General features: G+C 57.1%; 1 protein-coding gene across 1 annotated transcript; it reads right to left on the bottom strand.

The window, feature by feature from the left end:
* Positions 1 to 43,676: 43,676 nt before the first annotated feature.
* Positions 43,677 to 116,067, bottom strand: BMP7 (bone morphogenetic protein 7). The gene is made up of 7 exons (XM_036244592.1): positions 115,121 to 116,067; positions 84,989 to 85,181; positions 64,139 to 64,287; positions 51,307 to 51,504; positions 47,494 to 47,570; positions 46,133 to 46,243; positions 43,677 to 44,282 (listed from the first exon to the last, which is right to left on the bottom strand). The coding sequence occupies exons 1-7, from the start codon at positions 115,536 to 115,538 to the stop codon at positions 44,133 to 44,135; spliced, it is 1,296 nt and encodes a 431-aa protein (XP_036100485.1). The 5' UTR covers positions 115,539 to 116,067; the 3' UTR covers positions 43,677 to 44,132.
* Positions 116,068 to 141,403: the final 25,336 nt, after the last annotated feature.

The following is a 141,403-nucleotide window of genomic DNA, read 5'->3' as shown; positions in this document are numbered from 1 at the left end:
CTGCCGCCCCCCTTCTCCTGCCGCCCCCTTCTCCTGCCGCCCCCTTCTCCTGCCGCCCCTGCTTTCTCCTTGCCGCCCGCTTCTCCTCCGCCCCGCCTCTCCTGCACGTCCGCCTTCCTCCTGCACGCCCCGTCCTCCTGCCTGCCCCGCTCCTCCTGCCGCCCCGCTCCTTCCTGCGCCCCCGCTCCTCCCTGCCGCCCCGCTTCCTCCTGCCGGCCCCGCGTCCTTCCTGCCGCCCGCTTCTCCTGCCTGCCCGCTCTCCTTGCCGCCCCGCTTTCTCTGCAGCCCCGCTTCTCCTTGTCCGCACCCGCTTCTCTGCACGCCGCTTCCTCCTGCCGCACCGCTCTCCTGCCGCCCCCGCTTCCTCCTGCCGCCCCTCTCTTCCTCGCCTCCCGCTTCTCCTGCCGCCCGCTCCTCCTGCCGCCCCGCTCCTCCTGCCGCCCCCGCCCCGCTCCTCCTGCCGCCCCGCTTCTCCTGCCGCCCGCTTCTCCTGCCGCCCCGCTCTCCTGCCGCCCCGCTCCTCCTGCCGCCCCCGCCCCGCTCCTCCTGCCGCCCCGCTCTCCTGCCGCCCCGCTCCTCCTGCCGCCCCCGCCCCGCTCCTCCTGCCGCCCCGCTCTCCTGCCGCCCCGCTCCTCCTGCCGCCCGCTTCTCCTGCCGCCCCCGCGGATCCCGCCCCGCTCCTGACTGATATGGGGGTTCTGGGCAAGTTTTTCAAGCTGCAAAAGGGGAGTAAGAACCTCTCATAAGATTATGCTCAAGAACAGAGTCACAAAGGGGCAGCCCTGTGGCTGAGCTCTGAGCCGCCCCAGCCTTCAGAAACGTCCTCAGGACGGACACGGGCACGGCCCTTGGCACACAGGTCCCCTGCACACTGGTGTCACACAAACGACCCAGCTTGGTCTCTCCCCGTCCTTCCCTGAACACAAAGCCTGGCAGCTGCGCCGCGGGCCGTCCCAGTCGTCCTTCCTGCCGTGTGCAGGTGGCGGCAGAGGGTCACCAGGTGACAGAACGCACAGTGGCATTGGACTTTCAGATGAGTAGGTCCCACATACTGCGTGGGACGTCCTTCTGCTAGCCCGGTATTCGTTGTTAATCTGAAATTCGAGTTTAATGGGGAGTCCTATATTTCTAGTCCCTAAATCGGGCAGCCCTAATTGGGCAGGGCTGTCTGCACTTTTCACTATGACAAATTTCATGGGGGTGACAGGAAGTTTTAAACCACGCGTGGAGACCTGAGCTTGGGGCCCCATGTGACTATCCGAGTCACACACCCAAGAAGAGGCTCCACTGGGCCGTGACCATCTCCTCCCTGCCACCCGAGGGCTCTGTCCCAGCCGAGCAGAACAGGGGACCTGGTGCTTTGACGGGTGATGGAATTCAGGTAACCACTCCAGAACCCAGGAGCAAAGAAGACGAGCTCAAAATTCAGTGTTTCAGGGACTTTGTGCTTTCTCTCATGAGATGCCTCCAATCCCCGAGAAAGCATCTTTAAATACCAGTGATTCCTACAGGCACTGTGGGCATGTGGGCACGTGGGCATGGGGTTAGGGAGGGGCACAGGCTTCCTTCTACTGTTTTCGTATTGACTTAGTTATTTTTTTTTTTATCCTCACCTGGGGACATTTTTTTTCTTTGCACTTATCTTCAGATAGAGAGGGAGGGAGAGAAGGATGAAGAGAGAGAGAGAGAGAAATATCGACATGAGAGAGACACATCTAGTGGTTGCCACCCACACGACCCCAACCGGGGCCAGGGACAAACTGCAACTGAGGTACGTGCCCTTAGCGGGAACGGAACCCGGGACTCTCTGGTCTGCGGGTCGATGCTCTAACTGCTGAGCCAAACTGGCCAGGGCGTGACTTAGTTATTTTTAAAGCAAATCTGAGACAGAGCAGCATGCCCTTTGGACCAACCTGGCTGTTGGGAACACAGATATTCACGATATTAGTATCTGAAGTTGTATTAAGAAGACAAAAGGCATGGGCCATACACTGGATCTCACCAGTGTCCTACCATGCAGCCTGGAGTGACAGCTGGCTCGTCGCAGGTATGTCTTTATGACTCGAACCTTGGTTTTCACATCCTACCTGGATGACCATCCAACCACCGGAGCAGGCATTCGAGTTTTCCCTAGTTACTTCTAAATGTTAACATTGCTTCACCAACCTGACAATCTAGTGTCCAGAAAATTGAGCTCCTACAACTCGATGACACGAAGACCAACCAAACCCAATTTAGAGAAACAAGTCAAGGATGTGACATTTCTCCAAAGAAGACTCACGCATGGCCAGTGTGCATGGGAAAAGATGCTCAACATCCTTAGGGAGATGCAAATCAATGCCACAAAGTCCCACCCACTAGGATGGGTATAATTTTTCTAAAAAGGAACTAACAAGTGTTGGCGAGGACGTGGAGAACTTGGAACCTTGTCCACTGCTGGTGGGAATGTGAAATGGTGCAGCTGGAAAACAGTCTGGTGGATCCTCAAAAAGCAAGACATAGAGTTACCAATGACCTAGCAATTCCACTTCGGGATATACACCCCAAGGAATTGAAAACAGGTACGCAAGCAAATACATGTACACGAAAGTTCATAGCAGCACAATTCACAATAGCCAGAAGGTGGAAGGAAGCAGCCAAATGTCCACCAGCTGGTGAATGGATAAACAAATTGTGGTATGTAAATACAGTGGAATATTACTCAGCCATGAAAAGGAATGAAGTGCTGATACCTGCTGCAACATGGATGGATCTCAAAAACAGGATGCTCAGTGAAAGGCACCAGACACAAAAGGCCACGTATTATATAATTCCATTTATACGAAATGTCCAGAATAGGTAAGCCCACAGAGACAGAAAGCAGATTGGTGGTTGCCAGGGGCTGGGGTGGGGGAGAATGGGAAGCACTGCTTCCTGAGTATGGGGTTTCCTTTCAGGAAGATGAAAATATTTCGGAACTAGATAGAAGAGGTGGTCGCACCACATGGTGAATACACTAAATGTCACGGAATCGTTCACTTTGAAATGGTTAATTTTATGTGATGTGAATTTTACCTCAGTGGAAAAATATTGTTATCTTGTGACCTTGAGGAAAGGCCAAGGGCATCACAGAGGCATCAGCACCGACATCGCTGCTTTAGCCTGGTCGGCCCCTCCGCACTGGGGCTTCTGAGCCTCGGAACCACAGGCCGGCCCGCCTGGTGTGTAACCTGTCCCTCAGCACCCCACCGGTGTGGTGACCAGCGTATTAGCCAGATCCTTCTGACCGCAAGAGACAGAAACCCACCTTCAGCAAGGAAGGAGGCTGGCCATGAGGAGCTCAGGGTGAGCCTCAACTCGAGTCCTACCGCCAGGGACCAAACTCTGCCACAGCCACGCGTGCTGGGAGGAGGACCTCAAACTCCGACCGAGGACACAGGCCGGCGACACCCTGACTTCAGCCTTGAGCAGAGGCCCCGGTCACCCTGAACTTCCGTCCCGTGTAAGGGAGCGAGAATGAGCAGCTGTTGTCCTAAGCCACTGAGTGGTGACATTTCCTTACGCAGCACTGCAAACTAATGCAAAAGCGGGCCCTTTGTGTGACCATGGAGCTGGGCGGAAGCTCACTGAAGACTCGGTGCCCCCACTTCGCTGGGAATCTTCTCCTCCACCCCTCCCCGCACATCAGAAACCTCTTCGCCCCCTGCCCTGCCTCGATGCCTGGCCGGTGGTCTGATTCCCTTATTTTCCCTTTCGATACCTGTTCAGCGAACATGCCACGTGACAGAGGCCTCTCCTTGCGGAGGTGAGGAAAGAAAGCGAACTGAAGCTCTTGCAGGAGGGCCCCCGTCCGAGCTGGGGTACCAGGCCGAGTTGGCACCGGGAGCGGCAGCCCCTTTGCCAGCGCAGCTGAATGCGGTTCTTTAGTCTCGAACAAAGCTCTCCCTTTGAGGATGAACTGCCAACAGGGAGCCCTTTGTTTCGAGCAGAATCTAAGACGACTGCTGGGATGGGAACGGGGACAAAGGTGAGCCGAGTCCGTCCTGGATCACACGGAACATCGCGTCTTCCCCTTGTTGGCAAATACGGACGCGGATGGCGCGGACGGTCCGCAGCGTCCATCTGAGGCGCGGCCCGGGCCCTGGGCTCCCGTTTCCCCGCAGGTGATCCCTGCACAGAGAAGCTCAGACATCCGTGGGTCCCGCCGAAGGGAAGGCCCCTTCTCACGTGTCCGCTTTCGATGTTCTTAGGAGAGAGGAAAGCGAATCCCGGCGCTGTTCCCCGAGGGGGAGATCGGAGGCGGAAGGCGCTGGGGTGACCCCGGCGCGAGCAGGGAGCCTCTCTGCAGACAGCTCAGGGCTGTTTCTGCCTCGCAGTCCCTGCCACCCTCTCTACATTCCCGCTCTTTAAGGCGCGGATCCCGTCTCACTCTGAATTAACCTCCACGTCCTCCTCTTGGGCCAATGTTGTCATGTTCCAACTTTCCTGCGTCTCTGACCCACCTCCCGGCCCCTTCGGCCCAGCCATGCTGTGCCTGGAACAAGGCAGGCAGGTTCCCGCCCCAGGGCCTTTGCACAGCTGTTCTCGCCACCCGGGAGTTTGTCCCTCGATATCCATCTGACCGACTCTGTCTGTTCTTCTAGCTCGTGCCCGGGAATGCCATCTCCTCAGAGAGGCCTCCCTGGCACCCGCGTCTCTTCTCTGTTCACAGGCTTGATGTTTAATTCTGTCTCTCTCCGTCTCGGGCGTCGGAGCTCCACGCTTCGGTTCCCGCCAGCCCCGCCCTCATCGGAAGATTCCGGCCAGCAGAGGGACACGTTCAGAACAGGGTGGACCCGGCCATGGTCCCTGCCCTCCCGGGGCTCCTGCCCAGGGCATGTCCCGGACGCTGGGCTGGGAGAGAGGGTGTGAGGGTCAGCAGGCGAGAACAGGGAGCTGGCCTGTTCCCACTCTCCAGCCTGTGTCTGCCAAGAGGCCCCAGGTCGTGTGGGGTGCTGGCAGGCAGCCCCATGGCTGACCTCCCTCCCGTTGATGATTTTAGGGCCTTTCCGTTCACAGCTCGGCGGCGTCTCAAAGCTGGCGGCTGGGCTGGGAGCTGCGGCCCCTCCTCGCTGACGTCAGCGCGGGCGAGGGAGTCCTGCACAGATGATCCAGACAGCTGGAGGCCTGCAGGGCCGCTGATAACAATGGCCAGTGCCGGCGACGGTACCGGTCCCGGGCCGTGCTGGGTCCTGGCTGCACCGGTCCCGGGCTGTGCTGGGTCCTGGCTGCACTGGGTCCGGGGACCGTGCTGGTTCCTGACTGCATCAGTCCCGGGCCGTGCTGGGTCCTGGCTGCACCGGGTCCGGGCCGTGCTGGGTCCTGGCTGCACCGGTCCCACGGCTGTACTTGGTCCTGGCTGCACCAGTCCTGGTCCGTGCTGGGTCCTGACTGCACCGGTCCCGGGCCGTGCTGGGTCCTGACTGTACCCGGTCCCATGGCTGTACTTGGTCCTGGCAGTACCGGTCCCGGGCCGTGCTGGGTCCTGACTGCACCGGGTCCGGGGGCCGTGCTGGGTCCTGACTGTACCGGTCCTGGGCTGTGCTTGGTCCTGGCTGCACCGGTCCCATGGCTGTACTTGGTCCTGGCTGCACCGGTCTCACGGCTGTACTTGGTCCTGGCTGCACCTGGTCCCATGGCTGTACTTGGTCCTGGCTGCACTGGTCCCATGGCTGTACTTGGTCCTGGCTGCACCGGTCCCATGGCTGTACTTGGTCCTGGCTGCACCTGGTCCCATGGCTGTACTTGGTCCTGGCTGCACCGGTCCCATGGCTGTACTTGGTCCTGGCTGCACCTGGTCCCATGGCTGTACTTGGTCCTGGCTGCACTGGTCCCATGGCTGTACTTGGTCCTGGCTGCACCGGTCCCATGGCTGTACTTGGTCCTGGCTGCACCTGGTCCCATGGCTGTACTTGGTCCTGGCTGCACCCGGTCCCATGGCTGTACTTGGTCTTGGCTGCACCGGTCCCGGGACCATGCTCGGTCCTGGCTGTACAGCCGCGGGTGGAGCACCTGACAGCTGCTCGCTCCTCTTTCCTGAGCTCAGTGTTTTCCTTTAGCAAGTGTACCTGCATGCACAGCATTTCTCCTCAGCTATGGACTAAGCGGATGACCGCACAGGAGTGCCCCCAAGCGAGCAGAGTCGTCCTGTGGGTTTTGCCACCTGCAGCCACCTCACTGCCCTCACAACTCAGACCCACCTTCCAATCTGCCCTCGGCTGCGCGAGGTCTGTTTCGTTCTCGCATCAACCCTGAGTGGCCAGTGCCCGGCGGGGGCTCTGTCCTCGTCATGCCCGGGTCCCACTGCCCAGCACACTGCCTGGTGTACAGCAGCTGCTCAGTACACATTATTCAAGGGGCTCAGTGGCTGACGTGGTATTGTTGCGGAGGCCAGTTTACAACCAAGGAAGGCGGGCTGAAGAGCACAAGTTCCGTGACTAGTGAGAAGCGGATCCAGGTACAGCTGTGGGTCTGTGGTTATTCGCACCCCAGCCCCTGCCCCCATCAGTGGCTCTCAGATCCAGAATTCCCTGGTGTGGGACCCCAAGGCCTGCCTGGGTAGAGGAAGGGGTGTTAGCCTCATGCAAATCCAGCCTAACTACTCTGAAACCCGGACCTTTGTCTTCTATTGCTTCTCGGATTCATGGACATTCATGTAAAGGATGCTTGGGGGTGGGCACAAGGCCAACTGACCTTCCTCATCACAGGGTAGAGGATGGAGCCCTAAACTGGGATTCCACCTCCCCAGGTCCAGTCCTGACTCGGCACAAAGCACTGTGTGACCTCATGCAGGTGCCACGGCCTCTCTGGGCTTTGTGGCTCCAATTGCAGAATAAAGGAGGGGCTTCTACCTAATGGAGTCAGAGTCCTCGTTACTCCGCCATTATGGCTCTGTATCATTGAGGACTTCTTGGCTGAGAGGGGCAGAAAACCCCACACACACTGGTGAGTGAAGGCTTTCCTGGCTAATGGAGGAGTTGGGAAGAAGACTGATTCAGGTATGGCTTGATCCAGGGGCTCTCACAATGTCATCCTCTCTGTCCAGTGTCTTTCCCTTCACCTCTCAGCTCTGCTTTCCTGTGTGTCAGCTCCATTCTCGTGCAGACTCTCCCCTGGGATGGCACGATGGCTGCCAGCAGCCCCAGGCTTCATTCTGTCCCCCGAGTGTCCCCAACAGGAAGAGCACTTCCCTTCATCCCAGAGCTAATGTGAGCGAGCATGTTGGCTCTGATTGGAGAAACCTGGGTCACATGCTACTCCCTGAACCAATCCCGGTAGGGGTGGGTGGAATGCACCGATTGGCGGAGCCTGTGTCATGGGAACACGCTGGATGTGGACTGAAGCTGGGGTAAGAGTGGTTTCCCAAAGGAAGTCCTAGAGTTGTTTCCAGACTGCGAGGGACAGCTGCTGGACGGGGGAACATTTTTAAACCCATCAGAGTCTGAATTACACCCTGTGCAATCACCATCACAGGGGTTTGCCTCCTGTAAATGTGGTTTCTCGGTGGGTCCAGAGACGCTCCAGTGGGCACCAGGGCCAGCCAGGAACTGCCTGCAGTGACAACCCACATGGCACGGAGTCCTTTCCTCTCCCGACTGCAATATTCTCATCTCAAACGTCACCCCCCTGTACCCCCAGCCCTCAGGGAAGCGCCCGTGTTGGCTTCCTGAGAGCAGGTGATGGACGAGGCCCTTCTAGGTGCCCCTCAAGGCTGCACTCGCCCTCAGGGGAACCTGGGAGACACCTGAGTGACGTTGACTGAGGAGATGGTTACAGGTTGGAGGCGCTTCCTCCGGCTGCTGTAACAAAGGACACAAGCCTAGTGGTTTAACACAACACGATTTATTTTCGTACACTTCTGGAGATCAGAAAAGGGGTGTCCTTGGGTTGGAATCGGTGTGAGCAGCAGCCCGTAGAGAAAGCAGCCTTTCTCTCCGAAGGCTCCAGGGAGCGTGGGATTCCTGCCTCTTCCAACCTCCAGGGGCCGCCCGCACTCCTTGGCGCCTGGCCTCTTCCTCAGTTTCAAAGCCAGCGGAGTAGCATCTGCACATTTCTATCCTGCTTCTGACCCTCTGCCAGCCTCCTGTAAGGCCCCTTCTGATTCCATGGAGTCCACCTGGATAATCCAGCACAAGCGCCCCATCTCAAGGTCCTTAAACACATCTGCAAAGTCCCCTTTGCCATGTGAGGTCATATATTCACGGGGATGAGGATGTGGACATCAGGGGGGCCCATTATCCCACCAACCACAGGGCTCATTCCACTCACTCGCCTGCCGCCTGGTCTTTCCCCAGACCACGCAGTAAACATTTGCTTTGTGTTACCGACAGGGGCCTGCAGGGTTGGAATGTGCACACACACACACACACACACACACACTCGCCCTGCCTTCTCCAGGGTGCCTGCAGTGTGCGGCACATGAACATTCGTCTGTTCATTCAGTGAGCTGCATGGGGCCTCTGCTCTGTGCCAGACACTGAGCTCAACACGGAGGTTGTGCTGGAGACGAAGACCGACAGGTGCCCCTGCACGGAGCTTCCTGTCCAGCAGGGGACCCGAACACCAAACCAAGTAAGCGCTCACCAATTCTTTAATTCACCATTCAACCGATACTTATTAAAGGCCTGAAATGCACCAGCCCTGTACTAAGCACTCGCAAATGGGACAGGCCCAGTCCCTGTCCCCACGAGAGTGCACTAGAAGGTGGAAGATGGACCGTTAAACGTGCGAGGACAAAGGAGAATTGGATGGGAAGAGGGACCAGCGCAGAGTGGGTGTGTTGACCATAGAAAAGGGGACAGGTGGTATCTATCAGTTAGCCACTGCTGCGTAACAAACCACCTCGAAACCCAGAGACTTCAAGCAACACCCACTCCTTATTTCTCAGAGGTGTGGAGGTCAGCTGGAAGGTTCTGCGGACCTGGGACGGTCTCCACTGCGCAAGGCCGTGCTTGGACCCTGCGTCTGCGGTCAGCGGGGGAGACCGTTTGAGAGCGAGCTGGTCTACAGTGACCTTGCTCACGTGAATGGTGGTGGCTGGGGTGAGGGGGTGACTGGGCCCTGTCTCTCATCCTCCAGCTTGTCAGCTTGGGCGTGTTTGCCCAGCAGAGATGGGGGCCCAAGAGGTAGGGTACAAGACCTCACACGGCCCAGGGTTGGAACAGGGACATCTCTTCCACCACATGCTCTTGTCCAAGGCCAGCCCAGATCCCAGGAGAGCAGGACAGACCCCACCTGGTGTTGGGAGGCATGACACAGTCACATTGCAAAGGGTGGGGCTAGAGGGAGGGGGGGAGATCGAGGCCGTTTACAAAGTGTACCACAGGGAGGCTGAACGCAGGGACCCGCCTCGGTCCTCTGGTCTGCGGGGAAGCTTCCACCATCACTCACCCAGGTCTGACCTTGCGGGGAGGCTCCTCCTCTGGGGAGGTCTTCCTGCCGCAGCCTACGGTCCACCCCCTTCCTTCCAGCCCAGGGCACCACCTCCGGGAGCCAGGAGGAGACTGGCACAGCCCTGCCAGGGTCAGCATCCCCCGTGCTGGTTTCTGCCCCTCGAGCCAGCCTGCTGCCCGCTCAAAGGGACCAGCTATTGATTTCCCACCCTCCGAGTCACAGACGCTTCCGTGGAAACGGCCAGGAAAGCCCCCAGAGTCCTGTCGCGGAGCTGGGTTCTGGGGCGGCCTGAGCAGCGAGGATCTTTCTAGATTTGCAGTAAAATTTGACCTTTGGTTCAACCCGGCTTAATGAGTACGTGAGCCGACAAAGGCCCTGTGGTCAGCCCCCAGAGCTGCTTTGGGGTGAGGCCGCCGGCCGGCCTGGGGCCAGCCCTTCCCCGTGATCTCAGTGTCCCCTCCCAGTCCCCAGAGCTGCGGGGGCAGCTGTGGAGCGGCAGTCTGGGAAACAGACCTCGGCTCTCTGGCAGCGGGAGGTGGAAATGCTGAGAGCCGGGAGCAAACCGGCCGGACCGGGAGGTCTGGGCAGGGCGGCGAAGTCTGGGAGGCCTGGGGGCTGTGTGGACGACACTGTGGCTCTTCATGGGGTGAGCTTCAGTGCCGGGCCTCCGGGGGTCCCCACCTGCCACTCCCCAGCTCGGGGATTGGAATGCACATTGGTCCTCTGCAAAGAGGGGTTAGGAGGAAAGAGGGGACATGCAGGAGACCTCGGGAAATATTCACTTTAATTGTCACAGCAGGGGTGGGGCCCACCTCGGTGACTCGGGAGAACCACGCCCAGCAGCAGCGACAAAGCCTGTGTTCTCAGTCCAGTTCCGGCATAAGAGACTCGGGGACACGCCCTGGAAAAGAGGACTCACTCTCCTCTATCAGTGGGAGCCCGGCCACAGCTGTGCCCGGGGCCACCCGCCTGGAGGGCGGTGCTTAACTTCATAGCACGCGCAGCACCCACTGAAGCCCACGAGGGCCAGGCGCGGGGCTGGACACCCCGCCTGCATGGTCTCAGAGGAGGATGGGGCCCCACAAGACACGCCCCCCCCCCCCCCGGGCTCTACAGCTGCACCTACCAGACTGGCGCGGAGACGGGGACACGGGGACAAGCGGGGCGTGGACGTGGAGGGTCAGGCAGCTCCGCTCCCACAAACAGCCCCTCTCCCCATCTAGAAAGCATCTTCAGAAAATGGCAGCTTCAATTCCAGGGACCCGTGGGACCCAAGCAAGTCCCAGAAAGAACCAGCCGGCTCCTGGAGACAGCTTCCAAGCGACGGTCGGTTTCGCTGGGCCCTCTGAGCAGGCTCCTTCCAGCCCACAGCAGTAACAACAACGGCAGCAACAACACGGCTTCGATTTGCCGAGAGCTTGACTGCGAAGAGCCAGGCGTGATGTATCCCAGCGCCGTGATCCCCCTTCCCTCTGCTCAGCATGCAGCGAGGAGGCATTTTCACTCCCTTTGCACAGAAGGGGAAACTGAGGCCGAGAGGCTCCGTCCTCCCGCCAGGAGGCAGCAGAGCCTGACTGCAACCCAGACGCACCGAGCCCGGGGCCCTCTGCATGGCGGTGCCGATGAGAACCCTTCCCAGGCGCAGCTCTGTGTGGGCGGCTCCCACCCCTAGCGGCAGGTGTAGGGAATCTCAGGTGGGCTCCGATGCAGGGTGGTGCAGTGGTCGGCCCCGAGTCTGAAGCCCGGCTAGCCGGGGTCCCTCCCATCAGCTCCTCCACTCGGGGGCCACTCGAATCCTCGGCTTCCTGAGACACCCAGGGAGACCATGGACCGTGTGAGGATTTAACGGGACCATAAGCACGCAGAATGGGGCTTGGCTCGGGTGAATGATGGACGGGAGACGAGTCCCTGGCCCGCTGGAGGTTCCGTGCAGGGAGACAGTGTCGGGAATCCTGGAGCCTCCTCTGGGGAGCGCAAACCGCAGGGTGCGGGGGACGGGGAGGGAGCTGGACAGGCCAGGCCAACCACACCCTGGGCCCTGCAGTGGACTTTACCTCAGGGGCAAGGATGAGCCCCTGGAGGGGTGGCACAGGGGCGAGGTGGGGGCACATTTGTATCTGCCCATCTGGCGAGGTTGGAGGCAGGGAGACCAGAGGACACTGCTGAGGTCGCCGGGAGAGAGCAGGCGGTGACCAGGACCAGGCTGTGCAGGGGACCTGGAGATGGGTGGCCAGACCAAGATGTCTCTTCGACGGAGCCAGGATCTCCCGCTGACCCGCGCGTGAGGAGGGAAGCAGAAGCGGCCGATTGGAAGTCTTCCACCGCAGGCACCGCGAGGTCCAGCAGCACCGCCCGCTCCTGCACCCCTGCCGCCCTGGAGAACGGCCCAGGGAGGAGCTGCATGTGCCAACGCCCGCCAGAGGGGGAGCTCCTGAGTCGAGGCTTCGGGAGAGGAGCTGGGGTTTGCGCCGGGCTGCACCAGGCCCGGGAGGAGCTGCGGCAGGTTACTTACCCCTGGGCGCTTTGGCGTCCTCGCTGTTGGACCGGGGAAGGCAGAATGAGTTTGGGTAAAAGGCAATTAGGATCTGGGACACGGTAAGGGCTCCGGGCACTTGAACTTGATCGTCCTTGCTGTTGGCAGTGGTGGCGGCGGTGGTGGTGTTGGTAGTGGCTGTCGTACTCTCTCCAAACTTGGGTTCAAAGCCACCACCTGACAACCTCCTCCCAGTCCCAAGTAAAATTCTCAGGGAAGTGACTCTGATTGGCCCAGGTTGGGTCGGTGCTCAGCCTTGGCCAATCAGCAGTCACAGAGGTGGGGGGAGGTCAGTGGTGTGAGCTGAGCTCCTGGGAGCACCCCCTGACCTCGAGATCAGTGGGGGAGGGGAATTCTCCCCAAAGCGGGGATGAGGGGTGGTGCGTGCACAGAAACCCCACAAGCCTCTGCTATATCTTTGTTGCTAAATATAAAATATTCCTTTCTGATTGTAAGAATTATACATTCACACTGTAAAAACAGATACTCAAATACTAAAAGGTATAAAAGCAATTTTAAACTGCTTATAATTGCCACCCATCTGGTCTCTCTCCCTCTCCCTATCTGAGATTGTTATATTCTGCGTGGACATACATACGTCGCAGTACCTTTGCTGTATAAAACTAAAACTGCACCTCCGCTCACGTTATTGTGGACCTCTGTATAGACCAGATCTAAGGCCGAAGGTGACATCGCAAGGCGGCAACGTCATACTGTTCGACCGAACGCATCACTGTGTCAGTGACTGGCTACTATGCCATTTTCCGACTGTGCTACTATTTACTTAATGGCCCCTTACTGGACGCCGGGGGTATTTCCAGGCTGGATGTATTCGGAGCCCTATTACACGAGTGTTTTGGGTCTCGCTTTTGAGTGCAGGAACTGTCGTTGCAGAATTGGCTTTAACCATGTGCCTCCACCAGGCCCCTGGAAGGCCAAGACCATCCGAGGGGTAGAAACCGATTCCCGCCTCGGACAAGGAGTCTGGGGTTTCTGACCCCTTCACTCCCAGCCAGGAATCCCACCATGCAGGTGACACCTGGGCCACCCCTGCCTGACCTGGGAGCTCTGGGAAGCTGAGTTTTCATCCCTTCCCCAGGAAGGAACTGTCGGAGGGAAGCACAGGCGTTAGATTCCGAGTCTCCACGGTTTATGGCTCCCTCTCAGACTCCCTCCCATGGCTCTGTGTAAACAGGGCTCTCCCCAGCAGAACCTTTCGGGGCCTCTGCCCCTACGCGCCCCTCCCTGCCTCGCTTCCCTGAACCCCCAGCACCTGCAACAACCATGTGAATGTGATCTGGCCCAGAGGAGGGGCCTGAGGTCCAAGGTGCAGAAGGCCAGCTGTCTAGACAGGAGGAAGCTGGTGGTGAGGTGCCTCCCGTCCAGCTGGCCTCCATCACACACACACCCCGGGGCAGGTGGGGGGGTAGGTTCCCATGATCAGGAGTGCACACCTTTCATCCTGAGCTGTGGGTAAGCCGTAAGGCAGGCAGATGGGAGGGGGCAGAACACAAGCCAGCCGGGGTGAAGCCAGGCTCGGCTGGGCACTGGTCTGGATCAACAGTCTCACCGGACAGGTGCAGCTATAATGGTAACAGAATGTCAGTGCATTGTACTTGTTTTCAAGCGTGGTTTGAAAAGCAAAAGTCCTTTTATTCTGTTCTGGGAAAACACGACTGTTACAATGACAGCTGCGTCTGTCCGGTGTGACTATTGATCTGATACTACTATCAATCATTGGTCATTCCATTGCTGCAGTTGCTCAGGCAAAAAAATACTTACAAGTTATTCCTGAGTCTGTCTCCCTACAGCCCATCGAGGCTCCCTTCAAAGGACACCCCACTGAATGAATTTGTGATCTGGAAATATAGTCTGTTGGGAGCCAAGAGGAAGCTGACTGCTCCTCCCAGGTGGCATCTCACCCCCCAGGATTTTCTGTTCCCCTCCCTTTTGTATCAGTTGGAATGTCCTTGGATGTGAGTGACAAGGACCTTGATCTAGCTTAAGAAAAGAGTATTGTCTCAAGTGATTGAAAAGTTGAGGGGTAACTTGGGCAGGTAAAACGATTGGGAGCTCACATGACATTAAGATTTTCTCTTTCTCATTGCCCCACTTTCTGTCACTGGTTCTCTTGGAAGGGACTTCCCTCATGGTGACAATATGGCTGCCAGCAACTCCAGAGCTCACATCCCCTCACGCTCTCACTTCCAGCAGAACAGAGCCTCTGTAGCACCGGCTCTGGATGGACAACATCCACATTCCCCAACCAATCCCTGTAGTCTAGGAGCATGTGAAGTCCCAGCCACATGCTCAGCCTTTACAGTGAGGTGGGGGCAGAGATGTCCTACACACGAGTCAGCTTGGGTTTCTCTTTGAGAAAGGTAACAACTCCAATGTGACCCTCATTTTGCCTAAAGGAATAATAAAAAAGTAATAACCATCATATACTGAGGGCGAACTCTGTCCTGGACCACGTGCTAAGCATTTTATAGCCGTTCACCGTCGCTTAACCCACTTAACCTTCACAACAATCTTTTGAGGTAAGTGTATCGGTTAGGATCAAGTCCAACATAAAAGACAGGAAACTGAAGCTGCCAAAAATGCAAAGATAAGCAATGCAAGGCTGGGATTGGTGAACCCCACCCCTTCCCTCTCCTAGCATGTGTGGACTCCATTCCCAAGGTCACCGCCATGGTGCAAGATGGCTGCTGGAGATCCAGCCGTTACGTAAAATTCCAGCCAGCAAGAAAGAAGATACAAAGAAGGGCACACATCCTCCCGAAGGGCCTTTCTAGATGTTGCACGAGTATATCAGTTTGTGCCTCTTTTTAACAGAATTTAGTCATGTGATTTGGGTACTAAAACAAGCCGCAAAATACAGTTTTTATTCCAGCTGTTTCAGGTCCAGGTAAGAATCAAGGTTCTTGCTCGGGGAGAGAGAAGAAACATAGGGAGAGATAGTTGGCAGATTTTGCCACAAATAGGTTCTATTATTATCCTCTTTTTGTTTTCCTCACCCAAGGATATTTTTCCATTTATTATCAGATAGAGTGAGAGGGAAGGAGAGAGAGAGACAGAGAGAAACATCGATGTGATAGAGCCACACCAACTGGTTGCCTCCCGAATGACCCGACCAGGGCCAGGGACGATCTGCAACTGAGGTACGTGCCCCTGACCGGAACCGAACCCGAGACTCATCGGTCCACGGGCCGACACTCTAACCGCTGAGCCAAACTGGCCAAGGGCTATTATCGTCATTTTTGGATGAATTCGAGGCTCAAGAAGGTGAAATAACTTACCCAAGGCCACTCAGCTGATAGCCTGTCCCCAGAGCCTGTTCCTGTAGTAACACTATCATGTAATTGGACTTCGACTTCACAAAGATGTCAATTATGTCAGTAGGATCTGATGACCGGAAAACCCTGTTTTAAAAAATATGACTTTCAAACAAGCCATAGACACTCAAATGGCAGAACTGCATTAAACACTCTAAGGACTGCAGCAAGTGCAGGAAAAACATGGGCAAAAATGTTTAACGGGCCCACAAATATACGAGGGGAAAGGCCAGTTTCCGAAGACCAGCAGCCCTGCTGGGGAAGAGAAAGCCGGCCCGCGTCCCAGAATCAGTTTAACTGGGATCATCCCTGAGAGGAACCAGGGAGCCCTGGGAGGGCGCAGTGTGGTGGTGGTGGGGGGGGGACACCCTAACTCAGGAAGAATAAAAGGGGGAGCCCTTTTATGAATGAACAGTAAGTGGGCTGGTGGGTTTGAGAAAGGCAGCTCTTTGAACTTGGATCTCAGGGAAATGGCTTGGGAATGAGAAACTTCTCCAAGAGAAATACTATTTGTACTCCCGGGTTGTAAAAGCGGAGCGCCCTCCCCCAGCCCCAGCCAGAGGAAGGGAAATTGGAAACCTGTCATTTAGAAGCTGGTCTACAAGCGGGAGGGCCTGAGTCCCAAGGTCCCTGCCTGGGGCCTTCTTCAGGCTGGTCTGCAAAGCCGAGTAGCTCTCACTGTTGGGAGAACCGTCTGAAATGCCACCGCCTGGGGGCCGCCCTCCTGCGGGGGGGATCAGGTAGCTCACAACACCGCGCTTTCATTAGATGCAAAACATAAAGTATTAACGTAGATGATGGGCTACAAAATAGAACCATTTTTTCAGAATGTCTCAGCCTGAGGGCACCCTCGGAATGCACAGGAGGAAAACCAGAGGTGCCGGCACCTGCCCGCAGGACGCTCGTTCTGCAGCCGGGCTCCATGCCCAGGGGGAGTGTTGTGAACAGAATACCTGCTCTCCTTAAAGACCCGACACCGGTCAGGTAAGACTGCGGTACCGCTTCCACCACACCAGGGCAGGAAGCCCCACGCAGAGGCCGCGTGGCTGGGAGGAGGCGCGTCCACAGAGGCGGGGGGTGATCCGTGGCTGCCAGGGGCTGGGGCAGACCGAAGGGTTAGGGGTGGTGAAAATGTTTGGAACCGAACAGAGGTGACGTTTCCACAGCATTGTTAATCTATTCAATGCCACCGAGTCACCCACTTTTAAATGGTTCCATTATGTTACATGAACTGTGACTCCATTTTGAAGAAGTACGACGTCCCCCAGTGCGGAAGCCTCCGGCGTGTCTAGAGGCCAGGATGCTCCGAAGGACCCCCGGGAACGAGCCCCCAAGGGCTCCAGGGCGGCACCCGCAGACGCTCCCAGGTGGAACCCCGGAACAAGCCCCCGAGGGCTCCAGGGCGGCACCCGCAGACGCTCCCAGGTGGAACCCCGGAACGAGCCCCCGAGGGCTCCAGGGCGGCACCCGCAAGCTCTCCCAGGTGGAACCCCGGAACGAGCCCCCGAGGGCTCCAGGGCGGCACCCGCAGACGCTCCCAGGTGCACCAGGAAGCGGCTATTGACAAAGTACCGCGGAGTAACTCGCGGTTCCAAAGCTCGGTGCTCTGCAGTGACAGGAAGGACGGACTGCGGCTCGGCTGGGCTTGGTCTCCGGGGCCCAGGCTGCAGGGCTGCAGCTGATCCTAGCCGTAGTGGTCTCTGCTGCACCCCTGGCACCCGAGCCCAGTCAAGCATGCAGCTTCCGGGACACACCCCTGGGCAGCCATCAGCAGTGATTGAGGGGTAGGTGGGCAAGGAGTGGGCCCCGCCACAGGAACCCCAACGTGTGTCTGACACAACCTCCCAGAGGCCCCCAGCAGGACTGACCCCCAGGAGCCCACAGCAGGAATCTACTCACTTCTGTCTCCCCAGCTAATCCGTCCTGGGATCTACTCCCACCGCAAACACTTGCCAGGCAGGGTCTGGCGACCAGAGGAAGCAGGGCCTTGCAGCTGGGAGCTGAGCACCCACTGGCCTGGGGGCGGAGGGACTCTGGGACACCGCATGTTTGCTGCCAGGCAGGCGCTCGAAGGCTGTGCCCGGTGCCTGGGAATCTAAAGTTTAGACATGCATTCCTGCCCTCACGGAGTGCGGGGCTCAGCTGGGGTGGAACCCCTGCCCACCTGCCCGGCCAGAGTGCTGCGGAGTCGGGGAGCACGCTAGAGGCTGTCAGCTGTCCCCCGAGGGGAGGTCCCTGCAGGCGTGCGGTGGGCACAGGAATGAACACCCTGAGCGGTTCTGAGCTGGGGGTACAGGGGTCAGACCTTGAAAAACGCTGGGCTGCAGAGCACAGTTCCACTGGACAGAGGCCACTTTGCAAAGAGAACGTGTGCTTGTGGGCCCTTCTCACAATGCCAAGGTCACACCTGCTCTCTCCCCTTGACCACCCAGAACTCGGGCAGAACATGCTCCCCAGCCCACTGACCACAGCTTGGGGCTGGCATCTTGCTTTGCCTGGTGAAGATCAGTGGGTGTGGCCCGGAAGAAAGCTTCTATGGGCCCTCGGACGCTCTGTCAGGTACCGCCAAGGGGCCCATCCCACTGCAGGGGCTTTGCCTCCAAGATACAGAGGGCACAGGTGTGGCTGGTCGGAACTGAGGACCAGGGCGGGGGGAAGGAGGCCAGCTCAGCACATGCCCAGGGCACCTGGGGACAGCCCGGACCAGATACCACTTGCCCGCCTGGGCTATATGGGCCCCCTAAGCAACACTCCAGGGAAGGGTGAGCCCAGACCCCTCACATTAGGTTTCTGCCCCCTGGCTCAGAGGGCTTGAAAGAGAAATTGACTTCAGTTGGGGTTACAGTCTGCACACAGTTCATGCCCAGACAGACAGGGGATTGCTTTAGGCGGTGGGGAGAGCGGTCAGCTTGCTTCAATTGTGTGTGTGTCCCGGTCCCCAGTGGGCCGAACCAGCGTTGGCAGACGCGGCCCGGGCCCAATCTGACCCACTGTCTGTTTGTGTAAATAAAGTTTTATCGGAACACAGCCACGCCCGTTTGTGGCCTTGCAGTCCTGGGCTACAGAGGCAGCGTGGAGCGGAGTCAAGAGGGGTGGTGTGGCTGCAGGGGTGAAAATGTGTGTAGCCTGGGCCTTTGCAGAAAAGGCTTGTCAACGCCTGCTCCCGACCGCCGACTTCCCCGGCTCCCGCCTGCTGGCCGTGACGGCGCACACGCGTTGGCGGGAGTAGAGTGGGTTTTATGAAAGGAAACCGAACCCCGGCGTGGGCCAGGGAGCTGTTTCCCACATACCGCGAGATTCTTCAGACGCCCCCCAACCTGCCCGCGGGGGCGCCTGGATCGCACCGCACTGTGCCCATCCATCCGCGCCCCAGAAAAATGCCTTTCCCTCCTCCCGCCAGCCCGCCCCGGCTCTCCTTCCAACCCCCACACCCAGGGCGTCGCCCGAGAGGCTCCAGGTTTGGGTTCCACGTGGAAATCCGCTCGGGCCGGACCGCACCCAGCGCCCGGCGGCAGCGGGACCCGCCGTTTCTCTCTATTCATCACAGGCGGAGGCTGCAACTTGAGCCCCGCGGACCAGAAATGAATGGAAAAAGTGCAACCTGACCACAGAAGTATTATTTTATAAATAAGGCCCTTCAGTAGTGGTTAATTGGACGCACATTTTGCGAGGTTTGGGGAACGTTAAAGCTGTCATTCTCCAACCGACCGGCTGGCTTCCCCCGGCCCTTCTCTGCGCAATGTCAGGCCCCAGGTTGCAAATTCGAGCGCGGAGACTTTATTTTTCCCCAAAGGATGTCACTTCTCCACCCCCCACCCTTTAAAAAAAAGAGCGAGATTGATTTAGGGTATGTTTAACAGCTCCATAAATCACTCAACATCCTTGAATCTCATCAAAATTCTGCCAGAAATGATTTCACTCAAGCAGATGGCCTGCTCGGGGAGCTCATTCGGCTTTTATTTCCACCAAATTTCGATGAGCTCCTACTGTGTGTCAGCCTACACCTAGCCTTGGAAGGAACCAGGGGGAGCCGAGGCCAGGACATGTCTCTACATCCCAGAGGAAGCCAAAATTGCAACAGCTGGAAGCAGAAGATGTTCAAAGATACAGGAAACCAGCCACGAAGACTGCGAGCCATGGGACAAGGGCCCGTTTGTTCCGAGGCCATTTAAATCCACGAGTTTCTCACGGAGACAGACAAGCTTCAAGCAGCATCTCCTACTATGCTTGTGCCGGGTCGTGTGGGGCCAGGGACGGGACCCAGTGGCGCCTACAGAGAGAGGACCGGAAGGAAGGGTGGAGGTTGGAGGGACCAGAAACGGCATACCTGTTATCTCATTGAGTCTTCAAAGTCACCCACAAAGTAGGTGCACTTATTATACCCATTCACAGATGAGAAAATCAAATCTCCTGGGTGTCTCAACCTTTTCCATCAAAATGCTCCTGATTGCGGAATACAAGGAGCATATGAGCCAGGGACTTGGGATGGGGGCGGTTCCCAAATCCACCTGCTGCGAAAGCAGAGTTTCTCCGAAGTTCTGGGATTTTTTTTATGTTGATGTGTTTTTTACACTCTGATCTGTATCTCAGTTAGTTTCAATATGAAAATGACGTTTTTAATGGTCAGTGAAATTCCACAACCCCCCCCAAAACAAAACTCCTAATAAAACTAACATTCCCCAAGGATATACTTTGTTTCCACATACGTTCACCCACTGATCTGTTCTAGAAGCTAAACATGCTCCGGTTTAGGAGGCTCAGCCAGAGAGCAGGACTTGTAAACTGGTGACCTTTTGCCATGTATAGTATTTTGAAGTTTTCACACACACACACACACACACACACACACACATTTCCAGGTTCCAAAATAGCCACTGTGTGGCTCTGAGTAGTGGCGGCCCTGCAGGCCAGGCATGGGTTCTGCAGTTTGCCACAGTCCCCACCACTCCTTAGTGTCTTTCTTTTTTTTGAATCCTCACCCGAGTATATGTTTGTTGTTTTTTTTCCATTCTAGAGAGAAAAAGAAGGGAGAGTGAGAGAGAGAGACAGAGAGAGAGAGAGAGAGAGAGAGAGACATCAGTCGGATGCCTCACACACATGCCACAACTGGGGATAGAACCCGAGACCTGGGCATGTGCCCTGACCGGGAATGGAACCCGAGACTCTTCTGTGCAGGGAACCACGCTCCAACCACTGGGCACACCGGTCAGGGTGCCTTAGTGTCTAATATCTGACTATGTCACTCGTTTATGTTCTCATTTGGACCCTGGAGGCACGGAGAATGTGTTCTTGCCACGGAAGATTGCTATTTGGCGTAGGAAGCGCTGAAATGCCATGGGTTCCTCCCTGGAAAGACAGAGGGGCCTCAACCAAAAGAGAAAAAAGTCCATTCACAAAACAGCCCTCGCCGTCATGGCAACACAGAGGGGAGGGGAGAGCTCAGTGATGCTCAATGGAGCCTTTTTATTTTCCACTCTGCCTCTGATGCTGCTCGAAGTGATGGATTAGAGAGGCTCATTTCCTCTGGTAGAAAAAAACCCCACCAGAACGCAAAAGAAAAAGGCAGTGTTCAATGAAACGTGTGACGCAATGGTGCTCGGACCCCTCGGCGTGGGGCTGTTAATTGCTTCCTTCCCCGGGATGCTGGTTTGCCCCTCTCTCCTGGACGTGGATGTGTTTGTCAAAAAAAGTAGCAACCGCCCATAAGTCTCCAAAACGGTACAATACATCACTGAAAGCAAGCGAGGATCAACACGTTGTTAACTGTTTGATCTCGCAAGTCAGAATTAATGATAGGTATTTTGCACAAAGAGAAAAAAAATGAATGTTAAAAGCCTATTGACGTTAACGAAAGACATCCCCGCGGCATCGGGGTTGAGCTGGAGGAGATTTCCTGCGGCACAGCTGTTCCACGTTTGCTAGACTGCGGGTGGGTGGCAGTAATTACAGCCAGACTGAGGGTGCGGAGCCAACGGATGGGGGTACGGGAGCCTTCAGAGAGAACATCCCCATGACCAGCTGGAGCCAGGGGCTCGGGCATTGGAGATCGGAGTGAACTCATTCGGAGCCCTGGGGAAAGTTGAGGATCCGTTTCTCCATCTGAAAGATGGACTTCATTGGTTCATTCTGAAATGCTTAATGAGCCTGGGCTGGGCACAGGGGATCTAGTAGGGGAACAGATCGAGTCCCTACGCTCATCAGTCGTACATTCTGGACAAAAACAGTTTAACGGATAAAGAAACAAATAGATGAATAAGTAAGAAAACTCCAGGTCATGATGATACTATAAAGGGAACAGGGTGGGATGTGCCCAAAAGGGGCCAAGGTCAGCAGTCAGGGAAGGCCTCTCTGAGGAGGTGACGCTGGATTAAGCACCGAATGAAGTGAGGATGGACTGAGCCAGGCAAACACTCTGGAGTGGAATGTTCCAGCAGAGGCCACAGCCCGTGCAAAGGCCCTGAGGCAGGAATAGGCTTGGGGGTGTTCAAGCTGCAGCAAGGCCGTCCAGTGCTGGAACCCAGGGAGGGAGCAGAGTTGGGGTGGACGAGGCTGGAGAAATAGGAACAACCCCGTGTAAGACCCAGGAGGCACAGAGTCCCCCTATCCCCAGCCCACCCAGGTTGACAGAGGTGGACATGAGTGGAAGCTTTTAGAACCACTGTAGTTGTTTCTTTTCTAGGCTGTGAGCAGCAGAATCCACTCACACTGAGTCAGGTGGAGGCAAGATGTGGGAGGGAAGCTGAGTCATCTCACAGAACCTGAGAGGGAGCTGGACCCGTACACATGATTATCACCTGGGGAGCTTTTGAGTTATTCAGATGCTCGGGCCACGCCCCAGAGCAATCAGCGAAAACCTCCGGGACCCGGCCTGGGGCCCCACGGTAATTCTAACTTCCAACTAAGTGGAGAGCCCGTGTCTGAGCAGCCAGGCCTCCGTGAAGATGCCTACGGACCTCCACTCACCTGCTTCCATTCTGCAGACTTAGGGGTGCCTTTGAGGCACCAGGGCCTGCGCTAGGCTCCAGGGATCCAGCCAGGAGAAGACAGACACACAGAGGTGGTCAGTGGGGAGGGGATCACCCCTGCCCGTGCAAACTGCACCGAGAGAGCCTGGGATGGGCCCAGCCTGGTCACATTTGCCACTGAACCAATTAGCTGTGGCTGCCCAGGCGGCCAAATGCCAGTAGTGCCCAGGTTGAGAAACTCTGGCCTGTAACAGTCATGACCCACCTCACTTCACAAAATCAAAGCTCAGACGGAACAGTTAGAGATCTGTTGCCTTCCTCCACTTTGCCCAGAAATTCACATTTTGTTGGCTAAACATTAGAGAACGTTTTCTCCTGAAGAGCCAGCTGTGGTATAATAACACCCTTCATAAGAGCTAACATTTGCAGAGTTCTCACGCTGTGCCAGGCCGTGCATGGAATTCTCACGACCGCCTCATCAGGTTGGTACAGAAGAGGGAACTGAGGCGCCCAGAGGTTCCGCCGCTTGCTGGGGAGCACAGCTTCTGCCCGGAGGCAGGACCTGACCCCGGCGACCTGGTGCCCAAGCCTACGCTCTCTCCAGGATGTGGTCTACCTCGCAGGATTCTGTGTTTTCTCTGGGCCGCACTTTAACAATGTTCACCATTAAATGGGGGGGGGGGGTGCCCCACGTGACTTGTATTTTCCCCGAGTAGGTCTTCGTGAAGGAGGGCCCTCCGCTGCTCCAGACTCCCCCCTTTACTGCAGGTACATTCCCTGCAGTCTCCTTGTTTCGCCTTCATTCCTTTTCTGCTTCGTGCCATGTAAACCAGGTTGGGGGTTCACCGTCAGGGCTTCGTTCGGTCCAGCAGCCCAGACCGGGCGCAGTGGGCTGGCGTGGAAGGGCAGGCTGGGCGGGGCGAGGGCGGGGCTGGGGCGGGGCGGGCCTGGGGCGGAGCTCTTTCTAGACTCCTGCGAGCCTCGCACGCATTCCCATACATGCCAAGCCCACGTCCTGGGGACTAGATATTGTTTGTTTTTGTTTTTCATTAAGATAAAATCCGTAGAACAAAATTCATCACCGAAACCATTTTGAAGTGTGCGGCTGGGTGGTTTGGATGCATTCACAATGTCCCGCGTCCGTCACCACCGTCTAACTCCAGCCTATTTTTGTCTCTCCAAAAAGAAACCCCTCCTGCCATTACTAGCCACGCCCACATCCCCTCCCCGCCGCCCCTGGCAACCACGCGTTTCCATTCTGTCCCTCTGGACTGGCCAGTGCCGGACTGTCCTGTAGATGGAATCACCGTGATGGAGCCTTTTCCTTCGCTCAGCAGCGTGTTTCCAAGGTCCATCCACTCGCGGCAGGTGTCAGGACTCCATGCGTTTTCCTGGCTGAATAATACTCCGCCGAGTGGGTGGACCACGTTCTGTTTGTCCACCTGTTGGCGCTGTTCAGGCCACTTCCCCTTTGTGGCTCTGGGACCAAGGCTGCTGTGAGTGTCCGTGTACAAGTTCTCGTGCGAACACTTCTGGTTCTCCTGGGTGTGTTACCCGGGCGGGCATCTCGGGCTCCCAGGGTCACTGTGTTAGAGTTTCAAGCCTACTTTACAGATGAGAAAACTGGTCACAGTGTAAGCTTGTCCTCGGTCACATTCCTTTTATACATATTTGCCGGGCTTAATTTTATTTCATTATAAAAGTAATGTGTGCTCATGGCAGCATGCCAAATGATTTTTTTAAAGCGAGTATATTAAAAAAAAAGAAAGAAAGAAACACGATTAATGGTCCACGTGCTGGAAGCAGGTCTGACTTTGGGGTTACTTTCACCAGCAGCCCTGCAGCAGCACTCGGGTTCCGTGACCGTGGGAAAGGGAGACAGCCCTCAGCGGCCAGGGCTATGCAGTTCCCACGGACCTCAGTGACCGGGACTCGGGGCGGGGCTGAGCCATGCTGGGAAGGTTTCATGCCCTCCACAGGTGCTGAGCCTTGGCCAATGGTGATGGTGGCCCTGAGCTAAGGACATTGGCTGCCAGGCCAGGGCAACGCCATCAGGCCTATGTTTAATTCTCAGGAAAACAGTCTTTTCCCTCCCATTTTATTTATTTTTTTAAATCCTCACCTGAGTATATTTTTCTATTTGTCTTCAGATACAGTGTGTGTGTGTGAGGGGGGGGGAGAGAGAGAGAGAGAGAGAGAGAGATGAGAGAGACATATCAACTGGTTGCCTCCTGCACGTCCCAGACCAGGACCAGGCCAGGGATGAGCCGCAACCGAGGTACATGCCCTCGACCAGAATCAAACCCGAGACTCTATGGTCCGAAGGCCGTGCTCTCACCACTGAGCCAAACTGGCCAGGGCCCTCCCACTTCTTTAGATGAGGAAACCGAGGCTCAGACAGGGGAACTGACTTGCTGATTAGCAAGGAAGCGGCTGACCTGGGCGTCCACACCAGTTCTTTCTCCGGACCACAGGCCGACGCTCTAACCGCTGAGCCAAACTGGCCAGGGCAAAAGTTCTTTTTTTTTTTTTTATCCTCACCCAAGGACATTTTTCCATTTTTTGTACAGATAGAGTGGGAGGGAGAGAGAGGAAGGGAGGGGGAGAGAGAGAGAGAAACATCGACGTGAAGGGACACATCGAGTGGCTGCCACCCGCACGACCAACCAGGGCCGGGGACAAACTGCAACCGAAGTACGTGCCCTTAGCGGGAACCGAACCCGGGTCTCTCCGGACTGCAGGCCGATGCTCCAACCGCTGAGCCAAATTGGCCAGGGCCACACCAGCTCTTTCTGACCTCAGAGCCCGAGAGCTTTATTTACCGTAGACTCTTTGCTTTTATATCCACATCACATTTGACTCACAACAATCCTGTGAGTAGATACCTTCCTTATCCCCATTCTGTAGATAGGGAAACTGAGGCTCAGAGACTGCGAGTGATTTCACTGAGGTCATTTGGCTAGAGGTGGAGCCGGGCTCGAACCCAGGTGCCATGTCTGGGACTCTCTTTATAGCAGAAGGTGTTCTCTGGGAACCCAGGTGTCGGTGAAGGGCCTTTCTCTTTGGCTTTCCGTCCCAATCTTAAATGCTCCCAGGCTTCTACCTTGATTCGCTGGCTGGGCTTTGCTGTCATACAGACGGGCCTTGGTTTCGAATCCCAGCTCGTGGCCAGCTGCTCAGTGAGAAATTGAACTAAATACCTCGCAAGTCCGTTCCATGGAGAAATAATGAAGAAAATGGTCAACTCGTCCAAAGAGCTTATTTTGTGCCAGAAACTGGGCTCTTTCTATGTATTAACTAATTTAATCCTCTAACAACCTTTTGATCTAGGTACTGTTTCTATTCCCACTTCATCGATGTGGCGACAGGGGCACAGAGAGGCTAAGTGAGTTGCCCAAGGTCACACAGCTCCCAACTGCCAAGGCTGCAATTTGCAACCCGAGCAGTTTGGAAAACGCCATGAGTTCAGTTTTATTTTTTTTTTTTTTTATTTTTTTTTTTTATCCTCACCCGAGGATATTTTTCCATTTTTTGTACAGATAGAGGGGGAGGGAGAGAGAGGAAGGGAGAGAGAGAGAGAGAAACATCGATGTGAAGGGACACATCGAGTGGCTGCCACCCTCACGACCAACCAGGGCCGGGGACAAACTGCAACCAAAGTACGTGCCCTTAGCGGGAACCGAACCCGGGTCTCTCCGGACCGCAGGCCGACGCTCTAACCGCTGAGCCAAACCGGCCAGGGCATGAGTTCAGTTTTAAAAGTGGGTCACCAATCAACCCGGAGGCCCCGGTTCGTTTTAAGTGGGTGTGTCATACTACATTTCCTGAGTGCTATGTCTGGGTGCTAAAGCAGGCGCTTGGGACATAGGTTGAACTTAATCCTCAAGCAGCCCCCGAGGCCTCCCCTGCCCTGGACATATTCAGAGCGGAAGGCGCAGAGGGTTTGGTCGCGCAGCCCTGAGACAGGGCTGAACTCAAAGCAGAATGCACCACGAGGACCACTCACAGACCGCTGCTCACCCAGCCCTCTCATGGGAGCTCCGGGCGCCTCCCCCAGCAGCCCCATGAAATGGCAGGAGAGCTGGACTGGTGGCTGTGACCTGCGGGTGCCCCGGTGTGAGCCTGAGTTGTCCCCAGAGACTCACATCCCCCATCCCGCCCCCACATCTGCAGGGTGCTTTCCAAAATATGTAACCACACAGAGCTGGAGCCAGGCGCCCCCGTTAGAGGCCAGACTGGGGGCAGTGAGGGAGCGTGTGGGGTGCTGGGTGAGGTGTTCAGAGGGCTCAGAGCTCACCCTTTGCCTACCTGCAGCTTTTCCTTGGAGCCACAGTGAGTGTGGGTCCTGTTCTCCCTGGTGCCCTCAGGAGCTGCCTCCAAGCCTGACTCCCAACCCCTCCGAAGGCAGAGCCCTGAGCGGGATCGCAGAATCTGGAAGAGGTTGGGATCGCAGCAGCTGTGGAGAACAGCAGAGGGGACACAGGAAGGGGGGCAGGCCAGATGCAGGCCAGGAAGCAGGAACCACATCAAAGTGATGGGCACCCAGGCCAGGGCGGGAGGGGACCGAGGAAGTTTACAGAAACCTAGGCCCCACGGAGCCACCCCGGTCTGCAGGCACGATCCTGGACCAGGCAGGGGCCGCAGTGACGGTGGCCCGAGCAGGCCCAGGTCCAGGACGACACTGAGAACTTGTGTTCCCTGCATCTCGGAGCAGAGAACTTGGGTCATCAGCTGGTGGGGCCACCGCTGGGTTTCAGCTCCAGCACTGTGCTCTGCGGTTAGGAGCATGGGCTCTGGACCCAGAGGGCCTGGGTTCAAACCCGAGCTCAACCAGTCACGAGGGTGTAGCCTTATGCAAGTTCTTAACCCTCCCCAGGCCTGTTCCCTCATCTATAATTAGAGTAACGGCCGGCCTTCGGGGCTGGGAGGAGAGAATACGTCTAGTACAATGTGGGCGCACACCGAGCGTCGGGAGCTAACGCCCCAGAAGCACCCCCTCTGTGCCGGACAGAGCTAGTGGATACATATCCTCGCCTCTCTGAAGTCTCAGCTCCACAGCGTCCCCAGGGTCCCCCCAGGACTGCGGCTCCGAGCTCTCCCTCTGTTGGTCACCTCCCCTCCCGCCTCACACCGGCTGCCCACGCAGGTTCCCGAGTCTCCACTGCTCCCCTGTGAGGTACAGCGATGGTGGCCACCTCGAGGTCGTGGTCAACGTCGGTGCATTCTGTAGGTCGAGGGTCTAGCCCGTGCCCTGCCCAGGGCAGCCAGGAACCAAGTGTTAGTTATTGCTACTGCTGATTAGACTGGGGGGCGTTCCGCGAGAGTCTGCGGTCGCACAGGGGCCCTCCCCGGCTGTGTGCTCTGCTGTCGCTGTCCTGCCGTCCTCCACGCTTCCTGAACAAAGGGCCCACATTCCCGCTGCGCACGGGGCCCTGCACACCGTGCAGTCATCCAAGACTGTCTGGGCCTCGCTGCCCTGGTCTGTAAGCCGGGATGACACTGGATGCAGCTCCCAGCGAGCTGGCGGCAGGGACGGGCAGCAGGGTGTGTGGTTGTAAAAGTACTTTGCCAACAGGGAGACAAAGAACCCAATTAAAACACAGGCAGGGGATCAGAATAGATCTTTCTCCAAACAGATGTACCACTGGCTAGTAAGCACACGAGAAGATGCCTCTGTCAGCCATCAGGGAAATGCGACACGGCGCCAGCCCCTCACACCATTGCAATGGCCAGAATGAAAAAGGCAGGGCACGTACGGGCTGGTGAGGATGTGGAGAAATCAGAACTCAGAGGCTGCCTGGTGGAAGGTCAAACGGGGTGTCCGCTCCAGGAAAGGCCGGCCGGTCCTCAAGAGTTAAAACAGAGTTGCTACATGACCCGGGAGTTCTACTCAGCATGTACCCGAGAGGAATAAAAACGTGTGTCCGTGAGTATTTAGAGTGGCATTACTCCCAACAGCCCAAAGTGGAAGCAACCCAAATGCCCGTCAATTGATGAATGAATAAACAAACATTGGCTGTGCAGCGGAATATTATGCAGCCACAAAAAGGAATGGAGTGGTGACTTATGCTACGACCTGGGTGAACCTCGGAAACATCATGCTGAGTGAAAGAAGCCAGACAAAGACCACACGTTGTATGGTTCTACTTATATGAAATATCCAGAATGGGCAACTCCATGAACACAGAAAGTAGATGAGCGGTTGCCAGGTGCTGGGGGTGGGGTGGGGAATGACTGTTAATGAGTAAGAGGCTTCTTTTGGGGGTGATGAAATGTTCTAAAAGTGATTGTGCCTTGGGCAGTGTGGCTCAGTCGGTTGAGTGTTGTCTGTGCACCGAAATGTCCTTGGTTCAATTCCCAGTCAGGGCACATGCCCAAGTTGCAGGTTTGGTCCCCAGTTGGGGTGCATTTGGGAGGCAAATGATTGATGTTTCTCTCTCACATCAATGTTTCTCTGTCTTTCCCTCTCCCTTCTTCTCTCTCTCTAAAATCAATAAAAACATATTTTTAAAAATGACTCTGGTGATGTCATACAACTCTGGGAACATATAAAAAACATTGAATTGTATCCCGTAAGTGGGTGAATTGTATGGATGTTATATTTTTGAAAAGGGGCTTTGCTAATTCCAAAGTGCTAGACAGAGGCTGTGGTAATGGTCACAGCACAGTGCCCCTGCCCACACACGGGCATCCACACACACACATGCTCACACACAGGCATGCACACGTACACACATGCATGTACGTGCACACACATGGACATGCACACGCACACACGCACACACGCTCACACACACAGGCATGCACATGCTCACACACACTGGCACATACATGCTCACACATACAGGCATGCACACGCTCACACAGGCATGCACACACACATGCTCACACACATGGGCATGCACATGCTCTCACACACAGACACATTCAAGCACACACACACTCACATGCATGGGCACATTCATGCACACTACATACAGGCTCACACGCACAGCCATATTCATGCACTCGCATATGCTCACACTCCCATGCAGTCACACACACTCACACGCACACGCACACTCACATGTTCACTCAGGCACATTGAGCCATGCTCACAGACACATGCTCACGCTCACACACACATTCATGCACACTCATATGTTCACACATGCACTCAGGCACATTCAGGCGTGCTCACAGACACTCACACACATACATTCATGCACACTCACACATGCACCCACACTCACAGGCACGTTCATGCACACTCACACACACTCACACATGCACCACACTCACAGGCACATGCACCTTCACAGACACACACATACACACTCATGGTCCTGCCCTGCTGGATCCTCGTGTTTATTCTTGATCTTTGGGAAACACACCTGTACCGAGCTCTCTGGGGAGAGGCCCTGAATAAATACACAGCCACTGCCGCTACTCCGTCCTGCCTTCCACAGCAGAAACAGGTCAGAAAGAGTCCTGGTGGGACCACATATGATGTGGCCTCTCGGGACCCTCTCCAGGGCAGGGACAGCTTTCTGACCCGGCCAGGAGGCGACGAGCCTCCTTACCTTGGTTCAGGACAATGGCAGAGGACTCAGGGCAGTGGTGCCCAGATGAGGGCTTCCCAGAGCAGCCAACATTCAAATAAAGTTGTGGGAGTCCTGCGGGGTCATCTCTTCTCACCGCCCTGCCCTTCTCTCCCTTCCCCTCGCTCCCCTCAGCATTGTGTGTGTCCAGCTGACCCTCTGGTTCTCTCCATGTCTCTCCTCGTCTCTCCCTTCATCCTCATGTTTATCACTTCATGGCTGCAAGGTGGCGGCTGCACTCCAGACATCACACCCACATTCCAGACACGAAGGGAAGGCAGAAGAAACATTAGTCGATGCCGCAACGCATTTTCCCAGGCCCTTGTGACAGAGACACCAATCAATAAATGTCTGAATGCTCCTTATTTTACCAAACTACCCCAGGACCACCACCACTAAAGAGGATTTTATCATTCACTTGCTCAAGGTTCTCCCCTTTTCCGTGCTCTGAAAACGCCAGGTTGTTCCTGGGATGCTGTGAAACAAAAGTGAGAGAATTAGTGGAGCAGAGGGGAGAGAGAGGGACGGCCTCAGTCCTGTCGGCTTCCATGGGACCTGAGCTCACCCCAGCCACATCAGTGTTTTAGCTCATTCATTCATTCATTCATTCATTCTCTTGCTCTCCATTGATTCCCTTCCTCATTGCAACAAGAACTAACGGGTCATCAGACTGCAGTGTGGCTGACAAGTACTGCCCCCTGAGACTGTGGGGTCCAGGTGTCCCTCTAGGACCCGGGTCAGGAAGGGGCTGCACCTTGAGGCACCCCCAGGAAAGGCCCCGGCTGGAAGAGCTCAGTCGACCCGAATCTCTGGGCCAGAGAAGATGAAGATAATGCACATTCCTGGTCGCCTTTCTCCGTGACCCCTGGATGTTGGACTCATGCCGTGATACCCCGGGGGGGCTCCCCTCCACCGCCAGGACCCACGAAGCCTAACAGACGTCCCCTCAGAGGCTGTGTTCTTACAGTCCGAGAGCACCGCTGGGAAAGATGGGGACGGCTGGAGAAGCCTCCCGGAGGCTGGCCAGCCCCACCTCCCGGGCCCTGCTTGGTCCCCACTGGTGGTGGGGTGCAGAGGTGTCAGTCTGGGGGAGCAGGGTCAGGTCAGATGGGCAGGCTGGGTAGCTGAGTTCCGATAAATTGTGGTCTCCCGTAGGTGAGGCTGGCTAGCTTCTGCTCTTCCTGGTGCCGCCCCACCCAGGAGGTGGCCACCTCTGTCAGGGTGGGGGTCATTTCCACCGGAAGTCAGGTGGGTCCCCAGGAAAATGGCAAACAAGCCTGATGATGATAATCACAGCCATGATGACAGGCACCGTGTGCTTGCGCACCGTATCATCACGATGTGCTAGGCACGTGGTATTTCCTTTTCTTTCCATTCAGCCCTGTGAGGCCGGTGCTGTAATTAGATCCATTTGGCCGATAAGGAAATTGAGGCTCAGGGAGGCCACCTGGCCAGGCCGGCAGTGGGCGGAGCTGGGACTCGCCCGCAGGGGCAGCGCAGGGGTCGTGGCCGGTCCACTCCAGAGCTGACGCCCTCCCACCTGCCCTCCAGCGACGGCCTGGGCGCCCTCCCTCTTGCTGTAAATTAATTTAGTCTAACAGGTGAGTGACTGCCGAGCTCAGGTCACCCTAAAAATATTTGCGTTTTTAAGTGCTGGTTCACCCAAACGCGTGGCTAATTGGTGGACGGGAGGGGTGGGCTGTGGGCACGGAGGGGGGCCTGCTGACTCCCCGTCCGTCCACAAACCCTGGTACAGGGGAGATGGTGAGAACAGCACCTGCAGCCCCGCCCTTGGCCGTGAGTAAGTCCTTCCAGGCCCTTCCCCGCAGCCGCTGGTCTCCAGCCCCAACACCCGCCTGCCCTCTGCGAGCCCAGGTCCTGTTTGGACTGGAACCATTTAAAACGCTTTCGTGTAATTAGAGGCCGCGCGGCCAGAGGCCGGGACAGGCGCGTCTCCGCGGCCGCCAGCCATTCCCGTGATGACAGTCGTGCACCTGTTTATCTTCAGGGCTTCCAGAAACACGGGGACTTTTCCAGACACTCGGCAGTGACGGGGACAGGATGAGCGGCTCTGCGTCACTCTCCCGGGCTGCGGGGACTTGCTCCTCGGGGGACCCGGGCTCGGGTGTGGTTAGACAGTCCGTGGGCGAAGGAGGCCGGACGCGGCGGCTGGAGAGAGAGTTTGCAGGACTGAGGGACTTCCTGGGAGCAGGACTTTGGTGGCAAAGCCAAGAAAAGCCCTGGGCAGACCAGGGCGAGTGGGTCCCCCTGTTCCTGGTGACCAGAGGGAAGGAAAGGGGGGTGTTTTTCTTTGCTCCATCCGGAGACTCGTGTTAAAAAGGTAACAAATAAACTTCTCCGTGAAGGTGTGAACCCAGGGACAACAGGAAGAGAGGAGTGGACACCAGCAGGAAAAGGGCACCCACAGGATGTGAGAACGTGGGGACCAAGTGGATGGGGACAATCCCCTGAGCCCAGGTGGGGGTGGGCAACAGCAGGCGCCCCGCCCCCACCCTTCCGGGCAGGACGTGGGAGGTCTGCCCCCCAGAGGGGTGAAGCCTGAGCCACTGCAGAGCCAGGGTGCTGTGCCCAGAGGGGACAGGTCCCCGGCTGTGAAGACAGGACTCTGAGTGAGGAAGCCACGGAGAGTGAACCAGGAGGAACCTCGTAAACACCGACCCAAAACAAAACCCAAAGACCACCCACTGGGCTACCTAATGTGTTTGCTGAGGAAAATGTTAGGGCTCTTGGGGGAGTTAGATAAAGACAGTGATGAATACAGAGACAACTAAGCAGAGGATTTTCTGAAGGCGATTATAAACTCCGGGAAAAACAGAAGGTTTCAGGAGAAAGGAGATGTTGTAGTAGATGCTGTAAGCTGGAGCGGTAACCAGTGCTTACAGCCAAATGATGTAAACGCTGCACAACAATTTCGCCACAAGCCAGATCGACAGAGGACAGCTCTCTTCGTGCAGGCAGTGCAGGTCTTCAGCCCTCATTTCCATGTGAGGGGCCCGGGAACAGCGTCTAAAATAGGGAACCAGGACAGAACAATACACGCATGTTATTTCGAAAGAAAAGAAAGAGCTAGAAAGGTGGAAAGAATGCCGGCCAGTGTGGCGTCGTGGACTGAGCGTCGGCCCATGTTCGATTCCCGGTCAGGGCACATGCCCGGGTTGTGGGCTCGATCCCCAGTAGGGGGCGTGCAGGAGGCAGCCGATCGAGGTTTCTCTCTCACGTGGATGTTTCTGTCTCTCTCTACTTTCTCTCTCTCTCAAAAAAAACAAAAACAATAAAAACATATATATTTTTTAAAGTGGAGAAAAGAAAAGCGATTTCTTCCAGAAGACACTGATGTCCAGATGTCAGGCGCCCATCCAACGCCCAGCACAATCCATTTCAAACGGCGCTACCAGTCTGGGCCCCGGCGGAGAGCGGGCGCTGGAGCTGGACACAGGCTCACACACAGCTCTTTCTACTCTACCTCTTGTATGACAGTTTCACTTATTTACCTCCGCACAAATGGAAATCGAATTTAAAAGGTAACAAAGGACAGTTTTCTTTTCTTTTTTTTATCCTCACCCGAGGATATTTTTCCATTTTTTGTACAGATAGAGTGGGAGGGAGAGAGAGGAAGGGAGAGAGAGAGAGAAACATCGATGTGAAGGGACACATCGTGTGGCTGCCACCCGCACGACCAACCAGGGCCGGGGACAAACTGCAACCGAAGTACGCGCCCTTAGCGGGAACCGAACCCGGGTCTCTCCGGACCGCAGGCTGACGCTCTAACCACTGAGCCAAACCGGCCAGGACACAAAGGACAGGTTTCTATGGGCACAAAGTACTAAGAGGAATTCATCAGCAACGCCGGTCATGTCGCCAAGGGCGAGGTGGCCGACGCGACCCAGGTTGCCCAAGCCTTTCTCAGAGTGAGCCCAGAAGTGGACGCACGCCGAGGAGAGCCGTCAGTCCCAGGCAAACCGGGGCGGTTGGTCACCTTAATAAGGGGCTGGTTTTTCGGTCCCTCTGACCTGCCTTCAGAGGGGTCAGCATCACACTCAGATCCCCCCGGGCAGCCCCTGGGACGTGGGTGGTTGTCCCAGGGCCGGTGACCACCACCAGGAACTTCCCTGATCCTTCTGAAAAATCTCTCACTCCAATGTTATTTCGAATCTTCCTGGTTTTCGTGAGTTGACGTTTTTTGGTTAAGTCTCCCACTAAACCTGTTTTTGGGAAGCAGTCCATCTACAAATCCTAAATACATAGAGACATCACTGTTCTTTCCACCTCTGTCCTGGCGCCGGGGCATTCAAGGAGAGCTGCCAGGCCCCCGACGAGCCAGGCCCTCGGAGCAGGGGGACTTCTTCAGCCTCAATGGCTGGGGCGCGAGGGTCAGTGCGCAGGGCCACGGCTAAGTTCTCGTCAGGCTGTGCTCAGCAGGTGACCGAGAGCTCACTGTTTTGGTTTTGATTCGTCCACATACAGGTTTGGGCAAGAAGCTGTTTGCCTGGATTCTGGTTCAGGCTCTCAGACGGTGGGCGCCCACCTTGGCGATGAAACAAGAAACAATCCCTCGTCTGTGGCAGGAGAGGCGTCTCAGTCTCCCCTAACTTGGGTGGGGGAGCACCGTGGTGGATAGCACCAGGGACAGGAGCAGGGTTCAAATCCCTGCTCCTAGTGAGTCACTCTCTGGGCCATCTCTAAGCCGGCCCAGTGGGAAGAGGTGGCCTTCTGGGTGAATGCGCCATCACAGCGTCTCCCGTACGGGATGGACGGGGACACAGATGGAAATGCCCAGCCCAGCGGCCCACAGGGCTTTGCCGTGCATGGATCAGCAATGGGCAGAGCGCTTTCTCTTCTCCGTCTCTGGCCCTGACCGTGTCCCAAAGACTTCTGTGTGGTTGTGATCCCCCTCAAAAAAACTAAATTACATTACAAAATTCAAAAGTGAATAACTCACCAGAATATGTAGGAGGAAAGAGACAGACAGTATCCAGGTCTGGTGAGGATGTGGGGCAGATGAGACTTCCTCATACGGTGAGGATGTCGGGTTCGACCGTCTGGTGAAACAGCTTGGCGGGATCGTCCCGCGGGGACACCTGCAAACCCTGTGAGTGGGCCACACTGTTCCACCCACAGAGGCATTGCTGCCGTCACCAGGACCAGGCCAGGGGTGCTTGGCAGCGTTTCCTCCTGGACAGGACCTGGAAACCACCGGATGCCCATCGACAGGGAACAGATCCAAATGTTGGTCGCGTTTATATAGCGGAATAGCACACGCCAGCGAAAATGGGCACAGGACCATTAAACACCAGAGACGCCCTGGCCGGTGTGGCTCAGTGGTGATTGTCGGCCTGCGGACCAAAGAGTCTTGGGTTCAATTCCGGTCAAGGGCATGTACCTTGGTTGCTGTTGGTCCCCAGCCCTGGTTGGGGTCGTGAGGGAGGCAACCAGTCGATGTGTCTCTCTCACATCCATGTTTCTCTTTCTCTCTCTCTCTCTCTCCCCACTTCCCACTCTATCTGAAGATAAATGGAAAAATATCCTCAAGTGAGGATTTAAAAAAAAAAAATTCAACACAACAAGAGAGAAAATCTCCAAACATAACCTGGAGGAAGAGAAGCCACGTCCCCAAGAGCACGGGTCGCACCGTTTTGGCCACGTAACTTCCTAAAACAGAAAACAGTCTACAGAGTGCGAGGTCCGGGCCGTGGTTCCCCTGGGGCGGGCTGATGGCCGGAGGGGGGCGCAGGGGACCTGTGGGGACAGTGAGACTATTTCTTGCCTTATTCCAGGGGCAGAAGCCGTCATTCTGAACCGACTCCGGGACTATCCACTCTCCCAGGTGTGCGTACTTCCCGCCTGCGTGTCAGGACTCAGGAGACAGAAAACAAATAGTCACACAGTGTCGACTGTGTTTCCCTCCTTCAAGGGGCTGTGGGGGCTGGGCTGATGGTGATGCCCCTTGTCATCCTGTCTCAGCTGAAATGTCACCTTCTTAGAGGAGCTGTGTCTAGAAACCGGTCCGGAAGCCGCCGTCGGTACCACCACACCCTCGGGGACTCTCCACTTGTCCCCGTCTGCTGTCTGTCTTGTGTGCCATTTTCTCTGCTGGACCGGCGTCCCTCGCCTGGTTGGTTCCGTTGGTTGATTGTGTCCCGTCTGGCCAGGAGTGCGGGAGCGTGTCCCTCTCGTCCCTGCCACGTGCCCTGTTTCCGGAACAGCTGGCTCAGTCTGTGAGCGTTGAGGGGAGCGAGACCGGGCCGACGTTGATCTGTAGGACGCAGTGGTGTCCACGTGGGCGGTGTGTCACACCTGGTGAGGGGCACGGCTGGTTTCTGGGTGATGCTTTGCCTTTTCCGTGAGCTTGATGTTCCAAATCTAGGCTCGGGAATAATCTGTGTCAACCAGGGTGGCCTGCTGCTGATGAGTCACAGGAGCCAGACACAGGTATAGGACGTGACATGGGAGGCCAGTGTCCCCCTCTCCCCCTGCCCATGGCAGGCTCCAGGGGTCACAGCCGGGCAAAGGCTGGAAAGAAACATCAGGATGAGTCCACCCTCTGGCTGAGGACACGTGGGCAGAAGCAGTGGCACACCTGAGTTTCAGGGGGTGTCACGGACCAGGCCCCACAGGCTCCGCCACCGCCATCACACCTGCGTGCCAGGCTTCAGCCTGCAGGACTATTTATACCCCAGGGTGTCACCAGGCTGATGGGAAGCAAAGACCCTAGCCCAGCGCTTCGAGAGGACCGGCTCAGCGTTATCAGCAAGCCTGCTCCAAAGATAAGGAGCCTCCGCTCGGTCCACTAATGGTATTATTTTAGGGACCACTCGGAAGGGCCAGATGGGAGGGGGCCCAGGTCGTCTGTCATCCTTTCCTTCATCAACACGCTCAACAAGGATCGAACGAAGACCAGTGCTTGTTGAGGGCTGGAGAGGCCCCACTGAGCCGGAAAACTACCCTCCCAGAGGTGGTGGGGAGGAGTGTGCGCAGAGGCTACTGCCACCCCCACGGCACCTGGGCCAGGCGTGGGGCTAGGTAAAGGGGCGAAACCACTGCTCTGACTCGGCTCGGTGCAGTGGGTAAGACAACTCCCACGCAGACCCCTGAAACAGAGGTCCCGGGTCCGGATGCGCTTAGAGGGGGTCGAAGCTCAATGTGTCCTTTCTCTGCTGGCCATAGCAATTAAAACCGTTTTTACCGAGCATTTCTATAACTTCATTATGACATGCACCGCCGAGGGTCAAGTGCAAGGTTGCGGGCATCTGAGCAAAGGGCAGCCAAGGTCTCCAGCCCCCCACTGCCACCTTCACCCCACCCCAACACACACACACACAGACTTTCCTTAGGAACCGGTGTGTTACTCAGCGGCCGGCATGAACTAGTGACACGATCAGGGGACCGTGGACGTCAGGCCAGGCTCATGGTTCCTGGTCCCCCCGCCGCTCCTTCCCCGAGCGGGAAAGCGGAGGAGACAGCTACGGGGCCTGGGTTGGAAGCGGTCAGCTCGCTGCGGCGTTGGAGACCGTCCTGGGAGCACCTGGGGAAACGTGTCACTGGTCATCCCCACGTGCTGCCCAGCTGCCAAAGCACTGCTCAGGGGAGCCGACAGAGAGCCCCGGCTCTGTCCTTGACTGAAGAAGGGGAGGCTCGGGGGTGAAGGCCCTCCCCAAGGTCAGTCGCTCCTCAGGGCAGGGTCCAAGCCTCCCGAATCCGGGCCTGTTAATAACAGTCATGACACTTACTCATCAAACTTGTCGAGGAAGCTCTGCCGTGTGCCAAGCCCTGGAACACCACAGTGACCAAGACAGACAAACGCCCTCGCTCTCTGGAGGGTGAGACAGACAACCGGCACACGAGTCAGCGAAACATTCAGTTTTCTGAGTGCGATGCGCATCGTGGAGTGAAGAGAAGAGGGAACAGCCTGCAGCTGTCCGGAGGAACAGCTTTCCTGGTGTGGGGCCAGCAGTGCAAAGGCCCTGAGGCAGCAGGACACCTGCGGGAAACAGCAAGGAGCGGGTGCGCTGGAGCCCAGCGTGGGAGACGAGATGGGCTGGGTGCGGGAGGGTGAGTGACGACTCCTGCCTCGTTTGCTTGAGTTCAGTCTAATGTGGTGGCACTCAGCTGAGAGCGACTGTGCCCTCGGGGGACATGTGGCAAGTCTGGGACATGAATGGCCATCACAACAGAGGGGTGCTACTGGCATTGGGCGGGTAGAGGCCAGGGAGGCAGCACACCCTGCAATGCGTGGGGATGTATCCAGCCCTGAATGTCCCAGGGCGACGTCGGAGAAGCCCCTGACTGATCGCCCTTTGCCGGGCACAGTCTGCTGCTGGCTTTGACCCTTCCCTGCTCTGTGCCAGGCACGCTCCCTAGTGCTCCTCTAACCGCGTTGTGCTGGGCAGCTTAGCCGCTGTGCCAGCAGCACCCGGAGGCGACCCCACGATTTCTGCCTCTGGCCCTACCGGCCTGAGCAGGGGGCTCTGTGCCCGCCTTGCTCCTTCCCAACACCCTCCTCAACTGGGCCAATCGGGGTGCCGTCTGCTCCTCCTGGGCTCGGGGCTGATCGGCCCCCCTGCTCCGTAGGACTCCTGCTTGCTCCCCTGCTCTGCCTGGGGCCGGACATGCATCCAAGATAGTGGGGCCTCCCTCCCCGTGGGTCACAGTGTGTCTCCGCGCCCCAGACACTGTCCGCAACGCACAGGTGCCCAAATGCACGTGCTGGACAGTGAAGGTGGCGGAGGCCCTCGCAGACCCTGACACCAAAGATTTCCCTCTGCCCCCCGGGCACAGGGCCCACGACGAGGTGGAGGGGCCCACAGCAAAGTGAGCCGAGGGGACTTGGAAAGGGTGGAACCCCAGGCTGGCAGCAGTATGTGCTCAGCTAAACTCAGGGCCCCCGGAGCCCTGGAGCCCCCGGAGCCCCGGAGCCCCGCGCTCGATGCGTCTGCTCTGGCCGCCAGTGAAGCTGGCCCTGGCCGGGGGCTCGTTTTCTGTCCTGCCGCCCTGGTTGGAGCCGTGACGGGACCCACCCACTTGGAACAGGTCCGCTCCGGGCCTGGCGTCTGGGGAGTGGGGGGCTTGAGACCTGCCCGCGGGGGCCCCCTGCTCTGCCTGCACCAGACTGTCCGAGACGGAGGCGGCGGCAGGACCGGGAGTCGAGGAGGAAGCTGTGCTCCCAGCTCAGGTGCTCGCTGCCTTGGCCCAAACAGCTGTGGCAACTCCGAAAGCTCAGGACAGGTCTGTGTCCCCTCTTCTGTTTTTATTTCCTCAAATCTAAGACCAAGAGAGGCTGGCGCCAGAGTGCGGAAGGGGTCTGAGCCCGAGGAATCAACCCACGAGCGAGGGGAAAGGTGTCTGCAAGAGGTCACCGTGAGGGTCCTCGGGAGGGACGGGCACCCCTTCCTGAGTGCAGGGCGGGGCCGGGACACAGGGTCCCGCTCTCCACCAGATACCCCGATGTAGGGCCGGGGCAGGGCTGCCTCTGCATTGCCCAGCCCTGGAGGGCGCTGTTTCCCCCGATGTCTGGGTGAACAGCACCGGAGGAGAGCAGGGCCCGCTCCCACCTCCCTGCGCCTTCGGCCGTGGAAGCACGTTCGAGGATGGCTCTCCGGGGCTCCTTCGGAGGGTTAGTGAGCTCAGGCGCCAGGCCCTGCACGTGCTCTGGGCGGGTCCTGGCCCAGGAGCACCCAGGAGCATGTACTACATTTTGCAAAGATCAGACTGGTCACACCGTCATCCTTCCCAGGTGCGTATAAGCATGGCTGGGGTGATGAGTGACTTGACCAAGGATTTGGGGGACGATTGTTCACCCCATTTGCTGGGGTGGGGAGCTTCCTAGCAGGAGGGCCCTGTCTTCAGCCACAGTCACCACCATGTGTGTGCCTGTTCCAGGCCGGGCACTTTGCACGTGTGTATTGTCCCGAACGCCTTCCCTAACCTGGGCTGTGCCATGCAGCTTAGCGACTGTGCAGAATTCGAAGATGACCCCCAGGACTTCCGCCCGGTAGATAATGACCACTCCCAAAGGTGAAAGGATTTCGCAGATGTCACTAAGGCCCCTCGTCAGTGGACGCTGAGCTCGTCAAAGAGAGATGATGCTGGGTGGGTCTGACCTACTCTGGTGAACCTCAAAAGAAGTGGGAGATTCTCCGCCGGCTTTGAAGAAGGAAGCTGTCGTGGTGGGGGAGGACCACACGGAAAGGGGGTGAAGGGCCCTCTAGAAGCTGGCAGTGGCCGGGGGCTGACAGCCAGCGGGAAATTGGGGACCTCAGTCCTACATCGGCAAGGAACGGAATTTGGCCAACACCTGAATGGGCACGAGAGAGGACCCGAGCTCCAGTGCACCGTGCGGCTGCTGACACCTTGACCTTAGCCTCGTGAGATCATGAGCAGAGAACCCAGCTACCGCTGACCCGAACTCCTGACCCAAGGAAGGTGTAAGATAGTAAGTGGTTGATGATTTAAGTCACCCAGTTGGTGGGGATTGTTATGCAGCTATAGAAAACTAATACAGATAGCTAACTGCTGACCTCTGGCATTCACAAAATTCACATAGCAATAGGGCCATGACTGCTGAGTTCTGACTAGGTACATTGCCACCCAGACTAAAGAGTATCGGTCCCAGTCTCCCCTGCATCTAGGTGTGGCCATATGACTATAGCGTTGCCAATGAGAAGTGAGGGAATATTTTGTGTCTGGCCTTTGAGATGACGGCTGAAAGGGCACATTCAGGGTGGAATATAGATACGATGACGAGAGCTCCAGCAGCCATGTTGGACCATGAGGCCAACTGGGAGAATGGAAGCCATGAATTAGGCTAACAGAACAGAAAGAGGGGAAGGGCCTAGATTCCAAATGGCACAGTGAAGCTGCCTTCCTGATCTTGGATGACTGCCCTTCAGACTTCTTTCAAATGAAAAATGAACGTTTATTCTGTTTAAGCGCAGGCTTTGGGTTGAAATGTCAAAGTCCAGGATCTAGCAGTTCCTAGCTGGGACTTGGAGTCGATCCCTTCACCTCTTTGCACCTCTCGGCACCACTGGCAGTGGCTCAGGCCACGCGCTGGGAGCAGTGGTCCCTGATGCAGGTGCTTGAGGAGCAGGTCTGGGAGAAGCGGCAACAGAAGGTGGAAATGAGCAAGGCCACCAGGAGGAGAGGGAGGCTGCAAGGGGAGGCTGCAGCCACAGACACACCTGCCTGCGGAGACGGATTCGGTGTAAAATGGAGAAAGTGAGCCAGGGATGGACAAAAGGTGTGTCGTCCTCTCTTCTTCCTGAAGTGTGCGGCTCTCTGTCTGGCTTTTCCTTTCCTACTCTTAATAGAGACCAATAAATAGCTATCTGCCGTCTCTGACACAGCGACTGGCATTTGCCTCTTTGTGAGAGAGGCACTAGGGAGTAGTGGAGACTGTGGCAGCAACTGCTCATTGCCTCCAGCCGAGAGCTTGCACACAGGAACGAGGCCCAGCCTGGCCAGATCTGCCGATTTCTCAAGAGAAGCCAGAATTTGGGATATTTTTTTCCTCGCCCCAATCTTCTGATTTCCTAAAACATGTTGGCGATGAATTCACTTAAAAAAAAGTAATGTAGAAACACCACGCAGGGGGAGCAAGACACGTCTGCAGACCGCATCTGGCCCTCGGGTTTGCGGCTCTGGTCTCGAGCCTGGAAACAGAACAAAAGCTGAACGGAGCATCAGGACAATGACAGGAGGGTCTGGAAATCATAGGGGCTGGAACTTGTTAAAAGCGGCCGCTTGTTTGAGGCACCAAGGGAAGAGAGAACAGCCTGGCCAAGGGATGGCCGGGGTTCTGACATCCAGCGGGTGACCTTAGTGTGCACTTCAAAGTGAACAGGAACCCAAGAGGCGGTCCCACGCCACATGGCTGCTCTGGGCCGCTAGGCACCAGGCCCCTGACTGCTCCACCAGGCTGTGGTGGGGCGTCCACGGCTGGGGCCCGGAACCAGCAGCAGCCCCCCAGCCAGCGAAATCATCTGCCCTGGACCATGTCGGCTCTGGGGCTGTGCTGCTTAAAACTTTTGGGTGTACACTCCCCTCCCACCTTTTTTTTTTCTTTCTTTCTTGTGCCTCTATTTTATTGGGATGACTAAAGCTTTCAACTATGCTGGCAGTAAACACAGCTAATTTACCCCCTGCCTCTCCGGGACAGCTGCTCACAGCTGCACTGCATGTAACGGCTCTTTGCAGCCGAGCCTACCAAACTCACGCGTTGCTGGGCTCCCTCTCTCCGGCCCGGAGCCCCACACAGCTGCACCAAACACTGCCGAGTGCCCCTTTCTCCCCAGGGCCCGGATGACAAACGGCGTGAGTGAACAGAGGGGGCCAGGTGGAGACCTCTTTGCAGACCAAGAGCACGGCCGTGTCCGGAGCTGAGAGAGAGAGAAAACGGCACACACAGACATACGCAGGCCCAGGGACCAGAACCAAATGTCTCCTTTTATTGCAAAGTCAAAACCCTTTTCATTTTGTCTATTTGTACAGAATTGTCGCTGAGGGGCCGCTCTACGAAACAGCTGAACGTACAATGGTCCGACCGTTAATAAATAGTCTTAAATAAGAATCAAGCGGGGTGGAGGGAAGCGAGCTCGACATCCCAAAGGAGCGATGGGAAGAGGGTCTGAAAAGAGCTTCCGGTGGACATAAATAACGTCTTTGTTTTGTAACAACTATTTACACGTTGCAATGTACACATGATGCTAACCAGAGGCTGTTTGGGTGTAACTGGTGAGAAAATTTGCACCAAGAGGGAATAACACAAAAGTCCCCCAGATCTGCCAACAGATGAAACAAAATGTAACAAAAAAACAGCAACTCTTCCCTGTTGAACAGGCAGAGTGAAGGCTGCAGCCCAAGCTACTGAAGAAGAAAAAATAAAAGGAAAAAAACAAAATTTTCCCAAAGCAACCAGCAACCAACTTAATCACAACGGAGAAACAGCTCCCACCAGAGTGGACCCCAGGGGCCTTCTGGATAACCCTGGTCTTTGTTCATGGATAGCCTTGTGCTCCCCGAGTCCTGTGCTGCAGCTGGAGGTGGGGTACACACCATTTAGGGGACCCACCAGCCAAGGCAAGGAAGGCTCTCACCAAGAGCCATGTCAGAAATGGCACCTTCAAATCAGGACGCTTGATTAGGACATCACTCTCAAAAGGCTTCTAGGTCCTTCCATTTGAGATCTGTGCCCCGCACACCCTATACCCAGCGGAACTCCCACTAAGCTTCTAGGAGCTGGCTGTTTGCAGAGCCCTCAGTAGGGGTCTGCCAAGGAAAAAAGGGGCCCACAGAGGCCCAGTCTGAACCCAGACTTCAGAGCACGCTATCAATGAACAGTGGACAAGACTACTTGGGACACGGACAGCAGCCTGTCGAAAGCCAGGTTTCCGCGGTGCTTCTTTAAACAGGGCCACGTCAGTCAGAGTTCAGGGTCAACTTGCAGGTTCTGTCCTAACGCTGTTGTCCCCACTCTGCCTGGTGTCCTAGCACAGAGGGGAACCGGAGAAGCACTCGCAAACATTTGCTGGGGCTTTAGTGCCTCCTCGAATTTCTGCCATCACACGCCCAGCCGAGTGACGAAGCGCATTTCTCCTTCAAGGTCAACACGCCCCTTCCTCCCAGCAGAAATGTGTCTTTCTCCTCCCAGCCAAGTCTTGGATCTGGGCACAGTTCCGTCAACCCTGGGTCTCGGGAAACCTCAGAGGGAACCCAAGTGGAATGGAGAAGGGGCCTCCCCGCCCTCCGCCGGCCACAGCTTCTGTTTATGAAATCAGAGTAAACCAAGAAGTGGGGATAAATTGTTTAGGAAAATATATCTGTAACATCCTAACCATTTTCATTCATTCGTTTTATTGGGACGTTTATTACAGGAACCTTTGTGTCACTCCTTCTCAGCACAGACACTAACGTGCCCACCCCTCGCCACGCACCCTCCTCCCCCGACGGGTGGCCTGGCCGAGGGTGCACCCTGGGAACCGGGCTGTGCGTGGCTGAGACTCCACCGCCCATGATCATGGCCGTTTCTCTTATATGTTTTCCTTCCTGTTAGGTTTTGCCTGCAGCAGCTTGTAGGATCTTGTCCGTAGGATGACAACAGAAAACTGATCAAAAGCCATTTGCCTCTCAAATTCCTTAAAGCTCCTACACCGGTCAAGTTGGGGAGGGGGCGGGAGGGTCTCCCAAAAGGCAGTCGGTGTGCTGGCTCCTCGCCAGGCGGGCGGAGGAGCTGAGCGGTGAGCCGCAGGACCCAGAAGAAGGTGGCGCCAGAGGCTCCGACCTCCGGCAGGGGCTAGTGGCAGCCACAGGCCCGGACAACCATGTTCCTGTATTTCTTCAGGATGACGTTGGAGCTGTCGTCAAAGTAGAGGACGGAGATGGCATTGAGCTGAGTCGGGGCGCAGCAGGGCTTGGGTACCGTCTCCGGGTTGATAAAGTGGACCTGGAACACAGGCAGTAGTGAGATGCGGTCACTCCCTTCTCTCTGGCCTCCTTATGACCGTAAGGGACAGGTGCTGCTCGGGCTAACGGCCCTCAGACACTTCGCCGAGCATGCCCAGTTCTAAGCACACCGCCTGGAACTAACCTGGTGCTGCGATGATCCCTGTCTCATGATGAGGGAACCAGGCACCCACAGTGCTTGCCCGGCACACGGTGGGAGTCAGTGGCCAGACCAGACTGTGAGGCCTGGCCTTCCTCTGCGGCAGGGCTGTCCTGTGCACTGTAGGGTTTTGACCGCAGCCCTGAGCACTAAGGTCAGAAGCACCCACCCCCCAATCATGACAGCCCAAAGTGTCACTAGATCTCAAATATCCCTGCGGGGAAAAACTGCCCCAAGTTGAGAGCCCGAGCTGGACTGGGGTCAGCCTGCAGGCCAAATCCTGCCCTGCCGCCTGGTTGTGTGAATAAAGTTTTATTGGCACCAGCCCCGCTGTTCGTGTGTGTAGCCTCGAAGGCTGCTTCCTCACTCTGCGGGCAGAGCCGAGCAGCTGCACCTTAGGACTCTCAAAGTCGAAAATATTTACTCTCGGGCCCTTTTTAGAAGAAGGTTGCTGACCTCTAAGCTTAGACCTGTCCTGTGCAAGAAAAATGTAACGCAAGTCACACATGTCATTTCGAAAGTTCTCGCAGCCACGCTTAAAAAGGTGGGAAAGAAGCAGGTGAAATGAATTCAAATAATATATCTAAGTCAACCAGGTATTTCAAAAATATTATTATCTCGACCTGGAAAAGTGATGCTTTGCCCGCTGAGGACAGAGCCTGGTCTGAACGAAAGGAACAGAGGAGCTCCTCCAAGACGGGGCACGTGGGGCCGGGACGAGGGCAGGGGGCGAGTACCACAGAAAGGACAAAGCTCCACCACGAGCAGAACTGGGGGGCGGAGGCATGGCCCTGGTAGTGAGCTGTCTGTCCTCAGGAGCATTCAAGCCAGGGAGGATGACCAGCTGTCAGGAAAGGCCCAGACAATGTTCATGGCAGCAGCTGGACAACCCAGGTCCCCGAAGCCCAGATTCTAAGCTAAAGAACCAAGTCCCTGACTCATCGCTGTTGCTGTTGGTCAGGGAGCAACAGTAGCGTCTACCCTGTGGCGTCAGCGCTGGGCACCCCGTTAACCTCACACTCACACCGACTCCTCCAGTGACCCCGTGGGAGGCCAACCCGAAACAGCCCCTCGGCTCCCCAGTCGCTCGTCACCCTAGTGTCCCGCTGGATCATCTCCCTGGGCTTCCTCCCTCCCTGAAGTCTCCTCATTTGTTTCCTTCCCTGGAAACGAGGCCCTGCGGGCGGGACCTGTGCCGGACCTGGTCTGTGCAGGGTCCACAGAGAACAGACCTCAACCGACACAGGAAACGCCCTGCAAGGACTGAACCGCCAAGTCATGGCCAGGAGGTGGGGACAGGAGCTGTGGGAGGGACAGCCCTCCCCCCTCCCCCACCCCCGCCCCAGGGGAAGACCTGACCCTGTGGGGTGGGGACAGGCTGACAGCCCAGAACAGCAGCCCCGACAGAGGCAGGGCCACGGCCACGGCCAGGACCATGGCCACGTCTCCACCAGGCACAGTGGCTGCTGCCCACAATACCTTTAGGAGCCCACGAAACTGTTCTAATGTCTTTTACAATGAGGAGAACTAAATCAACTTTAGGGTCCAAGATCAACTACATCGTCATGTCAACGGAGTAGAAAAATATGATGTTTAAGCTTTTTTTTAAATAGGGAAAGGGGCGCTGGGCAGAGACCTACTCTGGCCCCAGCCGGGAGGAGCCCGAGGCAGGGCCGGCCGGCCACACTCACCAGTGTCTGCACAATGGCGTGGTTGGTGGCGTTCATGTAGGAGTTCAGAGGGAAGGCACACTCCCCCTCGCAGTAGTAGGCGGCGTAGCCCTCGGGCGCGATGATCCAGTCCTGGGGGGAGAGGGGAGCGCCCCGTGGAAAGTGTGAGCCACAGGGTCCCCCCCTCCAGGTCAAAACCCCCCTCCTGTGGGCCAGACTCCGTGCTCCCAAGGCCGAAGGCACCCTCCTGGGCAGCTGTGGGCCTTGCAGAGCAGGAGAAGTGGATGCCAGCCTCTCATGGTCGCCAGACGAACAGGCCGCCGTGGGGGCCGGGGTGAGACCAGAATGGACACGTGTGGCTTTATGGGACGGTGACATCCACTTTACTAGGTGGTAACACACTGGCTAATCGCAGAAACAAAACTTCACGAGCAGTTCACCTGCCTGGGAGGGGGATTAACAACCCATCATGGTGAGAAGAAAGCCTGGTACTCGTGAGCTGCTCAGAATGGGGTGCCCGCGGCCCCCCTCCCTTCAGGGTCAGGTCAGTGCAGAAAAATTGCCCTAGCAATAAATACACCCCTCACTGACTCAAGTCCATGCAACCTCCCAGCAGAGGACCCTGGGGCACAGAAGTCACGCGTGACCTGGCTCCCGAGAGCACGGGGGGGGGATCCAAGCTGCCTGTGCGCACAGGTGCCCTGGGGGTGCACTGGGGCCTGAGCCCCAGGGAAGAAGCTAGACGCTTCCATTTGACCTAGTGCTCTTCTGACACGCCCTGCCCAGGACAGCTGAGCTGTGAGGACCGGCATGTTGCAGAGCTCACTGCTGAACCTCCGGGGCCTGCAGGAGGGCCCGGATGTCAGGGGTTCCTCGTTGTCGGGCTGAGTGACCCTCGATCCTCTCCTAGGATTCATCCCCTGCCCTTCTCCCTACTCCATCCGAATGGCTCCTGTAACATGATCCCACCCCTAAGACAGCTCATTGGTTCAGGAACCAGGGCCTGACCGAGCTGGGCCAATCAGTCCCTTCCCTGGGAGTTGACTCACGGGAGGGGGAAGGAGGGGCAGACAGGGCAGAGGCCTGGAGCTCTCGGGGCAGCTGGATTCTAGCGCATGCGTGAGAGCCGCAGCCAGCACAGGATGGAAGCGGGGTTCCCGTGCAGGTGAGGTTCCGAGTCCAACGTGTTTGGGTTCCCGGTTCTAGCTTGAGCCTCGGCCACATCTTTGCTCTCGGGTTTCATGAGGCACCCTGTACCCTGACCCTCCTGTACCCCGGTCAGGACACTCAGTCCCGGGGTCCTAAGGACGCCGAGGAGAGACGTGGTTCGCTGGCACACGGGGCACAGCCGGCAGCCTGGGCGGAGCAGCGGGGGCCCTTACCTGCCAGCCCAGGTCGCGGAAGCTGACGTACAGCTCGTGCTTCTTGCAGGCCTGCCTCTGGTCCGTGCTGCTGTTCTCTGCGGGGCGCCGGGGGGGAGGGGCAGAGACGGCGGGGGAGGGGCAGAGAGAGACGCGCGTCAGTGTCCTCAGCCCACGCCGCGGGGCGCGGCTTCTCTGACGCGCGCTGTCCAGGACCCGCAGCCCTCGGACTTACCCCCACCCCCGCGGGCGGTCTCCCCGCTCTGCCAGCCCAGCTCGCGGGTTCCGACCCGTCTGCCCACACTGCTTTCCTCCACACCCACGCACGTTCGGGCTGACATCTGCCCGGATGCCGCTCGGGGATCAAAGCCCATCCACATCTCCCGCGGCCACAGGAGGCTGCCCCGAGGGCTCTGCTCGCCGACCTCGCCGTGGGAGGCCAGCCCGCCCCACGATGCCCACCCCGCGGGAGGGGCAGGAGAGGGTGCAGACAGGGCCTGGGACAAAGCCCCCATCACCACCGCCAAGAAGAAACAAGAGGGCAGCGAGGCAAACCCCACCGACCTTCCAGGGAAGCCCCACTGAGGGTTCTCTGGGGGTGAGGATGACGCACTGGGGTTTTCCAGACTGTCTAAGGTTTGCAGGCATTTGGGCTGGGGATTAAGCCTTTGTAAACACGGGATCTCTGTCTCCCTGACACACACACGCACACGCACACCCGCAGCGGCCTGTCCACAGCCAGCTCCATGAGCTGCTCGCGGCCTTGGGTTTCAACACGAAGCCAAATGTCATTGCTTTGCTTTAAGGGGTTGGAAGAGGGCGACCAGGCGGCTGCCTGCCCTTCCTCCGCCCCTGCAGACATTGCTAATCAATCACGGCACCTCCCTCTCACCAAGCCCTCGCTCGGCTTCAGTCCCTGCCTCCCCTGGTGCGGGCACCAAGCAGCTGGCGATGCTGGTGCAGAAAGGGAAGAAAAGGATGCTGGAGAAGGAGACCCCAGCCGCCCAGCCCCTCCTGCCCCAACAGCCAGCAGGCGAGCAGGAGGCAGGCCGCCTCCTCCACCCCAGGGAGCCCGGCCTGAGCAGCTAACGAGTTACAACCGGTGCTGGGGCTCAGCTCCCAGCCCCGGTCATCTGCTGCAAGTGGCTAATTACTAGGCAGTGGGGTCCAAACGTGGGTGGGGGAGAAGGGCACGGGAGGAAGGCAGCGACCCCAGCCTCTCATTCCCAAACCACAGCATGTGAGGAGCTGTGGAATCCTTGGGGGAAGGGTAGCCCGCAGGAAAGGGGGTTCCCGGGGGGCGGGCAGCACGCAGCTGGATCCTGCCACCGCACACAGGGCTGCCTCCGGGGAGTGACTCGTGTGGCCCTAAGTAGGCTCCCAGCCCGCACGTGAGGTGAAGCTCTTCCCAGGTGCACATGCTCTCACATACGCATGCGCACACGCACACGCACACGCACACACAGATTCTGGCTACTAAGCCTGCGGTGGGGCCCAGGCCTCGGTATTTCTTTTCTTATCAAACTTCCAGGCAGGGTTTAAGCTGAACTTCCAACAGGGCCAGGAAGTAGAAATCCACAGGAAGGAAGCGGATTCCAGGCAAGAAAGAATAGCTGCCATGTGCGGTAGTGAGAGCCCCGTCCTGGGGGTTATGTAAATGGAGACTTGGCGGCGAAGTGTGGGGGAAATGGAGCGTGGACTTCTAAGACTCTGAGGTGCTCCACAGGACGCCAAGATGGAGTCTGCTGGGGTGGGATGTGCCAGCGCCCGGCTTGGTTGCTCTGGAAAGGCCTCTCACAGGTCTCCCTCCGCTGACCCTCCCTGCCTGCTCCCCACACTCTCAGAGCAGCCGGAGGATCGTCTGATCATCCCCAGCCCACGCCATAGCTTAAACCACGAAGAGCTTCTGAATTTGCTTTGGAAGAGATTCAAGTCAAGAGGCGGCTCCCAAGCGGATACTTCCATTTGCTCACCTCGTCCCAGCCACCATATCCCCACCCCCCAGGTGTCTCCAAACCTGTAGGTCCCACTGCCTGGAGCCCTGGAGTGGAGTCGACCCAGCCCGGCCCCCACCCAGCCCGGCCTCCACCCAGCCCAGCCTTGTGGGCACCTGCCTGCCCAGGGCTCTCGGCTGGGAAGTCCTCTGAACCCCCCCACCCCATGGTGAGTCCCTAGTCACCGTCCCCCGACCCTCAGGCCTGTTATTAGTGTGGTTGTGAATGACAGCCACTTCCTGCTGTCCAGAGTCCCCAGGGAAGACCATGGCTGGTTTTCACCGCTGAACCCCAGCCCCTAGCAGCCCGGCCTGGAGAAGGTTTCCAACACAAATTCTGGGGTTCGGTTGGTTTCTAATGTGGGGGATCACAGACCCCTTTGAGAAAATGATGGATGTGCCTGGCAGACAATATCCCTACAAAACCCGGTGGGCACACTCTGGAGCCACCCACACCCACCGAGGTCCAGCCGGGGTCTCTGGGGCTCAGGAAGCCCTCACCCCAAAACTTCACCAACCACACTTCCCTTCTGCCTTGCAAAGGAAAATGAACAGAACGTTCCACATCTGCCAGGTGAGGCAAGAAGCCGTTGATAAGACAAGGTATATTTGGGGGTCTGGGCTGCTTTGCATATTCTTTTTTTTTTCCTCACCCGAGGACATTTTTCCATTTTTTGTACAGACAGAGTGGGAGGGAGAGGGAGGAAGAGAGAGAGAGGGAAACAACGATGTGAAAGGGACACATCAAGTGGCTGCCACCCGCACGACCAACCAGGGCCAGGGACAAACTGCAACCGAGGTACATGCCCTTAGTGGGAACTGAACCCGGGTCTCTCCGGACCGCAGGTGGACGCTCTAACCGCTGAGCCAAACCGGCCAGGGCTGCTTTGCATATTCTAAGTCCCCCCTTTCCCCTTCAGCTGTGAGATGGCATCGGAGCTGGTCCCTGCCTCACGACCAAGGCAGAGCACAGGAACACGAACCCCGGGTGGGAAAACCCATGCTTAACAAGTATTCAAATTTGCCCAGAGTTTCAGATATTTTCCACTTTAAAAAATAAAATTAGGCCCTGGCCGGTTTGGCTCAGCGGTTAGAGCGTTGGCCTGCGGTCCGGAGAGACCCGGGTTCGGTTCCCGCTAAGGGCATGTACCTCGGTTGCAGTTTGTCCCCGGCCCTGGTCGGTCATGCGGGTGGCAGCCACTCAATGTGTCCCTTCACGTCGATGTTTCTCTCTCTCTCTCTCTCTCTGTTCCTCTCTCTCCCTCCCACTCTACCTGAACAAAAAAATGGGAAAATGTCCTCGGATGAGGATAAAAAAAAAAATTAAAATTAAAAAAAAAATAAAATAAAATTAGCCTGGCCAGTGTGGCTCAGTGGTTGAGTGTCGACCCTGCACCAAGAGGTCACCGGTTTGATTCGGTCAGGGCACATGCCCAGGTTGTGGGCTTGATCCCCAGTGGGGGGCGTGCAGGAGGAAGCCAGTCGATGTTCTCTCTCATCGATGTTTCTATCTCTCTCTCTCTAAAATCAATAAAGAAAAAATTTTTTAAAAAAATTAAAGATGCAACAAAGTGCTCCCTGCTCCCCGGGCAGCAGCCTCCCTGGGAAGTCAGTGTGGCACCTTCCCACGCGCTCTCTGGTTCTCCTTCATTTGTCTGCAGCCACTGTTCCGTCCACTCATGTTCTGGTCCTGGGACCTCAGTGACCTGGTGACTTGGGCGTGGCTGAGGGGGTGAGTGCTGTGAGGAGGGGAGTTTGTGGGGTGCGATGGACTCCGAGGCACTCTGCCCCGGCCCCGTGGGTCCCTGGGGTCTTGCTTTGACTCCCCACCCCGGGCGTACCTGCGACATTGGCCATCCGCAGGGCTTCCTGGTTCTTGGGCGCCTTGGAGCGGTTCTGGCCACGCTGCCTGTTCCCTGTGGAGCGGGTACTTCGAAGGTGGACCTCGGTGGCCTTAAAGAAGGCCACCATGAAGGGCTGCTTGTTCTGGGGCCCGTGCCGCCCGATCAGGCCTGCCAACTTGGGGTTGATGCTCTGCCCTGGATTGGAAGCAGCCAAATGCAGAGAAGACGGTTACAGGAGAGGCGGTTAGCGGGGTTCCCACAGTTGACTCACGAATTACCCGTCCGCCCGGCCTGCCTTATTCAGCAGTGGCTCTAGGCCAGGCTGTATAGGGGCTTAGAACACAGTGGGGCAACCACGCAGAGGAAACTCCTGTGCCCTGGGCAGGCCCGCGGGCGGGAAGGTGGGCAGGAGACACAGACGGCAGGTGTCCCGGGCTGAGGTCGGCAGAAGGTCTCAGGCTGGAGGAAGTGCCACTCACATTTCCTTGGGCAAAGCAGGTCACAGGACCCACCTAATTTCAAGAGGGTGGGGCAGTCCTGCTGGGTGCCAGGGAAAGTGGGAACAGCTGCCGCAGCCCCCCTAACATCTATCACCCTCTGCACGGCCAACAGGGAGGAGGGGAGCCATGCGGATATTTGGAAGAGGGCATTCCGGGCAGAGAGCAAGGCAAAGGCAGACGCTGGGAGGTGGGAGCCAGGTGGGCGTGTTCGAGGAGACTGGCCGCCCGGTTGGAGCAGACTGGGTGAGAAGGGGAGCAGGTGGGTCAGAGGGATAGTGGTGGGGGATGGTAAGGCAGCAAGCACTCTGCCTTACTGTTTACTGGGTTGACCCCCCAAATTCACATCCCCCAGAACCTCAGGAGGTGACCGTATTTGGAAATAGCATCTGTGTGGATGAAATCAATTAAGATAAGGTCATCCTGGATTAGTAAGGGCCCCAATCCAATGCCCAGTGTCCTTAGAAGGAGCCATGTGGAGACAGACAGACACACACAGGAAAGATGGCCGAGCGACACTAGAGACAGCCAGGTGCTGCCAGGGGCTGGGAGAGGCCAGGCAGCCCCTTCCCTGGGGCCTCTGGAAGGAGCACAGCCCCTGGGACACCTTGGTTCTGGGTTCCAGACGAGAGAACAGAGCTGTGCTGTCCTCAGCCCCCGGCCGCGGTGTTGTCACTGGACACTCACACGGTCTGCAGAGGTGGGAGCCACAGGTGTTCAAGAGCCGAGGAGTGGGCAATTTGAGCTGCTTGCAAAAGACAACCTGAGGCCAGCCCTGCAGACGGCACTGTGGGGTCAAGGACAGGAGCCGGAGACCAGGGGAGGTGGTCCTAGGCAGTGGGAGCAGAGTTGGCCAGGAATGGCCAGATTTTCAAGTTCTTTCTTTTTTTCCTTTATCGATTTGAGAGAGAGAGGAAGGGAGAGGGAGAGGGAGAAAGAAACATTGATGAGAGAGAACATCGGTGGGCCGCCTCCTGCACGCCCCCCACTGGGCATCGGGCCCACAACCTGGGCATGTGCCCTGACCGGGAATCGAACCAGCGACCTCTTGGCGCGTGGGTCGATGCTCACCACTGAGCCACACCGGCCGGGCAGTAGTTCACTTCTAAATCCATCTTTAGACTTTACTGTATCGTTACCGTCTTGTTTAGAAGTCATGGCTCGCAGGAGCTGCGAAGGGAGGCAGCCTTCGGGAAGCCCCACCCCTTTCACCCGGCCCCCCCCACCCCGGGTCCCACACTCGAGCACCAGGTCCCCACCTGGAAAACAACCACTCTGGCTCCACCTGGAGAGGGAAACGGAGGGGACGGCTGAGGGGCTGGACCTATAGGCGAGGCCCTGGGAAGTCACAGGACTCCCACTCGGCCGAGTGCCAGGAGAAGGGAGGCCCTCTGCTGAGGTGGGAAACAGGGCAGGGCTGGGGCGGGGGGAGCAAGCCCGAGGGGAGGGCGGAGGTGGCAGTGACATCTTAGCTTCGGCTCTGGATCGGCGGGAGACACACACTTGGCACCAAGGCCCACCCAGCTCCGGGCCAGCCTCCCTGGGTTCAGGTCCTGCCTCCGCCGCTCAGCGTCGGCGCGGACGCCCCTCTGGGCAGAGCGCTCTGCACCTCACAAGTGCTCGACAGACCTGGATCAGGGCCGACGCCAGGGACCAAGTGGGGCCTGGACCAGCTCACCTGGGGAGAGCGTGTCGCTGGACACGCCATGTGCGGGCCGAGGCCAGGTGCCCATCTCCACCACTGAGAGATGAGGGCAGGGGCAGAGGCGGCCCGGGGTGCCCAGTGAGGATGGATCTGGGAGCAGTGAGGGGACCCAGGGGAGAGGGGATGGGGCCATCACTGTGTCCTGTGCTTTGCGACGGGCCAAGCGCGATGGGAGGACCCACAGTCTCCAGGTTCCCGAAGCTATGAGGCCATTGGCCAATATGTCCATCATCTCATGCCCGGCGATGACAGTGCTCCAAGGAAGAGAACAGACGGGACAAAGGAAGCCCACCTCCAGACCGAGTACGGGCCCAAGGACACCCAGTCTGAGAGCGAGAGAGCAAACCCTGACCCCAGGTAACCACAACAGACTCCACGCCCCCGCATGAGGTGACGGGGGTCAGCGGCCAGTGGAATTGTTTCTCCTGGGGCCCTGGCCCCATCACATCTGGAATTAACTTCACCTGGAGCCCCCCAGGCGGGCTGAAGTCAGGAAACCCGCCTCCCACGGACCAGGCCAGCACCAGGGGTTCACTTTGGTTTTTTAACAACTAGTGTTTCAAAGACCAAACTCCCCGTCCGCCACTATTTCCCCCTAAATTAACCCCTTTAACGTTCGCTCTCCTGCATTCTTTAGTGGGGTTTCCCCGAGTTCACCCATCTATAATTGGAGCGGTTCTGTAAAAGGAACCATTAAAGCTGAGCCCCTAGGATTTGCGTTCCCCCCTGAAAGGCTTTTAAGGGCAAAATAAAAATGCCTCGCCTGCGAACGCGATGCAGCCCCAGATACAGTAACCCTACACTTCCCGAGGTGGCTGAGGGCGGGCGGGCTCACTGCGCGCCCCAGGACAGCCCGGGCCAGGGACCCACAGTCTTAGCTGGGAAGTGGGCAGCGGGGCAGAAAGAACAGGGTCTCGGGGAGCTCTACAGCCCAGCCCGCGCTGACCAGCCTGCGTGGCCAGACAGGTGACATCATATGCTGGGCCCAGAGGCGGTCACCAGACAGACGATGGGAGACACAGTGGCTTCTCCACCCAGCACATGGGTTTCGGCTGGACATGCTCTTCGGGGGCTGCGTGGGAGCCATAGGGTGTGTAGCAGCATCCCTGGCTGCTTCCCAAAACGTATCCAAGTGTCCCCTGGGAGGCAAAACGTCCAGGTGGAGAGCTGGGGCTTTCTATACACCCTCCCCAGAGCAAGCCAGGCTCCAGTCACCAGAAAAGTCACTGCGGTCAAGCCTTCAATTGCAAAGCCTGAGACCACGCAGCAAGGAAGTTATCAAGATGAGATCATTAAATTCGGGGGCGTGCCGTGAAGATGCGACCAGCCACCTAAACAATGCATGCATCTCTTTGCAAGCATGCCTGGCGTGGGGTCCAGGTCAACACTGCTCTGTGCCCTGGGGGCCACACTAAGAACAAGACTGGCTCGGGCTCGGGGGGCCACAGAAGGAAAGTCCTCTCAGCTCAGCCCCTGAGTGAGGGGCCAAACACAATCCAGTGTGACTTCAAGTGGGAGGAAAGAAATGTAAAACCTAGACGAACATATGTGGGTGCGCGCATACGTAAAGTTTGTTTTTCTTTTAATATCCCCAAAAAGGGTGGGGAAAGATTGTACTGGGGAGAGGACATGTGGATTGGCTGAGAGAGGAATTCCTTTTCGTTTTATGACATTAAATATACAGGCTTCACTTAGCACGTGCCAGTGTTCATTTTGATTATTTGTATTTAAATATCCAGGGCAAGTCACGCTGGCCAAATGTATTAGGCAGGATTGAGGCGACTGAATGCATTGGAAAAAAAGAGATATACATACTGTTTTAACATAGGTGTGTAGCTTCAGGAAAGTTGAGAAAGATTGATATTGTAACCAAGGGTTTATATATATATAATACACACACACACACACACACACACACACATATATGAAGCCACTGGCTACAATATAACAAAAAAAGACCTAAAGATTTTCTAAGAACAGGGTTGTCAGATTTTGCAAATAAAAATACAGAATGCCCCATTAAATCTAATTTCAGATAAATGAATAATGTTTGCAATATTCGAGGCATACTTATATTAAGCACTTATTAGTTGTTTACCTGAAATTCAAGTTTAACTGGGCGCCCTGTATTTTATCTGCCGAGAGGTGATCCTTACGTTAGGCTGGAAGGGTCTACCAGATGTCAGACTGCAGCTGATCCTTGTGGGCAGTGGGGAGGTGAGGGGGAGGCATCTGGCCCACCCGGTGGGCAGGTAACAGGGCCAGGGCAATAAACTTGCTGGTTTCTTCTTTAGTAGGACTCATGGCTTGCCTCTCTGGTGTTTTGTGTTTTTTGCTTGTTTTGTTGCTTTTTAAAATTTTAGTTTTTAAATTATCATATAGTAAAACATATAGTATGGATCCATGTAATCACTTCTATCAGGGTACAGAGCAGCCCCAGCACCCCTAAAAGAACTCCATTTTGCTGCCTCTTAAAAAAAATGTTTTAATTTTTATTTTTTTTTTGGTATGTGCCTCTAGCAGGAACCGAACCCAGGACTCTCTGGTCCACAGGCCGATGCTCCAACCGCTGAACCAAACTGGCCAGGGCAAAAAAAAGTGTTTTATTGATCTTTAGAGAGAGGGAGAGAGAGAGAAATATTGATGTGAGGGTGAGACATTGATCGGCTGCCTCCTGCACGCCCCCTACTGGTGGGGATTAAGCCTGCAACCTAGGCATGTGCACTGATGGGGAATTGAACCAGAGACCTTTTGGTGCACAGGACAATGCCCAACCAACAGAGCCGCACCAGCCAGGGCTTTCTGCTGCCTTTTATCTCTGTGTGTGGAACCCAGAGGTCATTCTGCTCCCCTGGGACAGGTGGCAATTTCAGGCAAGGTGCTACTGGCATGGGGCCGGTAGAGGCTGGTGCGCAGGATGGTCACAACAGAGAAAGTCCAACAGAGAAAGTCCACAGCAGCGCCAAGGGGGACACACGCTGCCAGTCCCCTGACTCCTCGCCTCTGGCAACTCCAACCTGTTCTCATCCCTCTTGCTTTGCATTTCCCGGGCATTTCATAGACATGGACTCCCAGTCTGGCATTGGCTCATTCATTCCGCGTGTCCTTGAGATTCACCCACGGGGTTGCATGTTTCAGCCACTCATCCCGCTCTGTGTCTGCGCAGTGTCCTACAGCGCGGGTGTTTGCAGGCTGTCTACCCGTTCCCCGGTGCAGGACGTCACGGTGCTTCTCAGAGGATCACGAGAACCACCCAGCACAGGGCTGTGCGTGGCTGTTTTCATTTCTGAGACGTAAGCAGAGCAAAGTCCGCCACGGGGCCAACTTCCCCCAGTCTGCACGCTCAAGGTGCCCATCTGCTCCGGAACCGTCGCGCCTGCTCCCGAAGAGGCCAGGAAACTGTCCGAGCAGCTCTGCCTTCACTCCGGAACTGTGCGCACTGGGCCCAATCCCAGGAGTGTTCGGCGAGGCAGAGGCTGGGGGGTGCAAACCCCACTGCCCTGCCCAGCCCCCTTGTCCCTGGTCCTCCTCTGCCCACGTTGGCGGCCAATCAGCCCCTTCCCAGCCTCACTGGCAGCTCCTCACAGGACGGCTGCTGCAGGCTCCTCCCTACAATGGCAGACAGATGAGAGCGTCCTTCACCCAGCCCACCGCTTCCTTCCTCCACGGGCGGATGACGTGACGGACCTCAGGCCACAACCCCAAACTGCACGACATGCGGGACCGAGAGGAACCGTCTTCCCTGCTGTTGATCCTCTGAACCCAGAGGTCCCCAAACTCTAGCCCGGGGCCCAGTCCAGCCCAGCAGCTTCTTGCAAACATCGTCACGGGAACACAGCTGTGCACACCTATCGGCGTGCTGTCCGCCTGCACACGCAGAGCGCACAGCGGAGGGGCTACGGCAGAAAGGTCCAGCCACAGAGCCTGGCACACGTACTGGCTGGTACCTCACGGAGAAAATGTGCTGCCCTCGGCTCTAACCAACCCACGTTCTTCCAGACTTGTCACGAGAGCCGTAACTGTCCCCATGAGGTGAGCTATCCCATTACCTATTATTGGTCAGTATTCCCGACAGAGCTGGTTCTCAACACAGATGAGAAGTGACCACTGCTGAGCACTTGCTCTGAGCCTGGCACTATGCTGAGCCCATTCCGTGGGCAGGACTCCAGATCCCATGTGTACAGATGAGTAGTCAGGTCATAGGCACGAAGCCATCTCCCCGGGGCCTACCACCAAGGAGGGCTAAGATGGAGCCCCCTCCCCCCGGGTCCGCGGACCCAAGCCTGCGCTCGGACTCACTGGCCTACCACCGAGTCCGGGCGGGCATCTGGAAAAGCGCTAAAGGAGAGACTCCTGGGCATGGGTGGGGCCACCTCTGAGGCCTCCGCGGGTAGGAAGGTTTCGCTGAGGCACAGGGAGGAAGGCCTTCCAAGAGGCGAGCCAGGCGGGGGGTGGTGTGGACACGGGACTCCGGGAAGGACACAGGACTGAGCTGGGAACAGGGGCCGGTGGCAAGAGCTGAATCGGCAGGCCCAGCCCAGAGGAAGAGCCCTAGGGGCAGGCATGGAACACAGCTGGGGCCTCTCGGGAAAGAAGGGGGTGCAACCCGCCCACGGACAGGGCGGCATCTTGGTCTTCTTGTGGTGTCTTTGTTTTCCAGGCCCAAGGCCATCGGCTGCCCCGATGAGGCCCACAGCGTAAGAATGTTCCTCGTTAATGGTGCAAAACACATTAATTCCAGCCACTTCGCGTGATGGACCAAGGCCCAAGCGATGAGCAAGACCATCGTTAACACTTGTGACATCTGCTGGGCCCCAATCTCGTCCCCGCCACCGCTGCCCGCCCAGCCCTGCGAGGACCCATCCCAGCCTGGGAGTCACCAAGGCCTCTTCTCCCTCTCACCGCGGCTTCTGGACAAACAGGATGTGAAGCAATCGCGAGGGCGCAGGCACCTCGAGGCAGCTGCGCTGCGGGCGGGTCGCTCGCCAACCTTGGCTTTAAAGGGCTTAGCCTCCACGGCCGCCGTGGGCGCATGGCTCAGCAGCTGCGGCCTGAGCGTCAAGCATATGCCTCCAATCCTTCAAGTGCTTCGCAATCCCATCCAGTGCCATCTGGGATGATGGAGAGGAGGGACCCGTGCCGGCGCCCCAGGAGAGGAGCCCGGGGCTCTGCACACAGACATCTGGAAGGCCCACGTAGCTGACTCCAGGAGGCAGGGCTGGGCTGGGCGGGAGCTCACGGGGCCTCTAGTCCTGGAGTTAGGGCATGTCGGGCCGCAGCTGCAGGACCACCAGGAGGAGTGAGAGACGGGCCACAGGCCACCAATCACCTCCTGGGATCGGAGAGCAAGGCAGATCCACCCCGCCCTCCTGAGCCTCCAGGTTATTTCTTCCGTAGTCAAGGGAGAGGGGGGGATGCCTGTGAACCAGGACAAGACGCTGGCGTCCTCGTCCTGGGAGCAAATGGCAGACGCTTCTATAGCTGCCGGGAGGAGAGAGTCCCCAGCCCAAGCTGCCTTCATCTCCCGCAGCTTTGGAGTGGACGACGGCCTGGGGGCCGGTGTGCAGAGCAGCTGGAGCCCTCTGCTCAGAGCTCGTCCCTGACCTCCAGCATGGGGCCTCTTCCTAGGAGAACGTGAGCAACAGCAACGACAGGCTTGTCCCGCCCAGGCCGGAGCCCAGGCCTGTGACCGGGCCTGGCACGTCGTAGGTACCAGCAGGTGTTTGCTCAGTGGGCAGATGGCTTCCCACGCAGGCGAAGGGCTGGGGTCTGTAGGAAGCCGGTCAGAAGAGGCAGGGATGGGGACGGCTCAGTACCCTCCCTGGCCTGGGACGCAGGGCCCAGGGCCGACTTGTCCTGCAGGCACAGTGCCCGGGCCCACGACACTTTCAGGGGCCCGTGTAGACATTTTAATGTCTCTTAAAATCAGAAGGCAAAACATGAACTTTTTAGGGTTAGAGAAAATGTTGTAATTTTTAATCCAGCCAGGATTATATTTGTCTTTATACCAACACGGTCATAAAACATAATTTTTAATACTTTTTATGGAAGGAGCCCACGAAAGTCAGATGTAGCCCTGGCCACCTGTGTCACAGGCTCCCTCAGCCAGTCCGACGGGGAGCCCACTTTCCCAACTCTCCTTCCCAGGAAAGGGGATGTGACGAGAACGGCCAGGCAGGGGCCAGGCCGCTGGGGCCCAGCCGTGTCCCCTGCTGGGGCTCGTTAACCACACAGGGTCCCCGAATCTGGTCCCTGGTGACCACATCCTCAGAAGGCTTTCCAGCCAAGAGCGAGTCAGAGGCCACGGGGACACCCAGGGCACGGAGAGTGGAGGGCCTCGGTTCCTCTCCCGTAAGGTGCTGGCTGCAGTAACCTGGGCAGGGTCACTGTGAGAACGAAGCATTTCGACAACAGCAACAGAAACAGTATCTGACACTCGCGAGCACAGACAGGGTGCCCAGCCCAGGGCTCAGCATTTGCATGAATTCACTCCTGTCTTCCTCCCAGCCATTACTAAGCCCGTGGAACAGATGAAGGGCTGAGGCACCAGGGGGCTGGACCAGCTGCCCAAGATGCCGTGGGGCTGTCTGGAGGAGCCTCAGTCGGTGCGGGAGACACCAGGCTGTCCCGGTTCTGCTCCTGCACCGGAGCCTGGCCCGGGCCTGGCTCTGCCCAGCCCGCTGCCTTCTCAGGGGCTCCAGCGGGGCCACAAGGTGTGAGGATCCCTCCGATCAGGGGCCCCTCCTCCGCTCCTCCCCCCACACCCCTGTTGGGGAGCAGCCTGTGTGCTGGGGACAGGGAGGGGCTGCCTCTCCTCCTCTCTTCTCAAACAGGGAGAGGCCAGCAGACACCAGCCCTCCTCCCGGCATCCCGTGCAGATGAGAGGATGCTCCCAGTGGCTGCCGAGGAGCCCAGGTGCCCGGAGTGTGTGGGCTTCTCCCCGCCCAGGCAGCCCCATGAGCGGGCCGAGCTGTGCCGCCCCCAGGGGTGACTCGCGAGGGCTGCAGCTAGAGGAAGAGGGAACACAGGCTGCCTGGGTGGTCTCCGGCAGCATTTGGAGGCCAGGTGGGCAGGGCGCTCACCTCGTACCACACAAAGCTTCTGAGCGAAGGTCTGTGATGCCTGTGCCTCCTTAGGACGGAGGCAAGCTCACTGCGTCCCTGCTACCAACACGCCCCGTGTGTGGGTGAGGAGGCCGACACCCCGGCGGGTGACGGGGCTCCCTAGTCTGGCGGCTGCCTAGTGGCTGCCAGATGCTGTCTAGGCCTGGACAAGGGCCACATGCTACCCCCGGACTCGGTGCCCGTCTCCTCCCCTCCCTGACGTGCACCAGGGACCCGGCTTACCCAGGTGCTGCCCGAGGCAGCGGTGCCCCTGGGGGAGGCCCAGGGCAGGGACCAGGCTGTCCCTACGGGTAGCTTAGGCTGGCACACCGCACGGAGGCACCAGGCTGCCCAGCAAATGAACCCCAGAATCCACGGGCCCCCCAGCAGGCCCTGCTGGTCCTTCACCGGTGCAGACATATAACATGAAAAGGCTGAGGCCCAGACCTTGAAGGAGGCCAATCAGTTGGGTACTATCTTGTTAATGGGGTGCCCCAAAACACAGGGCGCAACTTAGCTAGAGTGTTACCACCGATCCAGCCCCAAGTTACCCAAGGAGCTGGTGAGAAAAGGCCGAGTTCCAGGCCCACCCTCAGGCACTGGCCGCCAGGGGTCTAGGGTGGAGCCCAGGAATCTGTTCCCCGTGCCTCCCGGGGACGAGCACGGTGCTGGGCGGACTCCACGGCCGGGAGCCTGTGGTGCGAGATGCTGGGCTCACCTGCTCTTATCCCACTCCCAAAGGTCCAAAAGGCACACGCGTAATGGGCCAAACTGGCCAGTGGTAAACTTCGCCCCTCCCCGGACCCGGGCAACCACACCAAACAGCAGGCACAGCGCCTGGACAGGCTGAGTCCCAGGGCAGTGGCACCCACGCCCACCCCCCACCCCCCGCCCATCTGGAGGGGAGGAGACGGGCACCAAGGCAGGGGTACAGCGTCTAATCTTTGCCCTGACTCCAGGCGGCGGCGTGTGACCACTAAGCTACACTCCCCGTGGATGGGGAGGGTCCCAGGCTGGGGAATGTGGAGCCCCCACCTCTCAGGGGCGTCTGCCTCCTTGCCAGTGCCCGGGACGTCACGCAGAGTCTGGCTCTGGGGAACGGGAGGGTTACAGGAGACAACGTCACGACGCACTTCCTTTGTGCTGAGCGGAGGCGCTAGGGGGCGCTACCACAGCTGAGCTGTGAGCTCTTCACCGCCTGAGCTCACCTGCTCCGTGGCAACCACCTGGGAGGGGAAGCTGTTAGGAACCCACTTTCCAGATGAGGGCTGTGGAGTGACTCACCCTGCTGGATTCGAACCTGGGGAGTCTGACCGGCTCTGACAGCCCGCACTCGGACCATCTCGTAAGTGCTGAGCTTTATCCACGGCCTCAGGGCCACAAAGACCCTGACTTTGGGGGCGAAAGACAATGGCAAACCTGACCCTAGGGGAACTGAACGGAGCGTCACGTAAGAGGAAAACCAAACCCGGAAGCACAGGACCCCCTGGGGCCAGCGGGAAGGTCTTGCCAGTGTCTACAAGTCCAGGGAAATGGTCGCCCTGGAGGGAAACCGCGTCTACCTTCGCCTCGCTTTTACCTCGTCCCCAGTAAGTCCCACACGGGCCTCCAAGGGAGAAGAAAAGCTGAATGATTCTATTGCCAAAAAAGTCTGGAATTCCTCTGTGCTCTGGTCCCCATCAGGAGATTCACAATGGACATCAGCAAAATAAAAGCTCTGATAAGGTTTGCAGGGAAATCTGTTTCATTTGTCCAACCTAGTGTTTCTCAACTGACTGTGATCCCCGGCAGGGGTCGGAAACTCTTTCCATAAGGAAGATTCCTGAAAATAACAAACATGTTCAGAGTCCCTGTTATAATAACTCTGCTGTCACAGCACGGAAGGGATCCGGGACGAACAGAAAGCAACGAGCGTGACTGTGTGCTCGTAAGACTTTATTTATGGACACGGAAGTGGAAGTTTCATATAATTTTACGCGTCACCAAATAGCCTTCTTTTGATTTTTCTCGACCATTTAAAAATGTGAAAACTATTCTGAGCTCCCAGGCCACACGAAGGCGGCTGCCAGGCGAACCCGGCCCACCGGACAGTTTGCTGAGCCAACGCAAAAGGGTGGATAAGCCAGCCCGCCTTCAGGTGTCAGGGGTGTGGACAGGGCAAGGAGGGCAGGAAAGATGGGGGGCTATCCGCAGAAGGGAGGCTGGCTAGAAACAAGACAAGCGTGCTCCTCGAGTCTGCGGCCCGTCCCAGGGGGCTCAGGGCCTGAGGCGGGCAGTTCTGGTCCCCTGGGGCTCAGGCCAAGGGGCAGATCCGGGCCCTCCGAGGGAACGAGAAAGAGGCCAAGCCCAGGAGCAACAGAGGAAGCGGCTATCAAGTTCAGCTACACTGTCTAAGTCCACCTGGCAGAACCCCGCTTTAACCACAGTGAAAAAGAACAACCACAGACTGGGAAACTATTTGCAGCTCAAACCACACAGGGCCAAATGTCTCTAAAATCTAAAGAAGATCAACACCTGACGAGGGCAGAGGGCAGAGGGCAGAGGGCAGAGGCAGGAACGGACGGCACACAGGCACGCGTGAGAAAGGGCTCGGCCTCACGCACAGCAGGAAGGACAAGCCAGGCTGCGGGACCCATGGGCACCTGGCGGGTGAGCGGATGCACGGGTTTGAGACCTGTGCTGACAAAGACGGGAGACAGGTGCCCTCATGAACTGCTGTGGAGGCCGATGCAGTGACCCCGCTGGAGGGCAGTGTCCCTGCCAGGCATGCGCCCGAGCGCTCCAGTCACCCGAGGGGACGCGGACGCGGACACTGAGGTTCTCCACCGCCGCCCTGTGCGTAGGAGCAGAAGACCAGAAGACACCCAGGCTTCCGAGGGGGCCGGGTAAGTCACTTTTGGGAGCGATGATAACAACAGCCACAACAATGATGACAGCTCTCATCCAGGGCATGTGCTCTGGTGGAGGGGCGGGAGGTGCTGAGGGAAGGGGAGGTGAACCTGATTCTCCAGGTGTTTGAGACTTGGAACCACATCTAGGGTTTCTTGGAAGAGGGTTAATGCCTTGCACCGACCAGGGCAGTGGTCCTTAACCAGGAGTAACCGTGCCCTACAGGGGACATTTGAAAATGTCTGGAGACATTCTTGGATGCTACACCTGGGAGAGGCTCCGGGCATGGGGTGGGTAGAGGCCGTGTGTTCAACATCCTCCCGTGCCCAGGACAGCCCAGGATGCGCGCAGCCGGCCCCGGGGCTCTTGCTAAAGGGTAGGCTGCGTGGAGCTGCCCTGGGATGGGCCAGAGTCGGCACTTCCGCCCCTGCGGCTGCGGGACCACTCAGAGCCGAGGCCTCACCCGGCACGGCAGCAGCCAGCGCGTCACGGTCTCGCGCAGGGGGCTAGCGTGAGGCTGCACACTGAGGACGGGGTGGGGCGGAGGCCGGGGAAGCCTGCCGGGGATGGACACCCCACAGAGGTCCAGGAGTGCAGGCTGCATCAACACCGCCTGGGAGGCGGGTGGGACTTACCATCCAGGGTCTCCACGGAGAGCTGCAGACCCAGGTTGTGCCGTGGGTTGACCACCCAGTGGTTGCTGGTGGCCGTGATGTCAAACACCAGCCAGCCCTCCTCCGACGCCCAGAGGGTGCGGCTGTCGAGCAGGAACAAGTCCGACTCCCTGCAGGAAAGAAGGAGGTGCAGGCTCAGTCACCCTGTGGTCCAACCAGACACGGATGGAGCGAGGCCCATGTAGGGGACAGCAGTGGGAGGGGGTCTGCTGGTCCCCAAAAGAGGGCGTATCGGACCAACATCCAGACGTCGAGACCCTTGAGTAGCTGGGTCGGGAAAGGGACTGTGGGCACACACAGGAGACGGGCACCGCGAGGAGGCAAGCTCGCCCTCGGTTTGTTAGCGGGATTGCCAGGGCACGGAGCCGGCAGGAATGGTACCGCCTCCGCGTTGCTGGACATCTCGGGGAGCAGCCCTTCACATCTGCTGGGCCACCCCCACTGCCGGGCACTGTCCCAAGCGTTCTGCACACATGCTCTCCCTCGGGTCTCACAACCATAGGTGGCAGGGGTAGCATCCTCTCCGCTGCTCGCACGTCAAACCGTGACTTGCCCCAGGCCATTCGGCTGGGACGGTGCCAAGGTGGGGCTCGAGCCCAAACACTTCGTTTCCAGGCTACTCTACTTCTTCACGAGCCCACCAGGTGTTAGGAGGTGAACGTCTATAGTTAAGCCCCTTCATTCTCTCTTCCTCCCATGTTCCAGTCGCAGAACAGGTAAGACCACAACTGACCTTGTACAGGATGCAGGATGGATAAGTGGATGGAGAGATGGATGGCAGATGGATTGATGGATGGATGAGTAGAGGGATTTTACATTCCTAGGTGGCAGAGTTCTAGTATATAAAGTATCATAATGTCTCTTGTTAACACTGAGGAGTCAACGTTTCGATATTTTGAGTCTTTTGAGACTCAGTTAAAATATCTGAGCCCCTACGCTATGCCAGGGGCTGGGGCACAATGAGAAACAATACCCGTAGCTCCTGCTATTGGCAACCTCTAGCTCACCTGGAGTGACCTCATTTTCCTGGAAATTACGGTGGATTTTCTCTGCTCACACATAAAGACATCAGAGGGAACAGCTCTCTACTGAGCACCCGCCATGTGCCAGGCCCAGGTGGGACACCTGACCAGCGTCATACAGTAACTACGGGAGCTGGACAACATTACCTGTGCCACTGCGCAGACAGAAGAACCAAGGCTCAGAGGCGCCAAGCTTTCCCCGGGGTGCACTGCCGGGACAGTCGAGGCAGGATGGGAACCCACACAGGCTGCCGGTAAGCCCACGTTTGGGACCACACATGAAGACGGTGCTTCCGGACACCACCTGGGCTCAGGTGTAGTTGTCATTTTAGGGCATCTGGGAAACCACTCCTTGTCACATAACCCCTAAGCCGCCGGCTGGCGCTGCGGAGCAGGTACCCCCTTTAAATGAGGCACGTGTCTCCTACAGGCCCCGCCCCCAACTCTGCCTTCTGAGTTGAGCTTCTCCTGTGTGGCCTGGAGATCTCCGAGTGTGTGAGGTTGGCCGGGTGGTGACGCTGTTGCAGGCAGAACACGGGGGACATCCACTAAGCACGCTGACACGTACAAGACTAGTGGGAAGGCACACGGGAACAGGACCAGTGGTGTCTGCCAGGGTCTCAGCTTTGCTTCAGCTCGGACCCACTGGAAATGTGACAGGTCACTCAGAGAAGGCTACGTGGGGATGGAGAACCGGCTCTGAAACAGACGGGAGCCAAGGCCGGTGTGGGAGGCGGGCTGTCTCAGCACAGTGGCCGAAGGAATGGACATGAGCTGTATTTCCCTCTGCATCTCTCCATCCAAAGGTCTGGGGCAGACGGCCTGGTTGGCCCCATCGAGCCCATGCCCAGCCCTTGGCCAGGGGAGGGCAGGGCACGCCAGTGATGGATGGCATCACCAAGACCATTCGATGGGAACAGGGGCTCTCCCCACAGACGCTCCCCATATTCCCCTCTTTAAGTGATACTCATCAACTTCCAGAACCCAATTCAGAAAACGCTGGCTCACGCGATGCACAGTATATGGACTGGGACCTACTGGACGGAACCCGACTTCTGCTCCCTCAGCGACAGGACGCAGCCACAGGGTAAGAGAGCACATTGCCCCCAGCCGGCCCGAGTGCTGTGGTCTGAGACCCCCATGTTTCCCGCAGAGCACAGGAGCAGGGGGTCTTTTAAGAGACCCAGGGTTCGGAAGACCCGAAGTCACTGAATAAAACAGTGACAGGCTCTCCCACGACCCGTCCACGCTCCTCCCACCGCCCCCGGAGGCCGCTGCAGAATGGCTCGGACAGTGTCCACGCGGACTTGAACCTGCGGCCGAGAACTCCCCGCCGCCTTCATCTCCAGCCGGCAGCTGCCCTCCGCAGCGCGAGGGGAGAGGAGCACCGCTCCGAACAGAAACAACTCCCTGCCTGAGTCAGGCCCCGGGGCCCCCGGAGGGTCATCCACGCCACGGCACAGAAGTCGCAGACCTGGGCGGGGACTGTGGTGGGAAATCGTTACTCGTAGGAAAATGTGACCAGCGATCCGGATGAGCCCTTACGGGCAGTAGAACAACACACAGTAACTTGAGGAATGGAATCAGGCCTTTGATGGGCGGCGGCCTTGCCAAACGATACTGAGCATTCTCTCGCTCAGGCCGGGCCCGGGCAGATGTCCGCGCCAGCTGACTCACCGTGAGTCACCGCGGACGCTCCTCCAAGCCACAGTTTGCACTTTGTTCCAGACACGCTGGGAAGAGCCAGCCCCGTGCGAGGCCCCGGGACGAGGAGCCTGAGGTGGGAGAGATGTGAACACGGGCCCTGCTTCCAGACCGAAGGCCCGGGCGTGAGGCCGGCCCGTGGGAACACACCCGGCAGGAACTGCTAGCAGCCAAGTCCCACAGGTGCAGAGCGGGGTTTCTGGCTGCCACCCGGAGCATCTCCCTGGAGCACAATGGTTCTCACAACCAGGCGGACTGAACGAGCCCTTTGTGACCTATTTATTTACCTTGAACACTCTGGCTTCCCCGGCCAGCCCAGGTGAGCGCAGAGGTGGGAAAGGCTGGGCCGAGGGCCCCGGGGAAACCAGACGCACCTGTCACTCTCCCCGCCGCTGAAATCTCAGGGGCTTTCCTCGCCCCAGTTCTCCGAATCTCCCAACAGTACGATCATTGTTCCCATTTCACAAATGAGCAGAGTGAGGTTCAGAGGTGAAGCCACTGCCCACACGGTGGCTGTGCAAGTGATCTCACACTCGAGCGCTGAAGCCCGACCCACCTTAACTCACCCTCTCGATGGGGACAAGAGACACAGGCAGCTGTTGGGTCCGCACGGTGCATGTTACTGTCTTGCTGCACGGGGCAGAGGACATCCTCGCGGGGAGGAGCCTGAGGTGGCAGGGCACGGAGAAGGCGAGGAGGTCAAGCCAGCGAGATCTCGAGCCTCGACTCCCTCCTCCGTGAAGTGAGGGTAACGCCACCTTCTTCAGTGACCGGCGAGAGCCACGTGAAGACCAGCCTGGGAAAACCCGTCGGGGCTCCCGGGGCACCTCTGCAGTGATGACAAGTCAGGTAGCGGTTGGTACCCGTTCCCTGAGAGACTGCAGGGAGCTCTGGGGACTTGACCGGCCTTGGTCCCAGTTGTCGTGTGACTTCCAAAGGTCCGCCAGTCGAGACCATACGTCCATTCAGAGGATGGTCGCTGGACTGCACAGTTCCCCAGACAAGTGTGTCCACATGTGCACAGCTGCGGAGCCTCCGCACACGGGACCCCTGACAATCCCTCCCATCACTGCACCGCATGCAACTCGACGACAAGTCGCTGTCCTGTCCTTTGTCCCGCCTCTGAGGTCTGGGCTGACCATAAGGGACCAGCGGAAGGGAGAACCCGCCATGTCCAGGGCTAGAATGAAAGGAGCTTAGCAGCTCTCTCTGGGAAGGCGGCACCTGGATCAAGAAATCTGATGACTCTGCTGAAGCCACAGACCCCTGGAAGGGGAGGAAGGCAGAGGCCGTGGAGGAGGGAGGTCAAGTCTGTGAAGAAACCAAGCCAGCCCCGGGGTGAGTGCCACCGTGGGCATTGCAGCCCAGCCAAGCTCCCAGCTTCATCGGTGACGCCGTAGACACTGCAGAGACCTGCCCGGCCAGCCCGGCCCCAATTTCCAAGCCCGATTCCTGAGCCAACAGAGATGAGACCCAAGCACCAGTTACACTGTTTACAACAGAAGAGCTGAAAACCGTCCACACAGAGGGACTGGTGCAAACATACACATATAGAGCCGCGGCAAAGGACCGCGGGCGGGGTGGGGAACGAGCCGCCCGCGGGCCGTGCAGGGCCTGTGACATCAGCTCACATCCCACGCCTGACCACACAGAGCGGGCGAATTTTTAAGCTGATAATTTTGTATGGCCCGCGAATGATGTTATCAATATCCAAATGGCCCTTGGCAGAATAAAGGTCCCCCACCCCTTGTACCATAAATCTATACTTCTTGGCCAGGGAAATACGGAATTAAGCAAACAGGTGTTATAAAACGGTGTGTGGAGTCCGTACACTTCTGGGAAGATACAAAATGCTAAAAATGGTGAAATAGGGTATTGAAAATTTGAGTCATCCAATATGTGTTAAATAACTGAAATAGGAGCCCTGGCCGGTTTGGCTCAGCGGTTAGAGCATCGGCCTGCGGTCCGGAGAGACCCGGGTTCAGTTCCCGCTAAGGGCACGTACCTCGGTTGCAGTTTGTCCCCGGCCCTGGTCGGTTGTGCGGGTGGCAGCCACTCGATGTGTCCCTTCACATCGATGTTTCTCTCTCTCTCTCTTCCTCTCTCTCCCTCCCGCTCTGTCTGAACAAAAAATGGAAAAATGTCCTCGGGTGAGGATGATAAAAAAATAAATAAATAAAATAAAAATAACTGAAATAGGAATAAAAGATCTTTCCTGCCCCTATACCCCAGATGGCTTCATGCTGTATTTTTAAAATCAAATTTGCTAAATCATCAACAGCTAATTTCTTCTTCTACAAACTGATCAAGAAAATGGAAGAGGACAAATTGCAAAGCTGGTATTGTAAAGATAGCCCGCTACTGATTCCAAAAACTGGATGAAACCAACTTGAACAGACATTTCCCTAAAGCTGTACAAATAGCCAGTGAACACATGAAAAGATGATCAACATCTTAGGGAAATGCAAGTTACAACCACAGTGAGAGAGCCCCTCACGCCCACTAGCACGGCTAAAACCACGACCACAGACGACAAGCGTCGGCAGGGATGGGGAGAAACTGGAACCCACGCCCTGCGGTGGGAACAGAAAATGGTGCAGCCACTTTGGAACACAGTACGGCACTTTTTCAAAAGGCGAAACATGGACTTACCCCGTGACCCAGTATTTCACTACCCAAGAGAAATAAAAATCCTACTCACGAATGTTCATAGCAGCATTATTCAAAATAACCCAACAACTCAAGTATCCACCCCCTGATGAGTGGATAAACAGGAGACGGTGAGTCCCTACTGTGGAACACTGTCTGGTTATAAACAGGAATGAATCACGGTCACATCCTGCAACCTCGCGAACTCTGAAATCTGTAAGTAACAGCCGTCAGACACCAAGGACCGTGTACTGGGACACCATTGACACGGAGGGTCCAGAAGCGGCTTCCAGAGGCAGGAAGGTCAGCAGACGCCCACAGGTGGGGAAGAGGGAACCGGGCAGGCCGCTGTTAATGAGGACAGTTTCCTTTCAGGATGATGAACTGTCCTAACCTTGAATAGTGGTCTTTATTGCACGACTCTGAATATACTAAAAACCACCAAATTATATACTTTGTAAGTATATATCTCAACAAAGCCATATTTTTAAAAAATGGACAAAAAGAATATACGTCCAAAACACAGAGCCTGACGTCATCACACGGATGATATTTCAAGGTTACACACCTACGTGTGAAAAGCTACATGCCCGTCACTCCAGTTTCAATTCTCTGCAGTAACTCGCTCTCCCCAGTAGACATGTAGCAATATTGTCTCAATGTAGCGAGCACAGTTCTAATCCTGCAAGAAGCAAGATCCATTTGAGGGCAAGTGTTTCCATGCTCTGCTGGATCTGTGCATCAAACCTGGGCAAGGTGGGTGGTCTGGCTCTTGCCCCTCCTCCAAGCTACAAACTCGGTGCCCCTGCCTCCCATGAGGGAAACAGCAGGAAGACCTAGAAGGTCAACTTCTTCCTGCCTGAAACCCAGGTTCCCCCAAAGCCCTGCTCTCTGTGAGGCATGAGCCACTGGTGACCCCAACTCCGTGGGGCTCGGGGTTGTTAATATTTAACCACCAGCCTGGAGATGGAGTGTTGCTGAGGCGCGCGGGCTCCTCCTCCCAGGGACACCCACAGGGACAAGGAGGATCCCCACACACCACCAGAGCTGGCTTCCACGCAGCGTCTCCCAGCCCACCTTCCCCTGGAAAGTTCTACCACAATGGAAAAGTGGGTATTTTAAAATCACCAACGTGGGAAGGTGGAAAGTCCTCTCCGTCCCCTGACTCTTTCAAGGCTATTTAGAGACGGTGATGTCAGTGGTCTTCACCCACGGTCTACTCCAGTGGCAGTAAGATCCCCAAGGGGGAGGCAGGAAGTCAGCCCTGACACACATACAGCTCAGGGCACCCAGCCCTGAAACTGGCAAAGCAGGGCTGAGACAGGGAGCCCGAGGAGTCCTCCGGCCCGGGCACTCCAGGTGGGGGCAGGAGGCACAGAACACACGCTTCCACCTGAGCCACCCAGTGCCCACGGCCTCACACCTGGGACAGTCCCTGTGCAGTCCCAGAACCCAGTTTCTCTCCTCTTCCCTCCTCTGCAAGACCACGGGGATGATACCTCTGACCTGCCCGCGGGTTCCGGGGGCCTAGGTCTGCGCAGCCGCACAGGACCTTGGAAATTGACTCTAGCTGCCTTTTTTCAGCCTGAAAGACCCGAGACTCCATCCTGTGCACAGGCCGCTGGTGGCTGATGAGAATTCGCACCCAGTTCCGGGCCTCCATCTGGGGTGGGGTGGAGACACTCTCGCCTTCAGCGTCCCGGCTTGGTTCGCCCTGCAACCCCCGGGTCCCTCAGACACAGCCCATCGCCTTCAGGAGCAGATGCAGGGCCACATTCGGAGTCCACCAAGGTCACTCCAGGAGGCGTGGCTGGGGGCTGGAGCCCTGGTACCCCGACACCACGTCCTGGCCACCTACTGTGCCGCCAGCCTTGCGTGACATTCTCTCACCTAACCCGTGTCTTCCAACGAGCTGCATGCAACCATGAGCCCATTGTATAGAGGAGACAGCGGAGGCCAGGGAGCTAAGAAAGCATCCTCAGCTAGTGAGCGTACGTCCCGGACGGAAATGGGGCCACCTGTCATTCGGGCGCCCCCAGCCAGGAACTCTCCCCAGGGTGAGAGGAGACAGAGAGAACCCAACAGAGAAAGCGACTGGCCCAGAGCCAAGTGGCCCCGTCCAAGAAAGAGAAGTAAACGTCCAGGTCCCAACCCAGGGCCTGTGAAGGTGTTGCTTTCCACAGCAAGGAGACTTGGAGATGCGAGTCAGCCAGGGAGTTTGGGGACAGATGAACCTGCGTTGCCCGGGTGGGCCCCCTGTGGCTGCAGGGAGACAGGAGGGTCGGAGATGTGAGCACGGCAGCCAGCGGAGTTCCACTGATGCGACAGCTGGCGGGCGCAGGAGCCAAGGAATGTGGGCGCCTCCAGGAGCCCGGCAGACGGGGAACAGCCCTCCCGCCCCCCCACAGCCTCCTGGGACAGCCTGATCCCAGTTGGGTGGGATCCATTTAGGACTTCAGGTCGAGCACTCGGGTTGTGTGAAGCCACCAAGCCCGTGGAAATCTGTTACAGCGCGGGAAGGAACCACGTGTCAGTCCGAAATCCCCCGAACGCCTCCTGTGTGTCGGGCGCTCTGCTGGAGCCGGAGGGGCCCAGGCAGCCAGGGCCGGAGCTCTGGGTCCCGGGGCTGTGAGCGCATCGCACACGAGTGTCCCTGAGGGAGCAGGAAGGAGAGGGAGGAGTCCGCCGGCGAGCACATGGGGGTGGGGGTGAGGGTGCTCAGGGAGGGCATTCCTGGGGCGAAGTCATCCTGAGCGAGGTCCCGGGCTGAGCGGGCCAGAGCAGGAAGGGCACCAAGTGCAAGGAGGGGGTGCTGGTGCCAAGAGTAAGGCAGGGGGCGGGGGAGCCTGAGGGCCTGGAGCCGGGAGGGTCTGGTCCTGAGGGAACTGGAGGCTGGGAGAGCAGTGAGCCGGCGGGAAGCATCGGGCTCTCCCACCGCGGGCTCTCCCTCACCTGCGCTCTCTGGAGAGCCACGGGTTCTAAGCCCTGCGTGCTGGGAACCGCTGCGGGGCCCGGGGACACTCCCCAGAAGACAGAGCGAGCTAGCGTGATGTCAGGGAGGGCGGCAGGCATGTCCCTGCTCAGGACCAGGCAGCTGGGGAAGCCGGCTCCGTGCACCTGGAGTCGGACCAGCAGGCAAACACAGCCCTGCAGGGGAGCCGGGAAGGAGATCAAAGGAGACCGAGGAAGCCGGGCGTGGGGTTCCAAGGCTCTCTACGGGGCGGGGCGGGCCCCTCCTGAGCCCCAAGCTGGGGAGGACCCTGCCCTGGTCCCAGCACCCCACCTTGGCTTCAGGGAGTGCCTGCCTGTCTACCAAGTCACCAAACAGTCCCTGGCGTCCCCGGGGGCAGGAGGGGGGATGAAGTCAGGGAGGTCCGAAGCTTTTTTTAAACACACTTTAAGACTGCATATCCAGGAAGACTAAAATTAAGTCATTTGGGAGAAAAGTGGAAAAATACACAAAGAAGCAAAGAAGCATGGTACCCTCCTCCCACGGCCAGAGCACGAGTCACCAGCCCACGGCCTCTCTGCCCCATGACCCTCTGTCTGTCTGTCTGTCTCCCTCGGCCTTTCTCCTGCCCCACACCTGGGCGTTCACAGGAGGGTCAAGCACATCCTGTCCGGAGCCCAGCAAGCTCACGTGGTCAAAGTGTGGTCAAAGTCGGGAAGTACAGCAGCCACAGGTCTGGGTGCCAGGTTCCCACCTGGAAGGCCCTGGGTGGTCTGTGCCCGACCCCCCCCCCTCCTCCCACCCAGCCCTCAGTTCTCCGGCTTCCATTCAGCCTGCCATCTGTCCCGGACTCCAGCCGACCACAGGCCTTTGCGCATGCTGTTCCTGCTACCTGGAACACTGTTCCTTATCCTTTTCCCTGCCACACTTGTTCATCCTTCAGCTCCTCAGGGAAGCTTCTGTGGACGTCCTGATGGACGGACCTTCATTAGATGCCCTCTAGGACCCTCCTCACCACACTCAGGCTGGTGTTTCAATGGGGTCTCCTCTCCCCACACCCAGCAAACAGCACAGCCCAAGCGGGTCTCAAGTGAGTGGATGTGCAGTGTCCTCAAGTGAGTGGATGTGCAGTGTCCTTAGCCCAGCCGAGGTGGACCCAGGGTCACTTTTTGTGCTTCGTGTTAGTAAAAGGGGAAGAATGAACGTTTTTCAAAAATACTAGGGTGTCTCCAGAAATGGATTTGCCTCCAATTCCCTGGGGCCTCGGCCCACTGCCCACCCTGTGCTCACTGGGCACAGACACTGGTCAGCCCCCAGGGCACCTCCATGCCCCACCTTCCACAGACCTGCCTGCACAATCAGGGGGAGGCCAAACTGCCCCCCGCACACCCCAGCTGGAAGCTGCCGGCTGCTTGGGGTCCGTGCCGTCCCTTCACCAGGGCCGCTCCTTCGTCCGTGCGTGTCCGGAGGGACCAAGAGGACGCAGACAGGGAGCTGCGGCGGGAACAAAGCCAACCTCGGGTTTACATTGGAGCCTGACCCTTGCCCCCCTTGCTTACAGTTCCAGGGTTTGCGTCCCAGAATTGCCGGAAACTGGAGGCCCTGTCTTTCTCTCCCCCCGAGTAACGAGAGGTGAGTCACGCTGGTGATGGCAGTACGCAGACAGATCTGCGATGACACACACAGACCTCGGGGGTCCCCCGGAAACACCAGGCCTTGTGGGGAGCACGACAGAGCCTCCGAGACGGCTGCGGGAAGCCCACACTGCCGGGCAGCTGCGGCTGGCACGGTGGAGGTGGGCGGGACAGACGCCAAGGATGGGACACTCATCTTCAGAGACTCTCCCTGGTCACCCTACTTCCTCCAGCCCCAGACCAAAATAGAACGAGGTACATTCAGCCTCCTCACGCACATTCAAGGAATAAACAAAGCGACACGAACCCAGTGATCGTGCAGGGTCATCTTGCCTACCTGTTTTTTTTTAAAGAACCACAGGCTGTTTTAAGGTTCCAAGCCAGGGGCAGAAGATGAGGTGCGGCGGGCACACAAGGGAGGGAGGGAACGAGCGAGCCTCCGGTGGATTCGCGGACAGCAGCGTGTGTCACGGGGACCCGATTCAAGGTTTCCGAGAGCAAAAGACCAGTGGGGCGTCTACGAGTCATTCTGACGGCGGGTCCTTAGCCCAGAGTGGTGGCAAGGAAGGGGCTGAGGACACGGCCCTCTCAGCAAACTATGCCAAGTACCACACGGGCCTCACGACCTGACCCGAGACAGGGTTCCCAGGTGGATACTCACCTTCCATCACATTCGGGGACTCCTCCCCCGAAACAGGTCCTGAGTAAAGGACCTGAATGCAATTAGTTTGCCTGAGAAGTGACCCCAGGAACCGCCTGGAAGGAGGCAGAGATGGAAAAAAGACCAAGCAGGCTGCTGTGGGCGCCTGGGCTCACACCCACCAGTGTCCTTCTGCACCGGCTGGAGGGGGGACAGCTCCCTACACACAGCACAGGGGCCTCCCTCAAGGTGGCCTGAGGAGATTCAGGGGTGACAGGGAAGTGGGGGTCCCTCCGCTGCCCAGGAATCACGACTCTGGGCCCCACAGACCTCTGCGCTAGGAATTCAGGGCCTGCGCACACGGAACCCCTGACCACAGGTTTCTCCAGGGGCTCCTCTCCTGCCCACCCCCACAGGCAAAGCTCACTCACATATCACCCAGCCACCTCCTGCTCCCGAGGGGGGGCCCCTGGAAACGAAGGGTGAGCCCACCTCCCCAACCCACAACATCCAGGGTGGAAAGGAGCCTCCAGTAGACCCGAGTACCTTCTTTAAAGAGACCCCAACCAGATGCCAGGGAAGAGCCAGGAATACGATCCTGTCCCTCAAGAGGCACTTACCACCCAGCATTCACTCAAGAAGCCCTCCCGCCCCCGACCACGCCCCCGACCACGGGGCCTGCAGGGGCCTGGGGGCAGGGGCGGGACTCGAGCAGAGCGGAGAGAAGACAGGACAGCAGCCTCCCCTGGGCCCGTCCGGAGGTTCTCCTGGATTCTCCCACCTGGCTCCCAGGTGCCAACCCCCACTTCACCTGTGAGGATCCGGGGACCGGCACCCCCCTCCACCCCAGTGCTTCTCACCCAGGGGTGATTCTGCCCCCAGGGGACATATCACAAAGTCTGGAGACATCTTGAGTTGTCAAAACCGGCCGTATCGTCCTGTGGGTAGAGGCCAGGGATGCTGCTAAACACCCTACAGGCACAGGACGGCCCCCACAGAACGATCTGCCGCAAAGGTCAGCAGGGCCGAAGCTAGGAACCCCTGCCTTACATGCTGATGGATGTGGAGGTATCAACATGTCAGCTCCTTGACCCCTGGTCGGGGTGAGAGGCGCAACTCTGTCTCCAGAAGCTGCTGCAGGAGGAGGGAGCCTACGTCACCCTCCGGGGGACTCTGCATGGCATGGCCCCTTGTCTGGCTGCCTACCTTTCCGGGCACACTTCCCCGGGCTCTGACCTTATCTGGAAACATTTTCTAATCATTCTGAGTCGCACACAACCCTCATCTCAGGGTCACCTTTAGGGAAACCCAACCCGAGACCAGTGGCCAGCAACTCACTCAACTAACAGTGGCTGCCTCGTGGGGTGCAGCTGCATCAGGGTTCAGGCCCCAGCCAGGTTTGCAGGAAGGAGTGCTGCAATCCATTAGCCATGCCTGCCTTGGGCCCCAGGTGGGCAGTGCTGCCATCCATTAGCCATGCCTGCCTCGGGCCCCAGGTGAGCCAGATGCCTGCAATCCATTAGCCATGCCTGCCTCCGGGCCCCAGGTGGGCAGTGCTGCCATCCATTAGCCATGCCTGCCTCGGGCCCCAGGTGAGCCAGATGCCTGCATGCTAGAATGCAGGCCAGGCCTCAGCTGTCCTCCCTGTCCTCCCGCCATCCCTGGATGGGCAGAATGGAAGGCCATGGGTGTTGTGGAGGGAAAAAGGCTCTGAAGAGGGCTGGTGGTAGGGAGACAAAGGAAGAGCAGTGTTTGGAAGAGCCCTGAGCAGTTACCCCAAGGCCTCCTTCTGCCCCGAACCTGAAATAAGCAAGGATCATCCTTAACTGCGGCTGCCTCTTGTAAAACAGCATCTTCTGGTGAGTCCGCATTCCCCAGGTTCCCTGCCAGTTCCTATCTGAGCAGGAGCTTTTCTTCCCTGCTACAGATGACCGCTCACGACCAAATCGAAAAATAGTAATTCTCTCTGTCTCCTGCCAAAAAGGCTAAAGCAATTACAGGCCCTGATATGAAACACAGATGTTAATACATTTGGAAAAATAGGCTCCTATAGGCGAGCAGAGGTCCAAGGATGAAGTGCTTGGAGTTAAAGCCCGAATCGAGTTACACGGCCGGCCCTCCATCCCGACGCCTGCTCTCCCAGCTCCGCTCCAGGGCAGGGGCCTGGGGCCTCGGCACCAGGACACGGGTCCTCTGCGTCCAGATGAGAACCGATCCGCCCTGGGGTACCCGCTGCCAGGCACACAAGCTCTAAATAATATAATTATAATCACCATAGGGAAAGTGCCCCGAGATCGAAAAGTATTCTAATTACGGGCAATTTTCACTTTTTGGAAATTGGGCTCAGATGCGGGACAAAGATTGCAAACAAGGCGTTCTCGGGTTTCAGTTCTGGAAGAGGGACTCGTGGGGAGCTTGCTGGGTGGACCGGCCCGGGGCGGGGGGCCGGGGCGCGGGGAGGGGTAGGTGGGGCGAGCGCACCCTGGCTGGGCTCACTCGGCAGCAGGTATGTGTTTCGCAGGCCCCCGCACTGGGCAGGCGCTGGGTGCTGGAAGTGCCTCCGTGCGGGACCCTGTCAAGTGGGGAAGCCCAGGCCCCACGAGGCCAGACCCTTCTCTCACCCCTTCACGCACACGCGCTCTGCTCCGTGCCAGGCTCCAGGGACAAAAGATGCATCGGCCCTGCTGGGGCGAGCGGGGAGTCTCTCTCTCCTCTCCTGTTTCCCCAGTTACCGATTCCTAGACTGCCGTGAGGGGGAGGAAGCTGTGTCCCCCGGGCGAGGGAGACAGTGGCCGGGACCTCCTGGTCGGTGAACCGGGGTGGGTGAAGGTGCCGCCTCACCTCCGGGGCTGCGGTGGGAGGGACCGCGGGGTCTGCTGCACAGCCTTGCTCACTACCATCCCCTTCGTCGTCATCAGGGCTCCCGAAGGCGGCCACCTCGTCTCCCAGGCCAGGGAGGCGTTGCCAAAACAGGGGGGAGCGAAAGTGACATGGTGGATTCACGAGGCAACCGCCAAATCGACTGAGATGTAAAAGGAGCGGCCCTTGCCCACAAGGCAGGTGCACGGGGGGACCACTTCTAGGGACATGTGCTCACCTTGACCTTCAGTCCGGCGTGAATCCCCGTGGAGGTGGGAACGGAGCAGACGGAGGCAGAGCCTTGCAAATGCTCCTTGGCGTCCCCGTGGGTATTACCCTCCCCGAGAAGGGCGCTGGATCCCATCCACTAGCTGTGGGGACTGTCCACGGCCTGCCCACTCCTGGGAGGGGAGGCAGGTGTGGGGCCTCCACCCTCATTAAACGGGTGCAGTGACTCGCCCGAGGCCCCTCAGACCCTCAAAGGAACAGAATGGAGCAGGGAGCAAGTCCATGCTGGGGAGCTAAAAAAATCCTCAGTGCCGCCCTGGCCAGTTTGGCTCAGCGGTTAGAGCATCAGCCTGCGGTCCGAAGAGACCCGGGTTCAGTTCCCGCTAAGGGCACGTACTTCGGTTGCAGTTTGTCCCTGGCCCTGGTTGGTCGTGCGGGTGGCAGCCACTCGATGTGTCCCTTCACGTCGATGTTTCTCACTCTCTCTCCCTTCCTCTCTCTCCCTCCCACTCTATCTGAACAAAAAATGGAAAAATATCCTCGGGTGAGGATTAAAAAAAAAAAAAAAATCCTCAGTGCCGAGGCGACACCAGGACCATCACATCAGGATTCTAACGGTGGGGCCCCAGAACCCCGGAGTTTTACCTGTGACCTGGTTTTTAATTCGACCTCTAGTGTGTGGCCTTGGGAGGGTCATCGGACTGCTCTGTGCCCCAGTGACCTCGTCCGCAAAACGGGAGAAAACAGACTTCTCGGGGCCTCCGTGCGGAAGAAGACAGGGTGCGTGCCTCTTGCCCAGCACCAGCCTGTCCCTCGCACGCACCCACCAAATGGGACCTGTCACCACTGACTCCGCCCACCACCCATCCTCTCCGAAAAGCCGGGCTCGGGATGGATTATGGAAGGAAATAAAAGGCACAAAGATGAAAGAAACCACCAGGGCCCACCAGATGGCCTCAGCCCGCAGGACAGGAAGCCAAGGGGCCATTTGGGGCCAGGATGCTGGGCAGGGCAGGCGGGCTGCACTGTGACCGGCACTAACTGGATTGGGCACAGCGTTTCCGTCTCGGCCAACGCGCTGTGACAGATCGAGGGCTTTGCCAGAGTGGTGCCCTTGGGCACACGAGGACCCCACGGGGAACCGAGAGACATTACTGGCCCTTGTCTCCTGCACAAGCCGCTCTGAGCCGGGCTCTGGGGTGGGGCCTGGGGAAAGGCAGCGAGGAGAGCTGAGGTCCCTTGACCGGGCCGCTCTCTGCCCTGCTCTCCTCTGACCTCCCGGGGCAGCCCAGCAGGGCCCTGGCAGCCGCTGCTCTCTCCTTACCCTGGCACAGGCCCCTGGGGCGCCGAACCGGAAACTGAGAAAGCAGCTCCCAACCAGAGCCCCAGGGCCGAGGTGTGGTGGCTAGAAACGGAACCAGGAGACCTGGAACCAGGCACGGAGGCCTTCGGGAGCAGCAAGAAAGCTCCAGAAGCTTCTGGAAGCCTCCAGAGCCCAAGGGATCTGTACCCTCGGCCAGCTGCTACCCTGTCATTCAGACAGTCAGTCAGGACTTGGACCTCACTCGCATGGGAGAAACACTGTCGTCTTTAAGAGACCAAGCAAAAAGGTACCCGGGGACCTGTATTAGGAGAAATCTCTCCCCTTCCATCTCGTGGGCTAAGACGGCTCACAGAGGAGAGAAGAGCGATCTTAGCCACTGTCCATAGCGCTGGCTACACAGGAGATCATCTGGGAGCTTTAAAAAATACTCCAGCCTTGCCTGGCCAGTGCAGCTCAGTGGTTGAGCATGGACCCCTGCACCAAGAGGTCGCCGGTTCGATTCCCGGTCTGGGCACATGCCCAGGTTGTGGGCCCGGTCCCCAGTGGGGGGGCATGCAGGAGGCGGTCAATGTTCTCTCTCATCAATGTTTCTATTTCTCTCTCCCTCTCCCTTCTCGCTCTCTCTAAAAAAAAAAAAAAAAATCAATAAAGAAAAAAAAATGTTTTTAAATACGCCAGCCTCTGCGGTGTTGGGCTGGAAAAGCCCGTGAGTCTCGGGCGTGGCCAAGGCCGAGAACCGCGGCTCAGCGCACCGGCTCCCTGTCTGGGTCCCAGGCGAGGGATCGGTGAAGTGGAAAGCACCAGGGCAATGCTGTGGCCAAGACCGTGAGCCCAGAGCCTCAGACCCGAGTTCGGTTCCACCTCTGCCACGTTCCAGCTGCATGATCTCAGGTGAGTCGCTTCTCCCTCTGAGCGGTCTCGACACCTGCTAATGGGAATGACGAGTCTTCGTACGGCCATTTGCAAGGCACGCAACCAAGGTGAAGTGTCCAGCACAACCACAGGTGACAGGCCTGGGGCAGCTGGCGGGATGTGCCTGCAGGGCGACCCTGTCCCTCTGCCCAGACGTGCTCACGGCGACTAAAGTCAGGAAAGGTCAGAAGCTTGCTACCTAGTACTTCGCCCTACTCAGCACGGGGAAGACAGGAGGGTCTGAGGACCCGCCGCCCTGCAGCCACCCTGGGGTGCAATGCTCTCCCAGCAAGGTGTCCCGGCACCCGGCACACATGCACCTTTCTCCTTGGACCCAATCACAAGGCTGTCCCCTTGGGTGGGTCAGAAATGCAGAAGCTCGGGCACTGCCCCCGCCAGCGGACCCCGAACCGCATTTTCACCAGATCCCCAGAGCCCCGTGGCTGAGCGGAGCTGCTAAGGGGCGAGGATGCCACTGGGCTGGGGTCGGGAGCTCTGAGGGATGCGTCCTTCTCAGAGGACAAGGTGAGACATGAGACAGGTGCGTGAGTGCCTGCAGAGTTGGAGGCACTGCCGAGGACACCAGCGACGCTTCCTCCTTGTGTGGAACCGGGGGGGGGGGGCGCTGGGGGCACAGCACTTGCCTCCTCCCTCCTCGTGGCCTGAAGGGAGCTGGCAAGCCGCCCCTGGCGTCCCTCTCCAGCCCATTGCGGTGACAGCTCCCTCTTCCTCAGAGTGACTCAGGCCGCCACTGATCCAATCTTGGCCCCGGAGACCACTCTGAGGTCACCCTCCTGGCAGCCAAAGTCCCTGAGACGGACCAAGGGACATTTTTCGTCCAGCTGCCAACCACATCTAGGCCTGGGCAGTGCCTGGCGCCCTCTGAGCGGGTCTGCTGCCCTGCAGGCCTGCGGTACCCCCGGGCATCTCACAGAGCACCCACATCGCCCTTCAAGGAGCACCCACATCGCCCTTCAAGGAGCAGGCTGGGCCCTGCAGGGGGAGATGCTGCCGGTTTCCATGAACGGAACCTGTCATTAACCAGTGCGACCCCCACCAGACACCCTCCCCTCCGGCTGGAACCAGACTTGCGACAAGAGACAACAGGGGCCCAGCTCCAGGGGCCCCACTGGTCAGGTCCTGGGCTTGGGGTCCAGAAAAGAAGGGCTCCCCTTACCTCTCGGCAGGGAGCCGTGCCAAGGCCACTGACCCCAGAACTACCTCTCAGCCCCCACGCGGCCGCAGCCTGCCAGGGGCGGTCCAGCACGCCGCTCCAGCTGTCTGGGGCCACGCTCCAGCTGGGCTTCGTAGAAATTCGATCTGGATTCCGAGATCAAGAGGCCTGGGTGGAAAGTGGCCGTCACGAGGGAAGAGCCGCTGAGGCCGACCGAGCCTTCTAACCCCCGGCACCCCCAGGGCTTTCCTGGGGCTCAGGCAGAGGCTCGCCAGAGAGCCAGCTGTCCCAGCTCCGCACAGCTGGGCGGCCAGCAGCAATGAGGCCACGGCCCGAGAGGGAGCAGGCCGGCCACACAGCAGGGGGGTGTGGCAGGATCCGGGCTCCTCTCAGGGACTCGGATCAGCCTCGGGCCTTCAGCTTAAAGAAAACGCCTGGCCCCGGGCTGAGGAAATGCAAACCCGGGCTCTGCCTCCACACAGGCTCTGGCTTCCATCCCCAGCGAAGACTGAACCGCTCAGAGGTTTAGCAGAGGAGGAAGGCAGCGCCACAGCTAAACCTGGGCTCCCCACTTTCCTAAGACGGTCCCTGCGTCCCCTGGGATGCTGCTGAAGATGATGGCGACGGGGAAGGTGGTGACGGCAATGAGGGTGGTGGTGACGGTGATGGTGATAACGATGGTGATGATGGTAATGGTGGTGACGGTGATGATACTGATACTAGTGAAACTTCACTGAGCACTTACTATGCTATGAGTATGTTAGTCTCCTTTGTCCTCACAACTCTGAGAGGTAGATGCACTCACGATCCCCATTGCACAGAGGAGGAAACTGAGGCTCCGAGGGGCGACTCCTTCCCAAGACCACACTGGTACATAGTGCGGGGACTCAAACCCACACTCTGGGGAATCACTTAATAGCATCATCGGGCTTCTGCATTTAAAAAACAAAACAACCGCCCTGGCCGGTTTGGCTCAGCAGTTAGAGCGTCAGCCTGCGGTCCTGAGAGACCCGGGTTCGGTTCCCGCTAAGGGCATGTACCTTGGTTGAAGTTTGTCCCCAGCCCTGGTTGTACGTGCGGGTGGCAGCCACTCGATGTGTTCCTTTCACATCGATGTTTCTCTCTCTCTCTCTCTCTGTTCCTCTCTCTCCCTCCCACTCTACCTGAACAAAAAAATGGGAAAATGTCCTCGGGTGAGGATAAAAAAAAAAAAAAAATGGTGATGATGGTAATGGTGGTGATGGTGATGATACTAATATTAGTGAAACTTCACTGAGCACTTACTATGCTATGAGTATGTTAGTCTCCTTTGTCCTCACAACTCTGAGAGGGAGATGCACTCACGATCCCCATTGCACAGAGGAGGAAACTGAGGCTCCGAGGGGCGACTCCTTCCCAAGACCACACTGGTACATAGTGCGGGGACTCAAACCCACACTCTGGGGAATCACTTAATAGCATCGTCTGGCTTCTGCGTTTAAAAAGCAAAACAGCCCACCCAGAAATAAAAAGCGGTAATTAAAAAATGTGTAACCTTTTAACTTCTGGAGAATGAGACCTACTTCCGTCTTTCAGGAGCAGACAGGACATTACGGGTCTAAAGCGAGCAGCCCCTGCGCCCTCCCACAGCCTCTCGCTCCGGCCCCTGCTCTGCACCTGTCACACTGCAGCCTCCGCTCAGCTGTGGCTCCTAGAGGGGCAGGGACTTGGGTCTGCTGACCTCCAGTGCGGGACACAGCAGGTGCTCAGACATTTGCTGACAGGGGACCCAGGCACCCAAAGCTAGGCTGAGCATTCCCGGAGATCACCTATGGCCAAACTGCTTGCCGGGGGCAACCTGCTACACCTACAGCTGTCCCACCTGTCCCTCTTCCAACCACGGTGACTCGGCCCTCTCTCCCCTGGGCCCTTCAGACCCAGCCCCTGGATCTAAGGCAGGGTGGGGGAGGCAGTCACCTCGAATCAGGACGGACCAGGTGCCCACGGCATCAGGTGGCCCAGGCAGAAAGACAAACTGCTGCTGGCGGCCTGATGGGAAGCCACAGGCTCCTGCTCCACCTGAGCGAGGACTCTGGCTCACCCTCCCCGCCTCCTCCGCTCCCTTCTGTGCTACCTGCAGCCCACACTCAATGGCCCGTCCCTGCCATAGACCTTGAAGTTCCCCAGAGATACTCCACCCCCAGTGCCAGATCCTCCCTGTCATTCAAATGTCCCCCCACTCAACAGGGCCATCAGTGACCACCCAATGACCATATCGGGCCAGCTGGTCCACCTGCTTACCTGTTCACTGCCTGTCTTCTTCACGTCTTATCAGGGGGTCAATGGTGTCCCCCATAAAGACATGCTCAAGTCCCACCCCCGGTACCTGTGACTGAGACCTTATTTGGAAATGAGGTCTCTACAGCGGTAACTAAGTAAAATGAGGCCACCCCAGTGTGGGGTGGGCCCCTCATCCACATGGAGCGGTGTCCTTCTAAGAGGAGCGAGGCACACAGAGAACGCAGGGTCAGAGGGCGCGGTCCCAGGGCACCTTGGTTCAGGCCTCTGGCCTCCAGAGCTGAGAGAGAACACATTTCTATTGTTCCAAGTCACCCAGCCTGTGGGCCTTCGTCAGGGCAGCCCCAGGAACTAGTACACCCCTCGGCCAAGGTTTTAGAGGAGGCTCCTGCCCTGGACCCCGCACCACATGGCACTGCATTCGAAGGGGGGCTCTAAAATGCAAATTGAATCCACAGCGAGACACCATTTGTCACCCGTCGGACTGACGAACATCACAACAGTCTGGTAAGAGGCCCTGTTGGTGAGCACACGGACACAGGCCTGCCCAGTGTGGCTGCTGGGAGCGTAAGTGGATGTCACCTCCATGAACAGCAGTTAGGGTCTGCCGGGTCCCCGATGTGGGTGCCACCGAGAGGGCTGCGTGGGTAGGAAGTGAGGTAACGGCGCAGGACGTCGGGGACACTCGGGAGCAGTTTGGTTTTCTCACAATGGAGGTGCTTGGCAAATGAGGGGTAGCATCCCCACGTCCCCAGTGTGGTACCAGGTCCCCATTTCAACTGAAGAGGCCAGAATGCCCATCCGAAGGAGCTGCCACCCACCTCTCTCCCATGAATTACAGGGAACAGTGTGCGGGGAGGGGTGAAGCCTGATACCGCAGGCGCCCAGAAGGCCAGCCAGTGGGGGTGCGCCGTGGTCGTGGGCACCTCGGACTGCAGAGTGGACTTGGCGGGTGTTCCAGCCCATGTCCAGCCTTCTTACCTCTCGGAAGACCTTGTGGCCAAAGGGTCTCAGGAAATTAAAACCGTTCGTGCCAGAGTTTAGTTCCCGGGCTCCTGAGTTTTTAGAAGGCTGACTGTTCTGTGCCTGTTCATTTTTGTTTGGGGGGGTGTCCCCTGAGATGATGACAAATGGCCTGACATCACATGCTGGGTTTAAGAGTGACGCATGGGGGAGACGTAGCCCTTCACAAAGCCTCCTTCCTCTTCCCCATCCCCCTCCTCCCATGCCCCACATGCCGGACCAGAACACCTGTAAGTACCCACACGGGGCCACACACCCCAGGCTCACCTGGACATCCCCTGTCCCTGACAGGGCTCGGGGACGGGGACGGTCTTAAGGCAGAGTGACGGACATGCGCCCTCTTTGGAAAGGGGAGTCAGGGCAGGGGCGGCCCGCGGCGGGCGCCCCAGCCTCCGGGTGGGGGAGCAGCACCCACCTGCCCAGCTGCTCCTGCAGCACCTGGTAGACGCGGATGCGGAAGGTCTGGTTGTCGAAGCGCTCGCGGACGTAGTCCTTGTAGATGCGGAACTCGGCCGCGGTCACCGCTTCGCCCTCGGGGATCTTGGAGAGATCGAAGCGGAACTCTCGGTGGTGGTAGCGCGGGTGGAAGAACTCCTTGTCGTGCTCCACTGGAGGGAAAACACACCGCACCAACGGCATTAGGACCGGCTCGCCCTGGCTGCAGAGTCCGCGCATCTGCGGAAGCGGGTGAAGACACGCCCGCGGCCGGCAGCCCCCGTGACAACGCCCGTGCCTGCTGACCGCTGCGGACTGCCGTCTCAGGCTCGGACCCGTGGCCGCCCTGGCAAGCAGGGGATGCCTGGGTCCGGCCTGCGGGGGTGAGTCCAGCACCGGCCACAGCCGTCCCAGAGGCCCGGGCAGGCTCGGGCCTGGAGTGAAGCCACACTCAGCCGCCAGCTAGCCGATGGGCCCGGACGAGGCCCCGAATAACCTCAGTTTCCCCATCTGAAAGTGGGGAGGAAAGCCTCCTCCACGTGTCGTCCGAGGTAAGTGATGGGGTTTGCATAAGGAGCTCAGCGTGCGGGTGGGGCTAGACAACCGTGAGCTATCACTCGCGGCATCGCGGCTCTGCCTCGTTGGGCCGGTGGTGTGGGAACCCGCGTGGGGGCTCCAAAGAAAGCGTGTGCCCTGGCCCGCTGTGGGCTGGCAGATGCTTCCTCACAGCCTCGCAGGCCCTGTCTGCAGGGTGGCCAGTTTCCGTCTCAGCTGCCCCAGTGCGGGCCGGGAGATGGACACACTGGGCCCCAGGGGCCGCTCTCCTCCCAGCGCTGAACCAACCGCCGGTCCTGATGGGGAGGGGGTTCCGAAACCCATACTTTTTTTCCCTATCCTCGCCAGAGGACATTTTTTTTTTTTTTTTAATCGTCACCTGAGGACATTTTTTCCATTTTTTGTACAGATAGAGTGGGAGGAAGGGAGAGGAAGAGAGAGAGAGAGAAACATCGATGTGAAAAGGACACATCGAGTGGCTGCCACCCGCACAACCAACCAGGGCCGGGGACAAACTGCAACCGAAGTACATGCCCTTAGCGGGAACCAAACCCGGGTCTCTCACCAGAGGACATTTTTGCATTTATTTTTCAGATAGAAGCGGGAGGGAGAGAGAGAGGAAGAGAGAAAAAGAGAAAACATCGATGTGAGAGAGACACATAGAGTGATCACCACCCACATGATCCCAACCGGGGCCAGGCACAAACTGCAACCAAGGTACATGCCTAATGGGAACCGAACCGGGACTCTCTGGTCCGCGGGCCAACGCTCTAACCGCTGAGCCAAACGGCCAGGGCAGAAACCTGTACTTTTAATTTTTTTTTTTTTTTTTTATCCTCACCCGAGGATATTTTTCCATTTTTTGTACAGATAGAGTGGGAGGGAGAGAGAGGAAGGGAGAGAGAGAGAAACATCGACGTGAAGGGACACATCGAGTGGCTGCCACCCACACGACCAACCAGGGCCGGGTACAAACTGCAACCGAGGTACATGCCCTTAGCGGGAACCGAACCCGGGTCTCTTCGGACCGCAGGCCGACGCTTTAACCGCTGAGCCAAACTGGCCAGGGCAGAAACCTGTACTTTTAAAACCACCCAGCTGCTTCTCACAGCAGCCAGGGGTTACGACCACACCCTTGGACCAGAGGCAGGAAAAGAGATGGCACGGCGGGGTGCCGGGGACGTGGCTTTGGGAAAGGACTTCAGGACAAAGTGAAGCGAAGGGCCTCAGCCTTTCTCCCCGACACGGCAGTGACGCCAGACTGAGATCACGCCACGTCACATAAACACGAGATGGGTAGGGGCCCACGGATGGGTCACCCAGGACCGCACAGCCTCGGGACCAAATGGGGCAGGGGTGAAGCAGAAGTCGTGGCGTGGGGAGGGCGCAGAGCAGCCAGGCCCGGAGGGTCCGCGGCATCCGCATCCCTTCATCTCCTGGGAGACAGAGCCCCACCTGCACTTCCTGCCTGGGGGTGGGGAGCAGCTTGGCCAGGGAGCGGGGAGACGGGGCGGGGTGGGGGACACACCTGACCAGCTCAGTGAGCCAAGAGCCTTCAGGGGCTCAGGGCTGCCACAGCTGGAGCAGGACAGGATGTCTTGAAGACGGGGCACACAGCACCAGCTGCCCAAGGCCCTTCCTCCAGGTCTCCATTGAAAAGCTATTGGGGTGAAGGCAGGGGCATTGGGGGTTGTTCCCTCCTGGGCGCAGGGGGCAGGTGACATCCTCGAGGCCAGGGCACTCTGGCCGGCACCGGGGTGGCCCTGCCTCTGGACCGCAGGCTCTGGAATCCCGGCTCCACGGGGAGAGCTGTGAGGAAAGGGCCCCCCAGGACCCGCAGTGCCGCTGTCCTCACACACTGCCCCCCTCACCCAACTGGAGCACTCCTCTTCCGACCAAGAGAAGGGGGCACTGAACGGGATGGCGAAACATGGCCCCGGCCACACTGACTCATGGAGCAGAGGGAGGGAGAGGTCTCTTGTGGCAGCTTCCAGGAAGCACGGACGCCTGGGCTTCAGGAGCCTGGGGGGTGCGGGGGGCAGGGCGCAAGCAGCCTTGACTCTGTCACCGTGGAAATGCCCGGGGCCAGCCCGTCACCCCTCGAGCTCACTCACCCTGCATGTTGGTAGGGGACGCACCTGAGACCCAAGAGGTCTGAGCAGCCTGCCCGGAGTCGGAGACTGGGACTCGGACCAGGTCCACGCCCTCCGGGGGCCTGAACCGCACATCTCAGCGGCGGCGACAGCCGGTTTGTCAGACTCACCCGTCCAGTACGCACACCAACCAGGTGTGCAGCCCTGCGGACTGTCACCCAGGGGGCCACCCGTGGAGCCCTCCGCCCCAGTGTCTCCAGCCGCAGGTGAGCTGTGCTGTTCTGCACATCGGAGGCAGCGGGGAATACAGGACCTTCTGTGCCCGGCTTCCTTCCCTCACCAGGCTCAGTGTGGTTGGTCCGCGTCACTGGACGCCCGCTCACCCTCACTGCTGACGACAGCCACACCTCACTGTCCCCCACTCGTGTGTCCCTCCGCAGTTGGGGAGCTCAGAGCTGCTGTGTGCGTCTGGGCGGGCAGGCCGAGGACTGGGCTCGCGTGTGCTCAGCCTTGGTAATGCCACCGGCTGCTCCCCCAGAGGGTTCTGGGAGTGAGCCAGGAGACGAGCCTGTCTAGGGAGGAGATGGGAGGTTCTGGGGATGAGTGTGGCCGCCCCTGTGCTTTTCTGCAGGGGGCCGGGGGGCGGTGAGGCAGCTCCCGGAGAGTGTCCTGTGCCCCAGTGAGCAGTCAGGTGCACCTACGAAACCATGGGCCCCCAGCGAGGGAGTTCCCTGCAACGTGCCCCACAGTGCCCCCCGGAGCCACCACACCACCCAACCCGAGGTCGCCAAAGACCTTAACTATGGAAAGGACACCCACCCCGTCCTCTTGCTGGACTCCATGCGGCAGCACTCAACGGTGGCCTTCCTCCTGCAGGAGCCTCGCCTTCCTGTGGCTCCCTGCACCGGCAGGCTCGGGTCACCCCCGCCCACCACTCCGGCCACCCCTGGAGACATGCCCTCAGACGTTCCCATTTACGGGCATTAACGTGGACTCTCGGGAAAGCATTCCACAGGCCAGTCCCCACCCCATGCTGACAGATCGCACAGATAAAGTCTCCTTCCAGCTGTTTCCAGAGGTCTTCCCTCCTCCTCCCCCGCAGAGCCAAACCACGGAAGGCCAGAAAGGTCCACAGTGCCCCAACGTTCAGCAAGGAGGGCTGCTCACGCGATCATGCAGAGGACCCAGCACCATGCCCGGAACAAACCTCAGTCCCCCGCCGCCAGTGTCGGGATGGACCACACCTCAAACAGCCCCCACCGGCAAACACAGCAGCCAGTTGAGCAGAAAACGGGGCTTTGGAACCCTGGTCGGTTCCCAGTGTAGGTGGATGAACAACCCAGAAGCAAGCAAGAAAAGAAGCATGCTCACCAGCGCTTGCTCTGCTGGGTCCCACACTGAGGACGCTGTGCCAATCCGATGGACCCGTGACACCGGACTGATCCCCATTTTACAGATGAGGAAACTGAGGCTCGGGGAGTCAGGTAACTCGCCCAAGGTCACAAGTTAGGTGAGTGGCTAAACTCCAAAGCCCATGCTATTGACCTTTACATTCTCCGAGCCAAGTGGCCTAAGGTCCAATCTCAGCTATTCCCCTTACCAGCTGTGTGACCTTGGCCAGCTTAACCTCTGCGTGTCCCCTTCCTCCAGGATAACAAAGGCCCCTTCTCAGAAGTTGTTGGGAAGATCATAGGAGCCAGCACTTACAACAGCCTGGCAGTTGTTACAGGGCCTCCGAAACGATGAGCTAGGGTGACCATCAGGGCAGAAGAAGCGGTTTGTGTGTGTGGATATTTACACAGTTCAGCCAAGATAACTTTATCTGGGGAAAAAGTGCAATAGAGCAAATAATACAGAAAGGTTTGAAGAAGCGTGACATTAACACAGGTACAGTCACCAAAGCCACACACCCGGTGAAGAAAGAAAACATCGATACTTAGTCACAAATATAAAGTTTATTGTAGCAGGTATATATGTGGCTTTTTTCACACATAAGATTAAATGTATCTTAACTGTCAGGACACTGAGGATATCTGAGAGTTAAGATAGCAGGGTTATAAAGTTTCTTTTTTTTAAAGACTTAAATGAATCAAGTGTCCAACTAAACTTCTTGCAACATTTGTAGCCCTGGGCGATGGCTTCCTGAGTGAATTTCCTTTGTTTTGAGACAATGAGCCTCGTCACTGTCCTGTTCTTCCTGAAACCCATCTCATCGCATGTTCTGAAAATAATCTTGTGATTTATGAAAGAAAGAATAGTCATTAAAAAAAAAAAAAAAAAAAAAAAGAGCAGTTGCCCTGGCGGGTTTGGTTCAGCGGTTAGAGCGTCGGCCTGCGGTCCTGAGAGACCCGGGTTCGGTTCCCGCTAAGGGCACGTACCTCGGTTGCAGTTTGTCCCCGGCCCTGGTCGGTTGTGCAGGTGGCAGCCACTTGATATATCCCTTTCACGTCGATGTTTCTCTCTCTCTCTCTGTTCCTCTCTCTCCCTCCCACTCTACCTGAACAAAAAAAAAAAAGGAAAAATGTCCTCGGGTGAGGATAAAAAAAAGCAGTGAATAATTCAAAGTCCAACCCAAATTCCAAGTCTCATTGTCCCCAGGTTTCCATTTGGTGTGGCAGCCACTCCATAGCATGGGCTCTGCACCATTTCCTTCCGGGACGCCACTTTAATTGGAACCACTCAGGTATAGATGGAAGCATGTCCGTGCTTTTGGGGCGGGGGGGACACAAAAACATCTTTACACTGTCTTCTTACACTACCTTAGTTGATTACCCAAGACTTGGACCTTAAAATAAGTGTCTAGGGTTGATTTCTCCCTCTGTCCATGAAGAAAACTCGATGCATATAAGTGGGCCTCCTAAGAAAACCCAGAGCCTGGGAATCCAGCTTCCCCGCTGCCTTCACCTCCCAGCACCCCGCTGGCTACGAGAGCGCACAGGCATCAACGACGACTTTCATCCTGAAAAGATTAAAAGGGCCCAAATCCCTGAGACCAATGGTAAGTCCAAAGAAAGTGGATTCCAAAAAACACCATGCTGACAGCGACCAGCCTCGTGACTGTCCCCAAAGCCGGACCGAGTGTCCTTCTTTCATAAACGCCTGGCATCGAAACTCTAAAGCTGGCCTGGGAGGGCAGGTTCTGGGCAGCAGGGTGTCTGTCAATAAAAGGCAGAGGCGGGTGGACGAGGAAGCCACACACCGCGTGTAGGCTCTCAGGACTCTGGAACATTCAGGGATGACCTCTGCCCCGTGCAAGTCCAGCTCCCCACTTCTTCCCTATCTGTGAGTCATGTGGCCACGCTTCAAAGAGGTCCCCTTTAAGCCAGATCAGGCCACTACCTCTGCAACCAAGGCAGCTCTGAGCGAATCAATCACGCGCCCAATTATATACACGCCCGGAAATGGACAGGCAGGAAACACGCCCAGGTCATAGCGGTGACCTCCAGGTGACCATTTGCCATGAAAGCTGCTGAATTTAGACTTGACAATTTCCAAGTAAAAGATGACTCCCTGACCCCTAGAAACAGGGACGAGGACTATCTCCCTCCCGAACCCCCAGCACAGCCTGCCGTTCGGTAGGGCTCCGTAAGTCTGCTGGCTGAAATACACTGCTCTTGCGTAATCCCCGTCTGGTCTTTACGTGAGCCACTGGACTCGTGACGTACACCCAGGGAGGAACACCACGCGGGGGCCTGACGCTCCACGAGCTTCCTCGATGGCAACACACCCAGAGCAGGACTCCGCAGCAAGGGCGTCCCCATGAGTCCCCTCCTCCGCCCCTTCTCCCCAGAGGTGACAGCCACCCTAACACCCAGCCCACAGGCTCATGTTGCCTGCATGGCGCTTCCCCTTCTGCGTGTGCTGCCTCCACTCACCTGCACCCCCACCGCCCCGCGTGGCTGCCTGTAGTGGAAGCCCCTCAGTTCCACTGCCTCAGTGTATTTTTTTTTCTTTATTGATTTTGAGAGAGAGGAAGGGAGAGGGAGAGAGAGAGAAACATCAATGAGAGAGAATATCAATTGGCAGCCTCCTGCACGCCCCCCACTGGGGACTGGGCCCACAACTCGGCATGTGCTTTGACAGGAATTGAACCAGCGACCTCTTGGTGCAGGGTCAACGCTCAACCACTGAGCCACACCAGCCGGACTGTATTTTTTGATGGGTATTTGGGTGTTTCCAGTTTGGGACTGTTACAGGTTGTCCTACAATGAACGTTCATGCACGTGCCATTTGGGGAACACACTTCTACTGGGGAGACGCCATGAAGCGGGACTGCCAGGCAGAGGGTCGGCTTTGGTATGTGCATCTCACTGTCTCCATGTCAAGAATGTGGGGTGACAGGATGGAGACAGTGAGGCACCGTCCCTGTAGAAATCATTCATTTTCGTGTATGTTCATCGACCCTGGTGCGCTTGTTTAGGGTGAGGGAGGTGGGGGTTCTTTAGAGGAAAGGTGGGGGAATGGAGCGATGCTCAGGGCGACCAGGAAGAACCGAGGTTGGCCAGCCCTGGAGGACAGGGAAGGGCGTGTTTAAGGCTGAGTGGTAAGAAGTCTGTTGGGAATAACAGGGAAAAGGCCAGTTGGTTCCTCATTGACAGATTCTTGGACGCCATGCCAAGGGGTCAGTCATTGACCCCCATCACCCATGACTGGTTGGGCCCACTGTTATGCTGGATGGAGCCTTGATGAACTCTCTTTTAGCCAGAGGACTGCCAGTCCCGTGAGAACAGAGACGGGAGCTCAGAGGAGGGTCCGGTGCAGGGATGCTGTCTATCCGGCATGTGTGCCCCCTTTCTCCCTTCCTGCACCCAGAGTAGGCATCACTAGACAATCACAGCACCCTTTGCTTCAACCTGACACTCAGGCAGCCACGACCAGTCCTGGCCTGCGAAAATACTGCGTTTTTCACCCCTGCTCTGACTACAGAAGAGATGGAATGGACAGGAACTGAAGCAAGGGGAATGGACAGAAGTCAATGCTGACCGAATGCAAGTGTTTGAAGGGTGAGGACCAGAGAAGGGATGTCCCCTGCCAGCCGGGAATGCCTACTAGGCAGTAATGCCGCCAGCGGATGTAAATACGGTAGGAACAGCTCTGCAGGTGAAGCAGGGGAAGAAGACACAGGTTATTGCAGACAGGTTAGACCTGAGATGACCTGTGGGCGACCCAAGTAAAACCTTTGATTGAACAGCTGTAAAGAGAGAGGTCTGAAACACAGGCGAGAAAGTGACATAAAGTTTGGGGCTACAGAACTGGGCTTCTGATCGGGTTTTGTGGGGAAAGCACAGTGAGAAGGACCAGCACAGCCTTGGACGGATGCCGGGGGCTACCTGGAGATGGGGAGCATGGCTACCAGAAGAACTTGGCCCAGGAGAAGGAGCAGGACCGAGGACAGGCGGAATAAGACCAGCCGGGGGCCAGATCCAGATATAAAGAGGCCAGGAGACCGTTCACTGGGTGTGGTCGTCAGCAGCTCACAGACCTCGGTAAGCAGCTCTCATGGGGACACCTGGGCAGAAAAGACCCCCAAAGAGCAAGACTGCAGCCACCTGCATGCAGAAGGGGAGCTGGAAGGGGAACTCACTGTCAGCCATACAAAACCGCTTCCTTTCCTCAGGCCGCTCCCCTGGCCGGGCGAAGAAGACCCCTAAATGGTTGAATGACCAACTTAATCGCCCAGCAGCTTCTTCCAAAACTTTGTGGTTTTCGGAAAAAGACGGGTTAACCTTCAGACCATGCAGTCTGCCCCCAAAGATGCCGCTAAGCTGCGAGATGGGACCAACTTTTTTTTTTTTTTTTATCCTCACCTGAGGACATTTTTCCATTTTTTTGTACAGATAGAGTGGGAGGGAGGGAGAGAGAGGAAGAGAGAGAGAGGGAAACATCAATGTGGAAGGGACACATCGAGTGGCTGCCACCTGCACGACCAACCAGGGCCGGGGACAAACTGCAACCGAGGTACGTGCCCTTAGTGGGAACCGAACCCCGGTCTCTCCGGACCGCAGGCCGACGCTCTAACCGCTGAGCCAAACCGGCCAGGGCGGGACCAACTATTTTATGCACAAAGGTAAAACCTGCAAGTCCAGCTTCAGGACTCGGCTCCTCGCCCGGGGCCTGGTTTGCAGGCGCTCAGACTGGACCGTGAAGCCCCAGTCATGGCCGGGACGCACCCTGAACCAACAGAACCCACCGGAGTCCACCATCTAACCAGAAGCTGAATATGAGTTTTCAAGGATCCTTGCTGGCTGAGGACCCCCCCCCCCCAATTTACCTGATACTCCCATCCAGACTGCTCCCTTCTCCCTCCAGGGACACAACCCATCCCGGAGGTGCTGGCACGCGCCAGAATTCCCTGGGCTGATGTCGCCAACACTGCGCCGTACGCCTGCTGCTGCGAGACTGAAACCCGACAGCGGCGCTTCACTCATTCAAAGATACACCCGGCAAGATGCGGGAGGCTGCCAGGCCCCCGAGGCCTGCCGGAAAGGGGTCTGGGACCCCGAGCAGACACAGCCGCTCTAGGAGGAAAAGGTTCTCTCGGGACAGGGGCGCGATGCACCAGCTCCCACGGGAGGAGGGGGAGTCGGTCTGAACCCCGAGAAAAGGAACATCGCCTACGAGCCTAACATGATAGACGCCGCCAAGCGAATGTCTCGTGTCTCCTGGCACCCCCGGGGTGCCCCTTGGACACATATTTCCGGGGTGCCCCTTGGACACGTATTTCCGGGGTGCCCCGCTGTGAGAGGGCCTGCAGCTGTCCTGCTGTAGAAGAGGAGGTGACAAAAAGCAGTTAGATTGCAGCGGTCACCCACCTACCCCAAAACCAGGCAGCAGCCACATGACATAAAATTAACCATCTTAACCCTTGTCAAGGGGACAGTTCCTTAGTGTTAAGTACATTCACAAGCAGGGCAACCCCTGTCCAGAACTCTTTTTTTTTTTTTATCCTCACCCGAGGACATTTTCCTTTTTTTTTTTATTCAGATAGAGTGGGAAGAAGAGAGAGGAAGAGAGAGAAAGAAACATCGACGTGAAAGGGACACATCGAGTGCCTGCCACCCGCACGACCCAACCAGGGCCAGGGACAAACTGCAACCGAGGTACACGCCCTTAGCGGGAACCGAACCCGGGTCTCTCTGGACCGCAGGCCGACGCTCTAACCGCTGAGCCAAACCGGCCAGGGCCAGAACTCTTTCAATCTTGCAGAGCTGAGAGTCTGGACCCATTAAACGCCCCGTTCCCCAGGCACCCCAGCCCCTGGCCGCCTCCACTTTCTGTCTATAAAGCTGGCTCTCTAGGCGCCGCAGGTAAATGGAATCAAGCGTATTTGTTCTTTCGTGGCTGCCGTCTCCCAGCACAATCCCTCAGGGCTCACCATGTGGTAGCACGGTGGGGATTTCTCTCCGAGGCAGACTGCTCTTCCATTGTGTGGACGGACCACGTTTTGTTTATCCATCCACCCATCCATCCACGCACTTGGGTGGCTTCCACCTTCTGGCCACGGGGAACTGAGCTGCTCTGAACGTGGGTGTGCAAGTATCTCTCTGAAACCTGCTTCTGATTCTTGTGGTCCTAGATCCCGAAGTGGACTTGCTGGGTTACATGGTGGTTCTGGGTCTGACTTTCCGAGGGACTGTCACCCCGTTCCCCCCAACAGCACACCGGGCTCCAAGTCTCCACACACGTGTTCTTCTCCAACGCTTTGTTCTGGGGCAGCCGTCCCAGCGGGTGGGAGGTGGGCAGCCACCGTCACGAACGCCGTCCCACTGGCCGGATGCCATGCCCCCGTCACACACATCCTCTCGCTGAATCCTTGTAACACCCACAGGGCTAGCACAGCATCGGTCCGTTTTCCAGACGAGGGCCCCGAGGCTCCGGCGGGTCGGGCTGCGTGCCCACGGCCACGTGGCAGCTCGGGACACCCATGTGGCCTTCAGCACTTGGCCGCACTCCCCCTCAAGCCGGGCGCCACCCCGCCCTTGGAGCCACGGAGACAATGACGTAAGGACAGCTCAGAAGGATACCAAGCGCTTGGCACGCGCGACGTGGTCACGACACTCATCTCCTTGCACATGAACTCGGGGATGAGGCTGCGTCCCACTGCGGTCCCTCTCTGGTTTGTAAAGGTGGCTCTGGCCCAGTGCCAGAGTCGCCCTTGCGCGGAGGCTGACAGCTTGGAGATTTTGCAGCATTAACCTGTCTCCCCATCATCCCTCCCTAGTTCCCCAAATCGGGGGGGCAGGGCCCTGGACACAAGAGGCACTGTCTCCCTGGCCCCTAAACGGCCTCTTCAACTCTCGAACTTTCCACCAAATGCTTGGGCTGCCAGCAAGACCACCTGGGGCCCCAGGGCCAGGCGCCCCGAGAGGGTCTTCAGAGACACTGCGTCCTTGTTAGACTGGGGGGCTGCATCCTGAGACGCAGGTGTGTAGGCCAGACCTCTGGCAGCCCAGCTTTTTGTCATCGGCCCGCAGGCCGCACAGATGTGGGGGTGGGGCGGGGCGGAGAGAATTACTGTACCGCAAGATTAAACACTTCAGTGTCAACATGTGTGCAGTATCGCTCGAACAATGTTATCACTGTGAGCTGAATGGACCAAAGGGTTTAGGGGATGGGGTGGGGAGAGGCAGAAAGGATGGGTCTAATTATCTCCAGGGCTGAAGCCAGTTACTGGCCTGAACAGACCCAAACACTCGTGGAGCTGAAGAGAGAGACGGGCTGCAAGTGTATGTCAGTGTTTCCTCCACAAACCGAGGCGCTGTCCTTCACCCACGAGCACCCCATCTCCTCAGGGGGAGGAGCTCAGCCCCAAGGGGTCCCTGGGTCCCAATCCCATCCTTGGCTAATTGAAAATGAGGGAAAAGAGCCCTGGCCAGTTTGGCTCAGCGGTTGAGCGTGGGCCTGCGGACCAGAGAGTCCCGGGTTTGGTTCACACTAGGGGCACATATTACCAAAAAAAAAGAGAGATAAAGAAAGAAAATGAGGGAAAAGAATGGAAACGAGTTACTATTTTCAGCTAAACTAGCAATTGTCAACCAGGGACAATTTTGTCCTCCCCTTCGCCCAGTGAGAGCCATCGGGCAATCAATGCCTGGATCCGTTTCCTATATGCTGCCTACCGGCTTCTGGTGGGCGGAGGCCAGGGACACAGCTCACACCCTGAATGCACAGGCCAGCCCCCCGCCAACCATGCCCAGATGAGAATCCCTGAGCTCACAGCACACCTCGGGGAGTCAGACCCCTGAGTTCGGGCCCCATCGGGGCTCTCAGCTATGGGGAGGGCCCCAGGCTCACTGGGCCTGTTTATCTCTCTGTAACGAGGGACGGATTCCGGTGGGCTGAAGTCCTCTTTCTCGTCCATTAGGTTCCGTGTAAAGTTACTGCCCAACATTCTACCAATGTTGACCTACATCTGGTTCAACCAGGTCCTTCTAAATTTAAATCCCATGCTGTCCATCATGGCAGTCACTAACCATACGTGTCTACTGAGCACTTTAAAGGTGGCTGGTGTGGCCGGGAACTCGATGTTTACATTTCTGTCCGTGTCATTGATGTAAATCTAAACAGCCACACGTGGCCAGTGGCTCCCGTCCTGAACAGCATAACCATGGACACTTCCAGCGCCCTGGAGTCCTGTCTCAACGCGTGGACATGACGATGGCCTAAAGCAACACAGGGACAAGAGACCTCGTTGCCAACGAGCACCTGCAGGTGTCCTCAGAGACAGGTGAGAAGCTCGTTCCTCAGGGAAGAGTCCATGGGAGGAGAGCCTACGTCCAGATTGTGCGCGAGGCCCAGGATGGACAATGGCAGCTCCGTGGCTCTGGGTTCAGCCACTTGGTGAATGACATCACGCTGGGTAATCATCAGACCCACCAGGGCGCCGGCACCGCGGCCCCTCCTCCTTGGCTGAGCTGGGCTTGGCCTGCTGGTCACAGCCCCCCCCCCCCCCCCCCCCCAGCCCTTTCCGTTTCCTTCCCAGCTCTCGTCATCGTATTCATGGGCCTGCTGACCTGGGTACTAACTGTCTTCCAGGTTCTAACTTCAAGGGCATAGGTCCTGAGCAAGGGCACAGGCATCCACCGTGGGGCGGGGCTGGGGTGGGTCCCCACTGCGCCGATGCTCCTCGTCTGCAAGGTGGGGGTGATGAAGACAAGCGGACGTCAGGGGCCGTCTCCCAGCGTGCCCACTCGGGAGGGCCGGGCCGGGCCCCACTCCGAGAGCGTCTGGCACAGACACCGTGTGGGGTGCTGGCGCGCAGCAAGGCGGAACGGTAGCTAGTACTGCTGTTCACGGCGCCGTCTGCGGCGATCACCTGCCTGGCGCTGGGCAGGTGCTCAGTCCTTGGAGAAAAGACTTCGGAAACCTAGTCCTCAGGAGGCCGACACCCCGTCCTGGCCTCACTCAGCTCCAGAACCAGTACTGATCCGGGGCACAGATGGGCCAGGACTGACAGCCCGGGTTTGAACACAGGCTCTTCCGGTCACCACCAGTGAGTCAGGACAAGGTAACCCACCTCTAGAGGCTCAGCCCCCCCTCCATAAAATGGGGGCATTCATAGGCCCTAGGTAATGAGGCTCTTGTGAGAATTCAAGGAGACAGAGGCTAGCAATCACGGGCCCCTGGGAGCAGTGGGGGTGGGGAGAGAAGCTGCTGTCGCCACCCCCGTCTCCAGGACAGGAGGTGCCTGCCCAGACCTCCCCCAAAGCTGCCAGAGAGCCCTTGGTCAGCTGGGCAGGCGCAGCTGGTTTAAGGTACTTTAGAAGCAAATCAAATCAAATGAGAATTTATAATCCTTCCTGGGGTCTGGGTTCCATCAACTTAAACTCATTAGGCCTTGGCGGTGCAGGTGCAGCAAAGGAGACTGGCCTGCGTCTCCTTCATGCTGAGCTCCCATCCCCCTTTCAAAACAAGAGTCTTCAAGAGCCTCGTTCATTTCATGTTCACATTTTAACAACCCACACTGGAATTCCCAAGCTGAACTATCAAAACACCCTCAAAATTGCATTGTTGTCCTTGGAACCTACTTCTGGTAAAGGGAGGAAAATCGGAGATCAAAGCAAGAGTGGTCCATAAAATGACATTTTGATTTCGGATCCCCTGCTGAATGTCACCAGTTGAGTTGCAAACAGACTTGCAGTTCTGAATGAGGTCATCTTTCCAAAGCGTTGGACGTGATTAGTGATTTAAGAGGATTCCCGATTCCCGTACAACGAAAGTTACACAGGGTTTTCAAACAGGCAGGGCTGACCTACGCCACTGGAAGTCGGGACAGCGGTCACCCTCGGGTGAGGCTGTGAGGGCTTCTCGGAGCTGGTCATGTCCTGTTTCTTGACCTGGGCACTGGTCACCCAGATGCGTTCACTTCGCAAAAACCCCTCGCCGTTCTTGACGTGTGCGTGGCTCTGGGCACACATCACTCTTCAGTGAACAGTTTTATTAATGATAGATGCTGGCCGGCTTTCTCCATGTCCAGTCCCACTCAAGAAGCATTTGTCAACATCGTTCCTGTACCGTAGGAGGTGCAATCAACTTAATGACAGCTCTGTGGGGGAGAGATGCCACCTCCTTTATCCATTGTAAGACATCTTGGTTTCAGAAACACTGATAATCAAAGAAATGGGATATGAGGCCTGAAGCACACAGCTGTAAAGCCTTTATGAGGCCTCCTACTGCCCGCACATCTGACCCTCCCGTTAGAAGGCTGTTTACTAACCTGCTCCAGATGTGCTTTGCTGGGGAGCAGTTCAGGGTCAAGTCTAAGAGGGAGGGATCAGTCACTGAAGCTCCAAATTCAAACAACTTCCTGGCTACCCTGGGCCGCTGCTCGTGTCTCTGTGCCCAGTTTTCTGGTCTACTGTAATTGAATAGTAGGCATAACCCGCAGCCCCACAACCCGGCTGCAAGGGGCCGGAGGCTGGCTCCCAGCAACCTCGTTTACGTCACGTGATCTACCTTCTGGACCCAGCTGACTGATGGGTGACTATGTGATTCGAGCCGCCTATGCGTCTCTCCCCGGGAAGTTCAGTTGGGTGCAGAAGCTCAGCCTTGTCTTCGAGAAGTCCAGCTTCTTCGGCCTTTCTGCTCCGCTACGTCCGCACCTTGATGTCTGACCCTTAGGCTGGCTGCCTCGCAGTCACAAGATGCCTGCCGTGGCTCCAAACATCACAGAACCACATTCACGGCAGGAAAGGGATAGCAAGTTCTGTTTGCTCAGCTGTCACTCATCAGGAAGCAAAATATTTTTCAGAACCCCCCCCCCTCAAACTCTACCCCTAGCCGACACCCTCTCCTGTCTCGCTGGTTAGAACAGCATCCGCAGCCATTCCAACCTGCTCGGAAGGCTGGGAGAGCAAGTCCGTGGCCAGCCAGGCGGCTGTAACTGCAGGTGGGTGTGGACGGCCAGCTTCCTCCCGACAGGCGGAGAGGGATGAGGGAGGCTGCTCGGTCGGTACGGCGTTGAGGGATGTGGACAGAAGAACCTCTGGATTCTCTAAGGACTTTCTAGTTGCTGGTGAGTCCTTCTCCAAGGCTTGGGCATGCGTTGATCTCCTTTTGTTTTTCCTCCTTAAACTAGTTTGAACATATTTCTTTGGCCTCCCACCAAAGAATTCTGTTACATGTAATTTGGATCACAACACAGTCACACTGCCCAGAAAACAGCCGTTGGGAAGAGCGTCCCCCGCTCCTCCCCAGACCATCTCTCCCAGCCTGAGGATACAGCAGACGCTCCCACTTCGGTGTCTCTTGCAAATAAGCAGCGGTCACCCAAGCGCCCAGGACCACTCACTGGGACAGTGCTTCAGGTCCTCAGTGAACCCACAACGTGCAGGCCCTTCCTCCACGCAGCCCTCCACCCTGGTGAGCAAACAATGACATGGATTCTTGAAATGCCTGGAGTATCTTGATCTGTTCATCCTCTGCCCAACGGGACACAGGAGACACCTGTCCCCCAGCGGAGCTCAGACTAAGCCCCGCCCATGGCCTCTGCTTCCGCCCAGCGACTCCTGACCTGCTGGGGTCATTTCCAAGAACTCCTGCCTCTTCTGTAGGAGGGTTCTGTGCAGAAAATAAGGTTTGTTTTCAGCAAACAGTTGGCTGTTGGCTGGGGTCCCACGCGTGCCTCCAAGTTAAGGGTACAATTGCACCTACTCACAGGGTTGAGTTTAAAAAGAAACTAAAGTCTCCCCTTGGGCTGCAGGGGGCCTGGTTGAATTCAGGTCAACATGCCACCAACGTGTTCACAGTGGCACAGTTACCTGGACACTCTGGAAGCTAGAATAGGGCCTCTGTCTGTGACTCAGAACAAGCCCTAAACGAGACCTCCGTCCTCTCCCCAGCAGCACGGAGCCCTTTGGGAGGTGTATCAGAGCACCTCCCGCCCCGGAGGGTGCCCCCAGTATCTGCAGGTAAGTGCGCTGGTACAGTATGGGCCCTAAACGTGAGCCAGTGGTTTCATCTCGTGGCTGGAAGAAGCGGCATTCTGCCCCGATGCTGGGCGAGAAACCGGCAACAAGGGCTTCTCATCAGAGACAGGCTGTGTCTGCCTCCAACACGAAGCTTCCTGAGGGGTTTCCGAGGTGATTTTCACTGTGCCCATTCTCTGTCCTAGCCCCACGGAGGGACAAACGCACCTCACGCCTTTTTTTTCTAAATACCCAGGCCTCTTGTCAAAAATCTATCATAGGAGCTGAGTAAATAATAAAGACATAATTTTTTTTCTAATCCTCACCCGAGGATATGTTTATATTTATCTTCAGATAGAGGGGTGGGGAGAGAAACATCGATGTGAGAGAGACACATCGACTGGTTGCCTCTCGCACGACCCCGACCAGGGCCGGGGACCTATCCGCAATCAAAGTACATGCTCCTGACCGGAATCGAACCTGTGACTCTTTGGGCCGCGGGCCGACACTCCACCGCTGAGCCAAACCGGCCAGGGCGGATTGATTTCTCAGAGCAGGGCAGTCCACGGCCACGTGATCGGGGGTGCTTGTGCCCTAAGCTGGCAGGCACACAGGGCCCCGCGGTGGTTCCCTGAAAAGCCCGCACCCCTAAGCACAGAGGTCAGCTTGAGGCCGTGTTCTGGAACAGCTGGATTCAGAAGAAAACCAGCTTCCTGGTTGTCTCGAGCCCAGTCAACATGGCTGGGCTGCCCATTCCAGCAGGGCTATCAAATCCCAGCTCTCCACCGAACGGGCACGCGGGCAGCTCATCCCTCCTCCGGGACCCCCACAGGCGGCCGGCTCCAGGGGCCCACATCGGGGCCTGGAGAGTGACAGTGTCTCTGGCAGCAGCTAACGTTCCGGGAGCCCGATGCCACGCGGCACCCCACTCAGCTCTCCTCCTGCCTCTGCGCAGAGGGTTCCCCCAGAATCCCAGGAGGCAGGCACTGAACAGACCTGGAGGAGGAGACGGCACCCAGCGCCCAACAGCCTGCCCTAGGCCACACAGCTACGTGAGCAGCAGGGGTGGGATTTAGACTCACGTGGTCTGACCCCAAAGCCAGTCTCACTACCACCGGACGTGTTTGGGGAGGTTTTGCAGACACAACACGGGTGGGGCTGCCGGACGAACCACCGGAGGAAGGCCGGCCGCGCAGTGCTCCGTGGCCCCCAAGGGTTCAGTGCGCGGCCCCCCGCCCCGGTGCCCAGCCGTCTTCAGAGGAGGTTTCTGTTTCCATCAGCTTCCTCGGGCTGCAAGAAGCCCCCCTGAACACCCGGGGAGAGAGGGGTCTCCCTTCCACTGCAGAGGGACGTGGGGGGATGAAACTCGGGCCTTGTAAAAAGGTTTTCCCTTTCCCCAGGTACAGCGGACAGGCCATCGGAAGCAGGGGTCATAGATGGGCTGCATCCTGAGTACTGTGGCCTTTGGAGAACGTAGTCTCCGTGGCAACAAGTCACCCGTGCTCGACGTGTGAGCGCCCAGACACCACGCAAACGACGAGCACGTTCTCATAAAGCTTTATAGACACTGGCACTGGAATGTCATCTCGTTTCACACGTCGTGAGATGCTGCTTTCCTTTTGATTCGGTATCGCCCTTGGAAAAATTGTAAAAATGCTTCTTGCTCGAGACTGTGCAAAAACAGGCAGCTGACTGGGCCCCTGCTCTCCGCAGCCCGAGCAACAGGGGAGACGCGGAAAGTAGCTTCTCTGCCCACCCGTCCGCCCCGGCCAGTCGCCTCACAGAGGGGAACAGGCAGAGAGGGTTATGCCTTAGTTCCTCCTGAGGAAAGTTGGGGGAGGGGGAAAGAAGGAGGGACCAGTTCTAAGAGTGTGTTTAGTAATCTTTCGGTGTCATCTGGCAAAAGGCGCCGTAAAAACAGTGCCCTCCGCGTTCGTCTCCAGGGAGTTTCAGGCCGGCAGAGCCGTGTTCCCAGGAGCGGGCTCACGTTTTGATTGCAATCTGGGTTCCTCTCAACCGGAAAATAACCCACCCGTCCAGAAATGCTGCTTTCTCCGCGCGCTGCCCTGGGCCAGTGGGTCTGAAGGCTCTCAGATCAGCTTCCGCGCTGGAGGAGAGTTACCCTACACCGGCGATTCTCCAGGGGGAGCAGCCGGGCCCCCAGGGGACATTGGGCTGTCACATCTGGAGAAAGGGCACCGCTGGCCTTTGGTGGGCAGAGGCCAGGACGCCGCTCAACATCCCGAAATGCACAGAAGGCCCCACTGCAGAGACCCATGCCCAAGACTGTCAGTGCCGAGGCTGGGCACCCCTGGGCAGAGCCTGCTTGAAAGGGGCACCTCTGAGCTCCCAGGGTGTTGAGGCACAAGACACCCAGAGATTTCTGGACCCCCCCGCCCCCGTGTATTAAGACAAGGAGGTGCTCCAGGTCTGAGTAGGTATAAGCAAGTAGCTTCATTTATTGTTTCCTCCTAAAGGAAATGACCAGCCGGTGCCTCCACCCTATAAACATTTACTAGTCCTGGAAGGTTCTGAGCCCGCTGCCATGTTTAAGGGCTTCCCTCTCAACAAATGTTAAGTCAAGTCCATCAGAAAATGGAACCTGAGAAGGGGGAAGACGGTGGGGGGCATTTTACGAAGTTCAGAACCAAGAGGAAAACTGAAAGACCTAACATGACCCCCCCCCACCACCCCCTCTTTCTTGCTCATAAACCCACGACCGCTTTATACTGGCTTCTTATGAACAGAAGCAGGGCTTTAAAGGTCTCGGGGCACCGCCGAGCGGGCTGGCTGGCTGACGCCGGCCATGTCAGTGGTCTGTGGACTGATACGTTATTGGCCTTCGGGGTGTGATACCCTGAACACACTCTAAGACCAGCTCTCCGGGACCCAAGCTCTGGAGACGGGCACCGCCATCGGCCGCGCCTCACCTCCGGGAGGAGGGTTCGCTGCTTTGGGGGGGCCTGGGGAAATGTACTCACAAAGAATGCAGAGAAAACCGTAACAAACATCCCGGTGCCCGCAACCACGAATGAACAAAAGTTAATATGATGGTTTTCTTTTTTTCTAAAGAAACCTTTTATTTTAGAATCGCTTTAGATTTACGGAGAACTTAGAGAGACAGCACAGAGTTCGCCCCCACCGTTTCTCCCGGGGAACGCCTTCCGTAACCAGGGAGACTGGCCGAAGCTGAGGAATGAACATCGGTGTGTCGTGATGAACCAAATTCTCGGGTTTTTTTAGTTTTCCCCAGTTTTTCCACTGATGTTCTTGTTCTGTTCCATGATCCCATCCAGGGTCCCACATGGCACTTCCTAATGGTGTCTTATTGTTCAAAGAAAGGAACAGTTGGAGTTATTTAAAATCTCCCCAGCCTTGCCATGTGACTCAGTGGTCAGAGCATCAGCCCGAGGACCAAAGAATCTCAGGTTCGATTCCAGTCAAGGGCACGTGCCTCAGTTGCAGGTTTGATCCCTGGCCCCAGTCAGGGTGGTGCAGGAAGCAACCAATCCATGTGTCTCTCACATTAATGTTTCTCTCTCTCCCTCTCCCCCCTCCCACTCTATTTAAAAATCAATGGAAAAATATCCTCAGGTGAGAATTAAAAAAAAAAAAAAAAAGTCTCCCTAACCCCATCCCTTTCCTGCCTCCCTGGAGGCAGCTGGTGTGAGTCTGCTGCCCGCGTTTCCATGGTGTCGCTGCAACTGTGTGAACCCACAAACCATACCCAGTATCATTTAGTGCCCTTGTGTGTTCTGACCCAGTGACTAGTGGTTACACCCTAAATATCCTTCTGCAACCCCCCCCTCCCGGGGGCATTCTGCTCGAATCTATGTTAATATATCAAAGGAGGTCCTTGCCCTCCCTCTGGTGTTACAAATGGATTACGTGGATTTATTACAAATGTATTCATCCGACCCCTGCTCACGGACATTTAGCCTGGTGGTGATGTTACGCCGTTGCAGACGAGGTGCAATACGCATTCTGGTGCACGTGGTAAACACCATCCCATGGCCGTTCCTAGACAGTGTCCTGAGGTACTGCTACTAAAATATCCACCTGGCTGCCTCTAGGATTTCCCACGAAGGGGCCCCAGGGGATGGCACTCGGGCCCTCTGCCCTGAGGATATGTTTAAGCCATAGAGACGGCGGGCGGGGGGATCACAGGCAGGTGGATGATGACAGGGAAATGTCTGAACTGCTTCTCTTGATCTTACTCTTCAGAGCCCCAGACCACAAAGTCGAAACCAAGGGCTGTGTCTGTTTTGGAGGTCTCAAGACTGCTCCCCTGTGACCCCGCCCCCACCCCATGCGCCTCCCCCACGGGGTGGAGGGAAGAGCCCATGGCTTCCCGTTCAGCAAGAGCCAACCCCACCGCGTCCTGGCTCTGCAAGCCGGGGCCCTGCAGTCTCCTCGTCCCTAAAATGGGAACAGCACTCGCTGAGAAGAAGGTGGACGAGTCACTGAGGAGCCTGGGAGCAAGCGACCAGAAAGGATCACCGCTGCAGGAGGCCTCAGCTCAGCCCTGCATGTCATCACTGATCCGCCCGGGGTGCACTGGGACAATGGAGGAGACTGGACCTTCCAGCTTCCAGCTTCCAGCCTCAGCCCTGCCCCGGGCAGCTCTCCCCTGCAGGCCCAGACACACGCCAGCCAGGACCCGAGTCAGGCTCCGCCAGTCTCTGGGCAGTGAACCGGGCGAACTACCGCCAAAGCTCGCTTTTGCTGAAAGACAAGTCCGAAAGGGGCGCGTCGCTTTCCAGTGGGGCCGGAGAAGTGGTTATTCTTGCTGAGCCACGTGACTACCTCGGGGAGGCGGAAGCTTGTACAAACACTGTCTCCAAAACGGCGCGAGCACTCTGGGGAGGCAAGAGGGATCCTCGGGAACACGGGGAAATGTTACAAGTGCAACTAAGGACATTTCAAGATGGACATCAGGGAAGATGGACGTGTATTTGCTGAGCTCCAGCAACAATCTCTGCATAACCGGGGGCGGAGGGGGGAGACTTAAAAATAAGGATCTTGTTTCAGTAACGCAACCAACAACTCCCCTGTTCCATCTCCACCTCTCTGCCAGGTGAGGACCTTCGCCTAGGACGGTGTGTAGGTTCCGGGGCTACTTCCCAGGCTCCTTCTGGTGTCCCCTTTCCCAGCCAGGGGTGGAACTGTAACCTCCACCTGGAGTCAGCTTCGACCATGTGACTAGCTCTGACCAATGCAATGTGAGCCTAGGTGTCGGGTCACTTCCAGGTGGAGATTTTAAAAGCCCATGCACAATTCCCCTTCTCCTCTGGCACAAAACAGTGGCCTTCGAAAGGGTGACAGCTCCATCGTCCTGGGGAGCTGAGCACCCTTCCCACCCACGATGGAGCTATAACTTCATATAAGAGAACAACAAACCTACCGGGCTTTAGCCTACTGAGATTGTGGGGTTCTTCATCACGACATAATAGATCCATGTATGTTGACTAGACAAACAAAGGATCAAAATGATCAAAGTTTAGGACCAGACCTTTAGCTCGCTGATCCCAAATTGCTGAACCATTATTTTAAAAGATCAAAGTGCAGCACATTGAAAATGTTAGTGATAGCAAAATTAGTTAAATTGGTCTCATTAAAATCTTTGTATTCATTAATGATCAATTAGTTAAAATGTAGATTAGGTAACAGGAGAATTTCAGAGAGCTGGGGGGGGAGGGGAAGGTGGAGGAGGGTACGGGGGTGAATGGTGGTGGACGGAGACTTGACTTGGGCGGTGAACACGCCACAGTGTACAGATGACGTGTTGTAAACTGTGCACCTGAAACCCGTAATTCTGTTAACCAGTGTCACCCCAATATATTCAATTAAAAAAAAAAGAATTTGGATTGTTTTAATCTTTAGGGCCTCCTAGTTAAATTTCTGTGTTAGTCTTTGTTTTATATAGTGCAAACTATCCTTAAAATAATAGTTACACGATTTATTCCTACTTAGGGTATGTACTCAAGAACGTATCAGTGGGACCCTGGCCGGGTAGCTCAGCTGGTTAGAACGTTGTCCTGATACGCCAAGGTTGGGGGTTCAACTCATGAGGGCACATGCAAGAGTCAGCCAATGAAGGCGTAAGTGCAACAACAAATCAGTGTCTCTCTTCCACACCTTCCTCTCATTCTCTAAAATCAATCAGTAAAAAAATTTTAAAGTACATTATGTTTAAAAAATGTATTAGGCCCTGGCCGGTTTGGCTCAGCAGTTAGAGCATCGGCCTGCGGTCCGGAGAGACCCGGGTTCGGTTCCCGCTAAGGGCACGTACCTCGGTTGCAGTTTGTCCCCGGCCCTGGTTGGTTGTGCGGGTGGCAGCCACTCGATGTGGCCCTTTCACGTCGATGTTTCCCTCTCTCTCTGTTCCTCTCTCTCCCTCCCGCTCTACCTGAACAAAAAATGGAAAAATGTCCTCAGGTGAGGATGATTAAAAAAAAAAATGTATTAATGGGGATGCCAAGTTAAAAATATTTAGCAAACGTGTCTTAGACCATTTTCACCTCGTCCACAGACACGCAGCCCCGGGCTGGGCACCTCCCGTCCGGGAGACTCCTGCGAGGCAAGGCCAGCGCGAGGCATGATGTCTGCAAACACAGTCGAGAGAAAAGCCCTGTATCAAAGGCCAACACACAAGCCATGGAAACCGCAGAGCAGCCCGCCTGCCTGCGTGTGTTGCGCAGTCGCTGGGCAGTTGAGCGCTGGGACCATCGCGGGACCATGGAGGCCGCCTGCCGTGCTCAGGTTCTTCCTCCCCGAACTGCATGAAAGCGAGAGGCAGGCTGGCGTTACAAGACAGCACAGGCCTGACCCCGAGCGGAGGCCCCGGCACGGCCTCCATCTTGGACACGGTGCAAGTTTCTCTTCACAGCCAAATTGAATTAAGCCCAACAACAAAAGATGGGAACTTGAAAGCTGCTCCGGGGAGATAAAGATGTGAAAGAATAACACGTGACCTCAGAGATGCAGGGGAACCTAATACCCGCTCAGTCAGATTTCCCCGGCAGTGGGGAAGGAGCCGGAGGGACTTGATGGCGAGCCAGGAGTGGGGCAGCCCACCCGTCTCGGCCCCGAGGCCACCTCTCGCTCCAGCCTCTGGTCTCCAGAGGCTCCTAAAGGCGCTGAACCCACACGGGGCTTCGTCCTGCACCTGCTCCCATAAAAAGTGGGGAAGTTGGGCTGCTCTGTTAATGAATGCTTCGGGTTTGTCACTCCCTTGAAGGAAAAGACAATTTGTACTTTGACCATCTTCCAGAAAGGGGTGGGAAGAAATACTTCAGTAATGTGGTTGTTTTTTTTTTCAAATTAAAGCTTTTTATTTTGGAATCGTTTCTGATGTCGAGAAAAGTTGCAAGACAGCAAAGAGTTCCTGCAGCGCCAGGCCTCACCCGAGTTTCGGTTTCCCCAGCGGCAGAAAGTGTGAAGAGCCGTGCACGCGCTCAGGAGAGACCGAGCCAGCGCTATACTCTCCTCACCCTCGTGCGTGCGTGGCGTGCTCGTTCACGTTTCACTGGGCCTTTGAAGGGGGGCGCGTGCACACACATCTTTGGGGCCATTTTCTTGACATCTTTAAAATAACCTGAGTGGCTGGGTCTCAGCATTTACTAGCAGATGAAGCACTTACAAACCAAAACGTGGACTAATATACCGAAGCGAATAGCGACCTGGCCACCACAAGGAAAACAAGGGCGACCATTTATCGAGCACCTACTATGCACCAGACTCTGCACAAACGGGACATGACTTCTGTCTTCAGGAGGATCTGTGGGGGAGGAGACTGTTATCCAGCTTCCTAAGATGAGGAAACAAACTCAGGGATGTTAAGTGACCTGCTCAAGGTCACGCAGCTAACATGCAACCCTAGTGGAAACAGACACATGGGTTTAAGCTGTGTCTAAAGAGAACCACTGTGGATGCCGTGCCATTCTCTCCTGCCAAGTCACACCCTCTGCTGTCACCGAGAACTTCCCCCCACCCCCCACTCCATATATCATCCAGAATTAGCTGCAAAGTGTCAGGAAACTTGGCCAGGCAGCCCCAAGCATCAGCGAGGGCTGGAAGCCTTCACTGTGAAGCCCTTTATAGAAAGCCGCAGTTGGCAGCCCCCGCTCCTGCATGGGAACAAATTAACATTGGCATTCCAAACACAGGAAAGGAAGGAAATTGGAAACACAGTTTATACTTGGCCAGCCCTTTGAAATACTGTACCATGCTACCGACATCAATTAATGAAAAGCAGGGTTGTGCTGAGAGGCTCTGGTTTGGAAATGCATTAACACACGTTAAACATGTTTGTACAGGAACTGGATTATAAGCGCCCTGGCTCCAAAACAATAAAGCAATTACCCTAAAACTGGTGCTCTCTGAGTTGTCATTAATTCAATCCACTCCACGCGGATCAGCAAAGGCTTTGCGGGCTCCCAGCGATGCCTTCCAACACAAACGCTGAAAGGACGGCGGCGCACATGCTCCTCGGGGTTCCCCGTAAGTAAGTGTCAAACGCCATGCGCTCCTAACGTCCCCCCGAATCATAAACACTCCGCTTCGGGGAGGGGAGAACACGCCGCGGCAGCCCTGGTATTTCGTCGGCACTGCCACTTCCCATCGGGTCCGTGCAGTTTCCCCGGGGAAGGTTCGCTCTGAAGTATCTGTTCCGTATTAAGAAATACCAAGTCACATTTTTGTCAGATATTATTTGTCAAGCGCCATCGGCGGCGGCAAAACCCAGAATCCAGCTGCAGCGGAGCACACGGCGCGTGGTGGACGGTTCACGTAATCGCCGCGGTCGCCCGTGGGACGGCCCCCCGGGCGGGAGCCCTCCCTCGCTAAACCGTGTGGGCACTGGAAAGAAGAGCCACAGAAGCTCGGGAGTCAACGAAGTACTGTGCCTAGAGCTGCCCCTGCAAAGGGCCCGGCTGGGATGAGACGCGAGACAGCCAGAGAGGAGTGCCCGCTTCCCAGTTTTGCAAGAATGCTTCAGGGAAGAGATTTCAGATACGATGCGAGTGCATCGCAGCCTGTCTGGCCGGCCAGGAAAGAACCAGCTAGTTTCTTGAAGGACCAGCATCCTCAGGCTCTTCATCCACAGCTATACCCACCTACGTCCAGCACCCATGGTCTAAGCGACTGACGTCACCGATGTCACCCACCGCCCTGCTCCCTCGCCCTGGTGACATCACCCCACAGCTCTGCGTACTTCTGAGACCCATCGAGCCAGGGCAATTTGGGTGTGTAAAGCTAAATGTGTTATCATTTTCGCCACACATTAACAGTTTCTATGTAAATATTGGTATTTCCTCACCCCATGAAGGCGAGAGGAGGCAAATGACACCGGCGCGTTTGATTTAAACTAATTAAAAGCAGAGGGTCATGCAATTCAATATATTGATTTTACCAGTGGGACTTAAATCTTTTATAATAAGTGTACACAGCTGCGGGGCTCTCCTACCACCAGGCTTTAAAGGCTAATCCTTGCATTCCTCCTGATAATACATGACAGGTCCCACACATCCCTGCCTGTGCCCTAACCCCTGGTGACACTGCCCAAGTGCAATAAGGCAAACAATTGCAGCGACTTGCCAAACACGCACACACAAATGAGCGTGTCGACAGCCCCCAGCCAGATCTGCAGAGTGATGGTGAAAAAGGAACGTGGCCAGCCGTTCGGTGCAAGGGATTCTCCGTTCGAAATATTCAGCTGGTGACACGGATGGGCAGGCTGGGGAAGGGTGGGGACAAGGGGAGTGTTAGGACACTCTGATTCTCGCAATGGGCCAAATATGACCTTACCCAAATAGGGGGAAATGTATTAAAGGGATAGGGGTGATCAATCAACTTAGACGGACTCTCCCTGGAATGAAGTCATCACTTGTCTCTGAGTTCATGGCCACGTGATGCGCGCTCACATCGCAGGCATTCTGGTGGTCAGGGCGCGTACACCAGCTGTGTTTATCTCGGCAGAGGCTGAGAGCCTGCTCCCCGACGTGAGGCCCAGGCCGAGCTCCCGGGGCCGCGTCCCAGAGGGTGCAGTCAGAGAACAGGCCCTCGGTGGCCCTGAAGTCCATGTGTATCTGGGCCGCCTCCCTCACCCCTTCCAGGGGACACTCCCCAACCGAATGACAAGCCTGGAATAAAAGCTATAAATAGCCACCCAAGCTGGCATCCAAGGCTCAGCCTTAACCTGCTTCGGTTCCAGAAGAGAAACACAAAAAAGATCAAAAAAGTTCAAATCTGGGTCACACAGATCCTTGGGAAAAGGTGGGGGGGGGGGGGAGAAGATCTTTGATTTATAGAAGCAGGAAAATGAGGTTTAAAAGAAGTGATTTTGAAAGGGTTACTAAAAACACAGCTGTCGGTGCCGTCCTCGAGCGAAGGCGCTCTGCAGAGAGCAAGAAGAAAGAAGGGAAACCCGGTGACATCTACATTAACCTCTCTGGCTGCTTACCAGTGAGGGCCGCGCTCCGAGCGCTGGAATGCGGAGCAGCCCCTTCCAAATCTTAACACAAGCCAGGTTACAGCTGCAGATGCCTGCGGCCCATGCTCCCCTCCCGGAGCACTCCCCGAAGGACATTTCTAAACTGTAACAGAACTCTTTTCTAATACTCGACAGTGGTAGGGCCTGTTCTTAAGGGGCAAAAGGAGAGATCTTAATGCCAAACACTTGTCGACAAAAAGGATCGCCGGATGGTATAAAGGGAAAGTCCGGCGGGAAGGCCTCTTGCAGCCACAGTCACAAAAGCCACCTTCATGCACAGGAGGCCAATGATGAGAGGTTTCCAACTTTCTCTTTTTTTAATTTAGCTCCGAAGATTAAACAAAGCCGGTGCCTTCATAGGCTGGAACCAGAGATAAACACACACTGCACACCCCTCCTGCCGGCCGGCTTCTTCAGAAGATTCCAAAAGAAGCGGCTGGATTTCTCCTAAGAAAGAATGGTGGTAGTTGGTGGGGGCGGGGGGGGGGGGGTGGCGAGCTCCGGATTCGGCTACAGAATTCACATTGCCTGGGGACTATTTAAGAGCGGGTAGCCTGTTTTGAATTCCAAAAATTAAGTCTACACAGAGGAATCGGGGGCTTGTTAATCCAAACCAGTTTACAAATCTCGCCTTTGAACTTAAGGGGCCCAGGTTGGGAAGCTGGGGTCTCAGTTCGGGAACTCAACCAGCACCACCCCGGGCTTCACTGTACGGGCTGGTCTTTGTCATAAGGTGCGTTCTGAAGCCCTCATTCTCGGCACCTGGTTTTGTCATACATTCTCTGGTTCCCCCTCTAGTTTAGATCCCGCTCAGCCTGGCGAAGAGCTTGAATTCCGAGGACTTATAGGAACAAAAACCAGTTTGGCTGCAGACAGAAGGAAGAACAAACACACCAGGTCTGCAAAAGCCTTCAGAATCCAGGCAGAGGTCTCCCAAGCCTGCAGGACAGCTCGTGAGGCAGTGCAGGGAGGAGGGGCCCGGGGAGAAAGTCAGCCTCCCCCCCAAGATCTCCATCAATGCCCCCTGAAGGCCCCCCTCAGGTCCCCTGCATGATAACAGTAATGGTTTGATATGGACAAGGGACATTTTCTCACTCTTAGGTAAAGTGTGAGACTAAGCACACCTTTGGAAAACTGTGTTACAGATCAATATGATTTGCAATCCGGGGGGAAATCGTGTGTTTTCTCAGCTTCCAGGCAAGTTTCCTATACGCCCCACCCCCTCCAACCCCAGGGCCACCCCCAAGCCCCTCCTGGGGAGAAATTCCAGAACCACAGCAGAATGGAAGGGACAGGCGGTTTATTCCCAAGCCGAGCAGAAATAGGTCAACCTTGGAGGCGTCTACAGAGGGGTCTTGCCAAACTGCAGCCCGGGGTGTTCACAAGAAAACAAGGTCAGTGCACTCTGTTGAAAAGCTACTCTGCCATCTAATCTGGAATGATGTTCCAGAAAGCAGGACTTGAGAAAGTCAGGACTGCCCCCACAAAGCCCAAAGCCAGCCCGGCTGATTAAGAGGCTCAGACAAGCCGGTCTTTGTCCTTTCAAGATGAAAGAAATGGGACTAACGGGGTTGAAAGGTGTGTGTACAGCCGGAGGAGGAAAACCACCCAGTTGTGGCCTTCCCAAACAAGTCTCAGCTTGCTCCCACCATCAAGGGGAGCAAGCAGCCCTGCCCCAAGATCCCCAGGGGCACCCAGTTGGCAACCTAGTCCTTCTCCAGTGAAGGGGGTGGGGCCCCCAGGTCTGGCCCTGCTACTGGGTACTTTTTGCATGAGATTTGCAAAGCCAGGGCTTACAAATACCTTTTTAATGACCCCAGCCAGGCTCCGAAGGCGGCCGCGGGGACCTGCTGCGTTCACTGGGAGTCATGGGTACCCGGCAGAAGGGGATGCCATAAATCCTGGCCAGAGAAAGGGCCCTGGTTAACCCAGCTTCAGAACAGCTACAGAGCTCTGCTTTCATTTCCTTATTTACATGTATTTGGAATTTTTTCTTCAGTTTCTGGCATAGGTCATAAATGCACATTGTAAAAAAAAAAAAAAAAAGTCACAGACAATGAAATATCAGACTCAGCTTCCACTCCTGAAGCCCCAGCCCCAGAACTGCCTGCGTCCCAGGAAACTCCTTCTCCAGGAGGCGTCTTCCTCCAGGGGGGAGGGAGATGTACGAGCACATATGTGACCTCACTGATCTGCACCTTGCTTTTTTCCACCCCATACATCTTGGAGACTGTCCTCAACCAGGACACATGGAGCTGCCTCATTCTAACAGGCTGCTCAGTATAACTGACACTTTCTTGAAGTCATTCTGGCATCTCAACCCCCCACCGCTGGCCCCCTGAAACTCCTTTCATTATTTGATTTGGGGCTGTTATTAGGGACAGACAATGGCATCTGGGGAACTCCGGGACCTTATCTAGAGGGGGGAGCATTAAGGCTGATCCTGGCTTCCTCGGGTCCTCCATCCAAGCCCCCAGCGCCCGGCGGGGGCTTGAGGATCCGTATTTCCACGTTGACACAGCGCCTGTGGGCGTGAGTTTGCTGTCTTTATTCCGTTCGGATTTTCGCAGCAAGTTACGCAGGTAGAATGAAAGCGGCTCAGGAAGCGGCGTTATCAGGGCGTGTTATCTCGGAAACCAAATATTTGATCGTCAGCCCTACAGAGCGCTGCCGGGGGTTAGTTTGAGCAAGTCTGGTAAGTGTGCGTGCACAGACGGAGGAGGAGGCACCCCGCCGCAGCCCCAGCCTCGGGTCTCCCGGCCGGGCCGTCGCGGCTCCAGCCCGGAGCCGGGTCCCCCCGCCGCCCCGGGCGGCGTCTGCTCGGATATCCCGCGCCACCCAATCGCCAAAAGCCGTGGTTTGCACGCCACATGTGATAAACGCTGAAAATGGATTCTGCCCGCCCGGGACCTATCATTAAATATTTAAAATAGAAAGCTCGCAATGGCAACGTTTCTTCCCCAGCTCCAGCCAGGAGAGCTGAAAGCGAGGGGGCGCCCGGCGGCCAGGAGAGGGGCCCCGAGGCGCCCGGGGCGCGCGGCAAGCTAGGGCGGGCGCACCGTGAACGGACAGGTAGGGCAGGCTTTGCCAAGGAGGGGAAGGGGGCACGACGCCCGCGATGCCAGGGCCAGACGGGGCTCAGAGGGGCCCAGAAAGGGCGGGAAGGCAGCTTCGCCGAGCAGGGCCCTTTAAATCCAGGTAGCGCGGAACGCGCCGGCCGGGCACAGCTCACATGACCGAGCCCCGCGCTTTGAACTGAGCCGCGGCCGGCCGGGCGCCTTCAGCCCCAGAGGTGCGGCCGCCAACTTAACCCGGAGGGGCCTTCGGACCAGTTCTTTCCCCCTCAAAACGCCCACAGGCCAAATGAGCCTAGCCCGCCCTACCTGGGCGAGCACAGCGTGGGGTCCACAGGACCCGGGGGGAGGAGAGCCTGGGCCAGGTACTGCGGTTTGCACACGGCCAGGGTGGAAGGAGGTGTGGGCTGGATGTAAGAAGCGACCCCCTGCTCCCTGTTCCAAAGCGTCTGCTGGCCGAGCCGGTCCCCCCTCCCTCCTGCCCTCACTCACCGAGATTGACGAAACTCATGACCATGTCGGCGTCGGTGAGGAAGTGGCTATCTTGTAGGCTGGCCAGAGGGGGGCCCTGGGTACTGAAGACCGCCTTGTAGGGGTAGGAGAAGCCCTGGCCGTCGGGCCCGCCGCCCTCCTCCACCGCCATGGCATTGTACAGGTCCAGCATGAACATGGGCGCTGAGTTGTGCTTGCCCTGGAGGTGGGGGCGCGGGCGATGGGGCAAGCCCAAGATGGAGAGGATCTCGCGTTGCATCTCCCGCCGCTCCTGGCTGCGGAGGCTCCGGTGGATGAAGCTCGAGTGCACTTCGTTGTCCAGGCTGAAGTCGGCCAGGGCGGAGCGCAGCAGGAACAGGGGCGCCCAGAGCGCCACGAAGCTGTGGGGCGCCGCGGCGCGCAGCGAGCGCACGTGCATCGCGCCGGCTCTACGCGCGACCCGGGCTCGGGGCACCCGGCACCGGGGCCCGCGCCGCCCCAGGTGGCGGAGGGGTGCAGGGGGCGGTCCACGCCGCTCGGTCACTTGCTGCAGACGGGCCCCGCGGTGCCCGCGCCGGACATGGCCCCTCCCCGGCCCGCTGCTCTCTGCCCGGACCCCCACCCCCGGATCGGCGCTGGCCCAGGGGCCCCTCGCCCCGCACTCGCCCGGGCGCACCGCACGGCTCGGAAACCGGCTCGAGCGAGCGAGCGAGCGAGCGAGCGAGCGAGCAAGGAGGCGGGCGCGTGTGGGAGGAGCAGCCAGCAACCCCAGGAGCCGGGGGAGCGAGCGCCGGGGAGGCGGCAGGCGGGCGAGCGCTCCTTTTTCCCGCTCCCCTCGCGCTCTGGCCCTCGGGCGGCGGCGAACCACCCTCTTTCGAACCCCAGCGCCGAGAGCAGGGGCCCCAGGTCGCTCTCCAGGCCCTGCGCGCCCTTGTTCGCGGGAGAGGCCGCCGCGGGAGCCCTAGAGTGGTACGCGCTGGGGCCTGGGAGGAGGAGGAGGAGGAGGACGGGCTTCCAGGGGCCCCTCCCGCGCCCGCGGCCTCCCACCTGCCCTCGGCCCCGCCCTCCCCCCAGCTGCGCCCAATGGGTTCATTCATTCCTTCTAGAGCGCTCTACAAATATTTACCGAGTGCCCACGGGGTGCCCAGCGCCGGGCCGGGCGCCACAGGGGTGCGGAGGAAAGAATCCCTGCCGGCCTCCCTTCCCCGCACCGGCAGTCGGGACAGGGAAGGTGGCCTGAGAGGGACCGTGGGGTTCGGACCGAAGGGGAAGAAGCTTCCGGAGTGTGGAAGGTGCGCGGGAATCCGAGAAGGCTCCCCAAAGGAGGGGACCTCCAGCCCCTTTGACGCCCTGCCTCCATTTTCTCCAGCCTCTGACCCCTCAGTGTCTCTCCACCTTGACACGGGTTTGCCTTTGCACTTGCCATTCCTCCCTGATTCCTCCCCCACCACCTTCTTCAGGGCTGGGGCTGGCCAGCCCTCCTCCACCTCCAGGGGCCACTCAGGTGCCACTTCCTCCCAGAGCCCAGCATAGCTAAGGTCACCTCGCGGCCTCGTTCCCACACACACTTGTTTTACTTTCTTTAACTCCTCTCACCATCTGGAATGACTGAGTTGCTCGTGCTTTCTTTACTGTCTTGTCTCCCCCACTGGAAATGACCCACCTGGGGGGCCCAGGCTGGTGCGTCTCCTGGTTGCCCTGTACCCACAGTACCGTGAACCGGCAGCCGCTGTGGCTGCACAATGGTTTATTAAATGAATTCATTTATTAAACAAATAAATGAAATTGTGTGAGCTGGAGAATCCCTCCCACCTCCTCCCCCTTTGGGCTCTGTTTGTGTTTATCCACACCTCAGCCTGAGACCAGGCACCCCAGCCTACCACTGTCTGACCATCCCCATCAGTCCCTGCCTGGCATCCAGTTTGTATCAGGCTCACCTCGGAGGGTCTGTGCTGGGACCTCACTGGACAGAGAGCAGCTCCTGGCCTCCCTTCCTCCCTCCCCTCATTCGTTCATCCCACAAACAAATAGTGAGCCACCCACTCCGAGCCCAGTTCACACTGGGCACGGGCACAGGCTCCCCAGACGGCTTGCAACCTGCTGAGGGACCTTAAGTGAATTATTGCTCTTCAGGGCCTTGGTTTCTTCATCTATAAACATGAGATCAATAGCTCTGCCCAGAGTGGTGGTGAGAAAGAAAGATGGGGGACAGTTCTGCTGGGCCGCCTTCTGTGCTGGGACTGCTCCACAGAAGCGAGCCCACCCACCAGTGGTTCCCACATGCGGGGCCAGGCAGCGTCAGCTCAGGGCATCGGGACAAAAGGTGCATTTGGGGATGGGTGTCCTTTGGGAGGGCGTCTGGCTAAGCCTCACCTGGGGCGGAAGGACGCTCCAGGAGCTGCTGCCGAGGAACCGGGTCTTCTAGCTTCTCCGCAGCAGAGGTGGCTCTGCCAGGAATCCCTTTGGGACTCTGGGGAAAGATGGCAGCCTGAGGGCCCGCCAGGCAAGCAGCAGAGGGTGCAGGGCCGCTGGTCCTGGCCACTCATGTCACACGGGCAGGCCCTGCGGCACAGGCCCGCCCAGGCTGAGGGAAAGGGACCCGAGGCCAGCACCCCGGGCTGCGCTTCTACCCCCGGCAGTCAGTCAGGCACCCCGAAAACCCCCTCCACCTGCCCTTCATCCATTCACTCCTTCCCTCAGTGCAGGCTTGCTGAGCACCTCCAGGGTGTCAGGCAAGGTGGGCTTCATGAGTGGGCGACCCAGGCCCCCACAGAAGGCCCCCCGCGGGGTTGAATGCCCCGCTGCTGCCATATTACAGTTCTTAATGACCTATGAACAAAGGGCCCCTTTCACTGTGTGCGGGACCCTGAAAGCCAGGCAGCCATCCCGGTGCCAGGCACAGTGCTAGGCTGGAGGGTGCCGCAGTGAGCCCATGGGTGGCCTCCATCACAGGCTGGCTTGCTGGCCAGAGAGGACAAAGCAAGAACCTTAAGTACAGTTCGGGGTAGGCCGGGAGGGGGCGGGGTGCTTAACTCTGGAGCCAGAGCAGTGGGGCGCGCTGGAGGGTCCAGGGGAAGAGACCAGGGACAGGCAGTGTAGACGACGGGGCACTGAGGCAGGCGGAGGAGTGCTGGCTGGCACCCAGCGTCCACTGGAGAATGTGCAACCCAAACATTTCAGCCTGGGATAGTGACAGGATGGAGTAAGGTGACATGATGGGAGGTGGGGACAGATCTCCTGGAAGAGACCCACTGACCGAGTCCTGGGAGGATGAGAAAGAGATAGCTTTCCCGGGAAGGCAGTGCACAGCCCTGCAGAGCGAGCCGCAGAAACCGGGCAGAAAGGGGCTGCCGAGCTGGCCTTCCAGGGGCAAAGCTGCTGCAGCTGCCCTGCCACCTCCAACTCCAGCAGGGGTGGAGGTGCCTGATTCTTTCCAAGTCTAAACCGAGACTCCTCTGCAGTACCTCCTCTGCTTTTAACCCTCAGATCCGGGGAGATTTCAACCAGCTAGTGAGCCTGGGGAGGGGGCAGCAAGGTACTGGTTCTACCAATTTGCATATGACAGTTGATTGGTCAGCATCTGTCCTGCCTCCCACCCCCAGTCACGGGAAGGCCCTGAAGGATTACAGTCTACCCCTCTACAGCCTACCCCTCTGTGCATCTCCCCAGAGCCCACCTGAGCCTGGCACACAGCAGGGGCTCAGTAAGTACCTGCTGAATGAACAGTAATACGCACAGCCGTATCGATACCTTAGGGCACAGTGGCCTGAGGGCTGACTGTGCAGGCCCCGGGCTAAGGCATCTCCCAGACCCCACTATCCTGCTTCTAGGAGAGCCATCTTTTCTCCTGCAAGATGAAGAGACAACATGGTCTCACACCCCAGACCTGGAAGAGGTAAGGTTCCCTCTGAACTCTCATAGCCCCTGTTTAGCCTTCTCTTTCCTGTGATCCATGCTGGGGGAGGGGTGGGCTCTATGTTCCCTGTTTTCTCCCCTAAAGGAGTCCCCAAGACACCAGGCCCTCTGTGAACGCTTGCTGAATGAATGAATGAATGAATGAATGAATGAATGAAAGCACGCAGGCAGGGACTATCTGGTGGGGATTAGATCGGCTGCTGTCTGAGAGCGGAGGACACCAGCAAAGGCTTCACGATGGTTTAGATGCAGCGGTTTTCAACCTGTGGGTCACGACCCCTTTGCGGGTTGAACGACCCTTTCACAGGGGTCGCCTAAGACCATCAGAAAACACATATTTCCAATGGTCTTAGGAACCGAGACACCGCTCCTCTATCCGTCTCCAAGCAGGTCCGCCCTCATGCAGATACGCCCACAGACACCATGAGGACCTGTATTAAAGGGTCGTGGCATCAGGAAGGTTGAGAACCACGGGGACTCTAGAGGAAGTCTTGGGTGGGAGGCAGCAGCCTGCCTGCCTGGTTTCACACTCCAGCCATGCCACTTGCAATTGTGTTCCAAGGATGTACCCTCTCTGTGCCTCAGTTCCCCCATCTGTATAGGGGGGGTAAAGGGGCTAATACTGCCTCCTAGGGTGGCCCTGAAGATTCAGAAGTTAATTCAATTCACGTAAAGGTGCCCGGGGCACAGAGAAATCACTTGATAAACAGTAGTTACCATCTGGATGAAAGGGAAAATATGTTAACAGGAAAGCCTCCTAAGTTTAAAAATAACAAAAGTTTCATGATGGTCTGCTCTTTGGCTGAGCAGAGACAGTGTTCCCTGACAGATCCAGCCCCTGAGCGAGGCAGAGGAGCGAGTGGCATCAGAGGGGAAAGGACTGTCCTGGCGTCCTGGCGTCCCCCCACTGCTCCCCCCATGCCACCCAGGGCCCAGGAACGCCCCGGGCCCGATCCCATTTCCCCCCGCAGCCAGCCTCCCACCCACCCACCCCCAGTTGCCGTTCCCCAGGCCCAGGCACCCAGCGCGGGACTCCTAGGCCGTAACCGGATCTGCTCCGGTCTGCTCCACACCTGGGGCCCGCTCCCCTGGATGAAAGATGGCCTGGAAATGTGAGGGGTGTTATTGTGTCTGGCCCGCCCCGGCGGAGTGTCCGCACCCCTCGCTCGCCGGCCTCCCAGCGCTGGGCAAGGAGTTTTCATTTCATACATCATCAGTCACATCTTGCCTAAGCGATTTTGACCAAGTCAGCATGTGTCTCGAAGGCAATAAAAAGAAGAAAAGAATTTTGCTGACATGCACATTCAGCGGGAGGTAGGGACCTCATCTTCATCCACAGAACTCTTAGACCATCTGCCTGGAGGAAGCTCAGCTGGCCGGGGCTCCCCGGGGGCACAGCCGAGGGAGCCCGTGGGCTGCTCACTCTGTCCACCCACCTGGCCAGGGCCTGCTGACCTGGGCCTCAGACCCCAGCAGGGAGTAGGAGGCCAAGCGCCTCCCCATGCACAGACTTTAAAATCCTTGCCTGCAAAGAATCCACCCTGGAGAGGAAATCGTTTTAGCACACCTGTAATGAAATGTTGCTTTCTGGGCAAATCTTCCCTTGTATTAGAGATATAGAGTCACTGCTTGCTCACTCTGGGGCTTTCTTCGCACAATTTTTTAAACAGAGGACTAAGATACTAAACAGCTTTATCAGTCTTAAGTCCACGTGGCAGTAGCCATAGTTCCAAATGGAACACACACACTCCAGAGCCAGCTGACGGCCCAGGCAGGATTTCCAGGGTCTCCCATACAGCTAGGGGGAAGCTGCGGTTTTGTTTATTACTGTTATTTCTCCCCTGACTGGAGGAAATCTGGTTTGATTTTGAGCACGACTACTTTGGGTTCAGCTTAGGAGGGACCCTTTCCTCCTCCCAGACGTGAACGAGACGGGCTGGCACCTGCTAAGCCCCACACAGACGGCCCACAGCACCCCCCAACATGGAGGAGCCCGTTCTGCTTCCCAGACCACAGAGAAGGAGCCCGAGGTTCCGAGAGTGACTTGCTCGAAGTCACACAGCCCATCGTGATGAGACCATCACCCCGAGCCACACCTGTCCACGCAGGCGCTCCACCGTCTGGAGTTCCGTGATCTGCGAGAAGACCTTTTCCCATGTGTTCGATCCTAAGGCAACACTTCTGCACCCTGACTCTGCAGGTGACTCCCTGGGGAGCTGTCAGGAGGCAGTTCCCACACAGCCGGCTGAGAGGGGTTGCCATTCTGCACCTCTACCCAGGCCCAGCGGGGCTGCGGTTGCTGGTCCGAGGGCTGGCTCTGGAAAAGCAAGCTCTACATTCCTGAAGGTACAGCCAATTGTTTGAGTCTCCAGATGGAAACGTCAGTATCTTCCAGCTACCATTCCAAGCGACGGCCCTATGAGGTACTCGTTACTCCTATCCCCATTTTACAGGTGAGGAAATTGAGACTCACATACTTGGGGGAGCTGCTCACGGGCACACCGCTGGTGACAGGTGAAATAAGAATCCGAACGCAGGCTGTCTGGTTCCAAGGCCCGAGTCCTTACCCCCTGGGTACGCCAAAGGGGAGGGTTTGTCTTGGCCCCTCTGTGGACACCTTATCAGTACTGATACATGCCCCCAGTACATCTGAGCTCCTCCGACTCTTTCTCTATGCACTTGAAGTACCTACAGGCACCGTCCAGGTAACAGAAACAGAGTCCCAGGGCCCAAGGAATATTTAGCTTCTTTCTAATTCCACTAATGGGGACCATGAGCACTGATGCAAGGACAGGTGGCCAGGGACACGAGGCCCAGATACAATAAGGAGAGGCAGGGACCAGGGCGGACGGGACACCACCTTCCCGTGGGTGCTGCCTCCGGGGTCTAATGCCAACGTCACCAGACAGTTCTCATTTTCAAGAGAAGCTGGAAATGGGGTTTGTGTGTGACACCTTTCCGTGCGTAGTTGTTGGTAAATAAGTCCGTCTGTTTCCAGGTTTGTGTGTGACAGCCTTCCGTGCGGTGTGTTGGTAAATAAGTCCGTCTGTTTCCAGGTTTGTGTGTGACAGCCTTCCGTGCGGTGTGTTGGTAAATAAGTCCGTCTGTTTCCAGGTTTGTGTGTGACACCTTTCCGTGCGTAGTTGTTGGTAAATAAGTCCATCTGTTTCCAGGTTTGCGTGTGACAGCCTTCCGTGCGGTTTGTTGGTAAATAAGTCCGTTTGTTTTTAACCATTAGACCAGGGGAAGCCCATCTACCCGTGAGATTCCTGGAAACCAGTTTACCCCGCCGTCCAGGGGGCTCTGTTGGGTTTGGAGGAAGAACCAACCTCCCTGACCCGAACCGCAGCCCCGAGGTTGGTGTCCTGAGTGCCCTTCCATGTAACTCCTCACGGAACTGAGAGGGTGACATGACCCAGCCTACCCGCCCCCCAAAATCAGACCCCAGCTCTCCTCTTGCTCCCGTCACTGTGTTAATGCCCTTTTAAAAAATGTGTTCTTTGTCCTACTTTGGGTTTAATCTTTAGTGTCTCCCCCTTAGGAAACCCTCACTAACCCTGGCTCACGTAAAAGGAAGAATGAGGAAGAGGAGCAGATCTGAGCTCGTCTGACACAGGTCGGGAAGGCGGTGAGTTGGCGGATCGGCACGGCTGTCTGGTGTGGAGCACACCGCAGGTTCCTGGACCGGCCTAGTGGCCTGCCCCCCCCCCCCCCGATGCTACGCCTCCCGTTTCACAGGCGAAGGTGCCGAGGCCCGCAGGTCAAAGCGCCCGGCTACGGCCACGCAGCCAAGGGAGGGAACGCAGGATTCAGACCTCGGGCCGCCGGACTCTGACTCCCTTGTTCCAGCCAGCCGCGTCGCCCCACAAAGCCGCTCGCAGGATGACTGACCACTGAGTAAGGTTGCCAGAATTAGCATAAAAATATGGGACATCCAGTTAAATCCGAATTTCAGACAAACAATGACTCATTTTTAGTATAAGTATGTCCCACGCAATTGGGGACACACTTATACTGAAAAATGAGTCATTGTTTACCTGAAATTCGGATTTAACTGGGCATCCTGTATTTTATCCCTGGCAGCTCCACACAAAAGCACTCTTCTGGCTAAAGCAGGAAGCATCACCTTTGTCCTAGGTTCCGCCTTGTAGTTAAATGCCCACCTCAGGGCCTTTGCACTTGCTCTACAATCTGCCTGGAGGGTTCATCTGCCTGCCTGATATCCCCATGGCTCCCTCCTTCACCTCCTTTGAGTCTCTGCTCTAATGTCATTTCACCGTTGAAGCCCTCTCCGGCCACCCTAAAATCTCAATGTCTCCCCATCCTGCCTTTCCCATCCTCCTGGCCATGTTCTCTCTTTCTCTGTGGCACGTACCACCACCTGAAATGTCACCTAGTGTCATGTGTCTTGTTTATGGTCTCTCCTCCCCAGTGCAGTGTGGGCATGCGTCTTGGTCCGATTGTTCGCTGCCGTAAACAGAGCCCCGAACGGTACCTGGTGTGTAGTAGACACTCAACTTTGCTGAGTGAACTCCCTGACGGACGTCTTGGTTTCTGTCTGACTCCAAATCAGGAGCTGGATCATCACTGGTACCCTGTCACCGGGGTGCTGAGTGACGGCTCATCATTCAGCCCCACCTCCTGGGGGGGTCAGGTGACAAAGCAGCCTGGACAGCTGGATATAGACTAGAACGGACACACGTCAAGTATCCACGTGTGGTTTCCTTTCTCCCTCGAGGGCTCTTGCCCCAGACCCTGAGCCCCAGGGGCACACACCGAGGCCAGCTCTCCGTGTTCACCTGCACTCAGCGCGCACGCGGGGGGCGAGCACGTCCGTGCGGGAACACGCTCTCACGGACGTCGTCGACGCGGCTACTGCTCGAGGTCTTCAGGCACGTTGCCTTCACCACCCCCTTCATCCTCCCAACTCTTCAGAAGTCGTTGTTTTTGTGCCCGTTTTACAGATGAGGAAACTGAGGTTCAGAGAGATGACGCGATTTCTCCAGGGTTCCCCGAGGAGAGAGATGGAGTGGAACATGACGCGGACAGCCTGGGTCTCCAAGCCCACCCCCCTGTAAACCAGGGGCACCGGCAACGCTGCCTGTGTGTGGGGGCTGGGGCGGGGCAGGTGATACCCATGGGTGCCCACCACAGGCAACCCAGCCCCCTCCTGGGACAGAGATGATTATGCTGGAGAAGGTCACCTGAGTGCTACCACGTCAAGCAGGCCAGAGGGACCAATGACATTAGAGCAGGACAACTAGCCAGACTTCTCAGTCATCGCCTTGGACATCTGAAGAAGCAAGTTCTGAGAAAGGAGGCTCATCACGAGAACATGGGAGTAGGGCTGGGTCCAGAGGCAGAAGGGCAGCCCGCGTGGCCATGACACGGCGAGCGAGCGGGCAGGACAAAGGACACTGTGCCCACCCCTGGGTCCCCATTCCCACCTAGTCTTTTGAGAGTGATCTCCGGACTTGGGCAGTGCCCTCTCTGAGCGACTACCTGGCAACCCTGGGATTTTATTTATTCATTGATTCCTTCGCATATATTTATTTAGTTTTTACAGGTCTTGGGGTGGCAACAAGCAGTGGAAAGACATTCCAGACCCTTCAAGCTCCACTTGGGGGAGACAGATGAGAAACACGAATGAGTAACGAGTGCCACCGAGGAAAATAAAGCAGCGGGGGCTGGGGGCTGCCGGGGGGGCAGGCACCTCTGGAAAGATGATGTCTGAGAAGCCAGGCATGTGACCAGCACTGAACGGGTCTTCTTACCGAAGGCATCCGCAAGGGCAAGACCCCTGAGGTGAATGCCAAGGGCATCTCGGCTACTTAACCTTCTAACTCCAGCTTTTCCTGACACCTGGTGGTTCCCTGCGCCCAGAACCCCGGAAGCAGGTGCCTTTATGATGGAGGGGAGTAGGCACCTAATTCTTACAGCCGGAAGAACTCAGCCCAAGCTTCCAGCCTGGGCCCCAAGCAGGGTCCGGACGTGGGTGTTGCTGGGTGCGGGCCCGCCTCTCCTGGTCTGAAGCTCAGCATCCTCCTCAGCCAGAACCTTCCCCAGCCACCTCTGTGGAGTGTGCTCCCGGTAAATTATCTGCAGTTGCAAAACCAGGAAGCGTGATGCTCCCACACATCAAAGAGGTCGCGCAGATTGCTGTCCCCTCGGACCAGGCCTCCTCCCGGAGCAGCTGTGTGGATACCAGATCCAGGCTGCCTGCTGAGGGCTCCAGGGAAGGGTGGACGCGACCGGCGTCTCAAGCCACCCCGCCCCCGCCCCTACCTCAGTGCTGTGAGCTGTGGCTCCCACGTCCCTCCGCGTCTTTGGCACCGCGGCCCTGGTTTTGCCTTTATGGGGTAATATTCTTTGATTCCCAAATGCCTTGTGGGAATTTGCTGGGAGGTGGGAACCAGAAAAACAAAAGGATGATTTACAGAAGTTCAAAAGGCTCTTTATAACCAGAAAATTTAATTTACAGACATTTGGTTCTTTCATTTCCATTTTTGAAGGAGAAAAAAACAATCCATTGAGTGTGGCCACATGGAGCCCCCTTACTTGGAGGTTAGTCCAAGGCCTCTGGGATGTCAGAGGGCCTCCTTGGCGTTAAGCAGTAAACAGGCCAAGCAGATAAAACCATCCTGTGTTTAAAAAGTGGGTCTGTCTCCTCCGAGGCAGAATTTTTATGGATCAAGCAACAGAACGTGACTCAGAGAAGTCATCTGTGAGCAGGCCCCCTGAGGACACAGCTCTCCCACAGGGCCGAGCCCTCCCACAGGCGGCAGGCTGGGGTCTGGGTCCTCCTCTGTGTCTGGCTTCACCCGCCTCCTCGAAGCCCCATTTTCCAGAGGAGTTTGGTGTTGCCAAGGTCACCTCCGCACTCTGCTGACCCAGCACCTGAGACGCCCTTTCTCTCCCGCCCTGGTCATTAAAACGTTGGCGTGGAAAAGGACTTCCTGGTCAGGGAGGCTTGGGAAACGATGAGCTGCAGAAAGGTAAACCGGTTTCTTCCCTGCAGGACTTCTCGGTCTCTAATTAGAGAGCAGTGTTTCCCTGAGCTGTACTTGGAGTCGGGAGCCTCTCAGGTACCGGTGAGACAAGCCCAAGTCAGCTGGGGCTCGAGCGGGCGGTCCGGTCCGGGCAGTGCCGGCCCAGGGCTCACAGGTGACCTCTTCTCCCGGCTCTGCGCTGTCCGTCAGTCTCTCTGTTCCAAGTTGGTGTCTGTTTGAATGTTGGCTTCATTATTCCTGACCACAGACAGGCTTCCTCTGCAGGGCAAGGGGACTCAGCCTCTGATTGTTCCAGACCTACAGCATCTGGGGTCACCCTGGGGGGGGTGGGCTTCTTCTTTCGCTCGCTCTCGGGAGAGGCCACCTCTTGGACCAGGGGGTGGAACACCTGGATTTCCTGAGTAGGTCACCTGCGCACCTCTGAGTCAGCCTCCCCTGCGACTTGTGCCATGGGGCAGGAGGAGTCCCTCGAAAGCAGGGGGATCCTGTCGCCAGAAAAAAAGGGGGGAAGGGACTCTTAGGTGGGCAAACCAGGTCTGATCAAGCACCCAGCTGAGCTGGGGCCCTGCAGACAGATGCCTGGGAACCAGCACTTCTCACTGCCAAGTGGCCACTCTGTCCTCGAACTCCACCCTTGTGTGGCCGTTGGCCGACCCTCAGCCCTGGCTGCCCTGTGCTCACTGGTTTGTGAGGCCCCAGAGGGCACGTCTATGCCGTTGTCTGCTGCTTTCTGTGTCGGGACTCTCCACAGTCCGTGTTCAACCAGCCAAATGACAGCAGAGTTCTCGGAGCCCCCGCACGGTCCCTCCCTCAGCCTAGCTCTCGGCCAGGCCTGCTGCCGTCTCCAGCCCTCAGTAAAGGCTGCCTGCCGGCCCACGGTCCCACCTGCCTTGTTCCCCCCGCAGCACCTGGTGCGCAGCAGGCGGTGAACCAGGGAAGGGATGTCATTTGCCAGAGCTGTTTGCTTGTGTCTTGGTTGGCCTCTCCCTTTGTCCCTACCCTTCATCACGTGTCTTCAAGAGGGAGGGTTCATTCTGCCGGGGGGCTCACCCTGTCTCCACGCCACAGGCATTCACCGTGTGCGCGGCTCTGTTCGGAGAGTGGCGGGCACAGGAGCAAACAACATGCACCAAGTACAATTCCTGACTCGTGGAGCGTCTGCCCTGATGGGGCTGTCAGACAAGGGACCTGCTGAGGCTGAGCAGGGGTTCAGAGGGACAAGGTGCTACGTTAGCCACTGTGGTCAGGTAAAGCCTCTTGGAGGACATGTGTCTCAGCAGAGACCGCTAGAAGCAGTGGGGAGGAAGCTGCTCACACCACTGGAGAAAAGCATTCTAGGTCACAGGAACAGAAAGTGCAAAGGCCCCGAGGCAGGACATGCTTGGTGTTTGAGAACAGCCTGAGGTCCTTGTGTCTGGAGCACCGGGGAAGAGTTGGAGTTAGGAGCTAGGCTTGGAGACTTCATCAGCAGCTACGTCATGGAGGGCCCTGAATGCCACTGTGGCAGAGACTCTACCAGGGCCCCTAATTATTCCACCTCCTGATGTTCACGCCTGTGTCATCTCTTCCCCTTGAGCATGGAGAGACCTGTGATTTACTTCCAACCAGTAGAATATGGCAAAGGTGACAAATTAACCGTCACTGGGGGTGAGCATATGGTGGGTGAGTCTCAGGTCCTGGTAGCCAGGGGCACAGAGATGGCTGAGGGGTGTCTGTGTCTTCGGGGGAGGGAGAGGCGGCCGGGACTGTGACCGTGTGAAAACACTGTGGGGGGAAGGAACTGAGGCACTGTGATTTCTACCTCCTGCCCAGCCTCCTAAGTGCTGGTTGAATTGAAGGGAAAATAGGCCTCACAATTGATTCCACGCAGAACATGTCACCTTGCCATCCTACCCATCGTTCAAGATGCTCAAGGTCAAAGATTTCACTTCTGATAAATCCAACACTGAGTAACGGTCACTTATGAGATCTCACTGTGTGCCCAGCACTAGCCTCACTATCTGAATTGGTAGGATAGCGTTTGGCTGTAATGTAACAGAAACCGGCCCATAATAGCTTGACCAAAAAGGGTGTGTGTGGGTTTTTTCCATGCAGGAAGTGTATAGGTGAGCAGTCCAAGGCTAATGCAGCTTCTCAGAAAAGAATGCAAATAACTTCCTGTTCTGCTGTCTTAGCCTGTGGTTTGCTTCCTCATGGTTGCAGTGTGGCTGCTCCAGCTCCAGGCATCACACCAGCCTTCTAGGCAGGATGAATGAAAGGAAGAGGAAGAACAAGGGGAAACAATTGCCTTTCCCAACTAATATCAACACATCTCATCAGCCATGTTGGGGTCACACAGGCACCCTTAGCTGAAAGGGAGGCTAACTAGTGAGAATTTTTAACTGGAACCGTGTTGATTCTGGTAAAAAGGGAAGAAGGGGAGAATGGATACTGGGTCAGCAACCAGCAGCATCTGCCTCAGCACATCACAGGCTTAATTCAATTCTTCTTCCCAACATCCTTGTGAGGAACGGAGAGTTCACATCTACTAGATCGGGGCTCAGCGAAGGACGGCCCACCGGCCTCATTCAGTCACCTACTATAGTTAATGAAGTTTTACTGGAACACAGCTGCAGCCATGTCTCCACATTACCTGTGGCTGCTTTGATCTGCAACCGCAGAGCTGAGTCGCTATGACAGAGACCGTGGAGTCTGCAGAGTCAAAAATATTTACACTCTGACGCTACTGCAAATGGTTTGCCGCCGCCTGCATTAAAGCCTTGCTCCCCGTGCGTGGTGGGGGGCCGGCAGCAGCAGCGTCTCCGGAGCTGAACTCAGGCCCATCAGGCCTGCTGAGCAGAACCTGCCACTTACTGGCCTGGTGGGCTGCGCAACCCGCGGAACCTTCCCGAGGCTCCCTTTTCTCCCCTGTGGAAGGGCCAGAACCACCTCTCTGGTCTACATCCAGAACGAGCAAGGAGACAGCCCGCGGGAAGTGCCTGGTGTGAGAAGCCTCAGGAAATAGTAACTGGTCTCTAGCGGTGGTCTTCACGGCAGCCTCACAGGTACACTTTCCCGGGGGGCGCTTTCGCCTTCCTCTGGGGAGACAGGACGCCAGGCTCCATCCCCTCCGGGTTGCGGGGCACCGGACTGGTACCGCGTCCTCTGGGGCTTTTATCCGCTTAGCACAGCAATGCTTCTGTCTGATTGTTCCCCTGTGGCCTTCGGGTAGTGCTTGGGTGTCGGCACTTGAGGGTCCTCCTCAGGTCCTAGCAGGCACCGTCCCCCAAGTGGAGTCCAAAGCAGTTAGACCTAGTCCTTCGCCCACTTGTGTTTAGATCTGCTCGAGAGCCTGAATGGAAATGGGCTGCGTGGGCCCCCGCACAACAGCCCGCAGCCCCTCGCGAAATCTGGACGAGGAATCCAGAGGTCAAACGAGGTGACCTTCTGAACCTAGCCATCCTTCGCCATTTCATCTTTGCCAATACAGAAAAATAAATAAAAACTAGTCTGGAAAAAAACAAAAACACATTTTAAAATAACTTCTTTCAGGTGGTCTATTCCAAAGACTCAGTGGCACTAAGCTCATTTGTTGTCCCATGAAGTTGGCCACGAAAGTCCCATCCTCCACGGCACACGCAGCTCCGCTTCGGGGTGCTTCTCTGCTTCCGGAAGGTTCGCGAGGTTCCCCACCAATGCCCCTGCCTGTGCGCAGTTCCTCAGCCGGACAGTCCGAAGCCGCAAAGCTTCCTGGGCAGGCACTTGAAATCCCCCGGGACACTCCCCTGCCCAGGCCTGGGCTCCACGGCCCGGCCGCAGTGTCCCTCGCAGACGGGACCAGCACCAGCCCAGGCTCCTCGCGGGGTCTCTGCGCAAACCCGATCACCTCGAGCTCGTGCGGGAAGAGCAGTGCTCCGGTTACCGGGGGCTTCCGAAGCTTTTAATAGGAAACACTTGTGCCAGAGAGCAAGGCCTTGCCTGTGTGCAGCTTCAGCTGTAAATTATCTGCTCCGCGGATCCATCCGGAATCTCCGCGCGGGCGCGCTCCGCGGCTCGGCCGGCCCAGGTTGGCCGCTTGGTGCAGATAGATTTTCAGCGGCTGCGTCCAACCGGCAACCGGGGGGACAATAAGAACAGAACTTCTTTTGTTCTGATTAAACTGTTTTTAATGGTCCCTTCTAGGCCGAGCCCTAGTGGAAGTCTCAACAAGGTCGCTCATTGAGACGTCCTTGAAAGAGCCAAGTGGAGCAGAGCGCCAGGGAGCCCTCGGGAGGGGCCAGCGGCCCTTTGCTCAGCCCTGGTGGTCCTGCGGCAAAGGGGAACCGGGCTATTTTATTTGTTGTCTGAGATAGAAAAGGGGAGGGGGGCTGTCGAGAGCGGGACTGTCCCACGAATATCCATAATTAGCGCCTGCAAAGTGTTAGGGACACACACACACTCTCAAACGTCATTCTGAAGGGCCAGGGGTTCCTAAAATCTGAAAACCCAGAAGCTGGGAAAGCAAATCCACTAAATGGAACAACATGTGTTCCCCTGGCCCGAGAACTCGGGCTGCATTAAGGGAGCCACATTTCTGACCACTTTGCTTGTCATCTGGAAGTCTCGGGAGTCCCTTTGGCTCGCGCAGAATCCGGAACACAGAAGGGAGAAACGAACTGAAAGGTGCCAACCAGTCACAGGGCACAACGTGCTGCCCGCTCAACAGCCCTGTTAAAACCCGAGGTCCCGGTGTCCATCCTCTGAGCGGCTCCCAGGTGGCACCTGAAAGGTGCTGTCTAGGTAACAGGGACCAAGAGACAAGAAAACAAAGGCTGTGGTTTTTCCCTTGGAGACAGTCCCCCACTTTTCACTGCACGCTGCCAAGGAGACTTTGACAGTGCTATTTCGTTCTTTCCTAGAGAACACACTCTGGTTGCCCCGTATCAGTGAGGTCTACACCAGGGGTTTCTGCCACCGGGGGGAACGTGTGTCAATATCTGGGGACATTGTTAGTTGTCACAACTCGGGAGGGGGTGCTATTGGCATCTAGGGTGGAGGCCAGGGATGCTGATCGACATCCTGTGACGCACAGGACACGGCGGAGGAAGATCCACCCAAATGCCCACAGGGCCGAGGCTGAAAACCCAGCCCAGCCCCCACCCCATCGCCCACATCAGAGGGACCGGGACGCTGGGATGCTCGCTGGGTGGAGGGTTGGGAAAGATGTCGCGGCTTTGCGACTGGACTGGCGGAGGCGCGATCATTACAACAAGGGGCTGTGGCTCTTTGAAGCAAGGGCTTTGGGGTTAGTCTTTACTTGGCACTAAATCATCTTAAATTGCATGGGAAATGGAATACAATTCAAGTCATATTACTAATCAATCTTTCAGTGGAATAAATCAAGGGGAATGATGCTCTATTAAATCTGTAAGTAATTAAAGGTCATGCGGACTTCGTGGGGGAAGTCGTGGGCTTTCATCACGTCTCCCTCATGCTCACCTCCTCCCCAAAAACGCACCTGCTTCCATCACAGGGGACTGTCTGGAGGCAGAGCACGCTTGGTATTTGACATATTGATTTATTAGTCATGTTTCTTTTCCTCTGAGAAGTAATGAGAAGGGGCTGATAGAGAGCTTTGAACAGAGAAGAGGAAGGTGAAACTTAGGATCCGAGTCCCAAGGTTTGAGTCCTGGCTCTGCCAGCTGTGTGACCCCGGGTAACCCGACTCCCTTCTCTGAACCCTGGGCTGTCTCATCTGTGCAGGGGAAATAACGACCGCTCCTTCCTCCAAGGGTTCTTACCAAGCCCGAAATGCGATCGCGGATGTAAACTCACCCACTCCCTGGCCCTGGGAAGTGGTCAGGACATGTTGGCTATCTCTATGGCCCAGACTTGTCCCTCGGCAGGTTCTGGGGAGCCTGGAACAATGAGGTCTCCCTGCCATGTGTTCTTGGGGCACCCCGGTTCTCCACACCCATGTCATCATACTGGCTCTTGTGACATTTGGGACTGGAGTCTGTCTTCCCCAAGGGAATGTAAGCCCCATGAGTACAGAGCAGGTCTGTCTCAGCGCCTGGGACGGGCACACAGTTAGCATCAATACATGCTCATGGCACGAATGAACGGCAAAGCGGGCATTTGATAGATGTCAAGAGCCCGGACTTCTAGTCCTTCCTTGACAACCCTCAGCTACAGACCTGGAGAACACAGACAGCAGCCTTCTCTTTCCCTCGGGATTGCACACCTAACCTATCGGCAGGTCCTGCCACCTGTGCCTTCAAGGTGGCGTCGGAATCTACCCAGCTCTTCGACCTGCACCTGAATCCAAGCCGCCATCACCTCTGCCTGGACGGTGGCCATGGCTCCCTCCCGGACCTCTCCCTCAAGCCCACGCCGCAGTTCACAATCGCCCCCGCCCTGGCTACCCTTACCCCGATGTTCCAGCCACCCTGGCCTCTTCCCCAAACATCACTACCCAGACTGCTCTATCAAAATAGCCTCATCTAGCCCGGCCAGTGTGGCTCAGTGGTTGAGCGTCGACCCTGCACCAAGAGGTCGCCAGTTCGAATCCCGGTCAGGGCACATGCCCAGGTTGTGGGCCCGATCCCCAGTGGGGGGCATGCAGGAGGTGGCCAATCGATGTTCTCTCTTATTGATATTTCTCTCTCCCTTCCTTTCTCTCTAAAATCAATTAAGAAAGACAATAAAAAGAAAATAGCCTCTTCTATTCTGCAGCATTACAAACTAAAGACACTGCCCCCAATTAGTCGCTCTCGAAATCCATGTTAGTAAAGGCTCTTCAGGAAGCTGATGATACCACTCCACAAAATGAGATCACACCGTCACATAGCACCCCCTGGTTTCCATAGGTCCTTGGCTTTGCTGTCCCCTCCATGGAGCAGCTCCTTGGTGGTCAGCGGTCTTAGGGGTACCCTCTCCCCTTCATGGGTGGCTTTGAGGCTAGTGGCCAAGCTCAGACTGACTGAAATCTGAGTTTCGTCCAGCATCAAGGTCCAACCCAGTAGTCTCTCTTTTTTTTGTATCCTCACCCGAGGACATGTCTTTCCCCCATTTTTGTTCAGATAGAGCGGGAGGGAGAGAGAGGAAGAGACAGAGAGAGAGAAACATCAGCGTAAAAGAGACACATCTAGTGGTTGCCTCCAGCACGACCCTGACCAGGGCCAGGGACGAATCGCAACCGAGGTACGAGCCCTTAACTGGAATCAAACCCGCGACTCATTGGTCTGCGGGCTGACGCTCTAACCACTGAGCCAAACCGGCCAGGGCCCAGTATTCTCTCTTTTTTATAATCCTCACCCGAGGACATTTTTCCATTTTTTGTTCAGATAGAGCGGGAGGGAGAGAGAGGAAGAGAGAGAGAGAAACATCGACGTGAAGGGACACATCGAGTGGCTGCCACCCACACGACCAACCAGGGCCGGGGACAAACTGCAACCGAGGTACGCGCCCTTAGCGGGAACCGAACCCGGGTCTCTCTGTACCGCAGGCCGACGCTCTAACCGCTGAGCCAAACCGGCCAGGGCCCAGTATTCTCTTTTAATATCACTTTAGTTATTACAGATAACAATGACCAAGGGATTATATATTATGCTTTTTAAATTATTATTAATTTGCACTTCCTTATGCATCTAATAAGCCAACTCCCCAGGAGCTGGACCCAGCTCTGAACCCCACTGGTAACTTTCTCCCTGGCAGCGATCACGGCTCAGCTGCCGCTCCGTGCCATGGGCGACCACGTGGCCACTCAGGAATCAAAAGTCCCTCCTGTTGGCCTCAGAGGAACCCAACCCTGTTGGCATCTTCATCTCAGACGTCTAGCCTCTAGAATTGTGAGAAAATAAATTTGTCATTAACTCAAAAAAAAAGAAAAGAAAAGTCTCTACCTTTTCAACCTTTCTTTTCTCAAGCTACGTGTTTCTATGAGCCAGGCTGTCCTAACAAATCCCACTTGTGACACCAACTATGATCTGTGTCTACTCGAAATATTGTAGGTTTTGTCCTACACCGATCAACTCTCCAACTCTCTGGACACCGACGGGGTGTCCTACAACTCAGTCCGATTCTGACCCTAGCCACCTGGACCTAGCAGGAGCCCTCCATCCCTGAAGACGGCCCCACATCAGATGCAGACTGCGCGTCCTGGGCCTCCAGGACTTCTGAGCAACTAGCTATTGATTGGGGGTCCCTGTGATTCCCCCTTCCTCAGCGTCAACCATTTGCTATAATGGCTCTCTGAATTCGGGGCAACAGTTACTGATAGTCACTGGTTCATTATAAAGGATCGTATAAAAAATACAAACGAACAGCCAGATGAAGAGGTAGGGACATAGAGAAAGGTCCCTAAATGAGAAGCTTCTGTTTCTGTAAAGCTGGGGCACACACCCCATCACGTGGATGTGTTCACTAACCCAGAAGCTCCCTGAACATCATCATTCAGGGGGATGTTGTGGAGGTCCCATCACGCAGGTATGATCAGTTATTAACTCCATCTCCAGTCCTTTCCTCCCCCCAAGACGGGGTGCAGCCGCTGGCTCCAAGCTTCTAATCAAGATTTGGTCTTTCCTGCGCCCAGCCCCCATCACGAAGCTATTCAGGAATCTGCCAAGAGTCGCCTCATTAGAAGAAAAGAGGTTCCTATCACTCACAAAATTCCAAAGGATTTCTAGGAGCTCTGTGTCAGGGGCCAGAGGCAGAGACCAAGTATCAGAACAAAAGATGCTCCTATCACCCCTATTACTCAGGAAATTCCAAAGGTCTTAGGAGCTCTGTGCCAGGAACCGGGGATAAAGACCAAATATATATTTCTCATTAGATTACAGCCTCTCCACCAGCACCCTCATCTTCCCTCCTGCTAATACCATTATCTGTAATACTCTCGACTCCTCCGCCGTGTGCTCTTTCTCCTCCCATGGGAGCCGCGACTTTATCTCCCTTATCACCGTATCCCTAATGCCTAGGAGAGAGCCTGGCCCATTGAAAACAGCACTCAGTAAGTACTTAGTGAGTGAATGGATTAATTTAAATAATTGATGATTGACTCATTCACGGTGACGAGCCTAGGTTCCGAAGCCAGGCTCCCCGGACTCATAGCCCGATGGCTGCTCATCCTAGCCAGCTGTGGTGGGGCTTGCGATTTGGGCATGTGGCTTCCGTTCCCTTGGCTCCACAATGAGGGGCGGCTGTTTCCGTCTTTGGCGTGATTGCAAGGGGTAAGCATGGACAGTACACGCAGCTTAGCCGGGGACTGGCATCCTGGAGACAATGACTTGTGGAGTGAGTGAACGTCTTTGACCCCTTTTCAGTACAGTCCCGCGCTCATTCCTGTTCACCGACTCGGTGGAAGAACCTACGGAATGATGATTCTCAGCGGTTTCTGACCGACTGAAAGGGCAGTTTCGTAGGGTTCAGTCTCGATGAGTAGGCAGGACAAGTATATCACTGACCTTGCGAATAAATAAAATCACAGTCAAGCAAAAGCGAGGGACCTTGGAGGCCACACAAGCAGGAAACCCTGGAGCCAGCCTTGAATCTAGAACTTCTGCTGTGTCCCCCCTGGGACACATGTGATGCCAAGAGAACTGAGAACCCCTCTGTTCTCCCCGGGTGCAGGAAAGAGGCACCTACCAAAACAGAGGTGCCAGCAAGTGGGGGGGCAGCAGGGGGAGGGCCATGGCAGGGACCGCTTCCCGGCTGAGCAAGAAATGAACTCATTCTGTGATAAGAAGATCAGTTCCTACCCAGCCCCCAGGAGAAACCCATCCTCTAAGCATATCACACATTTTCCTTTCTTCCCTTCCCCTTCTCCCTCCCTCCGTTCCTTCCTTCCTTCCTTCCTTCCTTCCTTCCTTCCTTCCTTCCTTCCTTCCTTCCTTCCTCCTTCCTTCCTTCCTTCCTTCCTTCCTTCCTTCCTTCCTTCCTTCCTTCCCTCCCTCCCTCTCTTCCTCTCTCTCTCCCTCCCTTCTTTCTCTTCATTTTTTAATTAAACAATGACAGGATTCCTTTCTAGCAGTTTCACAAGGGGTGAAATCGCTTAGCAACCTTAATTATTTTCAACTTAATAACTTCCTGGGGTGGGGGAGAGCTGGAGCCCCCGCGAGGGAGATCCTTGCTGGTTAAGCTGCTCAGAGCAGGCTCAGGAGCAAATGAAGCGTTTGACCAAATGCTTCTCATATTTTCCCTCTCCCTGGTCAGCGCCTTTGTTTGGAGCGAACTTTTTCTCCCCGATAAACAGGACTGACGACGGCTGACTACAATTTTTTCAGCTGGCTGTAGCTTCAAAGGTTTGAGGGGTTTGAATTCCAGGCTTGTACATGACTTTTCTTTTTCTTTCTTTTTTTTGTTTTTAATGTTTGCTCTCAGACACACCTAGAGTAGATAGTAGAAATAGGAATTTCATCTTCAAATGAAGGAGGACGAGGGAGGCATGTTGCAGGGAGCGGTTATTGGTGGGGTCAGACCAGCGTGGACAGTTTCCAGTGGGTCACTGTGCACTGGGCAACGGTAGAGAGGTTGGCACTGCCGGAGTCCAGCCCACTGCTGCCAAATAACCATGGGAAACAGGTGCCAAGCCCTGACCATGAGCCCCTCATGGAGACACAAAGTCATGAAACTCAAACCATCCTAGGAGGAGGGTGTCAGGATTACTGAGGGAGAAGCTGAGGCACAGAGAGGTTAGGCAACTTATCTTGGGTCACACAGCTGCGCAGTGAAGCTGCCTCCCCGGAGTCACTCCTTGTACCCACGACGAACACTCAGTGAGCAAGCAGCCATAAATCGAGACCAACGAAATATCTACTTTGAGTGATTCAAAGAGATAAAGGCATGAGATTCTGGGAAGGGATCCCTTACGAAACATTTACCCATTTCCTGCCTCTCCCAGCTGGCAAGACACATCTGTAAATACCAAAGGCGAAACGATTCGAACAGATTAGGGTTCAGACCGAGCGCTCGGCTTGCTGGTTGGTCATGTGACCTTAGGCGAGTCATTTAACTCCGAGTCTCCACTGTCCTCCTCTGGAGAACGGAGCCAGTGGCAGTGCGTGGGAATTAAGGGAGAGAGACGAGGGGGTACCGAGAGACTTCATTCGGCATCTGCTCTGTGCCCACGAACGCACCCCGCACTTTGCTAGGGTTCTCTTGACCCTTGGAACCGGATCCGTTGCAGAGGCAGGGGAACTGAGGCTCAGAGAGAACGCGTCCCTCCAAGGGCACGTGGCAAGGGCAGGGCAGAGTGGCCACGGAAACCCAGGCCGGGCGGGGCAGCCCTGCCCACCTCCCAGCCCCTCTCCGTACTCACTTCCTGCCATGTTTCTCCTCACGAGAGGCTCAGTATCCGCTCTGCCGTGCCGGCTGCTAAGCGACCCGACACCGTCGCTGGACAGGCAGCCCTGACGCCCTCACCTGACCCCTTCACTGTTGAGAAGTGATTTAATAAAGAGAAGGCTTGGAGGGAACTGCTGAGGTCCGTTTACCACCACTCCCCTCACCAGGCAGCGCTGTGTCAGAGGGGAACAGGGTCAGGGGTCTGAGAAACCCCGAGTCCCACAGAGCAGCCTGTGCAGACACGCCCCACTCCCCGCCCCCCAGCAGAGGAGAAGCCGGTGGGGAATCCTTGCAGCCCCCAAGGACACAGCTCTGGTGAGATGTTCCAACCTCAGTGTCAGGACTCCCGGGGTTCTTTGTCATGTTCACGAATCATTGTAACAGAGGGTTTGAGCAGAACCCTCATCCGGCTTTTCTGTTCTTTGAATGAAATGGGTTCATAGGTGATAAACAGCCATCGGCTCCACCGCTACAGGCCAGTGTCCCCGCAAACTGTCGATCACCCTGGAGGTTATCGTCGTCCTGATAAGTGAACGTGGGGGGCAGGGTGAGCCAGGGTTGGGGCTCCCTGTCCCAGAGGAGCAAGGGAGAGCAGTGGTTTTCCCTGAGCCGGCCTGGTTAGAGGAGGCCAGCTCCCACCCACTGGGCTCCCCTCCGACCCCCATGGCTGCACTGCCAACCCCAGGATGGGCACGTCCCTCTCCTGCACCCGCTGCCCTCTCTGTCACAAAGCCCTGCCATGTGCCAGGCACTTTTCTAGGCCTGGGGCAACCCAAGAGTGAATGGGCGCCCGGAGCAGCCGAACAAAAAGGGCCAGTGACCCAGTGCAGTGCGTGATGGCACTATGGGTAGTGCCCGGAAGGGGCGGAGCAGGGCCTGGCCCAGGGGTCCACTGGGAGGAGGTGCTGTTCATCCAGGAGGCTGGGGTAGCCAGGCCGCGTCTCCCAGAACTCCCTCCCCCATGGTGTCTGAGGGGCTGCATGCACACCCCAGGGCTGTCACAGCAGAGGACCAAAGCCCAGAACGCCCTCCCCCATGGTGTCTGAGGGGCTGCATGCACACCCCAGGGAGGCCACAACAGAGGACCAAAGCCCAGAACTCCCTCCCCCATGGTGTCTGAGGGGGTGCATGCACACCCCAGGGAGACCACAACAGAGGACCAAAGCCCAGAACGCCCTCCCCCATGGTGTCTGAGGGGCTGCATGCACACCCCAGGGAGGCCACAACAGAGGACCAAAGCCCAGAACTCCCTCCCCCATGGTGTCTGAGGGGCTGCATGCACACCCCAGGGAGGCCACAACAGAGGACCAAAGCCCAGAACTCCCTCCCCCATGGTGTCTGAGGGGGCTGCATGCACACCCCAGGGCTGCCACAACAGAGGACCGAAGCCCAGAACGCCCTCCCCCATGGTGTCTGAGGGGGTGCATGCACACCCCAGGGCTGCCACAACAGAGGACCAAAGCCCAGAACTCCCTCCCCCATGGTGTCTGAGGGGGCTGCATGCACACCCCAGGGCTGCCACAACAGAGAACCGAAGCCCAGAACTCCCTCCCCGATGGTGTCTGAGGGGTGCATGCACACCCCAGGGAGGCCACAGCAGAGGACCAAAGCCCAGAACTCCCTCCCCCATGGTGTCTGAGGGGTGCATGCACACCCCAGGGAGGCCACAGCAGAGGACCAAAGCCCAGAACTCCCTCCCCCATGGTGTCTGAGGGGTGCATGCACACCCCAGGGAGGCCACAGCAGAGGACCAAAACCAAGGTGGCTTAAAATGACAGAAATGTCTTCCCTCACAGCCTGAAGTCCAACACGGAGGTGCGGGCAGGGCTGTGCTCCTACCACGCCTTTAGGGGAGGGTCCCTCCTGCCTCCTCCACCTTCTGGCCACCCCAGGCGGTCCTTGGCTCTCGCTGCGTCACTCCGGTTCTGCCTCTGTTTTCGCGTCCCTGTCTTCCTTCCGTGTGTCTTAGTCCAAACTTCCCCGTCCTTCAAGGCCACCAACCCTAATGATCGCACCCTACTCTAACCTGACAGCATCTTTGGACCTTGACAAATTACATCCCCATCAACCCCATTTCCAAATGAAGTCACGCTCTGAGCCCAGGGGTTGGGCTTCAGCCTATCTTTAGGGAGGACACAACCTAACCCATAGGGGCCTGGCAAGGGAGATTCTTGCGTGAGAGCCGGAGGGCAGGGAAGCCACAGAGCCTGGGGCTCACACACAGCGCTCACGGCTCACCGGCTGGCTGACATCTCTGGCACCAGGTGACCCCCAGGCCTGCCACTGACCCCTCCCCTGGCTCCTCCTTCAGCTACGACTCCTGGGCCGGGCATGTGTTCAGCTCCGTGATGGAGCCACTGCAGGACTCTCGTCACCGTGGTCAGAGGGACAAGAGCAGACACAGAATCCCGTCTGTCCTGGGGGCCCAGCTCAGGCTTACGGGTTCAAGCACATTCCTGCTGTGCCCAGTTTTCATCACCTCCCCCTCCTGTCTGTCCTCTGGACTCTCAGGGCCAGCATCTGGCCTGCTAAGCTCCCCTTTCTGCTCTGTGCTCCCCTCCCCGCCTCTGGGGGACCCCTGCGCCCACCACCCTCTCCAGGGCACGGCCAGGGAGCGGAAGCACCTGCTGTGGACGCCCAGCGACCCCTTCCCCGCCCGGCCTCTGGGTGCCCCTCACAGTCAGAGCCCCTGCGGGATTCTGAGCCTGGCGTCGTGCCTGAAGCCACCCCCAAGCTTGGCTTTTCCCAGCCCCGTCCAGCTGCGCCTAGGTGCACACCCTCAGTAACCCCGGCACCACGGGCGGGGCGAACCAGCGCCCCAGGGTCTACTTCAGGGGGGACTCTAACAGAGACACGTAGCTAAGCGGTGCGAGCAGCCGGCTAGGGGGCCAACTGGTCGTGTTCAAGTTTCGGGAAGCCAACACCGGGGTTATCAGTGCGCCACGTGTGGGTTTTGAGGAGCTTCTCCAGCGGGCCCCACTCTGTGCCAGTGAGGCCACTGGGGCAGGACTGACAAAGGGGCCCCTTGGCCCACAGGACGCGCAGGTCCGGCCACACAGGTTGCCCTGCGGTGGGACAGGTGGACCCGAAGCGAAGCCCACTGGGACTGTCGGGAGGAACACCCACCTTCTCGTGATTTGGAAGTAATGTGAGTTGCAGCAAAGTTGCAGAAACCAGACAGAGCTCTGGTGTGCCCTCCCCCAGCTCCCGTAGTGGCAGCCTCTCATACCCACAGCACAGGGCATCTTTCACGAATTCACACCGAGGTACTCAGGGCTGGCAGCTGCGCCCCACCCACGGGGCGGTAAGTCAGCGACTGTGGCTGCAGGAAGGGGAACTCTGCCTTATGGGCCTTTGTGATGTAGTGACCCTGTCACCTGAGAGCTTTGCAAGCCACTGGGGTGGGGCGGGCAAAGCCATCCCCCCTCCTCTAAGCAGGCCCCAGGTCCAGCACCTCCCTCCAGTCCGCCCCGCCCCCCCCCCCCCCCCCCCCGACCGTTCCAACTGCCTTCATGAGGCCAGGAAACAGCCCAGGCCCTCTCCCATCCTTCAGGACTTTCTCTTCCTCGGAGTTCCAGAGGTGTCTCGACATTCACCGCTTAGTCACCCCCACTCAGCCCAGGGCTACCTGCCCTCAGAAACAAGTCTGTCTCCCTCCTGATAAGCCCTGGGGGGAAGTCTGGGCATCTGGGAGCCAAGGTGCTGATCTAATTGGCTGAGCAAAGCAACTGACACTAAGATGTGAAGCACTGATAGGCCTCACCTGGCGGATGCCTGCGCCCGCCCGAGGGAAGCTGGGGGTCTGGGCCTGTGCGGCGGGGCGGGGCGTGCAGCAAGGGGAGGGCACTAAGGTGGCGTCCTGGAGGTGCTAGAAACTGCCAGAAGGGGCCACCTAGATGTCACCCGGAAGTGAAAGGGCCGCTCCCTTCTTGCTTCTTCACCTTTGCAGGGATTCTCTGTCCCGCCCTGTTCCTGCTAAGGAACATCAAAGCCTCCCCCTGGGGAGTCTTGCCCTTCTGTGGATGGAACTCTGCCAAGCTCTGTGCCCTAATCATCCCCAGCCACCCCAGAGACCCCC

The sequence above is a fragment of the Molossus molossus genome, unplaced genomic scaffold, assembly GCF_014108415.1.
Source record: "Molossus molossus isolate mMolMol1 unplaced genomic scaffold, mMolMol1.p scaffold_m16_p_6, whole genome shotgun sequence".
Taxonomy (NCBI): domain Eukaryota; kingdom Metazoa; phylum Chordata; class Mammalia; order Chiroptera; family Molossidae; genus Molossus; species Molossus molossus.
The sequence above is the reverse complement of the archived record's forward strand: the minus strand, read 5'-3'. Positions and strand labels throughout refer to the sequence as shown.

Excerpts from the sequence above, each read along its gene's own strand:
- BMP7 (XM_036244592.1), bottom strand. The coding sequence starts at position 115,538 with ATGCACGTGCGCTCGCTGCGCGCCGCGGCGCCCCACAGCTTCGTGGCG. Across the intron at positions 85,182-115,120 it reads CATGAGTTTCGTCAATCTCG|TGGAGCACGACAAGGAGTTC; the intron begins GTGAGTGAGGGC and ends TTTTCCCTCCAG. Across the intron at positions 46,244-47,493 it reads TCCGCGACCTGGGCTGGCAG|GACTGGATCATCGCGCCCGA; the intron begins GTAAGGGCCCCC and ends CTCTCCCCCCAG.